General features: G+C 38.8%; 3 protein-coding genes across 8 annotated transcripts; all 3 read left to right on the top strand.

The window, feature by feature from the left end:
• Positions 1-37,801: 37,801 nt before the first annotated feature.
• Positions 37,802-42,523, top strand: LOC6037424 (phosphopantothenate--cysteine ligase). Its single transcript, XM_001847286.2, has 3 exons — positions 37,802-38,294; positions 38,728-38,956; positions 39,016-42,523. Exons 1-3 carry the CDS (start codon positions 38,163-38,165, stop codon positions 39,615-39,617), a joined length of 963 nt encoding a protein of 320 aa, XP_001847338.1. The 5' UTR covers positions 37,802-38,162; the 3' UTR covers positions 39,618-42,523.
• A 321-nt stretch (positions 42,524-42,844) lies between these two features.
• On the top strand, positions 42,845-44,661 carry LOC6037423. Its single transcript, XM_001847285.2, has 3 exons — positions 42,845-42,965; positions 43,036-44,252; positions 44,315-44,661. Exons 1-3 carry the CDS (start codon positions 42,939-42,941, stop codon positions 44,598-44,600), a joined length of 1,530 nt encoding a protein of 509 aa, XP_001847337.2. The 5' UTR covers positions 42,845-42,938; the 3' UTR covers positions 44,601-44,661.
• Positions 44,662-46,093: 1,432 nt separating this feature from the next.
• Positions 46,094-133,456, top strand: LOC6037420 (tyrosine-protein kinase Fer). 6 transcript variants are annotated; one of them, XM_038248123.1, is made up of 13 exons: positions 46,094-46,320; positions 67,814-68,775; positions 74,251-74,441; positions 112,107-112,200; positions 112,263-112,458; positions 116,876-117,361; positions 117,424-117,607; positions 118,106-118,321; positions 131,098-131,295; positions 131,362-131,538; positions 131,599-131,902; positions 131,962-132,090; positions 132,153-133,456. In XM_038248123.1, the coding sequence occupies exons 2-13, from the start codon at positions 68,580-68,582 to the stop codon at positions 132,653-132,655; spliced, it is 2,874 nt and encodes a 957-aa protein (XP_038104051.1). In that variant the 5' UTR covers positions 46,094-46,320; positions 67,814-68,579; the 3' UTR covers positions 132,656-133,456. The 6 variants fall into 6 exon arrangements, with proteins under 6 accessions (XP_038104051.1, XP_038104037.1, XP_038104059.1 ...); XM_038248109.1 differs by having other exon boundaries at positions 118,106-119,971; XM_038248113.1 differs by lacking the exon at positions 46,094-46,320 and adding an exon at positions 46,330-46,653 and having other exon boundaries at positions 118,106-119,971.
• The last annotated feature ends 354 nt before the right edge of the window (positions 133,457-133,810 follow it).

The following is a 133,810-nucleotide window of genomic DNA, read 5'->3' as shown; positions in this document are numbered from 1 at the left end:
ATAAAGCCTTATCGATTTGTGTGACATTTCTTCAAATCACATTGCAAACAGTCTATTTAAAATTCAACATAAATAAATTTAAATCAAAATTTCACAAGGTACTCAAGCCAATTACTCCAGAATGCATATCTGTCCAGTGTTGTCAGTCAATGCAATCCTAAGAATGCTTGTTTAACGCATTCTTCACCAGATTAATTGAATTCCTTACATACAATCTTTACCAGATAAGCATTTTATCGAGAGCAAAGAAAAAAATCATTCTAATCTCCCAAGAAAGCATTTTCCCACTCGTCCTGAATACCTCGAGTGCTGTTGACGTGTTGTTTGGTGCCATAACCTCACTATTGCATTTGCTCTTTGAGGGGTGTGCAATTCGAATTTTCCGAACAAAAAAGCAGTTGAACCGTCAACGGCACATAAATAATGCCATTCTATATCCTTCTCTCCTCCCTCCGTTTTGCTGTCGTTCAAATCGAGATTTCCCCGCCAGGCCTTTGACAATGGACGTCGTCGTCGTTGTCATCGCCGTTTTTCCCCTCGCCGGAAGCAGGAAGGAAATTTTCATGCTGATTTGCTTTTCTGTGACTCCGTTCTTGTGCAGGGTTGGTGTTGGGGCTGACCTGTCTTCTGGAATCCTCTTTGAATGCCGGGCGTCAGTTTCCATGGCTTCTGCTGCAAGGCGACAGACGTGGCCAAAAGAAAAAGAATTGCAAACATACAATGGAGACATTCCGTATAGGATATTTTAAAACCTGTCGAAGAATTTATCAGATTCATAAAGAGGGATTCGAATGAAAAGTAACTATTGGTAATCAAAAAATGTGGTATCGTAATCTGGGGTGAATCGGGACTACAGTCTGAATAGGGACAGAAGTTTTTAGAGCAATTAAAGCTTTTAAATTTGGAAATGGATGTACACATTTTGTTGGTCTGAGTCTGTTCTAACCGAAACCAACCAGAAAAATCAAAATACGGCTGTCCCAATTCGCCCCATGAGTCCCGATTGACCCCAGTTTACAGTACTTAATCATAGACAATAACTTCCATAATCATAGACAATAACTTCAGTGTGTCCAATTTTACTTGTACATTTCTCTGTTCTATTATTAACCATCCCGATTTCTTCGAGGTTTTCCTTCCTGAACATTTTGCATTACCTTTCCAGCATGAATGGTTGCACTTGCATGCTTTCTAACTGCACCTCTCCCAAACATGTCACTTTCAACCCCCCCCCCCCATTGGCAGTGACAACAAAACAACACTGGCGTGCCCCTGACAGCCGATTGAATTATGATTCGTTACCAGATTTTCGACGGGTTGTCACTCCTTGCGTCGAAGCGATGTTGCAGGATAAATTTATTTTATATCCACGTTACGAGTGACATTTCGATTCCCCCACGTGTCACAAACAATCCAACTGGCAACTCTTCCAACGGTGAAGATCAAACAGCCTCCAAAGGTCCTTGAAGCTTAAATAAATATAATTATTTTAATTTTGACGGTGTGCATTGGTTGGAACAAACGGACGCCTCATGTTGAAAAGTTGACAGGAATCTGGTAGAAAAAAACAAATTTATTCAATAAATGTACGCGAGCTGTCATTTTCGATGATGACCGCTCGACAGCGTCAGCTGGACGATATCAAATCATTATGAAATTTGATCAGTTGCATACATTTGGGAGGGAGCGGCTGCCATAACAACGTCAATAAACGTCACAGATAAGCGAGTGTACACAGTCTACAGAGTTTTTTTTTTAAGAGATCGAAATATTGGTCGCATAAATTTTTCAACTTCATTTTTCGATGTAAAATCAAATTTGCAATCAAAAAGTACTCTAGTGAAATTTTAATAAAGTGCACCGTTTTCAATTTAAATCAATTTTTAGGTGACTTTTTGAAAATAGTCGCAGTTTTCATTTTTTTTAAATTAGTGCACATGTTTGCCCACTTTTGAAAAAAATATGTTTGAAAAGCTGAGAAAGTACTCTATATTTTGCATTTTTGAACTTTGTTGATACGAACCTTAGTTGCTGAGATATTGCCATGCAAAGGTTTGAAAACAGGAAAATTGATGTTTTCTAAGTCCCACCCAAACAACACACCATTTTTCAATGTCGATATCTCAGCAACTAATGGTCCGATTTTCAATGTTATAATATGAAACTGTCGTGAAATTTTCAATGTTAAAATATGAAACATTCGTGAAATTTTTCGATCTTTTCGAAAAAAATATTTTCAAAATTTTTAAACCAAGACTAACATTTTAAATGGGCGTAATATTGAATGTTTGGACCTTTTGAAATGTTAGTCTTGGTTTAAAAATTTTGAAAATACTTTTTTTCGAAAAGATCGGAAAATTTCACGAATTTTTCATATTTTAACATTGAAAATCGGACCATTAGTTGCTGAGATATCGACATTAGAAAATGGTGTATTGTTTGGGTGGGACTTAGAAAACATCAATTTTCCTGTTTTAAACCTTTGCATGGCAATATCTCAGCAACTTAGGGTCGTATCAACAAAGTTCAAAAATGCAAAATATAGAGAATTTTCTCAGCTTTTCAAAAATATTTTTTTCAGAAGTGGGCAGACATGTGCACTAATTTTAAAAAAATGAAAAACTGCGACTATTTTCAAAAAAGTCACCTAAAAATGGATTTAACTTGAAAACGGTGCACTTTATCAAAATTTCACTAGAGTACTTTTTGATTGCAAATTTGATTTTACATCGAAAAATGAAGCTGAAAAATTTTTGCGACCGATATTTCGATTTTTTGAAAAAATCAGTATTAATTCAAAAGTTCATAACTCGCTCAAAGATTTTAAGCACAACCTGGAAATTTCTGAAAAGTTGGCATTTGATGTCCTCTAAAACATATAAAAAAATAAAAAAAATTAAAAATAGTTTTTGCAATTCAAGTTTTAGTGACAAAAAGTTAAATAAAAAATCACCAATTTTTTTTTACCGTGTAAATTTTTTTCAGTGTAGTCCATACCCACACCTACAACTTTGCCGAAGACACCAAATCAATCAAAAAATTCCTTCAAAAGATGCAGATTTTTGAATTTTCATACATCATTTTTGTATGGACAGCTGCCAAATTTGTAAGGAAAATTATATGGACAAAATAATGATGCAAAATGGCTTCTTTGGGCATACCGAAGGCACCAAAAAAGTTTCAGCCGGTTTAAAAAATACAAAAAATAAAATTAAAGAAAAAAGACCGATTCCGTTGAGAACTGCTCATCTGCAAAAAAATCTGAACGATTTTGGAAGAGGGTGTAGATCTACTGGTCTCTGGCAGTTCAACCCAATCCATCACAGTTTGATGCGTTAGCATATGGTTGCGCGAATCAATTAAGCGCGCGGAAAATGAGATATATTTTTGTCACTCGGATGCTTTCCATGCAAATATGCTTATTTTAATTTGGTCAGATGGTTTTGGTATATCGATGCGAACCCGAATCCTTGATGCAATTTATGAGCGCTTGGCACGTGGGGCGTGGCATTATTGGATTAATTCGGATTCGGATGATATGAGGATGGAATAGATTTTCATAATTAAAACCGACTTTCAATTAGTGCCCAAAAACGTATTGGATTTCCTGCAAAATTGTGTTCGGTTGCGGTGGCATCCAATCGGTGGCGGTGGTCATGAATATTCCTGCATAGAATCAACGTCGATGCTGTTCTGGGTAATTCTCCGAAGATTCGAATCTGTTTTTCCCTTTAAGCAAACATCCCGCTGTTGACGAGAATTCCTCGAAGAAAAAAAGAAACCTACAGTTTCGCCTCATATCCAATCGGAGCAAATTAAGTTAGAAGGACAATTTTGCATTTCTAGGTTTGCAATTTAAGCATAAGGTGCTATTGTTGATGAAGGCTTAGAAAATTGAAAATTGACCGAGCCACGTAGCCCAGCGGTAACGCTTCCGCCTCGTAAGCGGTAGATCGGGGTTCAAATCCCGGCTCGGACCAACACAACTGGTGATCTTTTCCCTTCTGGAATCGATTGCTCAGTAAAGGGAAGTTAGTGTATCGTCACAAACTGGACCTTATCACGACACCTCAGTGAGGCGACCTATGGAATGTTAACATTAACCTTAACATGTTAACATTAAGTTGAGAATGAAACTGCCACTGAATCCGCTTTGTAAATGCCGGCCCCGATACTCTTCAAGGGTGTTCCCCTCAGGAACTGGGAAAGATTTACTTACTTTTTTTAGAAAATTGTTCAAAAACAAAAATACCTCGATTTCGAACATTGTTAAGCCTGGATAGTAATAATTGCAATTTATCAATTCTCACCATTTTACAATCCCAAGTAACATTTTTCCAGGAGTTCTATAAGAGCTCTTCAAGATAGCTACAGCATAGCAGTTTGGACCGCGGTAGGATAAAATTCTCTTCAAAACTTCTTCAGGAGTTTGGAAGAGTACTTGAAGAGAGTTTTATCCTACCGCGGTCCAAACTGCTATGCTGTAGCTATCTTGAAGAGCTCTTGTAGAACTCCTGAAAAAAAAATGTTACTTGGGAATGCCACAGTATGTGTTTCTTTCTAAGCTAAACTAAACTTAGACTTAATGTTTATTAAAAGCTAGTCAGTCAAGTTAGTGTTTGGCTTGAAAAAAAATCGGAAGCTTTTCAAAAAAAAAATCATAATAATGTTAGCTGATCGAAATACTTTTAAAAAATGTACCAAATAAATCTGTTAAATTGTCCAAAATATTGCCCCTTAACACCCCTTAAATTTAACCAACTTCCCTAACAAGGGGAATATAGAGTCACAATTGGTTCGAACCCCAAATTTAAGGCAAAAGGGAGTGATCCAACCTTCAGCAAAATAAATTGCCATGCAGAAAATTTCCCAGATGATGGATGAAGACAACAAATAATTCCCGGGTCTTTTGGTGGAATGTATAAATTTTGCCCCCTGCCGACGAGCTTTTTTCTATAAATTTTTATTTTGCTGGTGGAAGGGGTGAGAACTGCCCTCCCAATCCCCTTTGAGGAGTGCGATTATTTATTGCACACAAATTCCACCTTCCTACTCTTCACGAGAGGCGCCTTTATGTAGGCTTTCGGTGATCCATCAGCGTGAGAAAGGATTAGAACTGCTGAGTGGGAATTTTAAAGGAACGTTTTGCGTCATTAAAAATATCTTATTTTTATTGAAAAAAATGAGATTAAAACATTTTGAACGATTGAAAACAAAACTTGTGAAAATATTTTTTTTAAATAAGAAAAGGTCATAAAACACTTTAGATGAATTGAACTTTTTTTCGATTCGTTAAGTATTGATAAGGATGAATTGACATAGGCTAACATCAACGGCAAGAGTAGAGCTTTTTGGAAATTTGGAAATTGATTGTCCAGAAACTTGTGATTGATAGAGCGTTTTGGAGTTTGAAAAGAAAAATGTAGACATTTTCTAAGGTTTGAATTTATTATCCAATTCGATGTTTTTAAATAAATTATGCGTTGTTACTTTTCCTGTCTAGTAATTAATATTTATTTCTTAAAAACACGTCTTTTTCATTAATGTTCTCGAAGTTTATTTAAAACCATTTTACATACGAAGTTTTTTGAAAGTATGATAAATTTTGTTTTCGTAATTAACATGTTTGAAAACCTCATTTATTTGAAATTGTTGTTTTCAGTTTATTTCCTCTAATTAAAAATAAAATCTCGTACTTAAGCAAATAATAACTCTTCAACAAACCAATCCATTTCTGCAAAACAGTCTGCCCATAATAATGCAATCGAAAAACTTTACGACAACGGACCCATGTTTAGCCCACTTTAACGTGACAATCCCCATAAAATTTGTCGTGTCCGGTCCGGGCCCCCCCCTTAAATGGCCCAAAGTTATAATTTAACCCTGGTCACTCCGAGTGTCTCCATCGCTCCTTGCTGCTCTCTAGTGCCCAGCTGACCTGCTACAACACTTGGGAAAGTTTTCCATTTTTCTGTGCTTTTTTGTGAAACTCAACTCTACATTCTAGATTTTTTTTCTCTGTTCGATCTTGTTTGCTACAGGAAAAAAAACACACACACACACAAGTGGATCTGCAGAAGGGTGAAAAAAAGAAGCTCAAAGATATCATCCCCGAAAGAAGAGAACACCCCATAACATGTAGTTTTAGTATACATGGCTATTTTTCTTTCCTGTGCACCCTCTTTACCCTTCAGAAACTTTCCTCGCTTTTCCCACCCAGCGCCAGCCAAGAGCTGGCATCGCACTTTCCTCCAAACTATTTATAAATGGAAAGAGTTAAAAAGCTTTATCTTGTTATCCGGGGCGGGAAAATTGATGTTACTTGTGCAAACAAAGTTTAATTTTTATTTTATAGATTATTGCTCCTCGTCGCAGTCGCAGTCGTTCTGGTTGCCCGGTTTCAGGACCAACTTACCCCACATTTCTGCTCCACCCCTCCCTCACAGGAAACATTGGCCAGATGAATGTGAAGGGGGCAATCCCTTCGATTATTGCTTGCTTACCACTATCATCATTTCCTCCATCGTCAAAGTTGCCATTTTTATGGCTTTCGTGAAATGCTTTTTCTTCGGAAGCTGCAACCGCAGAAAGGATTACACTTTTCAGCAGCTTTTAGTCTCCATCATGCGAATTTGCCCTCTCTTTCTATAGTTTTTTTTTGTCTTGAATACAGAAGTTTGTTTGGTCTGACAGAGCACGGAAAATTTACAGAAAAAATAATATGACATCCTTTACTTTAAAAAAAAAAACAGTGCAAGAAATAAAAACAAACAAATCTGGTTCAGCAAAGTATAACAAGAATAAATTACACGATTAAAATAAGAAAAAAATACAAAAGAACAACACAACAATCATAACAAATCAGCAAAAGCATAAAAAGATTAAAACAGCAACAATAAAAGCAGTAACAAAAAAGAATGTGATCAAAATAAGTGGAATTAGCAGAAGACAATTCATCAAACACTTAAGAACAAGCACCCATTTTGACAATTAAACTAAAAAAAAATCACAAAAAAGCATTTTCCGTTCTCAAACCCCCTTCCTTTCCCGCAGAAGCCCTCACTGGAAAATGGATGGATCGAGAGATAAAATATTTTCCCACTGTACACCACAAACAGCTCTCGCACCCTGTGAAGGATTCGTCCATTTGGCCCCAGCTGCTACCCCAGCTTTGAACGGTTCAAACAGTTCAGAGGAAGCAATTTGCAATTATGTGATCAATTTTTTTCATCTTCTTCTTCAATCGAAAATAAATGCTATGAAAACTTACTTTTGCGGAAGAAATCTTGTTAAAAAGGCGATTTTTTTTTTTTCGTTTCAATATTCAGACAACTTAGACACGATGCAATTTCAGCATTTTGTTTTGCCAGGGAGCATTTATCAAGATGGAAATAGGAAAACTGCTGACAGAACACAATGCAGATGTGTTTTTTTTTTTTTTTTTTTTGCGGGGAAAAACTTACTTTCAATAGGGTAGCTAAAGCTCGTTAGAGTATGATTTAGCTTTCCTTTGGTCCTTCCAAAAATCATCACTTTACCCTGCTATTTTCAAGGGATAGAAAAAATACGAGATAAAAATAGAGGAAGCCAAGAATAGACTCCGGAATAATGTTGGATACATTCGTTCTGAAGCTCTGAAGCTGCATGCAAATTGAATTAGCTCGCCAAACAGTCAGCAGTGTTGCCTTGCATATCTCCAGATATTCTGCGACAAAATAATGGAAGATTGCATCTCACTCCAGCCAGCACAGATGGTTTTGTGTTCGTAGGACACCTTGCAGCAAAAGGTGAATTCACCTTAAAGGAAATTGGCTTTTTACTCTACTCTACTCTACTCTACTCTACTCTACTCTACTCTACTCTACTCTACTCTACTCTACTCTACTCTACTCTACTCTACTCTACTCTACTCTACTCTACTCTACTCTACTCTACTCTACTCTACTCTACTCTACTCTACTCTACTCTACTCTACTCTACTCTACTCTACTCTACTCTACTCTACTCTACTCTACTCCACTCTGCTCTTCTCCGTGATATTTTTTTTTATTTGCGCGAATATTGCAAAATTGTAATTGAACTAAAAACTAACTTAATCCACCTATGTGGTTGTTGCCTTCCTCACTTTTTACCAACATTTGGTGATATGATGGGTTTGGACACAAATTCTATCTATCTTTTATATATATACAAAATTTCGACGGTTTTGTTCGAACGCGAATCAATTCAACACGGAACGTCCGATCGAGGTGCTCTTTCTTGCGTTGAGTTCGTATGGTAAGTTCGTGAGTGCCAAAAAGTTACAACCGATTCCGGAAAATTTGCAGATTGTATGGGAAAGGTTAAAATTAAGTTTTGATCACAGGAGGCTGAATAAGCAAAAAAGTCAAAAACGTCAACAAACGAAAAAAGGCAGAACGAACTTTGTCAGGTAAGGCTTGTTTCTCAATAAAAAAAATACACAAATGTCACTTAAGCGGTCATCAGCGGTTTAGACTCATTAGAAAGGTCTTTTTATTACCTAACCAACGATCGGTCGGAAGATGGATCCGGACATAGTTTACATACATTTAAGTGAGATCCGGCTTCAAAAAAGTACATAAATATCACTTAAGTGGTAATAACTTGAGACAGGGCTGCCAGATCTCCAATGTTTTGGACTTATTGGAAAGGTCTTTTGATGACCTATCCAACGATGGGTCGGATAATGGATCCGGACATAGTTTACATACATTTAAGTGAGATCCGGCATCAAAAAAGTACATAAATATCACTTAAGTGGTCGTAAATTGAGACAGGGTTGCCAGATCTTCAATGTATTGAACTCATTGGAAAGATCTTTCGATTACCTATCCAACGATGGGCTGGATAATGGATCCGGACATAGTTTACATACATTTAAGTGAGATCCGGTTTCAAAAAAGTACATAAACATCACTTAAGTGGTCATAACTTGAGACAGGGTTGCCAGATCTTCAATGTTTTGGACTCATTGGAAAGGTCTTTCGATAACCTATCCAACAATGGGTTGGATGATGGATCCGGACATAGTTTACATGCATTTAAGTGAGATCCGGCATCAAAAAAGTACATAAATATCACTTAAGTGGTCGTAAATTGAGACAGGGTTGCCAGATCTTCAATGTATTGAACTCATTGGAAAGATCTTTCGATTACCTATCCAACGATGGGCTGGATAATGGATCCGGACATAGTTTACATACATTTAAGTGAGATCCGGCTTCAAAAAAGTACATAAATATCACTTAAGTGGTCATAACTTGAGACAGGGTTGCCAGATCTTCAATGTTTTGGACTCATTGGAAAGATCTTTCGATTACCTTACCAACGATGGGCTGGATGATAGATCCGGACATAGTTTATATACATTTAAGTGAGATCCGGCTTCAAAAAAGTACATAAATACCGCTTAAGTGGTCATAACTCGAGACAGGGTTGCCAGATCTCCAATGTTTTGGACTCATTGGAAAGGTCTTTTGACTACCTATCCAACGATGGGTTGGATGATGGATCCGGACATAGTTTACATGCATTTAGGTGAGATCCGGCATCAAAAAAGTACATAAATATCACTTAAGTGATCATAACTTGAGACAGGGTTGCCAGAACTTCAATGTTTTGGACTCGTTGGAAAGGTCTTTTGATAACCTAACCAACGATGGGTCGGGTGATGGGTCTGGATGTAGTTTACATGCATTTATGTGAGATCCGATTCGCAACTCTGACACTTTTTATACGTAACTTTTGAACTACTTATCGGATCTTCAAACAATTCAATAGTGCAGTATGGGGCACCAAACCGGATCGAATGCAACTTATTTGACTCAAATCGCATCAGCCAGTGCCGAGAAAACTTGGCAAGAATTTTGAGCACCAAGAAGAATACGCACACACACACAGACATTTGTTCAGTTTTCGATTCTGAGTCGATAGGTATACATGAATATAGGTCTACGAACTGTTTTTCTAAAGTTCATTTTTCGAGCAGGATTATAGCCTTACCTCAGTGAGAAAGGCAAAATTGAGTCAAGATCTCAAAAAGTTTAAATCTTTCCTCCAGCAACTTCATATTTTTTGTGTGTTCGCTTCACAGTGTACGATTTGTGCAGTATAGATTCTATTTGTCTCCATCGTTTTTTTTTTGCTCCCCTTTCATTGCCTCATCTTCGTTATCTGTTTATTCTCACATGCAAATGCATGAGCGGTTCCGTCCGCGGACAACACGAGAACTTCCAACTAACGTCATGATTCGAATTCCCGGACGCTTCGAAACCCGGACACTTCATCCTGTTTTATCAATTATTTGGATATAAGTTCGCATTATGAATGTCAAAACTGTTTTATTTGATGAATTCCAACATCAACTTTCATTTAAAGTTTGTTTGAACGCTGTAGTTAATGCCAAAACAGTCAAATAAAATGAAATAATAAGTTTACCAAAAATGCGAAACATTTCGCTTGAAATATTTCATAGGCGTTCGAAGCACCGGGAAGGCAAAGTAGAAATTTATGGTTTCGATTTCCTTAAATTCTAGCAAATTTTTACATAAACTATCGATTGTTTTGATGTTAACAGCTTATTTGAGACCTAAAGAATGCCATTCACTAACATTTCAGTCCAAATTTGTGCAATTCATAAGTAAAATCGAGTGTCCGGAATTCGAAGCAAAAGTGTCCGGAATTCGAATCAGCTTTTATCAGTGTCCGGGATTCGAAGCACAACAAGTCATTTTAATTTTAAAATTCTGATGAAAAATTGTTAGAAAAGACATATTTTGCATGCATTTTCTTGAAACTGACTGTTTATACTACATCCTGATGATGTTTCGACATTTCCAACTTATAACATGATTTTTTGCCAGCTGTAACAAAAATGATATGCTATTGTCCGTTTCTCTCGAAGGTACACGCCGCGCGGCATATCAGAATGTGCCGCAGACACTGTTGCCAGCGATTTTCTGCACTTTTGGTGAAATAAAAAACATTTCCGGCAACAATGCCATGCAATTCGAAGAAGAAGATCAACAAAAACAAAACGCACAGTATGGGATTTGACAGCGCGCATTTGCCGAAAGTGCGGCGCGTCGTTTCGAGGCTGGTATGCCGCGTGTCTTTTTCGGGAATACGCGCAATACTAAGTGTCCGGATTTCGAATCATGACGTTAGTCATCTCGCCTTCTGGAGGGCTTCAAACCTTAGTGCGCGCAATTCGGAACTGTCTGTCTGTGGATATGCTGCATGCATTAGCTTGAGAAGTCACGTCCCACCAGAAGCGTAAAAGCATCGCGTTCGTCTTGTTTTTGTTCTTCTTGATATGCATGTTATGCATAACGCTTTTCAGCGCCCGGATGCAAATTGCCCCGACTGGGGTGTGAAAAACTTGGGGAAATTGTTCTAAGGTCGGCCCGGCATTACCACCGCATTCTGCTAAATGACGCTCTCAATTTGGCACTCGCAGTGGAGATGCCCTAAGCTTAAAGGAAATACATCATAATACTTCTTTCTGACTCGATTTCGTCATGACAATGTAATATTATTCTAACTCAGCTTGCCTAGGAATTGCTTAATTCCACCTAAAAGTAAGGGTAAGGAAATTAATTTGGAAGACGGGAAGATGCACCTTTTTCAGAGGAAACGGGAAATTCTCCACACTAGTGCCAAACAACTTTCGCTAGAAAATGGACCTAACGTCATGATTCGAATTCCCGGACGCTTCGAAACCCGGACATCTTATCTTGTTTTATCAATTATTTGGATATATGTTCGCATTATGAATATCAAAACTGTGTTATTTGATGAATTCTAACATCAACTTTCATTTAAAGTTTGTTTGAACGCTGTAGTTAATGTCAAAACAATTAAATAAAATAAAATTATAAGATTACCAAAAATGCGAAACATTTCACGTGAAATATTTCATAGGCGTCCAAAGCACCGGGAAGGCAAAGCAGAAATTTATGGTTTTGATTTCCTTAAATTCTAGCAAATTTTTATTTAAAGTATCGATTGTTTTAATGTTAACAGCTTATTTAAGACCTAAAGAATGCCATTCACTAACATTTCAGTCCAAATTTGTGCGATTCATTAGCAAAAACGAGTGTCCGGATTTCGAATCAGCTTTTTATCAGTGTCCGGGATTCGAAGCACAACAAGTCATCTTAATTTTCAAATTCTGAGGAAAAATTGTTACTACATTCTGATGATATTTCTTCATTTCCAACTTATTACATGATTTTTTGTCACCTAGGGGAAATAAACCCATGTTAAGCCTAATAAGCGGTCTTGTTTGAATGATGCTGGATAATCTGGAGTGTTCCTTGAAATTGAGTTAAACCAAGTACACCAACGAGTAGAGCAACTTTTTGTGAACATTTCTGTTTATTTTCACTTTTATTAAAAGTTATGCTATTCCTTTTACAAGCATTTAACAAAATATATTTCGAAAACGCATTCTAATCATTCGTATGCATTGGGCCACGCCCATTTTTCTATTTTCAGCATAGTTCTTAGGGCTTTTGCTAATTTGATTTGGTTAACCGCGGTGGATTTTCTTGAAATAATTCAAACTGTCAAAATTCAACCAAAACATCTACCACATTGATCACACAAAAAACTGTTGTAGAAAAGTATCCACCGGTAGATCCTTTGGTGGATTTTTGACAGTCCGAATTATTTCAAGAAAATCCACCGCGGTTAACCAAATCAAATTAACTGCTTCGTGCTGCCAAAATTGATGAAATTTTGAGCGAACGCTCACGAAAAGTAGCATTTATAGAGAAAGTTTCCTGGCAACACCACAAGCGCTGCTGGTGCACAGAAAAAATAATGTTAATTTGGAAGCTTTAATTTTGGAAGGTTGAATATTACCTCTTTTATGATGTAATATTACCTCAATTTAGACTGAAAAAGTGAAATTACACCAGAAAAGTGGTAAAATTACACATTTCCAGAGGTAAAATTGGGTCCTAAAATGAAGCTTACATTGCTGATATTATTGTTTCCAGCGATAAAGCTTATTTTTCTGAGTACAATGAACCTTTGTACGACCACAAAGAGTTAAAAATGGATTTTTAAATCAATTTTGAAAAATTAACCTCGCGGTCCTTCTTGACAGAAAAGTTCCTACTTGACAGCTCGTTCCAAGGGGACCATAGTTGATCCATCGAAAAAATGTTGTCTAGTCAAAAAAAATTTTTGCATTAAAATGAAAAAAAGTGATCAGAAATTGTTTTTAATCGTGTTATTTACCGTTGTACATAAAAATTGACATAGGGCTTTAGTACCCAATTACACCTTTTTTCTGACATAATAGATGTACCCCTTCCCAGATGTAATATTACCATGATTTTTTTTTTTCTGTGTGGTGTTGGTGGCCACCCTTTGTTCTTTATTCGCCTTCGCTTCTCGCTCGGTTTTCTTCAGCCTTCGATTAGAATGGATGGTCAAAATTGAAACGTCAAAAGACTTAGCGCGTTTGTTTTTTTGATGGCGCTTGCTAATTATTTACATGTTTCGGGATTATTTTTCAAGTGAGTGACTAAGTAACGGTCAAAAGAACATGTAGCCGGTAGTTGGAAGCAATTTTATATCTCAAGCGCTTTGAAACCGTTAGCGCAAGTTATGGCGACTTTCGTTAAGCAGTTAACCTCTGATCTTGCGTGTGGATGTGTGTGCCATCAAAATGATGAGAAATGGTCTCGCAAAATAGAAATTATGATCAAAAGTGCATTAAATTTGATCTTTTTGGCCAGTAAGTGGCATACATTTGCGTGCTTACTCGAGGCGGTGCTGTTGCTGGTAAGTTCATAGCCTAAATAGTATTTTTGGAGCTTTAATCGAGCGTCAAACTCTCCATATGACGAAGATAGGTGTTTGATTAGAAAGGGTATATTTCCCCTATAACGAAAATGATATGCTACTAAGTGTCCGGATTTCGAATCATGACGTTATTTTCATAGGTTTTGAGCAACTTTTTGCCGACTTGTCTCACATCCCTGCCTATCATCTTCCTCCACCATCCTCGGAGTGGTTGCGGCGAAAATAGTGTTTTACTTCCGCCACTTTTCGCCACACTGTACTGTGCTGAGCTGAATGTTGATGTCTCTAAGTCGCGCTGGCAGGAACTCCACTTTCTCACACTCACTGACGCACGTCGTCGCTGGTGTATGTGTGCTCTGCAAGCGGCATCATATGTGATAACGATGATAATGGTGATTGTGCGAAGACAGACGCGTAATTGAATGCAAATGCACTTCCTGGAAACTCTTGACCCCAGTGTGGACTATGCTAGGTCAGGCTGGTCAAATAGGGTCCTCGGAAGAGATTTTTTTTGTTTTTGACAGTTGACAGATGCGTCAATGTTTCCCCATTTTATCATAAATTCTTTGAAAAGTAATTTTAAAAATTAAAAAAAAAACACATTTTAAAATTTGCTGCACCTTGCCTAAATGTCATTGCACCTAAAGATCGCTCCACTGAAGTGGCCGCTCTCGGGAGATTGTCTCGGTTGGACGGATAATGGTTTCGCCATTCTAAACCATGTCCTGGGACTGCACTTGAATTCTAATCTTGTCTCGTTTTGCAGGTTTGAGGATAAAAGTGACCCACGGAAAGTATGATTAGCTTTCAACGACCGAGCAGGTATGACAGGGTAACGTTGGCACAGATAGAGTCTCCTTATAGTGAGATTACTACTTGAAATCGGGATGACTTTACTAGTTTGCTTCCTGTCTCAAATTTATCCCAAAAATATTTTCCACAAAATACTTAAAAATTAGCCTTGTTCAAAATTATGATCAAGTGTTTCGTGACTGGCACTCATCAAATAACTCTAATTTGATTATAAATTTTCTTTCATTTTTTTAGGTCTGAATTTCTTTTTGCGAAAGACTTCGTAAGAAGCGACTATTAAAAAAATCGCACCCTTTTTTAACCCCCTGCTATAATCGAGCCGCACCTTCTCAATTTTTTAAACAGAATTCAGCATATTTGCACAGATTAAGGACTCCTGTATAAAATGCAAGACATCGTCATCATATTGCCAGCGATCCCGTCACGTTCTAGACCGTATCATTTTTTTTTTCTTGCCCCACTTGCGCCAACCGGTGTTGTTTACCTTCGAAGGGACCAAACTGTTGCAAAGCAAATTTATAAACGGCTGAGGTAGATATGGGTGCACCAAAGTTGGACCTTTTCTTGGCGGCCGTTGGAAGTGCACGTGGTGACCCTCCTCCCTCAATGAGAAGGTTCAGACCGCCCGGTTTTAATTATTTCAATTAACTTTATATTTTTGCCCGGGCATGCCTGGAATAAACATTTCAAATTTGTTGATGAAACTCGATTATTTGCTCTGGTTTTTAATTAACTCGTGAAGGGTCGTGGGGATTCTTTTCTTTACTAGGAATGGTTGGACGTTTCAAGAACTATGAGTTACAATGATTGTTCATTAGAGATAATTTTGAATATTTCTTTCAGTTCACATTTTTCTAAGTCATTGCCTTGCAGTCCTCAATTTTGTTTTTGAATTTTCATAACTGTATTCTGTGATCGTTAGCATTAATTCATTCTTTCTCCACTTAATAAAAACGCAAATTCCGCCTGGAAACTCCACTGACACATCATCACTTCCAGCTTCAAACGGTTCCGGCAGCATATGAATTTGGGCAAAAAATGGGCAACTCTTACAACAGTGACATTCACCCCCCTTCCCCGAGGGAAAGTGAAACTGGTTTCGTTATTTGTATGCAAATTTTGCGCACCTGAGCGACTGTTTGCGCAACGTTCCTAGAACCCAGAGGCCTGTTCTAACTAACCCCCGGGGGTGAAGCGTGTGTCACTCCGGCGAAGATTTTTGCTGAAATAATCAAGAAAATTCGCACTCGTTGGCACCTTTTGTACCGTACTATACACATTTCATTAGCGACCGTATTCTTCCTCGGAGTACTCTGATTCTCTAAGTTATGGTAAAATTCATGGGAAATTTTCCGACGAGCGCCGGTTCTCCGGCAGAGATTCGATTCGGGGAAGGTAGCCGCGAACACGGTGGACCATCCGGAAAAGTGGACCCGGCCAGCAAAAAAAAACCTAATTTAAATGAGAATTTGACCGTTCTGGGGTAGAGGTGACGAAGCAAAAATTAAAATTGCGGGGGACGGACAACGAGGAGTTTCCAGTGATTTTTCATCATCCTTCGGAAAATCGAGGGGAAATTTCAATTAGAGTGGAAAATATTTACCTACTCACTGAGTAGCAGAGCAGGTCATCACCGGAAAAAAGGTGCGATTTTGTCGTGTCATCGAAACAAAGGGCTCGGTTGACGATGTTTGATTAGCAAGAGGAGAGTAATTGGAAATGATCAGGATTAGGATCAAACGACAGTTACTTTCAAATTACCTTTTAAGTACGGACTTCAAAATTAAGGAAATTCAAGGGTGATGAATAGTGAGTTAGCAAAATAATGTGTTATGAAATGATATAGAAATCTGTAAATTCTGTCAAATGATATCAATTCTGGCAAAATGTGGCCGATCCAGGCTGTCCAAAGTGCCTAATTTTGAAGAAATTGGGAAAAAGATTAATGTACCATTATACTGCCCAGAAATTCAAATATTTGTCCAACATGCATTTTTGAAAATTGTGAATAAATGCATTTTTACCTTCCTCACCTTACTGAGGGAAGGCTATAAAATCACTCGAAAAATGAACTTTTTAGTAAGACCTTCTAGACCTACCTTCATTCCCCAAGTAACCAATTAGCATTAAATAAAGTCACTGTTTGGCATCAAAAGCGCTTTTACAGCTGGAAACAAATGCTAAAAAGTTTTGACATCTGCACCAAAAGCGCTTTTACAGCAGATTTGCAGCTGGGTTTGGACTTTATATTTCTGTTTTACAGCTGGGCCCCACAACACAATAACACAATAAATTCGCTGATGTTGCCATTTTGAACTGCCTTCCTCTGGTGTTACCGGGGTTCTATCGGTTCTACTAGGCTATTTGGATTTAGCCCGGTTCTGGTTGAATCCAGAATGAAAATACGCAATTTCTACCTAGATTACTGCAGCATTTTCCACAGTCGGAATTCACGGTCGCAGCGGTTTTTGAAACGTCGTTGCTTGCAATTCCTTTAATTTAGAAAAATGTTGTTGTTAGAATATGTTATTTTTAATGTTTGTTTTATTTTCATACTTACATAAACGATGGACATTGATTCCAGCTGCAAGCCTTTCTTCTTTTCCTGCGTGTTAAGTGGTGAAATCAAAAGCACGAACACAATCCGGCAGCAGAAATTTGAAATATCTAAAAGAATTTGTAGACGGAAGACGAAGTGTGAGCGAGAACTTTACGATAATTGTCTCTATTTCATTTTTCTGTCAAAGTCATGACCGCGTTGCCAGTTTGATGAAAAATTACGACAGTGTTGCTAGTAGTTGCTGGTAATCAGCATTATTGCAGCATCACACAGAGCAATTCTTTAAGAGCTGATTTGCTCTGGCATATGCTGTTTTATGGCTGATTTGCAATGAAATGCTTATTTCATGCCGGTTTATGATTTCTAGTAATGCTGGGCGGTTACTTGGGTTGTACATATCAACTCAGAATCACCAGCTGAGCAAATGTCTGTGTGTCTGGCTGTACGTAGACATGTGTACCGAATCAATGTCACTGGAATATCTCGCCACTGGCTGAGCCGATTTTGACCGTATTGGCCTCATTCGATTCGTCTTGGGGTCCCATAAGTCCCTTTTGAAATTTATAAGATTTAGTAAAGCACATCAAAAGTTATGCTTAAAAAACTGCTGCAAATAAATTGCGCAGTTTGCAAAAAAGGGTGGTTTTTGCATGAAAACCTGTCATATTATATATTTTTAGAAAGGTTCTGAAATGACTTTTCTTGTGGATTAAGAATTTACAAGATCTGACATACCAATTTAAAATTACAAGCAGTTTTAAAAATGGTCTGAATTTACATAACCTCAAATGGTCGGGTCTGATTGCAATGAAAAAGCAGTGAAGAGGGATGCCATTTTCCTTAAAGGCGATGTCTGTATAATCTTGACAAAAAGTCTGTAGGTGGATTTTGTTTTACTCATCACTTATTTTTATTAGGACCTCTTAGGTGCTGCGATCACGTTAGGGGAGATCCATAAACCATGTGGACACTTTAGGTGGTTGGAATCACTCTATAAATGAGAGGAAGGCACCAACCACCTAAAGGTGGATTAAGTAACGTTTTTTTTCTATTCTTTTACACTTAAGAGGCGACTTAGCTAGGTATCGCTATATTCTATTTATTTATTTTTAGAACGATTCTATTCTTTTTCTTAATCTATAAAAAAGTAGTAATTTGGCTGGAATAACTCAAAAATAATTAAAAAAGAATACCTGAGACAACTATTTATAGAAAGAATACTGATTTGAGAAAAAAACCATTTTGCCAAAATAATCAAAAATACCAAAATGGTCGACAAAACCAAGTAAACAAAATGGCAAAAGAAATATTCCAAAAAATATTGCGCGATTCCCACTAACTTGGACTTCGCACTAAATTATTGCTATCGATCGCACTATTGCGACTTGTCAAACTGCCTTGGGAAAATTTAAATTTCCTAAAAAATGATCAAAGTGCTCGCTTGTTTTTCAGCTGTCAATCGCAATTTTAAAGTGCGAATGTCCAGTTTGGTGGAAACTGCGACTGGCAGTGTAAACAAACAACTACTGGTTGCCTAGTTTTTCAAATTCTTGTTGTCAAAAGTGCGAGAGAAAACTGCGGGCAAAATCCAAGTTACAGTGCAAGGGTCAATAATGAGGTTGTAAAATTATCTTCTAGCAATCTGTGATTATTCATTAGGGTGCCCAGAAAAAATTACCCCCAGCTCCACAAGCGGAAAACGGTTTTTGTGTTATTTTAAGCATCGGTGCAAATTTTGAGCGGAATTGGTTTAGATAAACCCACCGATACCCGAGCCTAAAGTTGGTGAAAAAATGTTTTTCATACAAAAATTAATTTTTAAAATCGCTAATAAGTTTTACAGCATTGGTATGTTGTACAAAGTTGTAGAACATTTAATTTCCAATGAGAATCTAACTTTCGGAAATATTTGGATGGAAGTAGCGCACCATGCAGACCAAACCGTAAGGAAATTGGTTTTCCATACATTTTTTCGATTTTTTCCATACTAACTTCACTTTCGAGTATCAATGGGCAAATGTTGACCGATTTTGCTCTTATTTGGCCCAGAGTTCGAAACTTTTCAGTTTTGTCATGGTATTATAGATTTGGGCTCCTCTCGTGTTTAAATCATTTTAATTGAATACAAGTGAGATTCCTGCCAATAAATAAAATTGAGTACAAATTTAACAAATGTATTGAACATAGTTTTTGTGACCGTTCCCAAAATATCCCGGAATTCTCGAGATTAATTTCCTGTTTGCCTGGAATCTACTAATTGTGTAAGCCTACGAACTCTGTTATGTCTTCATCTTTCAAAATAATGTAAACAATAATAAATATATTGACCGGGTAGTAGGTAATAACCCGAAACAGACAATTGCTTACTTGAAGCGTGTACTTGGTTTTGACAGCGAATGAAAAGAGGCGCGTGTTTATGTTTACGCTGTGGGCAGTTGAGAGTGAACGTTTGGCGCGGAAGTGGGAGTGTGATTGAATTGGTTTGAAACCGGTTGGCGGAATTCGGAACAGGACACGACGGAAGCGGACATAAGGTTAGTGCGTGATTTGGGAGGTTAATGATCGGCAGCGATGGTGCTACGTCCAGAACGTCGTGTCTCAAGGAGTCCCGGTTGCGACTCTACAAACTACCAGACCAAAAAAATCATTTGGGCCTTGCTAGTTTGTAAACGTTTCATCCGTTATATTTAAAATGCCTGGTCGGTAAAATGTTTGGCGAAGATGTTGTGTCAACATTAAATAGCATTTTACTTGCCCTAAATTTCATTACTGAACCATACATTTAATAGCAAAATTCAAACCGTGAAACATATCTTGTAAAACTGTCAGTTCTGTCAAATGCTTTCAATCTGATTTGTTAATCACAAATCGTGCTTATTTGGCTGAACAAACTATGTTAGAGACTTAAAGACTCTATCTCCAAATAAACACTCCAAAAGTGCCAATAACGTTCAGGATTTGCACAAACGGCGTCCAAAACCAAACTGCCAGCAGCACCCGTGTCACGGTGGGCCATGCAGCCCATCAAAAAGCTCGCATTAGATTATTCGCAGAATATGTACACACCATTTTGCATGCAAAGTACCGCCGTCAAACTGTTATTTCACCGTTTATTTCCCAGCTTGCCGGTCGTTCAAATGCCAAACGCTCACACAGCTTTTTACCCAAGGTGTGAGAAGGAGGGAGGGGATGGTAGAGAAAGAAAAGCGCCACTTGGGAAACTTATCTCTCCGTTTTGAGAAGCACTACCGAAGCACTATTAGCAGCAACGGCAACGGCAGCCGTTTATTTTCTTATAAACAAGTTTGGAGTGCCAAATGTCCCCCCTCCTCGCTCTGTGAAGATTTTCAAAGTCGAAAGACCCTCGACGTGTGGTTGTTTTTGTGTGCGCTCGCTCACAGTTGGCTTTTAAAACATTTCATATAATAACGGAATCTATTTGCAAATAAAAACGTCCCCCCCCCACTTTTGAACAAGTTTAGGTTAGTTTGGACACATGATCATTCGGTACGCTTTTATGGGCGGTCCACACACTAGCGTAAAATGAAATCTTTTCCACGGAAGCTCCTCAAGTCGGGTTTCTTAGGATGTTGTTGGGACTTCAGAGATTTTCGGAGACGTTTCTGGGAAGTTTTAATGAAGGAATCGCATACTCTTTTATAAATATTTTATTTAAATACCAAATAAATTCAGTGAAATTTCAAACAGAATTGCAACAAGATTAAGGACTTCAAATATGGATGTACCAAAAAAAGATTTACAGTAAATCGATGTGTTAGGTAGTGAAAAGTGTTAAGTGAATGTTTTGTGAAGTCAAAAATTTGTTTTGAAAAATGTATCAAAAGCTGTCAAAATTACATAGTCAGTATAAAAACTGTAAAGGAAAATCCCAATTATGCTGGTAAAGTACTGTCAAAGTACTATCACTTCTGTCAATCCAGCCTACGCCTCTGTTCATCCCGACCGGGGTGGAGAGGCGGAGTAGGTGGTTTGGGGCACTAAGTAGAGCCCCCCTTTAAATCGCAATTTTCTCAACACGGTAATGACACAGAGCGCAAAAGGAAAATCATTTCGTCGAGTGTATGGCGTTTGCTGCTTTCTTTTGACAGCAATAAAAATATGTTCAAGTGTACAGCAAACAGCCGCTTCCTTACCGCTAATGTGTGTGAAAGTTGTCAAGTTGCTGCTGCCCGTGTGGCAGTTTTGGAGGGGGTAAAGCTCCCGAAAAAAAGCAAGCTTCCAGAAGTGACTCTTCCCTGCTCCCCCAAAGCCTGGCAATAATAGTCTACGTGGACGGGTTTGCTTTGGCTGTGTATATTTTAAGGGGACGGGCACATGTGCTATTTCGGCGCAAAACTTGTTTGTTATAAGCTTATGGTGGATAGTTGAAAATTCTAGCCACTTTTTATAGTTCTGTTCGCAGATGTTTGCAGCTAGAAACAACTTTTCCCAGTGCAGATAGTCGACGACCCGCTTGTTTGGGGGGCAGAGATTTGCTGAAAAGTTTTGCCAGGCCACTCAGAAGCGAAAAGAAAACTTAATGAAAAGTTGAATCCGCTAGGCATGTTTGCCAATTGTGGCCAGGCTGCGATACAGAGCACTAAAAGTTGTCGTGGAGTGGATTTTCTCCGAAAGGAAAAAAATGCTCTATAAAGACTAAGGTTTAAAAAAAATCCTAAAAGCCTCATAATTTCTGATCACTCACAATGAAATTTTAAAATTCAATCAATGATTTCCCACCAAAAATACCTCGATTTCTACAAGCTTTCGATCCCTCCCAGGCAGAGTAATCCTACAACATACTAAAACAATAAAACACCCATAAAAGCCAATCCCGCCGATTTCCCTTTCTGAAGTTTCCATAATTAATGCCCCAAAAGAGCGCCAGCTGGCTGCAACTATAAGAAACTCACAGCAAAAAAAAAACCCCGATAGCCTCTCTAAAATGGGAAATTCATCCTGAAATTTGCCACACTTCTTTTTCCTCTTACTTTGCACTCCAATTGCAAAGATTGTGGCCGTGGCCTCGGCACTTAATCCTGGCCCCCTCCATCCCAAATGGCACTGTTTTCCATTTAGAAAGACTCGAATTAAAAAATTAAAATTTCAACAGCAGACGCTTAGCCTTGGCTGTCAGAGAGTGGACGTCCGGGCGCGCGCGAAAAAAAAGTGAGTGAAAGATTTCGCTCTGGCTGGCACGTGGCGGAGAGATTTTTTGTTGTTTTGTTCACTCGCTTTCCCGGCGAATGCAAATTTGAAGCGGATAATTCAAATTTTTTGACCTCATTGAGTTTAGTTTGGTGCTGCGGAGTGAAATTCCGTGCAAGTGGTTTTTAAATTATGCATTTGGATTTTCATGTTGATGAAACACAACATATTATGATCATTTTAAAGGCAAAATTGAGTTCTTTAATGAACACCTTAAACTTGCGGGAAACCAATTTCAATCAAAAAAGATTTTTTTCTTCAAATATGTGATAGGGTGTGATTGGAGCTCAACATTTTTCTAAACAAGATCAATAATCGGTTGCAAAATTTTCCAAAAAGTTATTTGTTGTTATAGCTTAGGCACGTTTTTTTCAGTTTTTATGGCACGTCACGTCAGACCTCCATGAAGACAAAAACACTAATTTTGCTCCAAATTCCCCTCTCAGCACAGACTAATGATTGAATAATTCAAACGACGACCCAACGCTCGTTCATCCCCCGTTCTCGCACAGAAATATGCAAAAGATTCCCAAAGTTTGCTCATTAAAAGTGAATGCAATTTTCTGCATCCGATGCGCGCCCCTGATTGAGCACTTTTCCACTTTGGAAGTAAAAAGTTTGCTCAAGGATTTAATCACGATTGTTGAAATTCCTTCGGAAAAAAAAATCCAGTCTCCAAAAAATATCCGAGCAACGTAGCAGTCAAATTGTGCTGCTTTCTGCCTGGTGCAAAGAACAACCCTGCTAAATCCTGTTTATGATTCTTACTTCTAATGTAAATTAAAACTTATTCTAGATTGCCCAAATAAAACAAGTAGAAAACATAATCCCTTCATTAGCGTGTGGCATCCAACCCCGGTGCTGGTGCACCCTGAACTGCCAAGATAGCAGCAACCCCGCCCTCAGAAAACATAACCTCAAGCTCTGGTGTGCCTTCGTTAGAGATCTTTATGAACGTCGTCTCGTGGCCTACTACACTAAGTTGTAGAGCCAGAGCTCAGAGGTCCCATCTTTCTCTCTAACCACAATTATCATAAGCTGCTCTTTACTGTATAGACTAGGACTTGGCCTACTACTTTGTTTTCAAATGAGATAAACAACATGGGTGGGATTTAGGGGGTAGTTTCATGTATTTTGATGACGTTAGCGCCATTATGGCAAACCAACAGTTCAGAACCTGTCAAAAAAGGAAACTTTTATAGCAACGTGTCCAATCCTGAATCCATAAGCAAGATGGGGCCCACGTATGTGCACAACTGACAGTTCCCATGCTATGACCCCTAAAACTCAGAGGTCCCATCTTTCTCTCTAACCACAATTATCATAAGCTGCTCTTTACTGTATAGACTAGGACTTGGCCTACTACTTTGTTTTCAAATGAGATAAACAACATGGGTGGGATTTAGGGGGTAGTTTCATGTATTTTGATGACGTTAGCGCCATTATGGCAAACCGACAGTTCAGAACCTGTCAAAAATAGAAACTTTTATAGCAACGTGTCCAATCCTGAATCCATAAGCAAGATGGGGCCCACGTATGTGCACAACTGACAGTTCCCATGCTACGACCCCTAAAACTTGGAAAACACACAACCCCTGATGGCCTTAAGCGGATTCTAAGCAAAGTGATTTTTTTTTCTGGCTGCACATCTTGCAAAGCTCCGAAAGTGTATTCTTCTGCTGAAAGAGCACAGAACGTGCACGTGGCCGCACTCTCTAGTATAGTCGAAAAATCTTTGCATAATGCAAAATAAACAGACGAGTTTATGAAGGCTCGCCCACAAACGTCGTCGTCGCCGTTGTCGTTTCTATTTTCCACCACCGCGTGATTGTTGCGCGCTGTGCGGAACGTCACCCAAGAAGAAAGAAAAGCAAACGTCGCGACACTTGAAGGTTAAGAGTGGCACTTGGGCTAGCTTTTTTTTTTGCGCTTTCGGTGACCGTTTTAATATTTAATAACGCGACTGGACTCGCGAGACTCTTCTTGGCACAAAGCATTATGGCCCAAGACCAGAGGACGCCACCTGAGTGCCATCTGTTAGGCCAGGTGAAGAGGTCATTAGGATCTGAGAAGAGGCGATGTGACAATGATGTGACCTTGGCGGACTCTGGTGGCGCTATTAAGGCTGATTTGATTTGGCCATGGCAAAAAAACTTGGAAATTGAATTGTATTTTTATATGGTTGAAAATTTTCATGTTTTTTTGACACAATGTAAATTTCATTTCATTACTCCAATGAAAAAAATATATAGGTTACCAACTATGTTGATGAACTGTTTAAAAAAAATCAAGCTCCATTTTAGCTGAGATAATTTTTTATGACATTTTTATTTGGCTAGTAGTTTTCAGGCAAAAATTTGAAGGTTATTTTTAGGGTTAGTGGATTTTCACGGTTTCACGGACTTTTGTGAAATCCCATGAAATTTATCAATTCCTTGAAATAACACAAAAATAAATATTTCATCCTTAAAGGCTGATTAAATAAATTTATTAGTATTAAATTAAAAGGCTTGATATGATACATTTGAAGAATTGTTAACAAAACATACATTGACAAAAATTGTTACCACATTTACTGAGAAGCGAATGCTGCTGAATACTTATTTGATGTTAACAAAAATTTTTTGACATCGGATTCATCAACTTATCACAAGCATGATAAATATTATCAATCATTTGACTGCAGTTTTAAAGAACATTACTGACTTTTTAGTCCTGTACATTTTTTACGATATTTGATTATTTGAGTAAATAGTTCCCGAGGAAATAAAAAAACACTTTTTTGTTATTTATTTTGATTTTGATTTTTAATGTGGGTAATTCTCTACCAACTCACACGAAATCGGGAAAAGTTGCCCCGACCCGTGTGTGTCCTAAGGGGTAACTTTTGTCCCTGATCACGAATCCGATGTCCGTTTTTTGATATCTCGTGACGGAGAGGCGGTACGACCCCTTCCATTTTTGAACATGCGAAATAAAGAGGTGTTTTTTCAATAATTTGCAGCCTGAAATGGTAATGAGATAGAAATTCTGTGTCAAAGGGTTTTTTATGTAAAATTAGACGCCCGAAAAAACACTAAACAAAGTTTCAAAAATTCTCCCATTTTCCGTTACTTGACTGTAAATTTTTTTGGAACATGTCATTTTAAGGGAAATTTAATGTACTTTTCAAATCTACATTGACCCATAAGGGTCATTTTTTCATTTAGAACAAAATTTTCATTTTAAAATTTCGTGTTTTTTCTAACATTGCAGGGTTATTTTTTAGAGTGTAAGAATGTTCTACAAATTTGTAGATCAGACAGTTACAAAAAAATGATATACAGTCGACTCTCTGGCTGTCGATCTTCTCGATATCAATAATGCTCCATGTACCGATGAATTCTTCAGTCCCTTCAAACTGCATACTTTGATTGTCTTTATTCCTCGATATTTTCTCTTGCTTGAAGGATCTCTTCCTCGACGGTCCCTTGGATTCTATTTGCTTTAAATATCTATTCCGGTTGTCAATAATTTTACTTTCTCATGGCTTGCATAGACAATTTTTTTTTTAGAAATGAAGCTTTGAGGGGTGTTTGACATTTATTTGTTTTTGTTTGCTGGCCGTTGCCATGATTCTCTCCTATAGCTGGTCAGCAAGAAAAAACAATTTTCAATCGAGTCTTCATTTTGCATCGTTCTGTAAACTGATGCTTCTCTTCCTCGACGGTCCCTTGGATATTGACAACCAGAGAGTTGACTGTACAAACATAAGGGGTTTGCTTATAAACATCACGAGTTATCGCGATTTAACGAAAAAACAGTTTTGAAAAAGTTACTTTTTGCGCATCTCTTTGTATCGTCGTCCGTCTTGTCGCGGGTGACGATGAAAGGCCATGATCAACGACAACCAACTTTTTCAAAACTTTCTTTCGTAAAATCGCGATAACTTGTGATGTTACCCCTTATGTATATATATTAGGGTGTTTCAGCCAAACAAAAAAGTTCTCAGAATCAGGCAAACCGAGGTTCCCCTAGTAGAGGATACCCATAAGGACTCTCATGCCAAATATCAGCCCATTTGGTTGAGAATTGGCCTGTCCCCAGCGGTTCAAAGTTTACATGTAAATTACTATGGGATTTTTATGCTTTTCGTTCAATCGTTCCTACAGGTCTGGGGACAACATGGATTCACTCGGAATAAAGACAGGTGTGTAGGGGATGGTCCAAGGAACAAATTCCAGAAGGAATTAGGGTTGTCCATTCTGTCCCCAAGGTGCGCATTGGATCGACGTCCGGTGTCTCCAAAATCAACGATTCATCCTTCAAAAGCATCGCATTTCCTTAGTATGCTATGACGGCTAGGTGGAAACCACGACGCCCCATATGAGACGGTGAACACGTGGCAGAGCATCTATTCGAGTTTTGGCTCAGAAACATTCTTTAAAGTACTAAAATTATAATTATTGATGTTCCTGGAAGAATTTCAACTATTCTAAATAAAGTAAAACGATGATTTTGTGTTAATAATGCAATCGATGCCTCTCCACGTGTTCACCGTCTCATATGGGGCGTCGTGGTTTCCACCTAGCCGTCATAGCATACTAAGGAAATGCGATGCTTTTGAAGGATGAATCGTTGATTTTGGAGACACCGGACGTCGATCCAATGCGCACCTTGGGGACAGAATGGACAAGCCTAATTCCTTCTGGAATGTGTTCATTGGACCATCCCCTACACACCTGTCTTTATTCCGAGTGAATCCATGTTTTCCCCAGACCTGTAGGAACGATTGAATGAAAACCATAAAAATCCCATAGTAATTTACATGTAAACTTTAAACCGCTGGGGACAGGCCAATTCTCAACCAAATGGGCTGATATTTGGCATGAGAGTCCCTATGGGTATCCTCTACTAGGGGAACCTCGGTTTGCCTGATTCTGAGAACTTTTGGTTTTGGATGAAACACCCTAATATATATGTATATAGTCGAGTAACGGAAAATGGGAGCATTCTGAGTACGCCATCAAATTGGGCGTCTAATTTTACATAAAAGTCCCTTTGACTCCAAATTTCTATCTCATCACCGTTTCAGGCTGCAAATTATTGAAAACACCTCTTTATTTCGCATGTTAAAAAATGGAAGGGGTCGTACCGCCCCTCCGTCACAAGATATCAAAAAACGGACCTCGGATTTGTGATCAGTGACAAAAGTTACCCCGTAGGACAAAGTTTCACGCAAATCGAAGAGGGGTCGGGGCAACTGCTGTGTGAGTTGGCGGAGAATTACCCATGTAGTTTTAGAAAATTGAGATAAAAACCTTCAAAAATTTACATGGCAAAACGTCGCAGAAAATTCACGTAATTTTAATCATTTTAACTGGACAAGATGGCAAATGTTGCTGTAAATAAATGCTAAAAGATAAAATAAAAGCGATTCAGCGAAAACTAATATATATATTTATTAGAGTGTAACAAAAATGACTTTTTGGCGGGCATTCAGGGGTTTGTTCCGGTGGGCATACTGAGCCCAAATCCCAAATATGAGCTTGATTGGACGTAACAGGAGCTGGCGCTCCGCCCTTCAATTTTAAACGGGATTTAACCCGTAAAAATAGATTTTTTCAAAAATGTAATTTTTTGAGGCACTTTGGCCACTAAAGCGTTTACCAAAAACATAACTGGCGTGTAGGCCAGATCCTTGCGCATCTTTTGGTATATATAACATTGAAGTTTGGAACACCCTGGAACTCGGTACAGACATTCAAAGTTTGGCATTTTTTCGAAAAATCGGTCCCAGTTAAATCAAATGGCGTCTCAGGCGTCGCGAGACGCGACGCATATCTTTTTTGCCGGGGCCGGTTTTTCGAAAAAATGCCAAACTTTGAAGGTCTGTACCGAGCTCCAGGGTGCTCCAAACATCAATGTTATATATACCAAAAGATGCACAAGGATCTGGCCTACACGCAAATGATGTTTTTGGTAAACGCTTTAGTGGCAAAGTGCCTCAAAAATTACATTTTTGATAAAATCTATTTTTACGGGTTAAATCCCATTTAAAATTGAAGGGCGGAGCGCCAGCTCCTGTTACGTCCAATCAAGCTCATATTTGGGATTTGGGCTCAGTATGCCCACCGGAACAAACCCCTGAATGCCCGCCAAAAAGTCATTTTTGTTACATCCTAATATTTATCAAATTCATAAACCACGTAGAAACTTTTTAGGAAATGAAAATATTTTTTAGTTTATTGAAAAATAATATAAATAAAGCATAACAAGTAGTTTCTGTAATTTCAATAAAATATTTTCAGGGTAACTTTAACGTTTTTCACGTTTTACGAAATTTCCGATAAATTTGATAGTTTAAAATTAAGGTCCCCGTGAAATTTGCAATTTCACTAAGCCTAGTTATCTTGTATTTTTTTCCATCCCCTGCTTAATTCGTTCTCCCATGTATCAGTAAACTTTTATCCCGTTTGAATTAGTCAGTCAGTTATCTTGTTCAGGGGTTCATTTCAGGCCACTTTTATCCTTGGAAAAACTAAGCATTTTTTTGTTTTCTGTAATTTTTAGTAAAGAAATGCATTTGTTTCTATCAGCATCTAATGTTGGCATATCAGGGCTTTTAAATTCAGTTAAGGTCGTAGATGGTGTTCTCAGCAATATGTTATTATCCCCTAATTTTAGGGGAATTTTTGAAAAGAGGGGAAAAAAACCTTGAATTAAAATTTACAATGGCCTTATACAGGTCAAACCACCAAAACCGTATCTAAAAAAAAAAATTTTTAGGTCGAACTGCACCACTTAGTCATAAAATTCGGTAAAATTTCACTTAACAATCATTATTTAGAAAACGTCCATAAAATCATAAAAAAATAATATTTATTTTTTAATTTGATTATTATTATTATTACTCTTTGTTAAATATTAGGGCTTGTGCGTAACGCACGTGGACATTTTAGGGGGAGGGGGTCGGGAGATGAACCTCGCTCCATACAAACATTTGAAAAAATACCTGTGAGTTGAGCAATTTGTCATAGTTTTTTCAACAAATTGGAATGAAACGTCGCAATTTTATACAGTCCGTCATTAGTTTCAAAACTCTTGCTCTAGAAAAAAAAACATCAAATTCAGCAATTATTTCTAAATCATTGCAACATAATGGAGACGGACCATTGTTCTCCAACTACTATTTGCATTCCGCTAAACCGCCATTCATTAATTCCAATTAACCCACAATTTTTCCCCCAAACCATTTCTATCTCACGTCCACAAAATTCCACCAGGATCAGCAACGTCCATGGCCAATTAGCTTTGTGCAAAACGTGAGGGTGACAGTGTGCGTATGTGAATCTGTGTGCATTTCGTGCATTTTCCACCAATTTGATATCGCCAATTATCATCAAACTCAATTAAAAGTTGTTATAGCGTGCAAGCTCTCTCTCTCGCGCGCGCGCCAGACATTTAAAAGCAATTAAATCGTATATCCTTATCTCCTTTTGCTGCTGCTAGCTGGTGCAGAAAAGGATTCCCTCATCTATCCACCCGCCACCATCACCCCCACCCAATCGGGGCTGGTCACCCAATCCTCGAGGTTTTCTGCGTGATAAAATGAAATACGTGTCCGTTCGTCGTCGTCGTCGTCACGTGTGTGGAGGTTGCAGCGATGCAGGCGCTGCATTCCTATTATAGCGTGTGATAATCCAGCCAAGCAGCGCCCCTACCGTCCGAAAGCTCGAACAATAAAATGTGGAATTAAATCTCCAGCGGAAACGATATCGGACGTGATAACCTGCCCCACTTCCCTAGCTCTTCTAAACTGGGTGGGTTGTGAGAAGGTTACACAAACTTTCACACGGACAGCAGCTAGTTGCACCCAAAATCGTGGAAATCGTCTTAAACTTTGACTATGGCGAGATTTGGAACGGAACCCATTGATTTGGAACCGTTCACGTTACCTCATCGACATGGCCATACCATGACTTGGAATGGAAGCTAAGCGACATTGAATGTCAGTAGTCAGCGTTTTGGGTGTACCACCAGGTTCATAGGTGGAAAGGATGTTCAACTTTTTAGCACTAAGCTGCTGGAAGAGCAAACGAAGGAGAGGCAAACAAAACTGACGTGTAATCCGTTCACCGTCGACCATCGGTCCGGCCTCATTCCTTGGCCGGACCAGCCAGCAAAAAAAAAGCACGTGATGACTTAAACTGTGTTTCTAGTCGATTATCCGCTCCCGCTGAAGCCTTGTGTAATTCCGCCATCGTTGCCCGTGGCGAAGCTGGTTAGAGTAATGGAAACTGCTAATAAGCGGAAACATGGTCTGTCTGTCTTTCCGTCTGTCCAGAGGGGGAAAAGGATTATTGGATTAGGATTAACCGGAAAGGATGGTGGGGAAAGAAAGCAAAGATAATTATTTCAAACCTTAGACAACTCTAGTTAGTTACAAGTAGTTACATAAATGCAGGCGGCTACGCGCCAATTAGGGACATCTGTTGGCGAAAAAATGTTGAAAAATTGTCAGCAATCATCCGCTTCAATTAACACAACCGAAATCAACTTAAAAAGTTCGATTCACTCATAACAGCAGAGAACCCGGCTAATCCTCTTTCAAAACACTTTGTCTAAAGTTTCCACCCCCTGCAACGGCAAACTAAACTCGAAACAGCTATCAAAGCACATGTGCATTTGCGCTTGCACTCTGTGGTCGGATAGTAAAGTGAAGTGCAGCACAGCCCAAACCCGGAGCAACTAAATTGTTCACCAAGATGCAGAACTTTTGCTAAGAAACTAGCATCCGACGAGAACTTTAGACAAATGGAGTTTAGCGTGGCAATTAGGGGAAATCTACCCATTTTAATCCTAATAAGCGGTCGTGTATGAATGATGCTGGATAATCTAGAGTCTCCCTTGAATTTTACTAAAACCAAGTATACCAACGAATAGAGCAAGTTTTTGTGAACATTTCTGTTTATTTTCACTTTCACTAAAAGTTATTCTATTTCTTCACCAAGCATTTAACAAAAAAAATTCCCAAGGGTATTCTAATCGAGGCGAATGCATTGGGCCACGCCCATTTTTCTAATATCGGCTTAGTTCTTTTTTCTTCCAACACTCTGCCGAGTGTTGCCATTTGCGCTGACAGTTCAAACGAACACTCACGAAAAGTGGCATTTATAGGGAAAGTTTCCTGGCATCGCTGGCTGTGCTGCTGGTGGTGTTGACGGCCAGCCTTTGTTCTTTTTTGCCTTCGTCTCTCGCTCGGTTTTTTTCAGCCTTCGAGTGGAATGCAAAGTGAAAATTGAAACGTCAAACGACTTGGCGCGTTTGTTTTTTTGATGGCGCTTGCTAATTTATTACATTTTTCGGGATAATTCTTCAAGTGAGTGCCTTACTAATGATCAAAAGAACATGTTGCCGGTAGTTGGAAGCAATTTCATATCTTAAGCGCCGTGAAAAAGTAAGCGAAAGTGAAAAGTTAATTTTGGCGACATTCATTAAGCGTTTGAGGGATTCTCGTGTGTGTCACTGTGTGTGCCAACAAAATGATGAGAAGTGGTCTCGCAAAATACAAATTATGATCAAAAGTGCATTAAATGTGATCTTTTGGCCAGTAAGTGGCATACATTTGCGTGCTTACTCGAGGCGGTGCTGTTGCTGGTAAGTTTATAGCCCAAATAGTATTTTTGGAGCTTTAATCTAGCATCAAACTCTCCATATGACGAAGATAGGTGTTTGATTGGAAAGGGTAGATTTCCCCTATATGAGTTTGCGTTCTTTGAATGAAAATTATTGTGGTACAGCATGGCAGCAGGGGCATTGCAGATGATCGGTGCGGAAAGTTGGATTATAAAGTTGTTTGATGCATTTTAGTGCAACCTTGAAGAACATTATTTGTATATTAGTTAAATTTCGTCAGTAACTCAAGGTATCGTGATTTGTTTTTATTTCAGTATTAAGAAATTGAGAATAATGTACCACGAAAATGCACAAAAAAATAGATTTTATTGCCACGCATTTTCAACTACAGTACTGGGCTGAGATCGTAGCCCGGTCACCAAATGCTGCTCGCTAACCGGGCTGAACTAGGGGACCGCCGATGCATAATATTTTCCTGGTGAAATATAAAAGTAAAAGTTACTCAAATTTATTCACAATGCTTACGTTTAATATTTCTTTAATTGTGACTTGAAATTAAATAAAAGCTAGAAAAAAATATTTTTATTAATTGAACATGCTTTTGGCATCCATTAACCCCTCGGTCATTTCGGTTTGTTTTGTTTTTTTGACATTTGTCTGCTTTTTAACTGTGCTACGGCACAGTTATCGAATGCCCAGTTAAAAAGCAGCCCAGTTAAACAACGCCCAGTTACCGAACAACTACTGTATATTCATGACTCATGGAATTCAACTAATCATGAGGTTTGATGGCCTCAGATTCACCTTCTTTAGGAATTTACAAAAAAAAGACATGAGCCGAGCATAACTGAACTTTATATATTGTATACACAAAAAAATATTACTATAATGACAAAAGTAACTTACTCTTGAAATAAAAGGTGGTCAAAATTTGCTTCATTAAAAGTTTTTTTTCTTGTTTTGAATATGAAAACTCGAAATAAAAGTTAAAACTTTTAAATCAGTCAGCAATGAGATTTTCAAAACTGTAGCAGTAAAAGTTTTGAAAATCTCATTGCTGACTGATTTAAAAGTTTTAACTTTTATTTCGACTGTATAATTTATTTCATTTCGTCCTTCTCTACGCCTAAGTCCAAAATGTAAACAAACGTTTAGATGCAGGTGATTTCGGTGGTTAGTGAGTGATGGTCCACTAAGACAATCAACACGCGGAAACCTTCGAAGGAGGATGGTGCGGGTGCGGAACAAGTTTGGGGGTTTAGGGGAAAGTTGGTTTTCAGAAGGATAAGGTCAGCTTACTGCAGGACCTGCAGCTGTTTCACGACCAAAATGGGTAAGAAGGAAGCTTGAGTGTTTGGTGGCGTTTGTGTTTGATTTTGTATGTTTTTGTAGGACGCCGTTTATGCGGATGTGGATTTGCACCGGTTGTATTCGGTGGTGGTGGCCCGGGGTGGGTAGACGAGATTGATGTTGAAGCAGATTTGCATCCACTTTTTGAACAAGTACGATAAAGTTAATTTTAACGGTGAGGAGAAGGATCTGGCGGAAGAGGAAAACGAAGAGAAGCGGCATAATCGGAGGTGGTCAGCGCGGATGTGCCGGAAGTGATGACGGGTCAGTGTGGGATGTCCTGAGGGTCCGCAGTCCATTTCTCGTTACGGGACATGTTTGATGAGTAAACATCCGGAAGAACAGTTTGCACCAGTTCTGGGATTAGTGCGCTGACCACGAGGACGCGCTGTCTTGTTTTTGCATGCTCATTTTCATTTCATTTGTGTCGCTGTTTGTGTGCTTGGGTGAGTGGTTATTATAATTAAATAATGGCATCATTAGTGCGCTGACCACGAGGACGCGCTGTCTTGTTTTTGCATGCTCATTTTCATTTCATTTGTGTCGCTGTTTGTGTGCTTGGGTGAGTGGTTATTATAATTAAATAATGGCATCATTAGTGCGCTGACCACGAGGACGCGCTGTCTTGTTTTTGCATGCTCATTTTCATTTCTTTTGTGTCGCTGTTTGTGTGCTTGGGTGAGTGGTTATTATAATTAAATAATGGCATCATTAGTGCGCTGACCACGAGGACGCGCTGTCTTGTTTTTGCATGCTCATTTTCATTTCTTTTGTGTCGCTGTTTGTGTGCTTGGGTGAGTGGTTATTATAATTAAGATTAGTGCGCTGCCCACGGAGACGCGCTGTCTTGTTTTTGCATGCTCATTTTCATTTCTATTGTTTCGCTGTTTGTGTGCTTGGGTGCTTGGTTATCATATATAGGTGAAGGGATTTTATTAAATGATCATTATTATATTTATTTGATTATATAACCACACTATATTTTACACTTAACACATCATACAAAACACATATGAAACTGTAAACAGGAGCGTTTGGTACGGTATGTCCACGCATCCTTCCTCCCCTGTAGATTCTGTGAAATGTGATCCGTTCTCAGAATCCTCTCTGCGGTAAACACAACGTAGTAGGGCTGGCCGCTTTAATTTTTGCAATACATTTTCGGGTGTTCTCGAATGTACTGCAATTATTAATAATGACAAGAAAAGTGCTTGGGGCGTAATCTAATCACAAGACTTTCCAGCATGCTTTCATCGGACTGGCTGCGTTTGTGTTAGATTAGATTAGATTAGATTAGGAAGAACAGTTTGCACCAGTTCTGGAAAGACCGTCTGTACGAAAGCCGCAGTTCCTGGAGCTGTCGTAATCGGATTACTTCCAGAGGTTGGAGCGAGATCCGACGAACCTGATCAAGAACATCTACCTGGAATACCGAAGAAGTCACCGGTGGGTATTGAGGGAACTATCCGTTCAGGCGCTTCACTTCCCAGCCGGAAAACGTCGACTTCCCTTCCCGAATCAACAACTAATGGCCAACTCCTCCAAGCCTTTCCAGATGATGGCCGGCGACGAGACTACCCTGTTCTCTACATCGCTGTCGAGCTCCAACATGAAGGGCGCGATGTTGCTGCCCTACGAAACGTCCATCCGTAACCTGCTCAGCCTGGGGTCTTCGGACGCGGAAGTTGGCCAACCATAAGCAGATGCGTTGAATACAACAAAAAAACGAAAACATACTATTTTAATATTAAAATATTGAAATAAAATCCATCACATTTTTTGAAAATCATCTCTGTAATATTATATTTTATTTATTCTTGCCAAATTTTTCTTATGGGTAATTCTCTACCAACTCACACGAAATCGGGAAAAGTTGCCCCGACCCCTCTTCGATTTGCGTGAAACTTTGTCCTAAGGGGTAACTTTTGTCCCTGATCACGAATCCGAGGTCCGTTTTGATATCGTGACGGAGGGCGGTACGACCTTCCATTTTTGCACATGCGAAAAGAGGTGTTTTCAATAATTTGCAGCCTGAAACGGTGATGAGATAGAAATTTGGTGTCAAAGCGACTTTTATGTAAAATTAGACGCCTGATTTGATGGCGTATTGAATTATTTTCATCGAAAAAACACTAAAAAGTTTAAAAATTCTCCCATTTTCCGTTACTCGACTGTAAAATTTTGGAACATGTCATGGGAATGGGTCCCATTTTTCATTTAGAACAAAATTTTCATTTTAAAATTTCGTGTTTTTCTAACTTTGCAGGGTTATTTTTAGAGTGTAACAATGTTCTACAAAGTTGTAGAACAGACAATTAAAAATTTTGATATATAGACATAAGGGTTTGCTTATAAACATCACAAGTTATCGCGATTTTACGAAAAAAGTTTTGAAAAAGTTACTTTTGCGTTTCTCTTTGTTTCGTCGTCCGTGTCTGTCGCGGGTGACCATGAACGGCCATGATCGATGACGACCAACTTTTTCAAAACTTTTTTTCGTAAAATCGTGATAACTTGTGATGTTTATAAGCAAACCCCTTATGTCTATATATCAAAAATTTTGTAATTGTCTGCTCTACAACTTTGTAGAACACTGTTACACTCTAAAAAATAACCCTGCAAAGTTAGAAAAAACACGAAATTTTAAAATGAAAAATTTTGTTCTAAATGAAAAAATGACCCTTCTGGGACAATGTAGATTCGAAAAGTACATTAAATTTCCCATAAAATGACATGTTCCAAAATTTTTTACAGTCGAGTAACGGAAAATGGGAGAATTTTTAAAACTTTTTTAGTGTTTTTTTCGATGAAAAATACGTTTTTTCGGAATTCTGAGTACACCATCAAATCGGGCGTCTAATTTTACATAAAAGTCGCTTTGACACCAAATTTCTATCTCATCACCGTTTCAGGCTGCAAATTATTGAAAAACACCTCTTTTTCGCATGTGCAAATGGAAGGGTCGTACCGCCCTCCGTCACGAGATATCAAAAACGGACCTCGGATTCGTGATCAGGGACAAAAGTTACCCCTTAGGACAAAGTTTCACGCAAATCGAAGAGGGGTCGGGGCAACTGCTGTGTGAGTTGGCGGAGAATTACCCTTATATGAAAAGTAAAAACTTTTACCGATACAACATTTTGTTCCAGAAATGCATGGTAGTATCAATAACTTTCCAATTTTTAAATTAAAAAGTTTGAACTTTCTACGAATATTCACCAACGCGAACTTTTAATCCAACGAACGGTCTTTTTAAATTCACAGTATTTTTTCTTTGTGTGTACGGAACCACCCTAATTCACTATACAATCTTTATTGTTCATATATTTGTATTTATTAATTTATTTTTTTGTAAAAATTCAAAAGGGGAATGGTTCTGGGGAACTTAACCCTAAGCTTCCACGCACTAGCGTGCCTAGATTTTCGAGGAAGATGAGGCAACAACATGAGTGTGTGTGTGTTTTTTTTTTAATTTCGTCGTTTATGGACACTCTCTGACCAATTTTAGAACAAATTTTTGAGGAAGGTGGGGCAACTGTCCCATGTGCACGCTAGTTCTTCCACGTGACTCATCTCGAAGCACACACTTTTTTACCATTTTGTTGCACGATGTTATCCAGAAGCTGGAAATAAAAACATTTTAAGACTGGAAGTCAGAGTGCTATACCCATTCGGGTACACCATGATATTAATATTAAAGATTTTTCCAACATCCAGCTTAATTCAAAGCGTGTTTACAATTTCATAAAACGGTCAAACGCGTGTTCAGTGATTATGAATGCCGTAGAAAGTATCTGTTCATTCAAATTGATCGTTGAAATTGTTGAATCGTTGATTTTGAAAGAGATTCACGTCTGTTTATCTGTGAGAAAAGCTTATATCGTGCTTTCCATTTCGTTATGGCACATAACTTTTTCAAACAAGAGTGTGTCCCTTATGTAAACTGTCATTTGAGTGAAAGGGATACACTTTTGTTTACAAAAGTTATGTGCCCTTTTGAAATGTTAGGCTCCAGATTTTAAAAGGTCGTACAGTCCAGACTCGATTATCCGAAGTTTCGATTATCGAAAGCTCGATTATCAAAAAAAACTGTTTTGTAATTTATATTTTCTTACTACTTACATAAAACTCAAATTCTGCGACCCCGTTTTTATTTTGGATTTCAGAATTCTTAATCATTTTAGACTAGTTTAGGAGTCATAATTAACTCGACAATCAAAACAACAACAACGAAAAACAATGTGTACTCCAATCACACAAATTTTCTTCCCCTAATTCAGCCAGTCTATCTCAAACGAAATCCCTCGTTCGATCCCGCCCAGCCCAGTCTACCCGCACAAAACACATCCTCAAATCCATTGACCGAGCCCCCGATTTTGACGTTTCTCTTTAGCTGTTTATCGCACTTTCTTTGCCTCTCTATGCTCTGTCAGCTGCTGGACCGTGAACATTACGACAGCAGGAGAAATTTTTTCCCTCGAGAGTTTTCCCAGCAGTCTGGTCGTCTATCGTGAAAAATTGTGCATTTTCTGGTGAAAATTTGCGTACAAATGGCCATGCAAGGGGCCCACCGAAGCTAATCGAAACGAGCTTCATCACAAAATCAAGGATTTATTACGCTGTGTTTTAGTTGTTTCCAGTTGTTGAGTTTTTTGTTTTTCTATTGCAATTGTTAACCATTTTCGTTCCTGCAAGTGCAAACGGTGTCTGTTTTCACATTCCATCACTGAGCAAACAAGGGGAAATAGTTTTACAGAAAAGCGATTGTTAAAAAATGAGTTCATCACATTGGGAAGACTTTTACGCGACCCACCTGCCGCCAAACTGCTTCGAGGACAACCGATCGCTGCTGAAGGAGTTTTGCGACAGGCACTTTAAACTCAAGAGCAACATCGTCCTCATTACGGTAATTGACCTGGATAGAGCAGGATCGATAGAAAAGGGGTCAAGGATAAAAGGGGGTGGGTTAGGAGGGATGGTTCCATACGGAAGGCTAATGGGGTTGAATGGTTGAGTGATTTGTCTGAATGGTTCGGTAAGACGAAGGAAATTCGACCTGCCGAACAGATTGGACGAATCTAGCTCAACACAACTGTAATTGTTATGATGCAGTAATCAAACAATTATCAGTTGTGGCAATATTGACAGAATTGACAGTTTTGACAGCTTTTCACACTGTTCTTCACACTTACCTAATTTCACATCACACTATAAACTCAACACTTACCTGCATCACAATTTCACATTCACTTCACATTAAAATTCTGATCGAACTCTCAGGGGTACCTCGATGTTGACGTCCGTAATAGTGAAGCTCATACATTTTTCGTACTTCACAGTCTGGTGGCACAACGGTTCCCTTAGAACATAACACGGTGCGCTTTGTGGACAACTTTAGCGCCGGCAATCGTGGTTCTGCGTCGGCCGAGTACTTTCTCGAGCATGGGTACGCCGTGATCTTCATGTACCGTACCAAGTCGTTGGAACCGTTTACGCGGCACTTTAGCGGCCAGCAGTTGCTCGACATGCTGGAGCTGCACGAGGAGGGCATGAGCACGACGATTACCGGTGAGTTCTGGGTTAGTTTTGGGTCGAATGAAGTATGACGTGAAGTTGTTGTTTTGCAGTCAAGCCAGATTCGGTGGACGTGTTGGCACCGATACTGGACAAGTACAAAAACGCCCAGGAGACGAACCGGATGTTGTACATTACGTTTACCAGTGTGGTGGACTACATGTGGTTGCTGCGGGCAGCTTGTGAGTGCTTGGCTGCCTTTGAGAGGAATGCTGTGCTGTACCTTGCGGCGGCCGTGTCAGACTTTTACGTGCCCCAAGATGAGATGCCAACGCACAAGATCCAGTCCGGTCACGGTGCGCCAACCATCTCGCTGCAGTTGGTACCGAAAATGCTGGCTCCGTTGGTCAGCCTCTGGGTTCCACTGGCATACGTGGTCTCATTCAAGCTGGAAACCGACGAGGCCATCCTGATTGCCAAGTCTCGCGAAAGTCTCAACAAGTACAAGCACAAACTGGTGATCGCAAACGTACTGCAGACCCGCAAAAACCGCGTGGTTTTCGTGACACCGACCAAGGCGTACGACGTGCTACTTTCGAAGGAGCAAGCCCACAAGGGCCAGGAAATTGAGGAACAAATCGTTGCGGACATTGTAGACCGGCACCAGGAATTTGTCCGCGATGGGGAACTGCATCAGCAGCAACATCAGCAATGACCCATGCGATCGCCGAGGGCACTCAGCGGACAGCATCAGCATTTTCAGCAACAGCAACACCAGCAACAGGTCCAGCACCAGCCGCAGGGGACTGCCGGGTGACGATGCCGCACTTTTGCAAGGTGCTGAACCCGGGGCGAAAGTACTGAGCTGAGTTCCTGGGCGTACAGAACCGGACTACGGTTCCACGGTAGTTCCTCCGCATTAAGGAGACAGTTTTTTTTCTGGTTTATGGTTCTTCTGTCAGAATTTTGGTAAAAAAAAATTGCGATAGGATGAAACGTTTGTTTATAGTGAAAGGGGGACAAAACAGTAAAGGTTAACGTAATTGTCGTCTGGTAACTATACGATATATAACATACATATATGTATTGATGACTGTGTCTGTGTAGTGTGTAATCAATAGTGAAATGACAACAATTGGCAACCGAAAAAGGATAAAAATTAGTGCACGCTATTGTAACGTTTAGACAGTGAAGTGAACCTTAACTGAGTGTGTAGTGAAAATTAATATTGAAATTGTACTACAAAATAAAACCTTGCTTTATAAGGTGGCAGTTTAGAGGTGACCCTACAACAATAGGTAAACGTTCCTCACATCTTAAAGTTTTGACATTTTTATACTTTAACACAAAATCATAGACAAACCTCCGACTGTCGATGTCATCTGAGAGACATTGACATTGGTCTCTCTTTCATCAGAAGTGCTGATGAGTAGCCAGCTCCAAACCTTCATCTACCGTAAAGTAATGAAAACCACTGTCAATGTCTCTAAAAACTGGCAACCCAAGCGAGGAAATTGCATTTTAACCCCGACATTATAAACCCTCACGAAGGCCTCCAATCGCAACTGAGACTCAAGAACAACACTCCCATGAAACGCATCGGTCCAACAGTAGTGAAGCAGACAAAAAAAAATACGCTAGGCACTTGGCAGCAAGGGATTCGTAGTGTCAAACATTTGGAATAAATACAATCTAGTGATTGCCAATAGCAGCAAATAGTCATTCCGTAAAAGATGAAATGCGTAGCTGAAAAGAGCGGGACCTATTTACAGCTTAAGTTAGACTTTCTTTTGTTCAAGTGCAATACAGAAACCGTACAGTGTTAAGCCCGTTCCACACAGTCTGCCGGAAATGATAATCATTTTTACCTTAAATCCCACTCACGGACTAACGAACGTAATAGAACAAAAGGATGTGTTGTTATAAAATACAAATATATACTTTCTAAACGAATGAAGAAAAACTGAAAATGCTGTGCTTAGTTTAAGTGTTCTTAAGATGAAAAATAAATCGAAAGAAGCTGTGTGCTAAAAAAGTGTTAGCAAAACGAAGAACCTCGTGTAATCTTTGAATAGAACCAACATAAAAATCAAAACAACCTGATGTTTCAGTTTCAGACATATCAAAATCAAACATCGCATGACCAATTCGTAAACCGCAAGTTAAATTTCCACCCAACAAAAACATAAACGTGTCGTTTTATGGCCAGTAATGAATATTTTAATGTGAGCCTGCTCCTGAAAAGTATCGTACTAAAGAAGAGTAAATCTTCAGATAACTTGTAGAATAGTAAGACAGAATATAACATTTAAAAAATAATATGAAGGAAAAAATATCCACCTTGTTAGAGCAGTCCCCTGAAGTAAAAAAAAAAAACAAAAAGTGAACAAATGTGACGACCATTTAGAGGCGCTGCAACTGCAACTGTTACAAGAAGGTCCTATACACCAACATAGCGAAACTGATAGGAGAATAGCGAGCTGTTACTAGAGTTAGCGAATCTAAGCGATTTAAACCCCTTAACAAGTGATGGTTATTATTGAAAAATGTAGAAACATCTTACGTCTACCCTTGAACAAGCGGAAAAGTATAAAATTTTAAATGTTAGCCCTGTTTGTGGCCAAAAAAGGAATGCATTGAATTTGATTAGTAAGGTAGCAAAGGGAAATTTTTCGAAAAAAAAACATGAAAAAGGAAGATTTTTAGCTTTTAACGCGACTACCAAGTTGTTACACATGCGATGGAATTATCTAATTTTTTGCTAGACGTTTTTAAACAAATTTTTGGCATTTGTAAAAAGTACAGTCCATAGATTTGACTTTCACTTTTGGGGCAATGACTGTCAATGATGGTTCTGAATTCAGGGTCCAGAAATAGTAAATTGAAATGAAAAAATAATCTATATGTGTAAAATGCTTCTACAAACAACACCTTGAAAAACATTTTTTGATTGGTGCATTCTGATTCTTGCCTTGGATGTTTTTTTTTTCTAAAGCAAACATAGTCGCCAAACATGGCCGCCAAATGGCCGATCGGGAATGATGCCTTTCAGAGCCTTAGATATTTCGCGCATAAGAGAAGAGCAGCGAACTCAGTTGAAAATTTCTCCGTAAGTATTTTTAATTTCGGTTCTAAACTGGTAATTTTTTGGTAATCGTAACATCTGGGCATTCAAGAAGGGCAACCTATATTCGTCCATGTTAAACAGCTGGTTTGGAAATAAATAGGTCAGTATATTGAAAAGATTCGATGATTTTAATGGATTTGCATACAGTGACAGTGGAATTTACTTAGATGATATTCTCAATAAAATAAAGCGAATGAAAATCCAATAGTTCTCCATTGATAGAGCGGTAAAAAAAACCTTTAAGGTACGGTAAGCGTGCGCTTTAGACAAAAGTTAGGTGAAATAGTAAGCTATAATATGGAACAATATACATACCACACAAACACAACTATTCAACATGTATTTGGAGTTGGAAAAGAAGCAGAAAAATGTGTATTAACTATTAAAGGTCCCTTTCAGTAGGAAAGGCTATAACATTACACTGGGAATGGAAAATCGTCTATGTAAACACAAACAGATAGAAATATTATGAATAAAACTTAGTGAAAGCTAAACTACAGAAAACTTCTGCTTCACAGAAAAAAATCAATTCTCGTAATCGTGATTTAAGTTCACGAATGTAAGAACCACGAAGGAATTTATTCATGAGTATGGTGCATTTGCACTATAAACGTGAATATATTCCTTCGTGGTTCTCGCATTCGTGAATTTAATTCACGATTTCGAGATTTGATTTTTTTCCGTGTTCTTTCCGAAAATTCCCGCGCTCGCAGCAGGCCCCACCACGTTGGCCCCAATCTAGAGCTGTCAAAATTGAACGCCATTTGCAATCTTCCTTCGTTTCCCCCTTTTTCAAATTCCAAAATTGCTGCTCCCGGCCACACCAAATTGACCAAAATTGTGACCGTGCTGCTTGCGGACTCGGCACTCCTGTCCGTGCTGGTAGTTTTGGTCCAGCTGCTGCGCAAAATGAACGATTACCTGCAGAGTATCTTGGTAAGACCGTGCAAAAAAAATGCAATATGGCGAACGGTTTTGACCGATAAGATGGCGGCTGTCTTTTCAGCACAACGAAATCTCCGAGTTGAAGAAAGAATTTCCCATGTTTGACTCGTCGACGGATTGTACGGACACGCCGAACGCGCGGCATCTATTCCGCGGACAGCTGGAACCGGTGCTGCGGCCGAGCGAATCGCTGTCGGACGCGCTGCAGGCTAGCGCGGCGACGACGCAAAACCTGAACGTGATCCAGCTGGAACCGATTTCGATCAAGTCGGCCAAGAAAAATCCGCAGATCGTGAACGTCAAGCAGACGTTTCGCTTTCCGAACAATTTCATCACGGAGAAAAAATCGTACCATTCGTACGGCCAGGGACGGGCTCCGGCGCCTCGGAACATGCACAGCCAGACCAGCAAGACGATTGTGGAGTTGTACGAAGCGGAGAAGCGGGACGACGAGTTGCTGGTGCCGAGGGAGTCGTCGGACAGTGACGTTTCGTTGGATCGAGGACTGCACAGGAACACTTCCTACACGGTGATGGATCCTGTGGGAAAGAAGAACCATCACAAGAACTGCGGCGCGGTGAAGCCAGTCGATATGATTATGATCAAGCCGAAGGTCCGAGCGGCCGCTCCGTCGACGCCGTACTTTAGCGGACGCAAGAAGCGACCCGGTTCAAAGCGAAAGTACACTCGCGATTACTTCCCAATGACGAGCAAGTCAACGCCGAAACGGAAGTTGGGCATGTACGGATCGCTGAAGGTGGATGGCGGTGACGGAGATTCTGGAAACCTGGACGATCCTACGACAACAACTACAACGATGACGACCACGGAGAGCAGTAACCCGTCGACGGATTCGCTGGATGACGAGTGCTCGACCTTTGGAACCACTGTTCAAATCGGTCGCATCATCGACAAGCTCCAGGACAATATCTGGGAGGTCAGTCTGCACGGTATTCGAGAACTGATGGAAACCGCCAGCCAGGTGGACTGGAAGAAGCACGAAAAGTACGTAACGGTCATTAACCGAAAGATGATTGACTTCTTGAAGAGTCCGCGATCTTCGCTGTGCCGGTACGCCTGTCAGGCAAGTGGCGAACTGTTCCGGGAAGCCAAGTCCGTCAAACGACCCGAATTCGACGAAATCGTGGACATTCTGCTGTGCAAAACCGCCGACCCGAACCGCTTCATCCAGAAGGACGCCAACGTTGCGCTGGACAAGCTGGTTACGTACATCCCGATTGGACACTCGGTGCGAGTGCTGGCAGCGCGTGGACCGGTGTAAGTATTCCTTTAAAACCCCTGCCAAAAATCCCCCGTAGACCTTCTGCCCCTCTTCAAAGCCACAAGAATCCCCTCGTACGAACGGCCACCGCTCGGCTGCTAGTCTGCATCTGTGCCCTGTCCGGACTGGACGCCATCCTGGGAACGAACGCGAGCCCCCGAACGCGCAAGGAAATCCTAACCATGCTGGCCAAGTTCCTGACCGACAAGAACCTCGAGACGCGCAAGTTTGGCGAGCGGCTGTACAAAATGCTGCGAAAGCACAAATTCTTCAACGAGTATTTCTACAAGGACATGGACAGCAACTGCAAGAACAACCTGAAGCGGGTACTGAAGGGCATGTGAGGGAGGCGCGCCACGTGGCAAGGCTAATTTATTTGCTATTTATTCGAACTTTGAAGTAACAACCAATTTGAACAAAGAACCATGCGTTTCCATTCGCACTCCGCGCAAAGGAAGAAAGAGCGTGAGAGAGGGAAAAAGCTCTCTCTCTCTCTCTCACGCGCTCTCTCGTCGCGTGGCTTGTTTACATCGGTGTACCGTTGTTTTATGAATGGACCTCTGTTTGCTTTGTGGTGGTGTGAGACTGTTTTATGAGCTGCAGTATGTTGTTTAATGCTTGCAGTCGGTGTCTGGTTGATGGAGAAGTATGAGTGAAATTTTTATAGAGAGCTTTATGTATGCAGTAACACAAACAGGATCATATTCAGTGTTGCCTCAATACTAAAACCAAAACCTCATCACTTTGCATAGATTAATCTTGGCGTTTTGACAGATATCCGGGAATGTAACCAGTGATGCACGTTGAGCGTCGGAAGGATTTCTATCCAGATTTTAAATAGCGCTGTAGTACCAACCTGGGTGCTGACAAGACAGAATGCACAGTAAACATAAACAAAGTAGATGGCTATGTTCAAGCTCAAGCGTGACATAATTGTTGCTACTGAAGTGACTTGTTTTGGAACATTTTAGATATTTTGGAAGTTAAAGTTTTCGTTGAAAATTTAAATGCTTCGTGCCTAAAAAGTGATCCCGTTTGTTTGACAACAATTGGTGTCAAACCAACGGGGTTTGAGTGTAGATCGATTACAATACTTGTCACTTCTTGGTATCATTTTGCGAACAGTTAATAAGGCTTTCTAGGCCCAGTGAAAAAAAATATAATTTAACTCAAAAATGACGAACTCCTCGTCACAGTGTCCTGATGCAAACAATGATCGAGCTGTAGCTGTCATAGCCCTGCGAAGTATGTTGGCTGACATATCGGGCAGTCAGTCAAATAAACCAGCTAGAAGTCGCTTGACAAAAAAAAAATGCTAGAAAGAGATTGGAAACCTGATGCAAACAAACGTCCAGCTGTCATGTAAACATACTTTGAATGTGTTGGTAATTTTCTGACTAGAAAGCCTTATTGGTTGCGCTATGCCAATTCAATGTTTAGGCCGCCCCATTTCCTATATTTTCCAAAGACAAGGTAGACGGATAAGCTCGGTTTTTTTAGGGGTAGAAAAGGGAGGTCAGGTTTTCTGTTCGAAAGCAATTCTAGAGTTATCAAATTTTTATTTTACGTTCTGGGTATTTAAGAAACCGCCTTCAGTAAGGGTTTGATACTTTAAAAAATGAATAACTCAAGAATTACCTTTTCCTGACCGGACTGTATTCTTAACATGAGCAACTGCATACGATCCTGCTCAGACTTGTGTTTTGGTAATCTCTTCGTCATCTTCACACGCTCTCTCCTCTCTCACCTCTCCGAACTTAGTTCTTGGGCAGTGTGTGCATGCAACCGTTGCTGCTGCTACTTTTTTTCGGCAGAGCTTTCTCTCTCTCGTCATTCGTGCAGTAGACTTGGTGCCAAGTGGACGTGCGTCGCGTTCGGTTCCTGATTTTGACTGTGCATTTTCGGAGATATATTCCGATAGCGTGCGTTCCTTTGCAGTGTTTGTGGTTCCTCGGTTTTGCTTACAAAAAGAAAAACAAGTGGTCTTGTGCGGGTGTGTGTGTGTGTGTGCGGGTAGGTGGACAAACAAACCCAAGTGGAAAAAAGAGGAAGAAGAAAATAAAGGTTTGTGTTTATCTCCAATACAACTACTCAGTAGATAGCTGATCCACGTTCAACGACAACAACATCATCAACAGAGTTGATCGGTGCTCTGGAAGAGAGTCTACCCGAAGAAGTCGGCGATCGGCGCTGTCCGGTTTTTGTATTTTCTTTAATTTCCTCCTCCTCCTCCTCCTCCTCCTCCTCCTCCTCCTTCGTCAATGTGTTTGTGCGCGATGTGTGGACCTGGGCTTGTCGTGCGTGTGTGAAAGGTTTAAAGCACCTCAATCTGGTGTGTCTGACTTGGTCGTCTTCTTCATCGTCTTGGGAGATGATCGTCGGCGAGGATCTTTACGGGTGAGATTTTATCGTGCAGCAGGAGAACACACACGCGATGGCCGGCTGGATCCCGTTCCTTTTATTTTATTTTATTTCATTTTATTGATGGACCCGAATGGAAAAGCCAATACCGCGGCCACCATCATCATCGACACCATTCAGAGGCAAGGGAGAGGTAGAGAGACAGCACCAGTTGTTTGGTTCGGTGTAAATTTGTTGTTAATTTTATGGATGATGGGTGCTAAAAATAGGCCTTGAAGGGAAATTGATTACTTTTTTCTCTCGCTGGTGCTGTGTTTTAGTTTTGTAGTTTTCATGTTTGAAATTGGGATCGATTACGGTCTTCAATCAAGGTTGGAATTCAATTTTATTTAGCTAATTTGGTTTTGCAATTCAAATTAAAAATTCAACTTATTGAAAATAAGAGCAAATAGATCTTTAATTCCTCTTACTTGTTTCAAAAATAAATTATTTTGGCTAGTAAACACGACTTTAATTTAAAGTTTTTGTACCTTGTGTGGGGCACACGCATGAGAGCGTGCCAGTCTATGTAGAGAGTGCCTATTGCACTCTCGCAGTGACAACAGGGAACTGCTCGATGACAGCGTGCGGCTGTCAGTCGAGCAGTCGCATCTCAGCAAGCGGACAGGCAAGAAGCACGTCGCGGTCCGTGATCACTCCCACGTGGTGGGTGATTTCCTGGAGGCAGTTTGCGGCTACACATTTTGGCGACCGTGGCAGATATTTTGCTTACTTTATTATAGCAAATCCTGCAGTTTTTACTTTGAAATCATCCAGGAAATCACCCACACTGCTGGTTTGTTCCAGGATTTTTTTGTTTGTTTGGGAAAGTGCCGTACGGATTGCGGTTGGTGTTGTTCGTTGGTGATGAGAAAGTAGTAGTCGTTGAGAAATGAAACAGTGTTTGTAAAGAACACCTTTGGAGAAGATTTGACGCATGGAATAGTTTGTGGTATGTATGTGTGCGAGGTCAGGAGACCGAATTTCGGAAAGGAGGAGTGAAGATTGATGGACCGCTCAAGGTGTGTGTGTGAGTTTGAGACCGCACCACCAGAGCGAGTTTTTGAGAACAGCTCGGAAGAGGAAGAGTGAAGTCTGATGGACCACTCAAGGTGTGTGTGAGTTTGAGACCGCACCGCCAGAGCGAGGTTTTGAGGACCGCTCGTACGAGAAAGGGTGAAGTCTGATGGACCACTCAAGGTGTGTGTGTGAGTTTGAGACCGCACCACCAGAGCGAGTTTTTGAGAACAGCTCGGAAGAGGAAGTGTGAAGTCTGATGGACCACTCAAGGTGTGTGTGTGAGTTTGAGACCGCACCACCAGAGCGAGTTTTTGAGAACAGCTCAAAAGAGAAAGAGTGAAGTCTGATGGACCACTCAAGGTGTGTGTGTGAGTTTGAGACCGCACCACCAGAGCGAGTTTTTGGAACCGCTCGTACGAGAAAGGGTGAAGTCTGTTGGACGACTCAAGGTGTGTGTGTGAGCTTGAGACCGCGCCACCAAAGCGTGTTTTGAGACCGCTCGAATGAGAAAGAGTGTAGTTTGAGGGACTACTCAAAGGTGTGGGAGAGTTTGAGACCGCACCACCACAGTGTGTTTCCGAGGACCGCTAGGCAAAGTCATAATTTCTAAAAAAAATCGATCGTTTTGAGTAAAGGGAAAAAGAAGAGATAGCGCTTACTACTCAAAAATAAACAAGAATAGTGCGGTAGATCAGACCACTCTGTAGAATTAAAAGAAGGGTGTATTTTAGAAGCCCACTCTTAAAGGGAGAAGGAAGAGTGCATTCGTACGGACCGATCGGAAAAGGGAATAAAAAGAGTCGCTGATCATTGGATGAGGATTGTGAGTATGTTCAAACATGAGCTTCGAACAACTGAGTGGCTTAAATCGCTCAGAGTACGCCAGGAACATAACAAATGACTTAGTTGTTTTCTTAGACTTTCATTGTTTCATTAAGCTGTACATTTTGGTTATGTAGAGTCTGGGTTTCGCAGAAAATGAAGCATGCCAACCCAGTCACGTTCTAGCAAAATTCTAGCAGAGTTCTCACAGAGCTGGATATTCTTACATCATTCTAGCAAAACCAGCTCTGCTAAAATATTTCGGGACTGGGAAATACCTTAATATGGGTTTAAATAGTTTAAGGTTTGAGAAAGATCAATCGAAGGTTATCGTGACTAGTTTAGGTTTATCGTTTACAATAACTAAAGTAGCTGGGTGTTAGAGACAGGGGAGGTTGAAAGAATTAGACAGAGAGAAGGATAGATAAGGACAGAGTTAGCGAATGAATGAGTTTAGGAGATAGGTATAGAATGATAGATAGGGATATATAAAGGGGTTAGAGAGAAGGTTAGAAAAGGAGAGAGCTAGCTCATGAAAGAGTTTGGTAGATAGATAAAGAGGGAAAGATAAATATAGATATTTAGAAGGATAGAGGGATAGATAGATTAAAATTGAGAGGTGAACCGCTCGTCAAAGGGAAAGGAAAGAAGCCGGGCTATTTGAAGAAAAAAGAGAAGTGTGGAATTGGGTGAACCACACGGTAAAGATAAAAAGAGAAGTCTGATGGTTCATTGGGAAAGAAAAAGACAAAAGTGTGGTCAGGCATCCCACTCAAAAGAAGAGAGGGAACAGATTAGTTATGCGAAACAAGATAGTATGTTTAAGAGAAAGTTTAAATCATTTAATCACTCAGGAAACGGAACAGATAAATTATAAAATTTTTGCGCGATTTTAGAAGAATCTTAAACGACGTGATACAAACAGCCATAAAGAGAATTGGAAAAGGTTAGAATGATGACCTTTTATGAAAAGTGAAAAGGGGAAAATGATAAAAGAATTATAGTTTTTGCGAAATTTAAAGTCTTCGGAAAACTTAGTGAAGGAAATTTATTTTAACAAGCGTTGATCAAAAATGTATTTAGGCAGACGAGTGATAAGAGAAAAAGCGCTGCGTGATGGTAGAAATATTGTCAGCCTGTATGGATCAATTAGACCGCGCACTGGACACTAAAAGCCCCTAAGTGTTAAATTGGTATTCGCCATACCGAAACACAACAAAGGAACCTTTTTATCCGAAACATTTGTATAGATACTTGTCGATGTTAGTTTTAAATGTAATATGTGCAATTCAACATTACATCAAATTATTTTATTTTAGAGAGGAAGGGAGATGTGTGGGGCACACGCATGAGAGCGTGCCAGTCTATGTAGAGAGTGCCTATTGCACTCTCGCAGTGACAACAGGGAACTGCTCGATGACAGCGTGCGGCTGTCAGTCGAGCAGTCGCATCTCAGCAAGCGGACAGGCAAGAAGCACGTCGCGGTCCGTGATCACTCCCACGTGGTGGGTGATTTCCTGGAGGCAGTTTGCGGCTACACATACCTCAGCTCTGTCGAGGTCGAGGCCTAAGAGGTACATAATTAAAAAATTCAAAATTCAAAATGTAAGCCTAACTAATAAAACAAAAGGTATCACGAAACCTCGTACGCCCAGTTTTAATTTTATATTCAGTTTTCTGCAATAAGAAAATATTGTTTATGCAACAAGTTGCAAAAAGAGGATTTTTTCAATATGAGTCGTACATTTACCCAACTAGGTTCCCCGAGTTGGATGAATACTATGAATGCTGAAAAAAATCTAGTTTTGCAACGAGTTCCATACAACATTTTTTGCAATTCCGAAAAACACACACTGAGTGAAGTAAAAGTCAAATGTTCATGTATTTTGTCAATTAATCGTAAAAATCAACTTTTCAGAACAAAACATTTCAGTGCTGAAAAGTAGAACTTTTCAGCATTTATTTTGAAATGTGTTGCTATTCGATTTTGTTATTTTTGGTATAGAAAAGTAGGCTATTTCGTCGTCCAAAAATGAAGGGAAAAGTGAGTAGTTTTACGACGGAATTGCAAAAAGATTTTTATTGGCATACCGTAATCTGGGGCGAATCGGGACTACAGTCTGAATAGGGACTGCAGTTTTTAGAGCACTTAAAGCTTTGAAATTTGGAAATGGATGTACACATTTTGTTGGTCTGAATCTGTTCTAACCGAAACTAACCAAAACAATCAAAATATTGTGCACCAACTTGGTTAAAACGGCTGTCCCAATTCGCCCCATGTGTCCCGATTGACCCCAGTTTACAGTACTTTGATTGTATTTATGCATTGTACTATTTTTTCATTATATAAAGATTTTACATTTGTGTGTATTCATCTCTTGAGAAGGTTTTTATGAGATACTTTTATTTAATTTTTTTTTTTGAAAATATTTTGCATTCAACATAGCAAAATTTTTCAATATTAAAAACAGTGATTTTTCAGTTTTTATTTCGGAATATTTATTTTGTTTTTAAATCTGAACATTATCAAAAAAGCATGATTCGTGATCAGGGGTGACATTGGGTCTGGGCGGTGAGATTGGGCAATACAAAATTGCTGTGATTTCATTCTTCGTCCACTATACACAATATTTTGAGAGACAAGTTAAACAAAAGAGATATTTTAATCTTGTACAACACAACCTTCTCAATAATCCTCATTATAACCGAAAATTTTGCTGTACAGACCAAATCGATCTGAATTTGTTTGCAGATCTTTACTGCCCATGTTCGCGTAAAACAGCATGCTGGGAAAACGCAAGGCAAATTTGTCCCACGCATAAGGCCACGTGTTGAGTTTTCACGAAAAAAAACGGGTTTTCCTCCTGATTTACAGAACAAAGTACTGGATGTTTAGGCTTTTCTGAAAGAGCACACGATTTTGAACCAAAATAACTCGAAAGTTATGAAAATGCATATGGGACATTAATGCGATCAGGGGCAGTGTATGAGGACATAATTATACATTATTTGTTTTTGTGGGCATATGAAATAAACAGACAATGTTTTAAGCAAACAAAATAATCCATTACAACTTTGTAACTTCTTGTCCACAAACGTAGAAAATTTTAAAAAGACTTTCGACAATCGAAAATGTATTCCAAATCCAAATCTGGAGTTTTTTTTTTTTTAAAGGTCCAACAAACCAAATTTTTAGTTGTTGCTTTTTCGGTGTTTTTGAAACCGCCTTGAGTCAGGGGTATTAAAAACACCTAAAAAGCAAAAACTGAAAATTTGGTTTATTGTACCAATTAAAAAAAAATCCAGAAATATATCATTCCAAGTATATTTGAGAGAAAAATAATGTTCCTCTAACGAAGTTAACAGTCAAAAAATCCAAATTTATATTTCCTTTTGACTCGCAAGCTTATAATTATATCAATGTTTCCAGATTTTGCTAGGCATATTTGAAAAGGATGACATGGATGGATGGTAAATTACCAAAAATTAGAAGTAGATAGTAAATCATTACAAAATCAAGGCATTTTTCCATTTCAGCCGTTTTAATTTTTCAAAAGATTTTATCATTTATTTTCATCGTATTTTGACAGTTTTGCACAGTTAGATCAAGGCATGTTAAAAAGCATTTTATAAAACTCTTTATTATTTTTTAAAATTTCCTAGATTTTGATGGGACCATCCATAAACCACGTGGACACTTTAGTGGGGGGGGGGGTATGGCGATTGTCCATGCTCCATACAAAAAAGATTTTCCACAATGGGGGGGGGGGTGTTCGAGATTACCAAAAAAGTGTCCACGTGGTTTATGAATGGTCCCGATCAGAGCACATGCAAATTGCATGCAATGTGTAATGCAATCTGAACACTCCGTGACACTGCCATCTATGATCGTGCATTGTAGTTAACCTTTTTTTTCTAAATTGTCTAAAACATTAAGCGCAAACAGTAATCGCTGCCCCAACTTGTCAAACACGATTCCAACCCCGTGTTTGACAAACTTTCCAACTGGCAAAAGGAGACCTCTCGTTCGCCAAGAAGAAAGTATACGTCCCAGACGTTAGACGCGTTCAAAGTCCCGCTGAGATGTTCTCGCAGCGCAGCATCCGTGTGAAGAGGAGTGGGATTTTAATTTTAGAAATAAACAACACTGCCAGGCTGGCTGGCTGGCCGGTTAAACTCGGGCTGAGGGACTTGGGTTGTTGGGGGAGGAGAAAAAAAAGTGTCAGTGTCAGGCCAAACACATGAACTTATTCGTGGCTATGATTCAACTTTTATTCACCGCAAATATTTTCGGTGGGGTTTCGTCATCGGGGTAGCACACTGCTGCTACTGCAGGTCAGGCTGGGAACAATCGAACGGAGCCTAACCTTCGTACAGTCATGAGCTTGAGCAGTTCAAGAGCTGAGAGAAGTGCTAACGTGGCTACACGCAAAAAAAAGCGTTCCCGTAGCCATGAACAAAAAATCACGAATTTAGCAAACAAGCGTGTTCATGGAAACGTGAACAAATTCATGAAATCATGGTACAAAAATCATGAAATCATGATGTGCACTTCATGAAGTTATGAACTAGTTCACGTAGTTGTGATCCATGTTTAAAGCCGAAAAGTTGCGTTATTTTTTAAAGTCGACCGTAACGCTTGGAAACAAAACATGTTTTGACGTGCTGGCCAGCTGATTGGCGGAATTTGCTTGTGTATTGATTTTCAGAGTGATATTTCAAGAAGTTTTCATTGCTAATAAGTGTTAATGTTTGTTGAGTGGATTTTCGATCGTTCGACTTCTGGAGGCGGGTAGCCCAGGTAAGTTTCGCCAGAGGGAAATGGCCACAAGGGTTCCTGCATAAAGCCCGGGACTTTTTGAGGGAGGGGAAAGTATAGCGAAAAATCACGTTCCAAGGTGAAAAGCAACGAGGGGAGGAGAAGGGGAGTTGGGGTTGGAGGAGCATTTCAAACATTTGAAGCATTTCGATAAATTCAAGTACATGTAATGTATTTCAAGTAATTCAGAGTATTCGAGTTTTTTTTTATCAAAAATTTAAGTAATTCAAGTATATTAAGTAATTATAGTATTCAAGGAAGACCGATGCAAAAAAAAAATCAAATATTTCAAATATTTCAAATATTTCAAATATTTCAAATATTTCAAATATTTCAAATATTTCAAATATTTCAAATATTTCAAATATTTCAAATATTTCAAATATTTCAAATATTTCAAATATTTCAAATATTTCAAATATTTCAATTATTTCAAATATTTCAAATATTTCAAATATTTCAAATATTTCAAATATTTCAAATATTTCAAATATTTCAAATATTTCAAATATTTCAAATATTTCAAATATTTCAAATATTTCAAATATTTCAAATATTTCAAATATTTCAAATATTTCAAACATTTTAAATATTTCAAATATTTCAAATATTTCAAATATTTCAAATATTTCAAATATTTTAAATATTTCAAATATTTCAAATATTTCAAATATTTCAAATATTTCAAATATTTCAAATATTTCAAATATTTCAAATATTTCAAATATTTCAAATATTTCAAATATTTCAAATATTTCAAATATTTCAAATATTTCAAATATTTCAAATATTTCAAATATTTCAAATATTTCAAATATTTCAAATATTTCAAATATTTCAAATATTTCAAATATTTTGTTTTTTGTATTTTTGTATTTTTGTATTTTTGTATTTTTGTATTTTTGTATTTTTGTATTTTTGTATTTTGTATTTTGTATTTTTGTATTTTGTATTTTTGTATTTTTGTATTTTTGTATTTTGTATTTTGTATTTTTGTATTTTTGTATTTTTGTATTTTTGTATTTTTGTATTTTTGTATTTTGCATTTTTGTATTTTGTATTTTTGTATTTTGTATTTTGTATTTTTGTACTTGTATTGTATTTTGTATTTTTGTATTTTTGTATTTTTGTATTTTTGTATTTTGTATTTTGTATTTTTTTGTATTTTTTGTATTTTTGTATTTTGTACTTTTTGTATTTTGTACTTGTAATTTTTTTATTTTTATTTTTGTATTTTGCACTTTTGTATTTTTGTATTTTTGTATTTTTGTATTTTTGTACTTGTATTTTTTTTTGTATTTTGTATTTTTGTATTTTTGTATTTTTGTACTTTGTATTTTTGTATTTTTGTATTTTTGCATTTTTGCATTTTTGTATTTTGTATTTTTGTATTTTGTATTTTTTATTTTTGTATTTTTGTATTTTGTATTTTGTATTTTTGTATTTTTATTTTTGTATTTTTGTATTTTGCATTTTTGCACTTTGTATTTTTGTATTTTTGTATTTTGTATTTTGTATTTTTGTATTTTTGTATTTTTGTATTTTTGTATTTTTGTATTTTTGTATTTTGTATTTTGTATTTTGTATTTTGTATTTTGTATTTTTGCATTTTTTATTTTTGTATTTTTGTATTTTGTATTTTTGTATTTTTATTTTTGTATTTTTGTATTTTTGTATTTTTGTATTTTTGTATTTTTGTACTTTTTGTATTTTTGTATTTGTATTTTGTATTTTTGCATTTTTGTATTTTTGTATTTTGTATTTTTGTATTTTGTATTTTTGTATTTTTGCATTTTGTATTTTTGTATTTTTGTATTTTTGTATTTTGTATTTTGTATTTTGTATTTTTGTATTTTGTATTTTTGTATTTTGTATTTTGTATTTTGTATTTTTGTATTTTGTATTTTTGTATTTTGTATTTTTGTATTTTTGTATTTTTGTATTTTTGTATTTTGTATTTTTGTATTTTTGTATTTTTGTATTTTTGTATTTTTGTATTTTTGTATTTTTGTATTTTTGTATTTTGTATTTTGTATTTTGTATTTTGTATTTTGTATTTTTGTATTTTTGTATTTTGTATTTTTGTATTTTTGTATTTTGTATTTTTGTATTTTGTATTTTGTATTTTTGTATTTTTGTATTTTGTATTTTGTATTTTGTATTTTTGTATTTTTGTATTTTGTATTTTGTATTTTGTATTTTGTATTTTGTATTTTGTATTTTTGTATTTTGTATTTTGTATTTTGTATTTTGTATTTTGTATTTTTGTATTTTTGTATTTTGTATTTTGTATTTTTGTATTTTGTATTTTTGTATTTGTATTTTGTATTTTGTATTTTTGTATTTTGTATTTTGTATTTTGTATTTTTGTATTTTGTATTTTTGTATTTTGTATTTTGTATTTTTGTATTTTTGTATTTTGTATTTTGTATTTTGTATTTTGTATTTTTGTATTTTTGTATTTTTGTATTTTTGTATTTTTGTATTTTTGTATTTTTGTATTTTTGTATTTTTGTATTTTTGTATTTTTGTATTTTTGTATTTTTGTATTTTTGCATTTTTGCATTTTTGTATTTTTGTATTTTTGTATTTTTGTATTTTTGTATTTTTGTATTTTTGTACTTTGTATTTTTGTATTTTTGTATTTTGTATTTTGTATTTTGTATTTTTGTATTTTTGTATTTTGTATTTTGTATTTTGTATTTTGTATTTTGTATTTTTGTATTTTGTATTTTGTATTTTGTATTTTGTATTTTTGTATTTTGTATTTTTGTATTTTTGTATTTTGTATTTTTGTATTTTGTATTTTGTATTTTGTATTTTGTATTTTGTATTTTTGTATTTTGTATTTTTGTATTTTTGTATTTTTATTTTTGTATTTTTGTATTTTTGTATTTTTGTATTTTGTATTTTGTACTTTGTATTTTTATTTTTGTATTTTGTATTTTTGTTTTTGTATTTTTGTATTTTGTATTTTTGTATTTTGTATTTTTGTATTTTGTATTTTTATTTTTGTATTTTTGTATTTTTGTATTTTTGTATTTTTGTATTTTTGTTTTTGTATTTTTGTATTTTTGTATTTTTGTATTTTTGTATTTTTGTATATTTTGTATTTTGTATTTTTGCATTTTGTATTTTTGTATTTTTGTATTTTTGTATTTTGTATTTTTGTATTTTTGTATTTTGTATTTTTATTTTTGCATTTTTGTATTTTTGTATTTTGTATTTTTGTATTTTTGTATTTTGTATTTTGCATTTTGTATTTTGTATTTTTGTATTTTTGTATTTTGTATTTTTGTATTTTGTATTTTTGTATTTTTGTATTTTTGCATTTTGTATTTTGTATTTTGTATTTTGTATTTTTGTATTTTGTATTTTTGTATTTTTATTTTTGTATTTTTGTATTTTGTATTTTTGTATTTTGTATTTTTGTTTTTGTACTTTTGTATTTTGTATTTTTGTATTTTGTATTTTGTATTTTACTTTTTGTATTTTATTTTGTATTTTTGTATTTTGTATTTTGTATTTTTGTATTTTTGTATTTTGTATTTTTGTATTTTTGTATTTTTGTATTTTGTATTTTGTATTTTGTATTTGTATTTTTGTATTTTTGTATTTTTGTATTTTGTATTTTTGTATTTTTGTATTTTTGTATTTTTGTATTTTTGTACTTTGTATTTTGTATTTTTGCATTTTTGTATTTTTGTATTTTTGTATTTTTGTATTTTTGTATTTTTGTATTTTGTATTTTGTATTTTGTATTTTTGTATTTTTGTATTTTTGTATTTTGTATTTTTGTATTTTGTATTTTGTATTTTTGTATTTTGTATTTTGTATTTTGCATTTTTGTATTTTTTTGTATTTTGTATTTTGTATTTTTGTATTTTGTATTTTTTTGTATTTTGTATTTTTGTATTTTTGTATTTTTGTATTTTTGTATTTTGTATTTTGTACTTTTGTATTTTTGTATTTTTGTATTTTTGTATTTTGTATTTTTGTATTTTTGTATTTTTTGTTTTTGTATTTTTGTATTTTTGTATTTTGTATTTGTATTTTTGCATTTTGTATTTTGTATTTTTGTATTTTTTGCATTTTTGTATTTTTGTATTTTATTTTTGTATTTTGTATTTTGTATTTTTGTATTTTGTATTTTGTATTTTTGTATTTTGTATTTTTGCATTGTATTTTTGTATTTTTGCATTTTTGTATTTTGTATTTTTGTATTTTGCATTTTTGTATTTTTGTATTTTGTATTTTGTATTTTGCATTTTTGTATTTTGTATTTTTGTATTTTGTATTTTTGTATTTTTGTACTTTTTTGTATTTTTGTATTTTGTATTTTTGTATTTTGTATTTTTGTATTGTACTTTTATTTTTGTATTTTTGTATTTTTGTATTTTTGTATTTTGTATTTTGTATTTTTGTATTTTTGTATTTTGTATTTTGTATTTTGTATTTTGTATTTTGTATTTTTGTATTTTTGTATTTTTGTATTTTGTATTTTGTATTTTTGTATTTTTGTATTTTTGTATTTTTGTATTTTGTATTTTTGTATTTTGTATTTTGTATTTTTGTATTTTGTATTTTGTATTTTGTATTTTGTATTTTTATTTTTGTATTTTTGTATTTTTGTTTTGTATTTTTGTTTGTACTTGTATTTTGTATTTTTGTATTTTTGTATTGTATTTTTGTATTTTTGTATTTTTTTTTTGTATTTTGTATTTTTGTATTTTTGTATTTTTGTATTTTTGTATTTTTGTATTTTTGTATTTTTGTATTTTTGTATTTTTGTATTTTTGTATTTTTGTATTTTTGTATTTTTGTATTTTTGTATTTTTGTATTTTTGACATGACCTGGCAAATTCCGAAGTGTCTCCAAATGGCCACCGGTAACCGGCGACCCGTTCCGGAGTGGCCAGGTTGGGCCAGCGGACATTGGCATCGCTTTGAATAGCAATACTTTTTAATTTGATGAATTTTGATACGTCACATAACCTGGTTCCTTGCAAATTCGGAAGTGTCCCCAAATGGCCACCGGTAACCGGTGACCCGTTCCGGAGTGGCCAGGTTTGGCCAGAGGACATTGGTATCACTTTAAACGGTCACAGTTTTTAATTTGATGAATTTTGATACGTCACATGACCTGGTTCCTTGCAAATTCTGAAGTGTCCCCAAATGGCCACCGGTAACCGGTGACCCATTCCGGAGTGGCCAGGTTTGGCCAGAGGACATTGGTATCACTTTAAACGGTCACAGTTTTTAATTTAATGAATTTTGATACGTCACATGATTTGGTTCCTTGCAAATTCTGAAGTGTCCCCAAATGGCCACCGGTAACCGGCGACCCGTTCCGGAGTGGCCAGATTGGGCCAGCGGACATTGGCATCGCTTTGAATAGCAATACTTTTTAATTTGATGAATTTTGATGCGTCACATGACCTGGTTCCTTGCAAATTCCGAAGTCTCCAAATGGCCACCGGTAACCGGTGACCCGTTCCGGAGTGGCCAGGTTTGGCCAGAGGACATTGGTATCACTTTAAACGGTCACAGTTTTTAATTTGATGAATTTTGATACGTCACATGACCTGGTTCCTTGCAAATTCTGAAGTGTCCCCAAATGGCCACCGGTAACCGGCGACCCGTTCCGGAGTGGCCAGATTGGGCCAGCGGACATTGGCATCGCTTTGAATAGCAATACTTTTTAATTTGATGAATTTTGATACGTCACATGACCTGGTTCCTTGCAAATTCCGAAGTGTCCCCAAATGGCCACCGGTAACCGGCGACCCGTTCCGGAGTGGCCAGATTGGGCCAGCGGACATTGGCATCGCTTTGAATAGCAATACTTTTTAATTTGATGAATTTTGATACGTCACATGACCTGGTTCCTTGCAAATTCCGAAGTGTCCCCAAATGGCCACCGGTAACCGGTGACCCGTTCCGGAGTGGCCAGAGGACATTGGTATTACTTTAAACGGTCACAGTTTTTAATTTGATGAATTTTGATACGTCACATGACCTGGTTCCTTGCAAATTCTGAAGTGTCCCCAAATGGCCACCGGTAACCGGCGACCCGTTCCGGAGTGGCCAGGTTTGGCCAGAGGACATTGGTATCACTTTAAACGGTCACAGTTTTTAATTTAATGAATTTTGATACGTCACATGACCTGGTTCCTTGCAAATTCTGAAGTGTCCCCAAATGGCCACCGGTAACCGGCGACCCGTTCCGGAGTGGCCAGATTGGGCCAGCGGACATTGGCATCGCTTTGAATAGCAATACTTTTTAATTTGATGAATTTTGATACGTCACATGACCCGGTTCCTTGCAAATTCCCCAAATGGCCACCGGTAACCGGTGACCCGTTCCGGAGTGGCCAGGTTTGGCCAGAGGACATTGGTATCACTTTAAACGGTCACAGTTTTTAATTTGATGAATTTTGATACGTCACATGACCTGGTTCCTTGCAAATTCTGAAGTGTCCCCAAATGGCCACCGGTAACCGGCGACCCGTTCCGGAGTGGCCAGATTGGGCCAACGGACATTGGCATCGCTTTGAATAGCAATACTTTTTAATTTGATGAATTTTGATACGTCCCATGACCTGGTTCCTTGCAAATTCCGAAGTGTCCCCAAATGGCCACCGGTAACCGGTGACCCGTTCCGGAGTGGCCAGAGGACATTGGTATTACTTTAAACGGTCACAGTTTTTAATTTGATGAATTTTGATACGTCACATGACCTGGTTCCTTGCAAATTCTGAAGTGTCCCCAAATGGCCACCGGTAACCGGCGACCCGTTCCGGAGTGGCCAGATTGGGCCAGAGGACATTGGTACCACTTTAAACGGTCACAGTTTTTAATTTGATGAATTTTGATACGTCACATGACCCGGTTCCTTGCAAATTCCGAAGTGTCTCCAAATGGCCACCGGTAACCGGTGACCCGTTCCGGAGTGGCCAGGATGGTCCAGGGTCCGTTGGCTGCCCTCAAATTGTGCAGGTTCCCGGTATTTGTATTTGCGGCCAAAAATTCCAAAATTGGTAAAATTATCTAATTTTGCCGTCCGAATAACTGACTGCAGAAAACTAAATCCGTACCCGAGCCAAAATTAAATAGTTCGTCACGTAATCAGTGAATGATACCCTACAACTGTCACTTTCCCGTTATATAATTTCTGAACGTTCTTCGTCTCTGTTTCAAAGCTGTGGCTCCGCCCACAAATTCATGTTTTGTGTTTGCAATAGCGTGAACAAATGTATGATTTGTTTCCTAATACCATGAACTAAGTTTATGATTACGGGAATAGGAAAACGTAACCAGTTCAGGCGTTACGGCTTTTCGTGAACAAACGTTCATGAAAATCGATTGCAAACATGCATTTGTTCACGGTGCAAAATCTTATCATAAAATTTGCTTTGTTTCCATTTTCATGGTACGTTGTTCACGTTTACGGGAACGGACTTTTTTGCGTGTAACCGTGTTGAGTACCCTAATAATTACTCGGACTGCTCGGTACACGCACCGTGTAGAACACGGTGAAGAGCGCGCAAGTTGGAAATATGGTGAAGAACACCAGGAGAGAAGAGTGTTCCATAAGTGGTTCATAATTGCGCACCACCTGAAGAAGTGGAGAACCTGGAGTGCGCAAGAACCAGTTCTGTGCCAGGGTCCGAGATCACCGCACCGCGCCGTCGTCGACGAGGTAGGGTCAGCTGAGAAAGGGGGGAAACCAAGAAAACCACGAAGCAGTTCAACTTGGCAAAGATCTTGACTGTATGGGTACATCGGTGAGTCTCTGTGTACGAAGCGGGAGTTGAAGGAGTCGAAGAAAACCGCGACCAGAACTTGATTTACCTGATTTGCTGCGCACAGGCCCCCACTTGGGGCTGAACAACCCAAACTAAGCCAAGTCAGCAGCTCACCAATACCAGGAAGCTCGCGGTGGTGGTTCCACAGGCGCGCTGGGAACGAGTTGTTGCCAAACAAGACACTCCCGTGTGGACAAACAAGATCCATCACGAAGAAGTCTCTACCCCTTGGAGGAAGAAGGGGGAGGGGGTGGGACACAACTCCGGTGGTGGTCGTTGTCGCCAGGTCGGACTCTCTTTTCGGTCAAAACAAAGCTGTGTTTTGGTTGTTATTATTGAAGCGCCCGCGGGGCTACCATCGCGGGACAGTCAACGACGATGCCGCCAACGACTGGGGCGGTGTGTGGGAACCGATAATTATTATTAATGGATAAGTTTGGTAACTCGAAAATTGGGTCACGTCGGTTTGGCGAAATTGCAAACGACTTGGGAGTGGCACCGTTCGTGAAGAAAGTGCAACAAAGTCGCTTTTGGACGGAACTCTTGTTGGTGACATAAATGTAGTTTTCAACTAAGTTTATCAATAAATGACAGAATTGAAAGCATTGAAAGATGTGATAGGATTGACAGAAAAGACAGCACTCGTAATAGTAGTTTATACAACAAGTTGCAAAATGAAGACTTTTTCAGCACCAGTCGTACATTTTTCCAACCAGATTTACCGAGTTGGATAAATACGACATCTGTCAAGAAGGACCGCGAGGTTAATTTTTGCCTTCCTCACGTTACTGAGGAAAGGCTTTAAAATCACTCGAAAAATGAATTTCTCAATTAGACCTCCTAGACCCACCGTCATGTATACCTATCGACTCAGAATCAAATTCTGTCTGTGTGTGTGGTGGGATGTTGATCAAAAAATTGTCACTCGATTATCTCGACATTGGCTGAACCGATTTGGACCGTTTTGGTCTCATTCGATCCGTCTTGGGGTCCCATAAGTCGCTATTAAAAATTATGCAGTTTAGTTAAGTACTTCAAAAGTTATGCTAAAAAAAGATTTTAACAAAAGTCCGGAAGATTGTAAAAAGGGTGGTTTTTTGTAAGAAACCTCGTCATGCTATACATTTTCAGAAAGGTATTAAAAAACCTTTCCAACGTATCCAAGACATTGAAGATCTGACAACTCTATCAACAGTTATAAGCACTTCAGAGTTATTTATGCACTTTTTGGAGGCCGGATCTCAGATATTTTGATGAAAACGTTGTCCGGATCTCTCATGCGACCTATCATTGGATAGGTATTCAAAAGATCTTTCCAACGCGCCAAAACATTGAAGATCTAACAACACTATCAAAAGTTAAAAGCATTTAAGTGTTATTTACGCACTCTTTGGATTTTAGATAGCACCTTTTAAATGTGAGGAATGGGCCAACCACCAAAGGGTGGATTAAGTAACGTTTTTAAAATTGATTTAAAAATCCATTTTAAACTCTTTGTAGTCGTACAAAGGGTCACTGTACTCAGAAAAATAAGCTTTATCGCTGTAAACAATAAGATCAGCAATCTAAGTTTCATTTTAGGACCAAATTGTTTTGTTACAAGGTTATTTTGTAACCTTTTTCCTCCAGTAATTTAAAGCTTTGTATACCTCGTTTCTGTTGTCTGTGTTTTGGACAAGCTTGTAAAAATAGTAGTTTAAGCAAGGAAGAACGGACATGACACGAGGTTTCAAAAAGTGAAGCAAGTTTTCTTTTACTTCTTCTTGGCGAAAACCTGCGCAAACGAGATCGCTTATGTCAAAATCTTCGCGCCACTTGGTTCAAAACGTAAACAAAGCCAGCGGATGATGTAAACTCAAGAGCATTTTTTCAAATGGTCGTATGAATTTATATTAATATTACCATTTCTTTAAATTTTTCGGAAAATTTAGTAACCATGATAAATTACATACAGTGAATCAAATATTTGTCCGTACCCCCCCGTACGGAAAATGTTTGTAATATAAAAGTTCATAAAATACGACCAAAGTACCATGTTTTATACATCAATCGACGCGGCAGAATGTCCTCTTTAAGACACTGTCATTGGATTTGCAAAAAACTTTTTCTAAAAATACAAAAATAGTTTAATGAAAATAGTCAAAAAGAGGTCAAATAATTGTCCGTACTCTAATAAAAGTACAAAATCTGATCGATTTAAGTGAATTCATTTATGAAATGTTGTTTCTGTGTCAAATACTAGTACCTCTAGCCAGTTTGTGACAACTTTGAACTTGATAACTTTGTTAAGTTAGTTTATATTAAAATTGGTTTAAATTTAGTTTTTTTATGTAAAACTTATCAAAACATAAGTTTATAAACAACTATTTTTATAAAACTGCTATTTTATGTTGTAAGAGTCTCTATTGAACAAGTTTTAACAATATTTGTTCGAAATATACATTGTTTTCATCTTTTTATTGACATTTTTCGACCAAAATACTGTTTCGGAACAATACCGTTAAACAATCCGGATTGTCCCGAACCCCCTCGGAGGGTTTGTGGTGGTCAGATAGAGGACAAAACCCACCTCATGCAATTTGAAGCATCCAATTTCGTCCACTTCAGCCCGATTACGAGTCCCTAGACTGAAATTTGAAATTTTTACTTTCCGTGCTGAGAATTTCTATACCGGCCTGGGTTAGAATGTTTTGCTTGAGGAATTTGAAAATTTCAAATTTCAGACTAGGGACTCGTAATCGGGCTGTAGTGGACGAAATTGGATGCTTCAAATTGCAAGAGGTGGGTTTTTTTTGTCCTTTATCTGACCACCACAAAATTTCCCTCCGAGGGGTTAAACCGGTTCCGGGACAATCAGGATTGTTTAACGGTATTGTTCCGAAACAGTATTTTTGGTCGAAAAATGTCAATAAAAAAGATGAAAACAATGTATATTTCAAACAAATATTGTTAAAACTTGTTCAATAGAGACTCTTACAACATAAAATAGCAATTTTATAAAAATAGTTGTTTATAAACTAATATTTTGATAAGTTTTACATAAAAAAAAACTAAATTTAATCCAATTTTTAATATAAACTAACTTAACAAAGTTATCAGAAGTTCAAAGTTGTCACAAACTGGCTAGAGGTACTAGTATTTGACACAGAAACAACATTTCATAAATGAATTCACTTAAATCGATCAGATTTTGTACTTTTATTAGGGGTACGGACAATTATTTGACCTCTTTTTTTGACTATTTTCAGTAAAATATTTTTGTATTTTTTTAGAAAAAGTTTTTTGCAAATCCAATGACAGTGTCTTAAAGAGGATATTCTGCCGCGTCTATTGATGTATAAAACATGGTACTTTGGTCGTATTTTATGAACTTTTATATCACAAACATTTTCCGTATGGGGGGTACGGACAAATATTTGACTCACTGTAGAATCATAAAGACATACTTAATGCCAAAAACTGTTTCTAGCACCATACTAATGCTCAATGGTTTAATCAATTATTACTTAAGACATTTTGAGAAATCATGCGTATTCGCGCGATGCTACTTCGACAACTCGAATGTAGATGGCGCACGTGATGGTTTGCTTCAGAAATTTGAAGTAAATTTGTTCCTGGCAGCCATGCCAGATATACAGATAAATCTGTATTTTACAGATTTTTCAATCCCAAAAATCTGTATATACAGATTTTTTGAAATGGTTTTATTTGAAAGTTTCAACAATTTAGTAATTAATTTATGCTTTAATATGTTTAAAAAGCTTAAATCTGTAGTTAATTTTTTTAAAAATGTCTGCTATGGCTTCGAATTTTACAAAATACAGATAAAATACAGATTTATTTTCAAAAAAAAATACAGATCTCCCACAAAATAATCTGGCAACGTTGGTTCCTGGTGTCATGTCCGTTCGTCCGTGGCTCCGTGGTTTAAGGGTTGCTGAATGCATCCATGGATTAGAAAAGGTTTATCTGGCATCTATATTTCTACTTGACTATCCTGTTAAGGAGTTTTTTTTTCATAAAAAAAACATGACGAAATGTAAGAAAATATCGACTCCCTCAAAAGTTTGTATTTGTCGATCTTCCCAGTTAGAAAAAAATGACACCATGATGAAGCAAAATCCCCCAACTTGGGTCCAACCAGGCCGGCACACTTGAGACGTGTCCGTCATAATAAATCCAAAAGTGGAAAACTTTTTCGCGTCGGTTCCATTTCGCCGCTCGGTACGTGACCCAAAACGTGCACTTTTTTCGTTTGCAAAGTTTAATGTGCGCGATTTACATTTGTTTCCCCCCAACAAAAATAAAGATGGCTAAATCTTGAATTCAAATTTCTGCCTCAATTTTGTCTCCTCAAGCGGTAGCATACCTGGTTTGGACCTGAAATTGTACCACCTTTTTCCCAGAAGGATCATATGTCAGGCTCTCCCCCGACCCGTCTTCGCCGTCTTCGAAGAAGGTGGAACACAATCGGTATACCGACGCGAACGTCAGTCCAAGACTCGTTTTTACTCGAGTCGCCTTGGATGCCCAGCCGCCGCCTCATCCTCTCTAGGATGTTAACCCCAACTTGTTGCTTCAGGAACTCCCGGTTCGTCAGGGCAGGGGGAACAAGAGTTGGGGGAGCAGCAAACCTTTTGTGCGTCTTCTAAGAAGAATAAAAAAGGCCCAGCCATCAAAACCACTACGACCGACTTGGTCGGCGTTGTAGCGCCGAACGACGCTGCTGACGATGATGAATAGCAACATCAACAACGCTGGAGCTGTTATGGGCTCCCGAATCCCTTGTTGACTTCCCTCAAAGACCTCACGCGGACTCTCTCACACGTGCAGACTGGTTTTGCTCTCCTGGTTGTTTGCACACAATCTTCTGTGTCTCGGTGGATATGCGCCACAAGACGGTGTTGTTGCTAACTTGGTTGAGTTTGTTTTTCTATTTTGTTTTGCTCCTTGTCCTGCGGGCTCCAGTGCACAAGTACTGCGCATTAAAGGTTTCTCGGAAGTCGTTTCCCAATCACAGACGTCAGAATCGAGGTGGTCTTGATAATGTTCTTGTTGAATTGATCGTTGGGGCAGAGTGTAAAGGTAAGTACAACATACTGTCAACTCTGTCAATTATGTCAAATAGTTATAGGATAATGTTGCGTTCTCATCCATCTGAACCGCTGAACAAAACGCTTCCAGTGGATTTCACTTGTCGAATTAAAGCTACTTTTGTGCAGCACCAGCATCCAGCTTCACATGTTTTATTATTCCACCCTGTTCTGCGGAGCTGTTCGTTTCTTATTTATGCTTACACTTGCTGGGCTGCACTCTCACAAACAAATCCCCGGTATGGGAAGTACCCCGACGAGAGATGCAGAGAAAAAGAGAAGATGTACAAAAAGTTATTTTTAAGTCAATTAGGTTTTTATTGTTGCTGGTCTTGTTCAGCAGTTGAGGTTTTTCTCCACTTACACCTCCGAAGGGTAAGGCGTACTTCATCCATCCGTGGAAGTTAATTAAACTTGCGCGTTTCTTGACGTCGGAACCGGAAAGAGCAACTCTCAGCCAGACGTGTCGGTATGGTGTGGTGTGCGTGCCCAAAGGGATGCAGTAATTGAATTTCGTTAAAAGATTATTCACTTTGATGCGGCCGATAGCACATCCAGCTCTCCAAAGGGGTTTCGCCTCACCGGGCTTAAGATTCGTATCTGCTAGAATCTAATAAAACTTTTTCCTCCACCTTCACAGAAAACCTAAAAAGAGCTAATCAACGTCAATCCCCATCTACCTGTTTTTGCATGTGCCGACTCTCTTTCTTCAAAATCAAACTCCGCAACCCGTATTGGTGTCACTCGGCGCACGTGTTTGTGTGGGTACGGGCACAAACTCTGCAAAATCGAGGCTAATTCTACTCCCTCTGCTCACACTAGCTTCTCCTAACGTGAAGGTAGACTAGCGCTGAGTATCTGGTAGAGGCCTCACAACAATAGACAGATTTGACAGATATTGACAGAAAAGACAGATATTGACAGCACCACTTCTAGTTTTCACTCAACGTACTTACCTCGCTTCACCGAACAAAACAGGGTTTCATTCACTCACTTACCTTGTTGAAAATTTCAACACGAATAAATGTCGCCAAAGGGTACCTCGATTCTGACGTCTAGGGAACCTCCAATGCTGATGTTTTCTCTTAACTTCTAAGTGATTATCGTGAAGCTTGTCTATCAGTGCAGTTATGCTCAGCAAGTTTTGTAATCTTAAATGAATGCGTCCCATAAAAATGATGATGCTCCAAGCATAAAGCGCATTGAATAACCAAATTTCATCCATCCAAGATAAACCAATAAAATTTACTCAAAAGCCCTAAAAACACCAAAACCACCAAGTTTATTAAGCGGAAATCGTGTCACACACTCACAAAACCAAACCAATTAGCCCAAAAAAAAATCACCGCATCAAAGGCGAAACAACGCCGGAGACCGCCAAAAATCGGTCAAAACTCCCCAACCGATCACCACCTAGCTATAGCTAGATTAATGTTATTGTTGTTACCACTGCACTCGTTGCCGTCACCGCCGCCAGAGGGCAACTTTAAGTCCACATGTGTATATTGTGTAATCCACCAGCCAGCAGTGGCAGCAGCCTCGCTGACAAAGTTTTATGCTAATTCCAAATTATTTTCCTCTCTTTTCGTTCACAGCATTTCGATCGGTCTTCCGCGAAGCTAAACCAACATTTTGGCAACACCAATAACACAAAGAAAGGCGTGGGTGTCAGAGTGAGACAGAGCAAACATAACTCCCCGGTGAGCGCGCGCGCTCTCTCGCGGCGCCGAAGCCAAGCTTGCTGTTTGAAGAAATGTGACAAGCAGATAAAACAAGACGAAGAAGAAGCAAAAAAAGGTGCAATTTGTCGTTTGATAAATGTGACAGGAATAAGCGATGACCAAAAGTGGTCCTGTCCAGGACGGCGAGCGCGAAACAAGTGACAGAAAATGCCGTTTTTCGACGTGCCAGCGGCGGTATTGAAGCTGTAACGACAGCTACCAACCAACTAGGAGAAGGAAGAAGACGAAGAAAAGTGAAAGACTGTCGCCGTCGCGACTCGCGCTTTCACTCACAGAAGTTGAGGCTGAGTCAGGTTGGGCTGTGCTGTCAAAACGCTGGCAGCTTCCGAGTGAAGGGCGCAAGTGACGATCGGGATCGCGTGTCGGGTTTGTTTTGTCTCTTTTCGGGCAACGCGCAATACTCTACAGGTGCGCCTCCCCGCGGGTGACGTAACACGTGCGCAAAGTGATAGTGGGGAAGAAGACGAAGAAGAAAGCAAAGAAGAGACTGGGTTGTGTGCATTCCAAAGTTTATTTAAAAGTGCCGTTTCTTGAATGAATAATCGCGCCTGAGTTCCAAAACCAACCCGAATGGTGGTATTGTCGATTGCGTTGCTAAAGTGTTGAAAATAGCAGAAAAATGGGTTTCTCGTCGGCGCTGCAAGGCCGGGCGGCGCACGAGGCGCTGCTGAACCGGCAGGAAGCCGAGCTGAAGCTGCTGGAGACGATGAAGCGCTGCCTGATCCAGAAGAGCAAGTGCGACAAAGAGTACGCGGCCTCGCTGGCGGCCGTCACGCAGCAGGGCCTCAAGGTGGACCGGAGCGATGATCTGCAGGGTGAGTTTCGGACTTTGAGCATTGAGCTTATATTTCAATCTCTCTATCATGCCGATGGTCATAACGCTTGCTGAGCGCGTATCCTATTGTTCTGTTACCTTGTTGGTAATTCCTAGGAGAGTTTCCATTGTCGTTTTGATTTAGGTGGTTATCCTAAATTCTTGATTCTTAGTACCCTCTTTTAATGACTTTCATGGTTTTAATTTATAGGCAACCTGAATAGAAATGCATTGCTTCTACATGACGAAGTCCAGCCCGTAATTTGATAAAACAAGGGTCTACAAGCGAAGCTGGGCAAAGCCATCTCAGTTTTCTTTTTTTCCGGGTCATTTTTTTGTATGCAATCAATCTAATATCCGTAGGCCGGCTACAAAAGTATGTGAAAGTCAGGCTTGGATATTGCTGATACAGTACTGTGCTTCATTTTGAAATGGTTTCATTTTTCGGAAAGGTTCACTAAAAAAATCTATTTTAACGCTTTGTGCTGGTTTCAAAATAGAGTTCGCAATAAAAATTTACAGCAAAACATAAAGGTGGATTTTTCCATACTAAATTCCATATAAAATTTATATGAAATGCGCAAAGTGCGGAAGCAACCGATTGCTCCCACATTTTAGAAGGATTATTTTGAGTCCTAGAAGGTACCTCAAAAACAATAACAAACAAATACAACGACGAGCCAATCTATTATGAATGTTGCTGAAAAATCTTTTACTTTTAAAGAATAAGATTTTCAAGAAGTTTTTATTTTCAAAATTGATTTTTAAAACCATTTTAACTTTTTGTTTAAGTACAAAGTATCATTGTGCTCAGAAAAATAAGTTCTATCATTGCGTGTATTAAAATCAGCAATCTGAGCTCAATTTTAGGACCCACTTAATGCACTTTTTGAAACCAAATCCGAACTTTGTTGCGAACCACACTGGTGGATTGAATTAGTTTTTAAGCAAGGCTGCGGAGTCGGGTCATATTTCAAACGACTCCGACTCCGACTCCGACTCCGGCTTTCTCAGATTAGCTGACTCCGACTCCGACTCCGGCTCCGGCTTTGAACAAATGGTTGGCTCCGACTCCGACTCCGACTCCAGCCTACCAACTCTAGCCGACTCCGACTCCGACTCCAGCTTTCAACAAATGGTTGGCTCCGACTCCGACTCCGACTCCACATGTTTTTAAATGTTTCAAAAGTTAGTTATCTATTATTAGTTAATTATTTTTAAAACATTGATAAATAGCATTATTTAAATACTCTCTAAGCGTCATGTTTTTCTCAAGAAAAATAAGTTAAGTAAAAGTAAAGTAAAGTAAATAAACGGAAAAAAGTTTCTAGATTACAAGTTTTATACGTTATGGAAACAGAAATCAAAAAATATCTTCAGTTTTAGAGGCATTTTGAGAAGAACAGTTTTGTAAGTAAATTTGGATTTACTTGCTTAACCTCAAATTTGAAAATATTTTTTTCAAAGCTAATAAATTTAAATATTAAATTGTTATTTTTGAATGAATAACTAAAAGAAACCTGGCCTTAATGATCTTGAGAACATTAAAATTCAATTTGCTAACTTTAAGGCTGACATTTGTAAGAAGCACAGTGACATGCACCTTGTTTTTTAAATGACAATTTTAAACGAAACTTTTTTTTGTTTTTTTTTTTAAGATGTACGTGGACATCACGCCATGGCTGAAGGAGATTATTATTGCAAATCAATAAAAAGTAAATCTTTCCCAGTTCCTGAGGGGAACACCCTTGAAGTGTATTGGGGCCGGCATTTACAAAGCGGATTCAGTGGCAGTTTCATTCTCAACTTAATGTTAACATGTTAGGGTTAATGATAACATTCCATAGGTCGCCTCCCTAAGTTGTCGTGATAAGGTCCAGTTTGTGACGATACACTACCTTCCCTTTACTAAGCAATCGATTCCAGAAGGGAAAAGATCACCAGTTGTGTTGGTCCGAGCCAGGATTCGAACCCCGATCTACCGCTTACGAGGCGGAAGCGTTACCACTGGGCTACGTGGCTCGGTCATTGCAAATCAATGTATCTAAACAATTTCTTCGTGGAAAGGATGCTTAAGATGTCCTTTTCAAATATCTGTGGCATGGAAAATATTTTAACCTGGAAATTTTTAATTGATTTTGATTTTTTAAATTTTATATACTTTAAAAAAGGAGGTGCACGATACTTCGTGAATCTTCACCTAAAACGAAGCTTCTTGGATGATCTTGCGCCTCTTCTTCAAAATATATGAAAAAACTTATAATATAATAAAAACAAATATCCACAAGTAAAATATTTTCTAGGTCACAAATATTTCATTTTTATAAGGTTCATTGATTTACAATAATTATCACCTTCCGTCATATTGGCGTAAGACATACAGTATGAGAAAATTCGTACCAGTTGATAATATTTTGATTCTGGGTTTTTTATTTATAATATTTGAAAAATAAAATAAAATCCTATATTTTGTTCTATAATTTTTATTATTAGTTCATTTTTGTACTGAATTCTTGCGATTTGTTCAACGATAATTTGCAACGCTATCAAAATAGTTTACCTAAAATCAACATCAACATCAACAATCAATGATTATTTCAAATTTGTTGCAACTTCTTTTAACATTTTTTGTTAGTTTAAATTATTTAAAATGCAACACTTTGATTTTCTTGTACTCAGTTTGTTATTATCGTTGATTATTTGTTACAAAAGTTAAACTGTCAGTGACTTTTTTCCGATCTGCAAAAACAGTGATTACTATTTATAATCTTTTTATGTACCTCGTAATTTTTTTCCTAAAAAATGATATAACTTAAAACCTCTTAGACATTCGCTATAGGGGTAAAAGATGACTTTGTGTGTACTTTTTTCAGAAATAACTGAATGAAATTTGGTCAAATTTGAATTGAAAGGAAACATAAATATAGTCTGACTACATAACCAATATATTTTTTAATTATTTTTTGAATGATGATACTACATACTTGGGTAAGAGGTTATCATTTAGTGATTATAGTGTAATAACACAATTAGAGCTTTTCAATCACAATAAAAAGCTTCAAATACATAATGGCATCTGATAAATCAATTAAAAATATAAGTTGTTTTGTAAATTAAGCTGTTACATAGGAAATACTGAACAATAAATAACATATTTTTTGTTGAATTTAAGATAACTCCGGCTCCGACTCCGACTCCGGGTTATCAGAAATCTTTGGCTCCGACTCCAACTCCGACTCCAGCTCATCAAATTTAGCCGACTCCGGCTCCGACTCCGACTCCAGCTGTTCGAGTTTTGACGACTCCGACTCCAGGTCCCCAAAAAGACCCGACTCCACCGACTCCGGCTCCGACTCCGACTCCGACTCCACAGCCCTGTTTTTAAGTATGACTTTTACAGCTAAATTCTATCATAGCTGAAGCAACCAGATGTAAGGCTGGCTAGACGCAATAAAAATGGCAAATTCAACCATTCACTGAGTATCGCAAAACACACAATGCCATAGACGGGGTGGTCCCCCTTCACCTGTCAGTTTTGATTTTCGCACAAACCTGTCATCCTTATGTCACACGCACCAAGTTTCAACCGATTAACTGCGACCATTTTAGTCTCAAAGTTTGTATAGTTAGACGACTTTTCGACTGCTGCTAGGGTGACTCAGCTTATGATTGTCAACTTTGCCTCTAATCTCGCGCTATTTTTATTGCGTTTCGTTACGGGCAACCAGTTTTGCTCTTTTATCAGATTTCCAAGTGTTTATATTACAAAACAAACCCGATCACCACCACCAGAACAACCTGTTATCCAATAAATTCCCCGAAAACAAAAAATCGCCACCACACATAATAAAACACGCACACATCGCGCGATAGAAGAAAGAAAAAATGAGCGGAAATTTAATAAACGTTGGAACCTGTTTGATTGAAAGAAAACATGCACGCAATCACACACACCTACACACACAATCGGGAGATAATCAGGCAAACAAACGAAAACAAAGAAAGCTAATTTCCCTACTTTGGTGCAAACTTTGTCTGCGTTGCTTTGCGAGCATTTCGACGTGATCGTGCTATCTTGCCGTATTGTCGCTTTTTGACGTTTCGACCTTGAATAAACAACAATTAGAGCAAGCAATGTAAACAATGATAAACACCATTTTGTGCATTTTCCCGAAGTTTGTTTACAGCTGTCGGGCATGTACGTGTGTCAAACGCGTTCTGACTTAAATCCCATTGGCCAGTTGTCGCCCTTATAGCAATTTGCAGGGTGTGAGTGATAGCAATGTACGGATTTTTTTTCCGGATTGAAATTGAATTTTGCACAAACTGGTGTTCTTGACTCAATTTGGCCCAAAAGCGACGTTGCGTCACGATAGTACGATCACGGCGATCCGTGGATGTGCGAAAATTTGCAGAACGAAACAAGACAAATGGTTTTATTGCTCTCTACCAAAGTGTTTGTTTTGAATTGCTGAAATTCCTCGGTTGTCTTGATTTTTTTATTATTGTTTCTCTCCGTGTTTTTATCAACTGTCAAAAGGGCGTCAAATTCTGACCAATTTTTGCACGATTGCACATGTGTGTGATTGGGTGCTGAACATTTATTCACATTCTTTCATCCCCCAATTGACCTTTGTTGGCGACGTCTGCCAACCGTGGCGCGACGAATAATTTAATGATGATTTAGCACAGACTATTAGACCGACATTTTTATTTGTAAAATTTGCTAGTAATTTAGAGAAGTATTTTTAGTCGTGTTTCTGTCATTTTATTTAAAAACTGCAAATTTTTGTGATTGTGATTTGTGAATTTGAAGTTTGAAATCTGTGCCGGGACTTTTTTTGCTTGTTCCCATGACAGCTGATTTTTTTCGTCGCACGACGCATCGTGAACTTTGCTCGTCACAAAATAACTCAGCGATGAAACTTGACTGAGCTAACGCAGATTGAACTTGACTGCCACCGTGAATGATTTTGGCAGTGCATCAAAGCAGAAACCAGAATGAACTACCGTCGCGGGTGGTTGCACTTTGAACAACTGGCAATTAATGGGATGACTCGATTACATTGTGTATACTTGTTAAAGGTGTCGCGTTTAAACAAAGAAAAAATCCTAAAATCATATTAATAATCATTTCAAATATTTTTAGACCATTTCTAAAAAATATTCAGAATAATGATTGGGATAGAAACATAAATTGACCAAAATAAATGCAAGCATATCAAAACACTATTGCCATTGCTTTGCAACGTTTAGCAAGCCAAATGTTAATCTAATATTTGCATCTAGACTGCTATCTAAATAAATGTTCTCTTTCCAACTGATAACACCTTCCATGATAACGATATGTTTTCCATGTTTATCTTACCATTTGGCCTGTGCTGATTTTACGGTGCACTATTTTTCTTTCATTTACCAAACTGCAAACCACAAACCAAACTCCACTAACAGCCATATTTTTCTTTCCCATCGCCAGGAAGTCACATCACCCGGGCCTGGCGAGCCTTCATGGAGGAGCTCGAGCACACGGCCAAACAGGTCAAAGCCAACGCCGAGCAGCTCGAGTCCGTCTGCTTGGACAAGCTGGCCCACCTGTACCAGGACAAGCGGCGCGTCCGGAAGCAGTACCAGGAGGAGCACACCAAAATCGCGACCAAGTTTAGCCATGTGAGTGGGAAATTGTTGTGACATTTGTGTCCATATTTTGACAAAATCTGAAACATGACAGAAACAGCTGCTTTTTTGTTGTGTACGCATGGGATTTCCCCTTTGCACTGATAAGAAATTATTATTTATCTGAAGCTTATCGCGAGATACACAGTAAAAAAAAACCGTGTAAAATTGCATGTAAAAGCATGCACATCACCTTTGTGAGCAAAAGCATGTAATATTGCATGAAAAAACGTGTACACAAGAAGCAAAAAGGCTGTGAAGTTGTCTGGATCAATACCGATGTACCTGTATGTTCCCCATACACCGTATTACAGTAAATGCAGTATACGACGTACGAGAAACCTATTGCTACATTGCCGTTGAGCCAATTATTTGATTAGACGGTGAGATATCCGAGATGGTTGGGGCGTGGACTTGGTAATCTGGAGATGACTCTCACCAAATTGATTATATTTTTGGAGTGTGCGTCATTTTTTTTTCTTGCCTACATGCTATTTGTGTACACGTTTTCTCATGCAATATTACATGCTTTTTCTCACAAAGGTGATGTGCATGCTTTTGCATGCGATTTTACCATCGGATTTTTTGCTGTGTAGTCAAAAAGGCGCCCACAGTTCAAGTAGCACGTGAACGCGTGAATCACCATCTATCTAAATTATAAATAGAGTTTTGTGACTAATCACGTTGCGTCAATTCGTGTTCTTTTGGAAATTCTGGTCTTTTGAAAGATCCGTTCCAAGATGCAATCATTTTGAAACTTTTGTCTGTATTAAAATTTATAAAAATCATAAATTTTTTTTAAACTTAATTTTAATATTTCAATGCTTATAAATTATGTCAAATTTGTCAGAACAATGTACACGGCAAACTTTTTGGTGAACTTAAATTACTATCATAGTGAAGGATTTTCTAACAAAATAAACAACTTTTCATTGCATAACTGATCGGAAGACACATTATAGAATTACCGGAGTACAAATTTGCAGCAATTCCATTTGAAAAGAGCATAAACCGAAAAAAGTTCTCGATCGGGCTCAAAATTTTCTGGGGTTCCTTGGCCAAAATAATTAGACCCGTATTTTTGTTTGGCCATTAGGTGACCTACATCGTGCTAGGGTGGTTCGAAAAATGGCAATTTTCGTCATTTTCGCAAAACCACTTTTTCAAAAAATCATATCTCCGCTTCATTTCATCCGATTTCAGCTGTCTTAGACGCAAAAGAAAGGTGATTAGTGTGGCTATTTGAGAAAAATAGTGAGAAGTTTCAAAAATCTAGCTAAACATTTGAAAAAGTCGTATGAAAACTTAAAATGGCGTTTTGACCGTGTCTGGACCAAAAAGCCTATGTCTGGAAATATGTTTATCGGATTCCTCGGAAAATTTCACATATCATATCAAAAAATTGGCGATGTCGAACCGTATGTTTCCAAGATATGATTTTTTGAAATTAAAAACTGAGTTTTTCGACGCGCCACGCGCAAAAACAGGAAAATGACGAAATCGGCAAAAAATCAACTTTTTTCACTAAAACTGCAATTAAGTTAATTAAATTTCAGCGATGACCTATACATGTTAGGGTACCAAAATTTTTGTAATTAAAATACGCTTTTGATACCCTAACATGTATAGGTCATCGCTGAAATTTTTAAGTTATTGCAGTTTTAGTGAAAAAAGTTGATTTTTTGCCGATTTCGTCATTTTCCTGTTTTTGCGCGTGGCGCGTCGAAAAACTCAGTTTTTATTTTCAAAGAATCATATCTCGGAAACGTACGGTTCGACATCGCCAATATTTTGATATGTATTGTGAAATTTTCCGAGGAATCCGATAAACATATTTCCAGACATAGGCTCTTTGGTCCAGACACGGTCAAAACGCCATTTTAAGTTTTCATACGACTTTTTCAAATGTTTAGCTAGATTTTTGAAACTTCTCACTATTTTTCTCAAATAGCCACACTAATCACCTTTCTTTTGCGTCTAAGACAGCTGAAATCGGATGAAATGACGCGGAGATATGATTTTTTGAAAAAAAAAGTGGTTTTTGCGAAAAATGACGAAAATTGCCATTTTTCGAACCACCCTAGCACGATGTAGGTCACCCTAATGGCCAAACAAAAAAATACGGGTCTAATTATTTTGGCCAAGGAACCCCCAGAAAAATTTTGAGCCCGATCGGAGAACTTTTTTTTCGGTTTATGCTCTTTTCAAATGGAATTGCTGTTTGAGTAATTCAAAGAGCTTCACTTGGAAAATTTTGCCCAGAAACCACTAAATTAACATATCCTAACTCCTTTTGTCCGATTTAACTTTGGCATTTATATACTTTTTGATTAAATAAGAATGTAGAAAAGAGTTCACAGTACATATTTTCATGATAAAATTTTATTAATTTTTGGCAGAAGTAAGCGCAATTTTGTAAAATTAACAGCATTTTCTCCAAAACTTTAGATTTAAGTTTGGGTACTTTCCCCTTCCAATTATTCGAACATTTAGATCTATGATTTTAAAGCGAATCTTCTTGTTTTTAGCATTTTTTAACATAATGTCTAATAAAGTCTAATAAAAAAAATCAAAAATCACACCATATTTTTTTTCAAATAGTCTTTTCAACATTTTTTTTTAAAGAGCGAAAGACCCGTTCAAAAGAGCGGCTCATTTTAAAGAGCGAGTGAAAATGAGCGGCTCCTTAAAAAGAGCGGTTTTGCCCACCTCTAGTCTACTCCTTCTAGGGGCAAATCTACCAAAACAACAACTCAAAATACGTTCAATGGGAAATATACATTCAAGTTTTTTTTTCGTTGCACCCTAATGGACAGCTTTCAAAATTTTATGAACATGGAGCAATTCCCCACCAAAACCAAAAACGGATTTTATTTGTATTTTTTAATTTAATTTAGCTCAAACTTTGTAGGGGCCCTCTGACCAAAGAAGCCATTTTGTGTCATTAGTTCACCCATACAGGGCTCCATACAATTTTGGCAGCTGTCAAATGGTACAAAATGGTTCGTAATTATTCGAAAATCTGTATCTTTTGGGGAACAAATCGATCGATGATTGATTTGGTGCCTGCAGAAAAGTTGTAGGTATTGATAAAACGATTGAAAAATTGTATCAAGAAAAAATCCCGATTTTCAAAAAAACTTAAAAAAATAAAATTCCCAAAATTTGTATTTTAAATTTTGATTTTTTTAAGTTGTTTTAGGGGACAAAAACCCGCAACTTTTGAGCTATGGAGCAGTACAGACGTAAATTTTGCCTTAGAGGTTTTTTTCTGACCTAAATTTTCAAAACAGAATCAAATTTGCATTTGAATTTTTAGGTGATTTTTAATAAAGTGGACTGTTTTCAAGATTTGGCCACTGAAAGTTTAGAAACATTGAAAAATGGACTCTGGTTGCTGAATGAGATACAGCGGATAAAAAAAAAACTGACAGGAAAATTGAAGTCTCACCCAAGTCTTAACCAAACAGCCCCCCATTTTCTAATGCCAATATCTTAGCAAGTAATTGTCCGATTTTCAATGTATAAAAATTGTTGGAATCAAGACTAAAATTTCAAAAGGGCGTAATATTGAAAATTTTACTCTTTGAAAATGTAAGTCTAGATTCCAATAGTCAATGTTTATTTGTCAAATTTCAAAGAACTGAACTCTGAACTTTAAAAAAAATCATAGCCAGGTGGCAAAAAAATGGCCCGTACTTTTGAATGCCTCGAAATTTGTGGGAGTTTGTCCCTAAAACAAATAAAAATATAAATAGTTAAATACTAAAACATAACGGTAATACCGTTATAGATTATAGAATATAGAATAGATTATTTGTTAAAAAAGGAAATAAAAAGTCAGGACATTTCTCCGTGTGCTTTTTTTAGTTCTTATCATTACCTACAACTTTGCAGAAGTCACGAAATTAATCAGAAAATTCCTCTTTGATCGTGGAGGAAGTGCTCACACAATTTTTGTATATTAAAAAAAAATACAAAAAACACATTCTTGGAAGACCTGCTCAATTCTTGAAATCATTTAGTGAACGAAGGTTGCCAACTGTTGTACTTAGTGTATGTTTGAAGTTTGTGTTATTTGATTTGTTTTTTTTTTATCAAAGAAACTTTGTCATTTGTATTTGACGTTCTACGACGTTATATACAAATCTGGAATTTTATTATTTTTTTTTTTCAAAGGTCCAATAAACCAAATTTTGAATTTTTTACTTTTTGGGTGTATTTCAACACCCCTGACTCAAGGCGGTTTCAAAAACACCCAAATAGCAAAAACTGAAAATTTGGTTTATTGGACCTTTTCAAAATAAAAACTTCAGAAATGTTGTTGGGCCAAAGCAGGCCACTATTTTTTCCCAAACTAAACGAAACACGATCCAATCTGCCAGATCGCCGGTAAACTATTTCAATTAATTTTCACACACCATTTATCACGAAGCGAGCGAAAAAAAAACTAACTTTTCCTGCACACACACACACACGTTGCTGCAGTCGCCGAAACGAGAGACACTTCTCACTTTTCAAACGCAAACATTGAATCTGAATAAAAAAAAAGGCCAGAGACTGAATCGGTCTACGGCAAAACATAACTTATGCTATCCATGTCGCACCGAGTGCCAAGTGTCCGTTGACATAGCAATTCACTTTTGTCGTGTGTATTTTATATGTTTTTGATGTGTTTCCTCCGCTGAAATGCAATTCCGATTTGAAAAACCACCATTTATTTTGTTGAAATCAATGTGGGTATTTTCTTTTTTTTATGTTGGATTCTCAACAAAACAATTGAAATTTGGCATCACTGACCGCCCAACAACATCAAATTCGCGTGTTTCTACCTCTCCTAAAACGAGGGAACTTGGCGTGGTGTGCAGAAAAATAGGTCGACGCCAGTAGACACGAGTATTTATTTGCTTTTTGTCCGAGCACCAACCAGCAGCTGTCGTTACTGCCGTCACCACTTGGTCAGAATTTGGCAAAACAATTATACTAGAGTGTGTGCGAACCGCGCAGGGACAGATGGTTTTCGGACCTTAGGTCAACAATGGGATGCTCTACCGTTGGGAAACTTGCGAGGTTTTCATCCCTAACGTACGTTCCCTTTTGAGAGCAAGTGTCAGCTGAGTACTAATAATGAACACGGACGACACGAACACACGTGCGATCGTTTGATACTGACCATACATAAATTACAAGCGCGAGTAGACGTTGCGTTTTAACGGTAAATATTGGCCAAGTGAGTGTGTGTGTGACGATTACGACGACGTCGGTGACAATAACACTCAGACGGAACGGCTGCTCTTTTGCCGGACCTATAAAAGTTCTGCATGACGTTGGGCAGGCAACTGGCCGTGTCACACAACGCACATTCACCGACATCGAAAGAGCACTTGCAATGGGGCTAACTGGGGTGAAACGGACACTAATCTGCTTTAAAAGTGAGTTTTCATGCTACATTCTTAGGATTATTTGACAGATTTGACAGAGCCTTCACAAACAATTTCCCTAAAGTGACAGCTTAAACTAAGTCTACTTACCAAACATTGTTTCTCGCAGCAACTGTTTTACACAAACTTACCTGCTTATATGTAGCCTTTTTCATGACCATGACTGCCAGCTACCTCAATGTTGACGTCCGTAACTGAAAAGCACTGCAAAAAAAAAAGTTCTTCCTTCGATAAGATACCTCGATATTGACGTCCGTAGTAGTGATGAGAACCCCACATTTCCCAATTTAGGGTGGGACAAGCTCGGTGAAGCACTCGATGAGTACTTGGAAAAACCAGAACATGCAATAAACTGATGTTGCGGTGACAGCAGCGTTCGTACCCCTACTGGTTTGCGTAACTTTTTCAAAACAGAGACTGACTTTTGAGTTTTCCGAAATCCTGTCGTAGTTTGAACCTGCTGCACTTTACCAGAAAATTCGAAACTTATTCTTACCAGCTGAGTGTAAATTGTTTCTTTTACATTTTACCTTCCCACGTTTTCCACCAACTCTTTTTCTGCTAGACCCACCTCGCGGTGGGCGGTGGCGTTGGTACAGATTTTATCGAAATTAGTTTTTGATTTCATTTCCTCGCGCCCTATGTCTCACAGAGATACGTGATCGCACGGAAAGTCAAAATTTCAGAGTTTGAAATCTACTATTTTGCCCTTGATCTTGAAGTCCGTAGTAGAAGTGCAAACCGAAATTTCTTAAATTCATAAAATTATAATTTTGCCGTGCTCTCACCGAAAACGCTTTTCTAGGCCTCTGGGCTCGCGTCTGGAAATGAAATTTTCCCTAATTGTTTCAAGCCTCTCCCGGTTTCCCCGCTAGCAGTAGTCTATTTATACTGCCCTCGGAACACTTTACGGACACGGAACAGCTCCGGCGCAAGGTGGCTTGTGTTCAAGTACACAAACACATATGCCAGTCGAGTGTTTTTTTCTACATTGTTTTCATCTAAAACGAAGCAAATTGAGAACATCGAGAAAAAAAGAGTTTGGAAAAACGGCTTACCTCCATACCTAGATAATTTAGATTGCTTTCATCGAATTAGAGGCCGCTTGGAGGCGATACCAGATGAGCTCCGGTAAGAGCCACTTGGGAAGCACTTCTCGAGTGCGTGACGATGGCAGGGGGATTTAGGAACACGATTGTCTACATGAAAGAAACTGAAGCTGATGGGACTTTCTACTCATCGTGGAAACTTGGCAGTGACTTATTAAAATTTGCTGGACATTTTTTGACAGCTTATAATATGTACTTATCAAGATTTAGAATACTCGAATAACACTTTTAATTAAGACATTTTACTTTTCTGTTCAAAAGATAATTCATCACAAAGATTGTCTAAACTAGATGCTTGATTTTGAAATTATAAAGTTACCACAAAGAAGAAAACTGCTTTTTCTAGATACTAAATTCTTCGAATTGTTTGACAGAGCCTTCAAAAAATTTCCCTACAGTGACAGCTTAAACTAAGTGTACTTACCAAACATTTTATTACCCACTGGCTACTGGTTATCACAAACTTACCTGCTTTTAAACCTGTTCCTTCTCATGACATCTTGGTACCTCAATGTTGACGTCCGTAGTTGAGATGCATTACATTACATGCAGTTTTTTTATTGGGATACCTTAAGGTCGACGTCCGTAATAGAGACGAGAATCCCACATCAATATATTAACTAAACAGTACACTTTTGACAGCTTACAATATGTATTTACCTTAACTTTGAAGTCGGTATTAGAGAAGTTAATCAAAAGAAAATATCTCGGTCAATATCAGAAGTCCGCTATCGAAACTATACAAAACAATGTTAAACGACTCTATCAGTGAAAGGTTAAACGCCACTCTTCTGATATGGCATAGTCTTAACCTTGATGAGTGAAATGGCTCAAAACTCAGCACCAAACAGCAATGAAGATATCGATCAAACAAATTACCACCTGTTTCTTCGTGTCAATTTGCATTATTTTCTTTTCCGCCAAAACATTGCCACCACGGGCAAGTTAAACTGAAATTACTGCCAACATCACAACTGTTTACTCACCACCCCCCAACATTTCGTGACACACTCACACTCATTATAACAACCTTCAACTATAATCTGTTGTGTATCTTTTTGTGTATTTGTGCAAAAAGAAGAAGAGAGACGAGAAAAAATCAAATATTTACCTTGCACTGCCGGAGGTCGTCTGCCGACGCCGACGGCCGGGGCCAAATGCCGAAGGGAATTTCGACCGTTTATTCCGTTTCCGGTCCCACATAGACGGGCAACAGTTTTTGTTTGTTTGTTGTTGTTTCCACGCGAAAACGTTGCGACTTCCGAAAGTGCAGGCCACAGATATGCGGATGTCGTTTTCTAGTTTTCACGCTTGAATTTATGTAAAAATCAAACCGAAATCAAAACTTTGAAATTTTAGGGTAATAGATGGCACTGCTCATTGTTATCCGAGCATTCGTTGGTGAAGGTTGTCTGAATCAACATGACTCGTCGCGTCCCGGCGCAAAACGCCGGCAATATTGCCCTACCTGCGGCTCAAGCAGGCAAAAAAGTGGGAATTTCCAAAAGGAAGGTTGAGGCCTCAACTGATGGCCAAAAACCGGGAATTTCCAAAAGGAAGGTGCTTTTGGAAGTGACATCGAACAGCAAAAAGACGAAAAAGAGCGACGGTACTGTACCGATGGATGAGGAGGAGGAGAACTCTTCATCGCACGAGGAGCAGCTTTTGAAGAACAACAAGTTTGCTGGACTGCCTGACGAGGACCAGGTAGCGGAAGCAAAGGAGAATGAAGTGAAACAGCGAAAGGAGAAACTGCCTCCTTTTTATGTGAGGCAATCAGCAGCAACGATCGACTTTCGAGCGGGGCTGGTTGAACTCATCAAGTCTGGGAAAGTCCAAGGCAACATTCGTCTGTGTCAGGACGGATTTAAGGTGCTGGTGCAATCCAGGCAGCACTATCAACTGGTCAAGGATTACTTGACCGAAAACGAGGCGGAGTACTTTACCCATGATGTCGTCATGGATAAGCCGTACAAAATCGTCGTCAGAGGTCTGTACGACATGCCAGTGGAGGAATTAGCTGCCGAGCTAAAAGTTTTGAAACTGGATGTGTTGGCCGTGCACAAAATGAGCCGACGCAACAAAGACATCAAGTACCGTGACCAGCTCTACCTGCTGCATTTGGCTAAGGGATCGACGACGCTTCCTGAGCTGAAGGCAATTCGAGCGGTTTTCAACATTATCGTGTCGTGGGAGCGATACCGACCAGTGCATCGTGACGTCACACAATGCTTCAACTGCCTGGGCTTCGGGCACGGAGGTAAGAACTGCCACCTGAAGCGTCGTTGCGCCAAATGTGGTACCGATGCGCACATCACATCCCAGTGCATCCAAGATTCGCTGGTGAAGTGCCTCAACTGCAACGGTGAGCACTCGTCAACCGACCGAAAGTGCCCCAAGAGAGCTGAGTTCGTGAAAATTCGGCAGCAAGCATCGACGAAGAATCAGCCTCAGCGTCGTAGAACTCCTCCAGCCCTGGTGGAGCAAAATTTCCACCTCTTCAACCGCGACGCCAGGTCCCGAACTTGGCACCGTTGCCGTTGGATCCCAGGAAGAGAGCTGAGATGAATCATCCACGGCCGGGTTCCAGCCAGGAGCCGAGACCGCCACCACCGGGCTTCAGCCAGGAGCCAAGACCAACCAAGAACCAGCAGTTGAGGAAAATGGTAATGATCTTTACACCTCAACCGAACTCCTCAATATTTTCAAACAGATGTCCGCTGCACTGCGTGGATGCAAAACCAAGACCCAGCAGATTGAAGTGCTGACCTCGTTCGTCATCCAGTATGGATCGTAGGTCCCTCAAGCTGCTGAATTGGAACGCTTGCTCCATTAGGAGGAAGAACTTAGAGCTGGTGGATTTTCTTCGCGAGAAGGAGATCGACGTAGCTGCCATCACGGAAACTCATCTGAAGCCCGGTGAAAAAGTTTATCTGCAAAACTACAAGATCGCGACGCAGCTCGACAGGACCACCTCTGGAGGAGGAGGTGTGCTTGTCGCTGTTCATCGTGATCTCAAGCCACGCCGGCTGCCACACTTCAAGCTGGACATCATCGAGGCCGTTGGGGTGGAAATTCCCACTTCTGTTGGCCCAGTACTCTTCATTGCTGCATACTGCCCACGTCAGGTGAATTCCAGAGATGGTTCAGCAGCAAAACTGAAGAGCGATATCCAGAAGCTGACACGGCGGAGCGCAAAGTACATCATCGCTGGTGACCTCAACGCGAAGCATGAAGTTTGGGGCAACAGCAGGAGGAATCGGAACGGAGTGATTCTGCACAACGATCTGCAAAACGGATACTACAACGTTGTGAGTCCGGATCGTCCAACGAGGGTGGCTCGGTCTGGGAATCACTCAATCATCGACTTCTTCATTACCAATATGGCTGAGAACGTGGCTCATCCTGAGGTGTTTGAAGAGTTGAGTTCTGATCACTATCCGGTGGTTGTGGAGGTTGGAGCTTCCGTTACTCCGCAGCGGCAACCAACCCGGAAAGATTACCACAACGTTGACTGGCAGCAGTTTCAGCAAGTGGTAGACAGCAACATCGACTATGATCAACACCCGGAAACTTCTGCTGATATTGATCGTTCGCTGGAGGTGATCCAGCAGGCTATCAACCAAGCAGAGGCTGCCAACGTTCGGGAGGTTCCTGTTAATTTTAAGGTAACTGATATTGACGTAGATACTAAACACTTGATTAGACTTAGGAATGTTTATAGGAGACAATATCAACGGACTGGGGACTATGACAAAAGATTTCAGTTAACAATTTGAACAAAATCATACAAGACCGACTTGACAATATCAGAAATCAAGAATTTTCAAAACATGTAAGCCAGCTGGGAATTATTCAAAACCATTTTGGAAACTTTCAAAAGTTCTTAAAAACAAACCAAAGCCTATTCCTCCTCTTATTGTTGAGGATTCTCGTTTGATTACATCCGAGGAAAAGGCAAATGCACTTGGGCTTCATTTTGTTAGTTCACATAATCTTGGCGCTTCCATGACCAGCCGTAAAGAAACATCAGTTGCCAATAGTATTTCAACAATCAATGACTCTACCTTTGAATTTCCTGCAGATTCCCATGTTTCTGGTGAGGAAGTCAAAGTTGCAGTAAAACAAATGAAAAATATGAAAGCTCCAGGCTTTGATAACATTTTTAATCTAGTGTTGAAAAAACAGAGTGATCAGTTCTTTCAACATCTAGCCAATATTTTCAATAAATGTTTGCAACTTGGTTACTTCCCTACCAATTGGAAGCTGGGCAAAGTCATACCAATTTTGAAGCCTCAAAAAGATCCAACATCGCCAACAAGTTATCGTCCCATTAGTCTTTTGAGTAGTCTGTCCAAACTCTTTGAGAAGGTCATCTATTCAAGGCTTTTGGATTTTACCAACGATAATAATATAATTTTGAATGAGCAGTTTGGCTTCCGAAAGGGGCATAATACTGCTCATCAGCTTACGAGAGTAACTAAAATCATCAAGCAGAACAAGCTTGAGTCTAAATCAACTGCTATGGCTTTGTTGGATGTTGAGAAGGCTTTTGACAATGTTTGGCATGATGGTTTGATACATAAACTGTATTTATACGGTTTTCCAATGTATCTTATCAAAATTATCCAGCACTATCTTTCAGAGAGATCGTTCAAGGTTTTGCCTTCCTCACCTCACTGAGGCAAGGCTATAAAATCACTCGAAAAATGAACTTCTTAAATGCACCTCTTAGATATACCTTCACGTATACCTATCGACTCGGAATCAAATTCTGAACAAATGTCTGTGGGGATGTGTGTAGACATGATTTTTTTCCACACGATTATCTCAGAACTGGCTGAACCGATTTTGGCCGGATCCGCCTCATTCTGTTCGTTTTGGGGTCCCCTAAGACCCTATTAAATTTTATTCTGTTTAGTGAAGTACTTTTAAAGTTATGCCATGAAAAAGTTTTTGTAGCTACAAAAAGGGTGATTTTGCATAACCTCAAATGGCCGGATCTTTTTGTTTACGCGAAAGGGACGCGCAGATGCAAAAAAAATGATGCCAAATTGCTTAATATGAGAATCTGCGTACTCTGGAAAAAGTCTGTATTCATTATGTTGCTGAACAATTTTGTCTCGACAAGAAATTACACGAGCTTTTTAGTGAAATATACAACGCATAAAACAAATTGACCAAATTGCTAAATTATTGAAAGTCAACATGTAAACAAACAACTTTCCTCACCAGGAGTTGGTGCTCCGAGTAAATTAAATTGCCACGCATTGTTCGCGCACCCTGCAGCACTCTCGTGCACCCATTTGGGGGAAAAGTCGTAAAAACTTGGCAACACTTCTAGAAACGTCATTTTGATCTGTGTTTACAAACAAGCTTGGGATTTTTTCAAGTGAATTTTGGAAATTAACTTATAAACGACATCGGCAACGAACACTCGGCGAGGTCCTTGCGAAAGTGGCTTGTTGGAAGTGGCCGGCTTCAGCGAATTTCAAAAGTAAGTCCAAGTATGATTCCGTAACGTATAACCACAACCGCAACAACCATGGCCTTTTAGAGCCGAGTGTCCACAGTGACCTACGCTGATACGAGCACTTCGGAAAGATGATGAACCAGATCACGGAACTGGTTGGGGAGATTGACACGGTGATCGTGAAACATCCGGAGCTGGTGTCGCGGTTGTGCATTTTAGCGAAGGAAATTTTGTGCTCCACCGATGAAGAGAGACGTTCACCTGCTTGTCAAACAACGCGTTGGCGGCTAGACTTTCAACAGGCGCTGGAATCCCGGATTAAAGGAGCTTCACTTGCAAAAGCCGAGAAAGGCCATCGAATGCCTACTGGCCGTGCTAATTTCACACAATCCGAGATTGTGTCTTCGGTAACCAGCAAATCCAAATAAGTAACTCACGAACATGCCCCAGATTGTCTTCCAGCGCCGGAAGTTCCTACGAAAGCAGCCTCTCCACTCCAAAGACGGCCATCTGTGAAATGCTATCACTCTCATCAAGCTCCTCTCTGGCGAACTGGCCAAACAAGTGTAAGCCTCCGACAAGCCCGGTTTCTGGTACAAAGCGTACGAAGGCGTCTCGTGCAATCCTTCGCAATCGCAGAAAACGTAATCCTCAGCACTTTCAGCTACGTTCAGCCTTGGAGATTACATGTGGCCCTTAAATACGCCCAAGAAACCCTAGCCTCCCCGAAAACCACCAAGCGTTGGCCAAAACGTACTGCGGCAAGGCGCTCGTCATGATAGACCGCGTCCCGGAGCTTATGTCTATCCCGATCCAAGAACATGGCAAACCTCAAGTGCGAGGACATTGTAACGCGGGGATCGCGAAATTTGCGGAAAAGCGGAACAGGCCGTCATGCCCTACAACTTTGTCAACCAAATGTAAGTGTGTGATTGATTGATTGATTTTTTATCTGACAGAAAAATCGGGTTCCAGCTTCCTTTCATAGGCAAATTCAGGAAGAGATACCGAAGCAGGAATCTTTCAAGGTGCTTTAACTGGGCTACTGTAAACCTCGGGAAGAATCTCCCGATTCCAACGAGCTCTTTTCACAAATAACGATCCAGTTCGATTTGCGCGCCCAATTAAACGTTCCAACTCCCAACCCATCAAAAAGTTGAAACTTCAACTCGCTTGTTCTCGGGCATGACTCAACCAATAGGGACAATTCTTTTTTTGAGTGAATTTTAAGGATGTCTAGATGACCCTAAAACTTTGCAGAACTTGATTTGATCAAATCTAAAAATTTTTGTGAGTGACCAATGACCATTCATGAACCACATTGACAATTTTTTTGAAACCTCGAAGAAAAATTGTCAGATCGTGCTCAAAATTGGTGTGGGAGTTCCTTGGCAGAAATAATAAAACCCAAACTTTTTTGTTTGGCCAAGGGTGACCTACGCCTTGTTAGGGTGGTCCAAAAAATTGCGAGTTTCGTCGATTTTCGCAAAAAAACATTTAAAAGTTATGACTCCTCGCCAATTTAACCGATTTCAGTTGTCTTGGACGTCTTGAAAGGTAATTGATGGGACTTTAAGAAAAAAAAAGTTTTGAGTTTAAAAAATTTGGCCGAATATTTGAAAATGTCGTATCAAAACTTAAAATGCGGTTTTGGAGGTCTCGGGTCCGTAGAGCCTATGTCTGAACATATTTTTATCGGATTCCTTGGGAAATTTTACGTTTTCAAGAGTGTTGAAATCGACGCGGGGTTACGACTTTTTTTTTTGAAAATGTGGAAAATACTGATCTATTTATTTTTGCCTAGCCCCAGAAACATTTTGAGCCCAATCGGACATTTTTTCTCGAATCATACTGTTTTCGTGGGAATATATATATAAATGAGAGGAAGGCACCAACCACCTAAAGGTGGATTCATCAACGTTTTCTGAATGGTATTGCTTCTGGATTATTCAACATTGATGCTGGGGTTCCCCAAGGAAGTATTCTTGGCCCACTTCTGTACAATATTTTTACATCTGATGTGCCTACTCTACCTGGTAATGGTGTGTTGTCACTTTTTGCTGATGACACTGCCGTTATTTATAAAGGTAAAATAACCAGATATTTAGTTGGCCGTCTTCAGAAGGGTCTTGACGTTCTTTCCGAATACTTTGGTGACTGGAAAATTCGCATAAATGCAGCCAAAACTCAAACCATCATTTTTCCACTTTCCAAATCTGCCAGATTTGCCCCAAAGGATGATGTTTTGATAAAAATGAATGATGTTTCGATACCCTGGTCAAAGGAAGTTGTCTATTTAGGTCTCATACTTGACTCGAAACTATTGTTTCGGCAGCATGTAGATAAAATATTGAACAAGTGCAGCATTCTCATCAGGTGTTTGTATCCTTTAATTAACAGAAAATCAAAGCTATCTTTGGAAAATAAGCTAGCAGTTTACAAACAAATAATTTACCCCGTTATTGAGTATGCAGTACCTGTTTGGAAGTGTTGCGCTAGAACTCATAAATTGAAGCTCCAGCGTGTCCAAAACAAGGTACTCAAAATGGTTTTGAATGTTCCTGGCTGGACAAGATCAAGTGAGGTTCATGAATTAGCAGAAGTAAAAATGTTGGATCAGAAGATTCAAGAAAAATGTTTGAAATTCAGGGAAAAATGTGCTATATCTGAATACCCCTTGATACAAGGATTGGTTTAGTTTATGGTAAGATTAAGTTAGTTTTAAGTTAGGTTATGTTTTCTTTAATTTTTTTTTCCTCATTGTACCTAGTGTTACAAAAATGATAAATCATATACTTTTAAAGTTAAGATAATGAACAGTGTTTAAATCACGAAAAGCAAACTAAAGCTGAAGAGCCACAGCTGACCACTTATTATGTAAACCAAATGTAATTATTATAAGAAAGATTCAATAAAGTATATTTAATTCAAAAAAAAAAAAAAAGATGGCACTGCTTGCGTTTGGAACGCCAAAATATCTGCAAACAATAAGTTCCAGTCACACTAACGCCTTAAGTTATGCAAGGTCTTCTTTTCCCTGACTTTAGAAATGTATAACAGATGGCAGTGAATGACTAGTGTGCGATAAAACTGGCTTCTGCACCAGATTTAACATTTGCCTGTTTATTTGTACGTTTTCCCAGTCACGCCAAGGTTTGGGAAGCCGTTCTTGAATTTAGTTTGCGAGAAATGTGACGAAGCAGGGACATTTTTCAATCAAACTATGCCTTTGACGCCAAAAACAGTTCAACTTTGGTGACGATGGCCATCGATCAAGGCCTTTTATTTTATTTAAACTTCAACGAAGTTTTCCATCAATAAACGACCGCCAATCATCATCAACGCCAGCCATAAATTTCATCAAGCTGCTACAAACACATTTTACAAACAGTGACGCAGGCAGGAAAATAAAACCGAACCATATTGACACGGAAAATCAATACACACAATTGGTGAATTTATTATCGCTGGCGGTCAGCTTGATTGCCCGCATATCAGCGCGAGCAAATCGATCTTCAATTGAACTATTTTAAAAGTTACAAGACATTTCAACCAAATGCCACACAACATTGCTCGGTTGGCAGCAAGATGAAAATATATGCGCGAATTTATTAGCGCCAATTAGGTTACCGGCAAGTATGGCACCACCTCGAGCAGATCTGTAAAGTCTGTGAAATAATAATTTCCTCGAAACAAGAAACATCTCGCTCGCGTAAGGAAAGCTAGAATATTCTACTTGTGCTGCTGCACTCAGATTTTTTATGATTATGGCAAACGGGGCCACCGTCAAGGTGGGTTGTTAAAATTTCACTCAAAAGTGTGCCTTTTGGTACTTTTCCGCAAAACTGACTTTTATTTTATTGTCCCGATGCGACACGGTTATGGAACCGTTGTATCTCCCGGCGGTGATTTAGGTGAAAGGTACGGGCAGCCATAAATTTCGCGACAGGTGGTTTAATGCTTAAAATTGTGCTGTATTGATTTCTTGTGTTACTGTGTACCTGGCGTGTTTTATAATTTGTTTTTATGTTTGACAGAATTGACAGTGTATGACAAATGACATTAACAAAAATCTTCCTTATTTTGACAGCTTATACTAGGTTGCACTTACCAAAATTTTCCCTCCAAATCAGCAATTCTATGTTAGTACTTACCAGAACTCGGTTTGATGATGACGCTCAGCTCTTTAGAACAGCAACTTGAAGTCCGTTTTTGAAACGTCGTTAATAGAAGTCGATTTGTAGTTAAACATTTGATTATTTTTTTACCAATCACTGATTACACAACTCGACATTTTTGGAGTTTATGTAAGTAAACGCTTCAGTTTCGTCAAGGTATGATAGATTTGGGCTCCCTGAACACGTTCCAATTGACAGAATTGAATTTTAGCGAATTCCTTGCCAATGAATAAAATTGTGAATTAGGTTAAATTAGGTAATTAGGTAAATGAATATAAATTGTAAATCATGTTCGACAACCATGCGCACTCCCTTATTTTTGCTGCTCGAAATTCACAATTTTAATTCTTGAAAGAAGATTTACAAAAATTCAATTCTGTCCATTGGACCGTGTTCAGATAGTCCAAATCTATCTTACCTTGACGAAACTTCAAAAATGTCGAGTTGTGTTACAGTGGACTCTCTCGTTGTCGATATTGAAGGGACCGTCGAGAGCGGGAGTTATCAAATTATAGAACGAAAAATCAAAGCAATCTATTTGAAGGGACTGAAAATTTTATTGACAGCTGGAGCAATATTGACAACGAGAGATCGACAGCCAGAGAGTCCACTGTATTTAAAATGAATTATTTGTGTATTTTTTAATCTGGCTGAAACTTTTTTGATGCCTTCGGTATGCCCAAAGAAGCCATTTTGCATCACTATAATTTTCCATACCAATTTGGTAGTTGCCCATAAACAAATGATAAATGAAAATTCAATAATATGTATCTTTTGAAGGAATTTTTTGATCAATTTTATGTATTCGGGAAAGTTTATAGGTATGGATAAGGACTACTTTGAAAAAACGTTACTTAATCCACCCTTAAGTGGTTGGCGCCTTCCTCACATTTAAAGGGTGCTATCCAAAATGCAAAAAGTGCGTAAATAACACTTAAGTGCTTATAACTTTTGAAAGATTTGTCAGATCTTCAATGTCTTCGACGCGTTGGAAAGGACTTTTCAATACCTTGCTGAAAATGTAGCATGACGGGTTTTCTTACAAAAAGCACCCTTTTTTCAATCTTCCGGACTTTTGTTAAAATCTTTTTTTTTGCATAAATTTTGAAGTACCTAACTAAACTGCATAATTTTTAATAGCGACTTATGGGACCTCAAGACGGATCAAATGACGCCAAAACTGACAAAATCGGTTTTGCCATTGTCGAGATAATCGAGTGACAATTTTTTGATCAACATCCCACCACACACACAGACATTTGCTCAGAATGTGATTCTGAGTCGATAGGTATACATGAAGGTGGGTCTAGGAGGTCTAATTGAGAAGTTCATTTTTCGAGTGATTTTATAGCCTTTCCTCAGTAACGTGAGGAAGGCAAAAATGATAAACGGTAAAATTTGTTTTGGTAATTTTTAATTTCACTTTTTGTCACCAATCACAAAAAAAAATATTTTTTTATTTGTTCTAGGGGACATCAAATGTCAAATTTTCAGAAAATTTCAAAATTTTGACTTGATGTGATTACCAACATGACCTAAGTAGTGGTGGCTCAGGGCCAAAAGAGGGTGGTTGGGCGCGAACAAGCAAAATCACTCACGGTGTCCTCAGGGGAAGAGAATCCTCCAAAAACTCCGAAAAAAGTCTGACAAAGCTGAAAAACAGGGCTCGCACCCTGTTGGGGCCCTGATGGAGTAATTGAACAATCCTTAAGAATTGTACAATTACCAAACCATTCCCTTTGTGACCACATTGATCGCACAAAAATCTGTGGTAGAAAAGTATCCACCGGTAGATGCTTTGGTGGATTTTTGACAGTTCGAATTATTTCAAGAAAATCCACCGCGGTTAACCAAATCAAATTAACAAAAGCCCTCCAGTCTCCGCCATTACAGCATACTGTCCACTGCCCTGATGCTCCCTCCCCAATCCCCGACTTTGCTTCTAACTATTGATGAAAAGGAAAATCATAGATGAGAAAAGGTCAATGCGGATGGAGAGCAAATCGAGCTCAGTATCCCCTCACAAAGACTGGTAGTAAGTGTTGAAAAGATAGTGAAAAATAAGAAGGCAAGAAGAAAAATGAAAAGATAGTATGTCAATGCAGATGGATCGATGATCCCCTCACAATGACAAAAAAGAGACAGATGATAGGGAAAGCAAAAGAAGAACAGAAAATCAGAAATAAGAAATTGTCAATGCAGATGAATAGCAAATTAAACTCAGTATCCCCTCACTAGTTAAATATTTCAAATACTTCAAATATTTTGAATACTTTGAATACTTTTAATACTTTGAATACTTTGAATACTTTAAATACTTCAAATACTTAAAATACTTAAAATACTTTAAATACTTTAAATACTTAAAATACTTTAAATACTTTAAATACTTTAAATACTTTAAATACTTTAAATACTTTAAATACTTTAAATACTTTAAATACTTTAAATACTTTAAATACTTTAAATACTTTAAATACATTAAATACTTTAAATACTTTCAATACTTTAAATACTTTAAATACTTTAAATACTTTAAATACTTTAAATACTTTAAATACTTTAAATACTTTAAATACTTTAAAAACTTTAAATACTTTAAATACTTTAAATACTTTAAATACTTTAAATACTTTAAATACTTTAAATACTTTAAATACTTTAAATACTTTAAATACTTTAAATACTTTAAATACTTTAAATACTTTAAATACTTTAAATACTTTAAATACTTTAAATACTATAAATACTTTAAATACTTTAAATACTTTGAATACTTTAAATACTTTAAATACTTTAAATACTTTAAATACTTTAAATACTTAAATACTTTAAATACTTTAAATACTTTACATACTTTACATACTTTACATACTTTACATACTTTAAATACTTTAAATACTTTAAATACTTTGAATACTTTTAATACCTTAAAAGTATTTCAAACTTACAAAACTTAAAATACTCAAACTACTAAACACTATACAGCAATTCCCCACGAAAACAGCATGATTCGAAAAAAAAGTTCTCCGATCGAGCTCAATTTTTTCTGGGGGATCCTTGGCCGAAATAATAAGACCCGTATTTTTTTGTTTGGCCATTAGGGTGACCTACGCCGTGTTAGGGTGGTTCGAAAAATGGCAATTTTCGTCGATTTTCGCAAAAACCACTTTTTTCAAAAAATCATATCTCCGCGCCATTTCATCCGATTTTAGCAGTCCTAGACGCAAAAGAAAGGTGATTAGTTTGACTATTTGAGAAAAATAGTAAGAAGTTTCAAAAATCTAGCTTAACATTTGAAAAGGTCATATAAAAACTTAAAATGCTGTTTTGAAGGTCTCGGGACCAAAGAGCCTATGTCTGAAAATATTTTTATCGGATTCCTCGGAAAATTGCACATAACATATCAAAAAATGGTGAAGTTATGTCATCGATACTCTGAGATACGATTTTTTGATAATAAAAACTGGATTTTTCGACGCGCCACGCGCAAAAATGGGAAAATGACGAAAACGGGACTTTTTTCACTGAAACTGCGATAACTTTAAAATTTCAGCGATGGCCTTTACATGTTAGGGAACCAAAATTTTCGTAATTAAAAGACGCAACTTTTGGTCCCATAACATCTATAGGTCATCGCTGAAATTTTAAAGTTATCGCAGTTTCAGTGAAAAAAGTCGATTTTTTCCCGTTTTTGTCATTATCCCATTTTGCGCGTGGCGCGTCGAAAAATCCAGTTTTTATTTTCAAAAATCGTATCTCAGAGTAACAAAACATAACTTCACCATTTATTGATATGTTATGTGAAATTTTCCGAGGAATCCGATAAAAATATGTTCAGACATAGGCTCTTTGGTCCCGAGACCTTCAAAACAGCATTTTAAGTTTTCATACGACCTTTCAAATGTTAAGCTAGATTTTCGAAACTTCTTACTATTTTTCCCAAATAGCCAAACTAATCACCTTTCTTTTGCGTCTAGGACTGCTAAAATCGGATGAAATGGCGCGAAGATATGACTTTTTTAAAAAGTGGTTTTTGCGAAAATCGACGAAAATTGCAATTTTTCGAACCACCCTAACGCGGCGTAGGTCACCCTAATGGCCAAACAAAAAAATACGGGTCTAATTATTTCGGCCAAGGATCCCCCAGAAAAAAATTGAGCTCGATCGGAGAAACTTTTTTCTAAACATGCTGTTTTCGTGGGGCATTGCTGTATAAATACATTATATTCTTTGAATACTGTAAATGCTTTAAATACTTTTAATACTTTGAATGCTTTAAATACTTTTAATACTTTAAATGCTTTAAATACTCTAAAGATTTTGAATGCTTCAAATATGACAGGTACTTAAAATAGAAAAAATATTCAGCACAGCACTTCATTAATCTGAAATTATTGTTACTACCGCCTTATCACCCATACTTTTTTCTAATATGTAAACAAATTGGAAATTCAAAATTCATAAAAACGGATGGTCATCCATGAATGGAGATTTGAATCGGTTTTATTTTTCATTGAAATTATGAATATATTTTCTCTGAATAAAAAATGTTCTATCTTATCCGGCGTCGAAAAAGAATATAAAAACACGGTCATAATATATTTCATGATATGAATTTTGCAAAAAATACTTTTTTGCAATTCCACTGTGAAACTGTCAACTTTTCCTGTCTTTCTGGAGAAACAAAAAGGCCAAAAGTAACAGAATGGAAAATTGATAGGTACCTTTCAATAACATTGCTGAAAAGTTCTACTTTTCAGCACTGAAATGGGTGCTGAAAAGTTGAACTTTTCGATATTTTTAACGAAAAGTAACATTTTTTTATATTTTTTGTTTTGAACGGTAAATTTAATAAACACATGAATGTTTGACATAAAATTCCATTCAAGAAGCGTTTTTTGGAATTGCAAAAAATGTTGCTGAAAAAATCTTCTTTTTGCAACATGTTGCATAAACTACTATAGTGAAATTTCGATAAAGTACACCGTTTTCAAGTTATAGCCCATGTTTGTCCACTTTTGAAAAAAAGCATTTTTGAAAAGCTGAGAAAATTCTCTATATTTTGCTTTTTATAACTTTGTTGCTGAGATATTGCCATGCAAAGGTTTAGAAACAGGATAATTGATGTTTTTTAGGTCACACCCAAATAACCCAGCATCTTTCTAAATTCGATAGCTCATCAACTAATGGTCCGATTTTCAATGTTAAAATATTAAACATTATTTTGGAATTTTCCGAACTTTTTGAAAACAATATTTTCATTATTTTTTAAATCAAGACTAACATTTCAAAAGGGCGTAATATTTGATGTTTTTATTGATGCAAAATGGCTTCTTTGGGCATACCGAAGGCACCAAAAATATTTCAGCCGGATTGAAAAATACAAAAAAAAAATCGAATGACCAAAATCTCAGAGAACTACTCTACTTGAAAAATATATTTTAATAGTCCGTTTTGAAACATTCAAATCTACAATGTTTAGTATTGTGCGTTAATATCGTCACATGGATTTGAAGTCCGCTTTAGAGGTGGAATCCTCCAATTTTCCAAAAATATTGAAATCAACTCAACCTAAGGCACACTCCAAGCCTGAGGCCACATTCCAGGGCACCACACCACACCCATCCAAACAATTACCATCAATTAACGCGTTGAATTGATATTAATTGAATTTGCGTTTCCCCGCTCGGTTTGGATCTAATTCTTTCCGTTGGCGTGTCCAGCGGAGATCCCCAACGTTGTTTGTTTCATTTAAGCAGTGCGTGTCGAGCATTCCCCTCTTTTCGGGCAGGTTTGAAAATTACTCCGTTGACTGGGGTCGTTTTTATTCTGGAAGGTGTCGATAAATTTATCAAATAAATACAAATCGATGGTGATACTAAGACAGCATGTCTTCCGATGTGACATAACTCGTCTGACTAAGCCAAGCTTACGGCTTGTCAAGCTCCGTCGTAGAAAACCGCCGGACCATCCATTTTCCCTCGCACAGCGAGTTTTCATCCGATTAGCTGGCATCGTTTTCCCAGCGGTCTCTCCACACAACGGAATGAATCACTTGTCGGATCGAATAAGTTCAGTTAGTTAAACCGAGCGCAAACTGAAGGTTGGGAAAACGGCAAGATCCATGATTAAGTTTTCCCTTCTTGAAGCTCGCAAGACCGCACCACTGGAAACGGGAACAGATAAGCAGTGCGCCAGACACGATTTTCTGGAAAATTCTTGAAAAATACTACCGCTCTGGAGAGGTGCATCTGGTCTTTGTCTACCGGCTTGAATGAGAGCAAAATTGCATGCATGCTTTCCGGGAGAAGGAAATTCTTCGCCCGAGAACCATTCCGTCGGAATTGGGAAACATCACCCTGGTTAGGAAGAAGACTAGGTTTGGTTTGTTTTGCCTTCAGGGGTTCCCGAGTTAACTGGGTTAAGGTAAGTCTGAAATGTTGTGGTATTATGTTTCTCTATTACGGACGTCGAAATCGTGATACCTCTCTAGAAGTTCAAGATTGGTCTTGTCAAGGTAAGTTCAAAGGTGATAAAAGCGTCTCATGAGGTAAGCAGATTCCTGCCAATCTGTCAAATTCTGTTACACTTACTTGGGTAGCAAATTTGTTGTGCCAACTGTACAATTTGCTTAGCAATACAAAAGCTGTATTGTTGGCACCCCTGCTAATCTAGCTCAAAGTAGATAACATACAACCTGGAACATTTTACGATTCCCGAATTGCACTGCTCGTAGCTCCACCAGGACAAATACACACGGAGAAGCCACTTGAAATGATTTACCCAACTTCATCCGACCTATTAGAACAATCGCTGCAGCTCGCTCACCAAATGATAAAACAAATAATGCGCTCCATTATTAACTAACTTTATCTTAATTGAAACCCCGCTTCGATCTCCGTTCTTTCCGTGCAGCGAACCGTACCGAACCCCCCTTTTCCGGGGTTGGGGGAGTTTTCCACCAAGCACAGACCCACCGGAGGATAAACTAGAAAAAGATTTTCTTCCCGACGCGTTCGTAAAATAGTTGTATTACCACCGTCTGGCGCGGAACACCAACCAACACCACCGTGGGTGATGATGGAAGAAAGTTTTATGACTTTTCCGTCTCGACAATAGGTTTGATGCTGCTGGTTGCGGCGAGGGGCTGCTCGACGGAAATTTGGCTTTAAACTTGAGGAGATAGTTTTGCAATTTTTCAGTCTGAAAACGATTTTTGATTACTTCTCGAAAGCGGACTTCAACTCATAGCTCATAGTGTCAAGAACATTTGGAAATTTTTAGAGGCTTTCTCCATTACGGACTTAGAATGTGAAGTACTTCTTAAGAAAAGTGTGTTTTATTTCCAAATTTAGATAAGGTAAGTACCGATGCATTATAACGGCTGTGTTTTCCAGGTAAGTACAAAGTGGTTAGTGTGTATAACTGTCTGTCAATTCTGTCAAAATCTGTCAATGTCAGCCAAGCTGAGCTATATGATTGTCGGGAGATTATACATTCAAGCACTCGGTGGACCCCTCGATTCTGTCTGGCCAAAACGAGTGACGAACCGTGGTGTCCTTCCTGTAGAAGCCATCGACCAGCTGGATCAGCAGCATCCGTTGTTCTGGCACCGTGTCGTACCGGGGAAGGAATGTTTGCAATTTGCACCCGGAATCCCTCCTAGTGTCCTAGACATGAAAGCAGCTTTCGCTCTAGTGCCAATGGCTTTTGTTCTTGTTTCCAAGCAAGAATTGGAGAAGAAAAACACAAAAAAAAATCGATTAATTTGCTTGTACCTAACCTATATGTTTGCAGCCCCGTCCATGTAAAGCAATTGATCTTCCGGTTTTTCAACGACTTTTCCCCGGAGCAGTGAAAGAAGTTTGTCGGCTTTTATGGTGGCGTCTACTGGCTCTCGGGGCGACTCTTTCGCCTATCTGAGACATGTGTGTAAACTCGGTGTGTCGACTAAACTGCCATTTATATGGATATGCGCTACGGTCGAGAGTCACTGTACACTGCGAACAGCTTCGCCAAGTACTTCCAGAGGGCTTTGCGAGCAGAAATAATGGCGCAAACTTTGAAACCAATGAGGGGCGGCGGGCGTCACCAAACTCTGGCCAAATGAACAAGTTTGAAGTACCGACCGCGCTGCAATCACTGCCAATTCCGGTCGGAACTGGTCAGTGGGTCATTCAACTGGTTGGGGTTGCCACATTGAGGCTTAATGGGCCGGATTAGCTTAGTAGCTTTAACTTTGTTGCAAAAGTCGACAAGTTCACAAATAGAGGGAAGCTTCTCTATTACGGACGTAGGAATCGAGGTACCTCTCAACACTACCTCATCAGATGATGCAATTATGGTAAGTACTATCAAGTTGTGTTTTTAGGCGGGTGTGCATTTCAGGTAAGTACAAAGTGATAGGTGTAATTCAGTGAGTAGATAATTTGTCAATTCTGTCAATATCTGTCAAGTTAAGCTTTTTTCATGACTATGTTAAATTCAGACAGACCCATATAAATTCATTCAAAATGTATGCTCTCGAAGTGCTCATCGATAGCAGCTCATATAAAGCTCTCCAACCCAACAACACACTCTTCTGCATACATAATATTATGTCTGGTTCAGCTTCGAACGGCCACCGGATGATTGCATGCATAATGAAAGAACCATTCCGGAGCTAATCCTTCGCCTAGCGCTAGGTCAAACGCAATGGACGCTCCCAAGAGACCACCTCCCAAGCACTGTCTGTCCACTGCAGTGAACCCATAATTGAAGTCGATTGGGTGAGCTAAAGCTACAACACTGCACTTGGCTTTTGCGGTCCCGGCTTGAAACAGGAACAATAGGATCAGACAACAATAGCAACCCCGTCTCAAGGATGCCAATTGAGGAGTTCCTTTTGCCCCGGGAACAAACTGTGGCGCTGATACTGACAAATCCATGATTTTACGACCAACTCGACCATAAATAGGACACACAAACATCCGGATTGAGTGGTGGGACGACGAAGTCGGGGGACTCCACCAGGACTTGAGTCCGGACTCGTGTCGTCGGACCAGCATAATTTAGTGCCGATGGACGACTTTTAGTGCCTGGATGTGGAAGCTCGACGCACGTCCACATAAATCAGCAGATTATGACGTTTGAACTCCACTCCACTGCTGCATCCCCAACTCTTTTCCCGAGAGGCATAAAATATTAGCATAAACCCCTTTTGCTGAATGCATGTTGTTCATGTCCACGAGTCCCGAACACAGGCTTGATGGCGCAGAAACATGGCACACAGAAACCATGTCCGGGGTGAGATATTGCTTATGCATCAACACATCAGAGCGTTTAGGAAATTGGCCCTCTGGAGTAATATGTGTCCCCTCGAAATCGGCTTCACAAAGATGATCTCCACCAGGTTCATCAACCTGTTCCATTTGCCCACATTCCTTGCCAACACTTGCCCCGGGAACCAGTCCCCGGAGTACCGTTCGGCCAGGACCCGGCTTTATTTAGATTAGTGCAGTCGCGTACATAACCTAACCCCAATCGAGCACTTTCCCCGCCGCCGCCACCATCTGTTTAGTATCACTTTCCAAATGCTTATTGGAAAATGTGGTCGGTGTCGTTACGGCCCCAAGCTGGTGGTGTCGGCCAAGGAACCAGTTTTCCATCGACGAAGACGACCCACATGCAACACGCGATGCAGTGGGAAAAGTCAGTTTGGTGGAAAATTTTAAATTTATCGTGAGGCGGTTCGATGGAATCTGGCTAGGCCGGGAAAGCCGTTGGCGATGCATTGGGAGATCATTGAATTTGAGAAACCAATTCAATAATCTCATTGTGACAGATTGTGACAGAATTGACAGAATTTACAGATTGACAGAATTGTACTTACCCTTTGAAATCAGAACAAAACACTTTTTACCTACCTGCGTTCGATTTTTTGTCATTTTCTAAGTAGTACATTGATGTTGACGTCCATGATGGGGAAGTGCACCAATTTTAGATAATCATGATCTCACAATCATAACATAACTGTGCGCCTTGGTTGTCGTACAATGTTGTTACTGATATAGAGATTTAATTGTGGGTTTCCCTAACACGGACTTCAATATTGAGGTACTGCCTAGGATGTTCATTAACATCTCTTTTCCAAGGTAAGTACTTCAAATTCATTAATGAAGGTAAGTGTTCATCTGTCAAATCTGTTAATCTGTCAATTCTGTCAATCTGTCAACCTGCCAAACCCACTCGGAAACAATCGCCAGAGGGCGCGTCATTGCGTCCATCTGACGTAATCACCCCCTTCGCCGCGTTACAACGAGAAAGTTACCCACATCTGATTTGCTTACTATCGGCACGTCACGTCAGCTGTTTCCGTATTTTATGACTAGGGTGGTCCAAATCCGGACTTTTTTGGGGCTACCCCCTGAAATCGAAGATTGTCCCATCACTAGGCTAAATTCCAAATTTGAGCTCATTCTGACCACGGGAACCCCTCCTCCAATCGCTTAAAGTTTGTATGGAAAAATCGTCAAAATGTATGGAGAAAAGCAACTGTTTTACTTTTTGACCTGTGGAAAGCGCCATAATTATCCGATTCTTACCATTTCTCAAATGTAGAACCTTCATTAAATTTAGAACAAGTTTTCCGAAGACACCATATTTTTAGGATTTTTTCCCGCGAAGTTATTAGCGCCCAAAACTGACCATTTTGCGCGGCCAGCTGTAAGGGCTACCTAACAACGATGTCTTTCCAATTCGTACACGCACGTCTCTCTCTCAAGTTCAAACTCTCTCACGAGTTTGCTTGCCTGTCTGGCTGCCTGCCTGCCTGCTTAACAAGCGCGCGCTGTTTCTCTGCTTGGACTTTTGTCGTCGTCGTCGTTTTCGTTTGCTATCCGCTGCGCTGCGTTCTTGGCATGTTTATTATCATTTTCAACTAAATAAGCAGGTTTGTTTTGAGATATATTTAGCATACAAATTCTTAGATTATGTCAAAATTTAAAAAAAAGTGCACTGAAAAAAAATAATTAAAATAAAAGACAGCTTAGGCTCATTTAAAAAAAATATAGCAAATGTCAGGAGAACAGGTTTTATTTGTTTTTCCAAGCATTACAAGCAGTTGTTATGCTAAAAAACATGATAATGGTTCAATTATTTAAATAAAAATCTTCAGGTAATGCAAATTTTGCTTCTTTAGGTAGTTTTTTTTTACAAAAATATACTTTATTAACAATCAATGCAAATCAAGGCATACATTTATTGCTGCAAATTTTCATTCATACTCTCTAAAATTATTTTTTTGTACTTTCTGGAAATTTCTTTCTGTGTTCCTCGACCACCTGCAACAAATATTGTAACTGTTTCTCATTTTTTGTCAGTTTACCTGTAAATTTTTCGATTAAGGAAACAACTTTTTTTGCACAATCGTTAACGACCTTCAGATCTTTCAGTTGCTGCCTTCCTTTAAGTTACTCTTCGTTGTTTTCCCACTCATTTGGATTCAGTTTAAAAAAAACTGAAGGAATTCCCGTTATCTAAAAAAACTCATTGTATTTCTTGTAACAAAAGCAGATAAATTAATTATTTTTTTTTTAATTTTGACATAATCTAAGAATTTATATGTTAATATATCTCATAACAAACCTACTATTTTAGTTGAAAATGATAATAAACATGCCAAGAACGCAGCGCAGCGGATAGCAAACGAAAACGACGACGACGACAAAAGTCCAAGCAGAGAAACAGCGCGCGCTTGTTGGTAAGCAGGCAGGCAGGCAGCCAGACAGGCAAGCAAACTCGTGAGAGAGTTTGAACTTGAGAGAGAGAGCACGTGCGTGTACGAATTGGAAATAGACATCGTTGTTAGGTAGCCCCTTACAGCTGGCCGCGCAAAAATGGTCAGTTTTGGGCGCTAATAACTTCGCGGGAAAAAATCCTAAAAATATGGTGTCTTCGGAAAACTTGTTCTAAATTTAATGAAGGTTCTACATTTGAGAAATGGTAAGAATCGGATAATTATGGCGCTTTCCACAGGTCAAAAGTAAAACAGTTGCTTTTCTCCATACATTTTGACGATTTTTCCCATACAAACTTTAAGCGATTGGAGGGAGGGGTTCCCGTGGTCAGAATGAGCTCAAATTTGGAATTTAGCCTAGTGATGGGACAATCTTTGATTTCAGGGGGTAGCCCCAAAAAAGTCCGGATTTGGACCACCCTATTTATGACCCACCCAAAAACGTCAAATTTCGAGTGTGAGAGAGTCCAACACCATGTTTGCGTCATCAATCATCTCGAAAGTGCAACGTTTGGGGTTGTTTTATTGGCCGGATCGGAACCGCTGAGCTAGATCCTTTGGCGAATCCAACGCCTTCATGGTAACACATCTCATTGCGATTAAAAAAGCAGCGGAATTCGAAATATTAGAGGAAAAAATGCTGTCCTTCGACAGCGTTTGCCCTCCCGGGCAGCGCGGACTTGACGCAACTTCCGCGAATAAATTCCGCCCGACGTCGGAAGATCATCGCCAACAGTGACGACGGCGCCATTCATCACATGTCGTGCAGTGTTGCCAGATGAAGTCATCGGGGTGGGATAGAATTTGAACCTGTTCTAAAATGTCTCGACTCTTGTGAAGAATGTCATACAATGTGCAAGTTCCGTCTGGCAACACTGCCACCACTAAACACAACTTAGTCGCTTCACTTGCGGTGCACCGAAAGAGCGACCCTTTTGATGATGGTGGTAAGCCAAGTGTACCGAAAAAAGAGCGAGACTCAGCTCATGGCTCAATGTCATGGTGAGTAAACGGCAAGACTTGTTCCGCAGCTTACCTGCTGCTGCACTTGCTGCAGCTGTTGTTGTTGTTGTGGCGAGCAATGTGCGAAGAATCCGTTATGTTTTGCTGCGCGGTTGGTTGGCTCTTGAATGAATGATAAGACGACTTTAAGACAGGTTTCTTGAATCTGGCTCGAATCAAACGCTCGGAAATTGGACCGATCCTAGCGCTCCTAGCCCCTCGTATTACCGGATAGAGCACATTAGAGAAATCGAAATTCATCGTCCGGGAAGGAACTGCAGCAGTGACTAAGGGGGCATCCGTAATGGTATAGAGCTTTAGCGGAACGAGTCACGAGGGGAGTGTTAGTCACAGCAGCGCAAAGAGCAACGGTGCAAGACGACCTCGCTGGTTGAAAGTTCACGCACGGAAAAAAACGGCAGATTGGGTTTTGGTCGGCGTTTCCCGAATGCCCACTTCAACGGAGAGGTACACACAAAGACAAATTACTCTAAATTTAAAATGATCGTTCGTTGGATTAAAAGTTCGCGTTGGTTTAAATGTTGGAAAGTTTTTGATACTACCATGCATTTATGGAACAAAATCGTTGTATTGGTACTTTTACTTTTAATTGGAAAAGAAACCTTTTATGGCAAGAATACACAACATTTAGCCCTACAGGGATAATTTCAGAAAAATGTGCTTGATTTTTTACATTTATTTTAAAAAAATTAAACAGTATGTTTGAAAAACACTTTTTTTGTGTTTAACGCTTCTCCACAAGCTTCTGCTTCATACGGTACGCCACCGGTCACTTCCGAATACCACAGGCTGGACGGTTCCGGATGGAGGCTTCGACGCGCGATAGCAGTGTAACACGATGGTCACGTTTCCGGCCTCAATCAGGACAGTCTTGTAGGAGTTAGCTATTGATTCGGGAAGTTCCCGATCCTGGAAGCGCATCCGGAACATGGAGTTGATGAAACCCTCGGAACGGAGTTCAGTTTTGAGTACGTAATCCTACTTCGAGAATGACATAGATTTTTTTTTGCTCACTATCCAGATTCATTCGGCTGAAGCTGCGCCGTCGCTACGTGAGTGTTTGTGGGCGGGAAGTTGCTAAAAGAGATGGAAAGTAAGTGAAGTTGGCTAGCCACTGCACACATTCTCAATACTCACCGGTGCTGTAAACCGCCGGCACAGAGTGCTACATCTGCGCTGACCACCTCCGATTATGTAGCTTTTCGTCGTCCTCCTCTTCGTCGGAGGCCCCTGGTGAAAATAAACTTTCGCGTACTTGTCCAAAAACCGGAAGTTAATATTCTTCAACGCAATCTCGTTGTTCCCGCAACGCTTCGACAGCGCCATCTCCTCTCGTCCTCACGCGAATTCACCTTCAACCACCAATCCCGGGCCACCACCACCCAATATAAGGCTAGTCTGCAGATCGCAAGGAAAGGGGTCAAGAAACAGCTTTACGAACAGCAGAACAAAGGAGAGGGAGCGATTTCTTGGGGCTTTTCTTCACCCTCTCTGACTTGCTTGCGCTACCGCTGCTTCCCATTTGAAATTTTTCTTGACCGGTTTCTTCCGAAGTGCATACCTTACAACAACCGGTGCGAATCCACATTCCTACCTCTCATCCTACAAAAACAAACAAAATCAATCACAAACCCCACAAAACACCAAAGCTTCCTTCTTACGCATTCCGGCCGTGGAACAGCTGCAGTTCCTGCAGGAAGCTGCACAGCAAAAAATCCGATGGTAAAATCGCATGCAAAAGCATGCACATCACCTTCGTCAAAAAAGACACTTAATATTACACGCTGCATGTACAATTTTTGTAAACACAAAAAAAAAACTTGCAACAGACGGGACTCAAACCAAGCACCTACAGTAAGGACTGGCGCCTTAGCCCGCTCGGCCATCAGACCGATAAAAAATGGAAAGGATAAACGTATATGTGAGCTTGACATTTCGATAAAGTAGGTTTCCCATACTGATGGGCTACATATTTCATGGTGTAATATTACACAGAATTTCATTGAATAATGCAAAATTTATTTTACACCCAGGCCTTTTACACGCAGCTGGATTACTACTTTATTTGCTGTGTGGCCTTGTCCTTTTCGAGCACTCGACCTCGTCCCGCTCCTGCACCACCCTCCTTCGAAGGCGTTCCGCTGCTGCTGTTTGGCTCGCGAAGGTTTCCGCGTCCGAGTCCTGGCTGCTGCCGCGGTCGGCTTTGCTTTGCGTCCTAGACTCACCAGCACCACCGGAACCACCAAAGTATTTGTTTACATTTGCGACTTAGGCGTACACGGTTACACGAGAACGTCAAAATGAAAGAAATTTTACAGTCGAATTAAAAGTAAAAACTTTTAAATCAATGAGCAATGAGATTTTCAAAAACTGTAGCAGTAAAAGTTTTCGTTTTCCAAACAAGAAAAAAACTTTTAATGAAGCAAATTTTAACAACTTTTTAATTCAAAAGTCAGTTACTTTTGCCATTATCGTAATATTTTTTTGTGTGATAAGTGAACTCATTTTATAAGTTAAGGTGAAATGTTAAGGTAAGTAAGTGAATGGTGTTAGTTGGTTAAGTCTATCAAAATCTGTCAAATGAAGGTGGTATTGTGCGTTTCTCTCAAAGGTACACGCCGCGCGGCATCTGATAATGTGCCGCAGACTATGATTTTCTGCACTTTTGGTGCAGTAGAAAACATAAATTGCAACAATGCCAGGTGATTGGAAGAAGAAGATCAACATAAACAAAACGCGCAGTATGGGATTTGCCAGCGCGCATTTGTCGATAGTGCGGCGCGTCGTTTCGAGGCTGGTTTGCCGCGTGTCTTTTTCGGGAATACGCGCAACATTGCATTATTGAAAAACTTCGTTTTCAAACTAGTTTAGACTCCATCTTTTTGACAAGTTTTCAAATTAAATTTCTCCAAATTGCATAGCCAGAGTTTTCCGTGTCGAAACCGGTGGCGACAAACCGTGTGTACCACATAAACAACCCCGGAAAACCCCCGAAAAAGCACAGCCAAAAGATAAATCACCCCGACCAAAAAGGGGGCAAAACCTTTGTGCATTTGGCGGCGGTGGTCCGGAAATCCGCAACTTTTTCGGCTTTGTGTCGCATGCAGAAAAGCCGCCCCAAAGTTCAGTGCACTTACAGCTGGCAGCACTGCCGGAATTCTAATGCTCGCCCCGTTTGTGCAAATGTTTGGTCATGATAAAGAGGTTTTAAGGCTTGGAAAGCTAAATATATGATAGTAATTAGCGCCTCGACGGTGGTATTTGGGGCAAAGGTATCGCGAAAGCTCAACAAATCATACACATTTAAATTGCAGTGGCAATTTCCTACCCACGACGCCACCCATATTGACCCCTTTTTCCAGGCTCTCCGATATGAAGTGATGCATATAATCCAGGCCGAACGCGTGTTTAGAATTTCAAATGAGGTGCAGGAAAATCGTTTTGCCCCCAAACTCCTGACATGCTAGCAACAATAACAACCTGGGTGGTGGTGTGCAACTGCAGCTCGAATGTGAAATTAGTGCAGCCTGTCAGACCCCCCGGTTCCATGCTGGCTGGCTGTTACTGTGCTGATTCAACGTGTTTTTCCAACTGGCTGCTGGTTGAGGCAGGTCAGGTGCTGTCGGCCAAGTTTTCACGGTTCAGCTGCTCACTGCTTCCCCGGATGGCGTCGAAAGGGAAAGCTTACTTTGGGCTCCGCCGACGCATTCGATGGACATCAAATTATGAATAAACTTTCAAAAATAATAAGCTACTTAAGTAAAGAAGTGTAAACTGCAAAAAAACCTTTATAAAAAAGGGTCATTTGAATTCTTTTTTTAAAATTAAAATCAGTTCTTATGTTAAGAACTAATTAATAATATTTACTTCAAAAAGTGAATTTCTTTGACAGATTGACAGAAAAACACTTACCTGTTTACATCTCGATTGATACTTATAGTGTACTTACCCCGATTCATCAATCAGCCTAGTCTTTTTAAGAGGTACCTTGATTCTTACGTCCGTAATAGAGAAGCTCATATTTTATTAAAGTCTATAAAAACACTGACGCTCGGCCCGCTAAAAACACCAACTTTCTTTGCGAAAACCCAACGTATGGCAGCGATTTGTACGGCTTTGGAGCTCCACGTGACGTACCATAATATAGCTCCATTGTCGTCATCATCGCTTCTTTCCTGGGACTTCTTTTTTTTTGTGTGTATGAGCCCAGCCAAGCTCCGAGATTAGCGTCTTGTGATAAATGGCTAAACTGTGCACCCCTCCAAGTGCAAGTCCCATTGGTAGGGGTGCTCGAAATTTTTCTTCTTAAAAAAATGTTGAAGTAATTATTATAGAGCGTGCTATAATTTTATGATGTCTAATCCGATTTTAATAAAAAAAAACTTTGGTTTTTTCCCCGACGGAGCATCCCTAGCATCCCTTAAAAACTGCAAGACGACGACAGCTTTATCCTGCAACTTTGTAATAAATGCTTACTAACTGCGTGGCTTATTTCGAGAAAGGGTAAACAAGCCCGCTGCCGTTGTTCAGCCAATCGTGACAATTAAGATAACAGCATGAAAAACTAGAGTTTGAACTTTGTGCCAGCGCCCAGGGTATACTTTTTGGGATTTAGGCAGCCGGTGGGAAAAAAGCGAACCTTTGCCAAACGGTGCAGCGTTGCGATTTTTTTTATAGCGAGTGCTATAAAATCCAAGCGCAATCGGAAAACAGTTCTCGTATCGAGCAGCTGCTTGTGGTAAAATGGAAAAATTCCTTTGCAAAAATCAATCCTCCAGTTCAACGCTTTTCCAGGAGGCTAGACAATCAACATTGGGTGGGAAATCAATCGACTTTGCTGCACCGCAGCAGACGCCATGCTCTGTCCCAAAAGTATGATTATGCTGTTGCCAGAGCCCCGTAAACACCGTTCAATATTCATGAGACCCAATCAGCTGTATATCTTCTGTTGTCTTGATACGTTCACCCCTCGAAACGAGTTTAAACCTAAGATGCTATCGCTCTCAATTATGGTAATAAATAATGGCATTATTATGGCTGTTTTGCTCTACTACACCATTTACGGACCTAATCGACTGTCACTTTGTACCGGTTGAGCTACCAATTTCCATGGTTGATATTATGCTATCACTAGATCATCACCTCTGAAGGTCCATGGATTGACGCAGGGACAATCTAATTGTTTACTGACCACCTTCGCGAAACAGACGGTTCCCAGCAGCTGACAGCAACACGTCTTGACGAAGATGCTGTGCGCGAGCACACGCTGATGAGTACCAATTAAGCTGGACTGCTCTCACATCGGTATCTCGCGTCTTAATTGCTGGTTCATGTTCTGAGACTCCCTGGAAAGATCTTCATGAGACGCGCACGCCGTTGTTTTGATAGACCTTGGGTATTATTATAACGTTGTGTGTGGGATTGACGGCGGGTTCTAGCTGTAGTGTAGATGTGCAGCTGCAAATTATGCAGCCCAAGAGATTTGCCGGGATTGGGTTTCTCACGCCGCTGCCTTACGCCGCGAAGGTAAACATTGAAGGGATTAATCATCCGCCAGCGGGTGAGGTACGCAGATGAGGTAATCGATACCTTACTGCACCCACTGACCTTCGAAATCATAAGGTTATGAATTCGATCGGGGTTCAGCGTTTGACAGATTGACTTTGACAATGTTGACAGATTGACAGCACTTGGATTCACATGAAAACACTTACCGACTTTATAGTTCACCAATTACTTACCCAAATGTATACCAAAATTAGGGAAATCTTTTACACCTAAAACCTATTCAAACCACTTACCTTCCATCAAATTTTGAATAATCTCAACAGAGGTACCTCAACTTTGACGTCCGTAATAGGGGAGAAGATAGCCACTGAGCTCGCAAAATTAAGTCGGTCAAACGTCATCGTTGCCGATGCAGCTTCCTGCCCCCCTCTGGTGCACAGAATCTGGACCGCCTGGCAAATTTGTTGCACAACCTAATTATCGCCATCATCCAATGATTGGCGCACCATGTTTGCCACTGCAGCAGCGTGCACTTTCGTGCGCTGTCAAAAATCGCATCAATCGCGTCTCGCGTCTAGCGGAAGCTTTCAAAAGGGCGCATCGACTTGAAAAAATGTTTTTTTTTTTGTTTGGTTTTGGAAAAAAAGTCAAAAATAGTTTTCTGATTTTAACATTTTTTCAATTTTCGTAATTTTAACTCAACCGCCAAGAGATGCTGTTTGACGAGCCAAAATCGCCGGCTTATGAAGTAATTTCCGAATTATTCAATTATTATTCATTACCGCTTGTGTGTGTGTGTGTTTTTGAGTTGTTTAACGCCAAAGGGGGCGGCGTGGGTGCCTCATCGTGTACGTGCATAATGTTTTCATAATTTGGCATTTTTCCCACTTCCTTCCTGCGCGTCGAGTATGAGTTAATGCGAGTGGATAGATTTACCTCAGCGGGATGATATTTCAACAAGAGTTTTTCGCAATGTTTAACATAATTGTGCTCGAGTGGCTTTTCGCTGTCAGAATTGAAAATTGGATCCTTCGATAAAACCGACCTTGTTGTGTTATCCATTTTTGCATACATTCGGGCGCATTGTTTTCGACATTTTCCCGAAAATCAAGATATCCCGCACTGGTGCATTTCGCGGCTCACTGCACAAATTGCGCCATTACACGAGGATAAACCATTCGAGATTCGAAACAGCTGTGCCGCTGCTGCTCTCAGTGTCTGGCCCCCGGGGTCGAATCACAATAATTAAATTTTAAACTCATTTACATGACGCGAGGACTGCACCGACCGGAAGCTGCCGTCATGGGAAAAAGCGCTCCGCGCGGATATTCTGAGCGCTTTTTTTTTTGTAAGCTTCTCTCGTTTGGCTCATTTCGCTGGACAAGCACCGGATGCTGCCGGGGTGCATCAAAGGATTAATTTGCATGTTTGGGAAAACCGGAGGAAACTCGGTCGTACATCATTTTCAGTATGATTTGGTATGCAAATCTTGGATTTAATTTGAAGGAAATTGGATTTTCTGGTAATTTTATTTGAAGCGTCACTTAATATTGATTTTGACAGCATTCAGAGCTTTGCGTTATTTAAAGAAAAATAATTTTAAATATTTTTTATAACAAAGCTTCAGATAAAATAAGCAAATTGACAGCACTGACAGAATTTTGACAAAATTGACAGCATTATGAAATTACAATCACCTACTTACCAATACAATGTGCATACTTGAACTTTACTTACCCCAACTTCAAAAAAGAAGATACATTACATTGGGTACCTCAATGTTGAAGTCCGTAATAGAGAAGTAATTGACTCAACGTTCTTCCCTGCAAAGTTAAAATCGCATGATCACCAAACGAGCAAACATTTTGCAAGCTTGTTCGGGACAATTTAAGCCTCTAACAATGAGTGACGACATGGTAGACATCATCTTCTGCCTCCATCGCTGGCTACTATCTCTACCGAGAACAACGAAACCACTTGCAAAGTTCACATTAATTGACCTATTTGAAACCATTCCACGAGCTTCTCATCAGAGTGTGCACTGACGAAATAGGGGCGCCCACCCACCCTCACCGGTCGTTGTTTTCGTTGTACATTAGATCGAAAATACACCTGGCAACTTTCAAACAAAGCCTTTTAATAACTCCCATGTTTGCATCGAACATCGCCCATCTCGGGGCGGCGTGCTGAAGATAATCAAATTGAAAAAAAAACTCCGGTGCTCCGATTTTTGCATAGTTTGGTTTTGTACAAACTACTGCGTGGCGGCGGCGACGAGACCTTTTCACACATGAAGAAATTCATGTTAACCGCTAATTGGATGCTGTTTTGATGCAACGCTGAACGCCCACGCGCGTGGGAGTTACTAACCTTTTGAAAGGCTTTTACCGATGAATGTTGATTGTCTACCATTTATCGGCTGGCTGAGCTCTTGATATTCGCAACGATGAAAGCATGTTAATTAGATGTGTTCACTATTACGGACTTCAAAGTTGAGGTACCTCCGAGGGACTGAAACTTCTAACGAGAGGTGTCAAGGTAAGTACATTTTCTTTTACGTATTTGGTGCAGTTGCCTAATGAAATGTCAACATTGAACGAGTTCCCCATTACGGACTTCAAAGTTGATGTACCTCCGTGAAAGCAAACCTTCTTTTGAGTGCTGATCGTAATGGTAAGTACAAATTTAAAGTGTTTTGAAGCAGTTCTCAATCGGTAAGTAAATCTCTGTCAATCCTGTCAAATCTGTCAACCCAATCATAAGCGCACAACTAATCTACTCAACAAGTTGCCACACAAACTTTAGCAAACAGCTTGAGCAAGAAAAGTTGTGTGCAGTCTCTACCGAGACGCACGTGCTCCACGTGGGGCATCAAATAACTTTGCCTCCACAAACGATATTGTCTTGCCGCAGAGATTGATGGCTGCAGATCGCCCGGGCCGGTTCACAAGCATAATTGGATTAACATCGTGACGTAACCGACGAAAGTCCCATCATGCGTGTGCGACCGACACGTGCAAAATTTGCCAATCGAGCTCGATTCTGGGTAGTAATTATGCAAAAATAAGCGAGAGAATTTTATTTGCAACTTTTTTTTCTAACTGATTTCATCTTTACTAACGAGCTTCTTTTTTGTTTTCTTTTGCAGATAACAGAAGACGTTGCGAGGAAGAAAACCGAGTATCAGAAGCATCTGGAGTACTACAAAATGCTGCGAGGGCGATTTGAGGAGATTATCAAATGTATGTTTACATTAAAATTTGAAATAATTTCAAACTTCTAACAATACTGTTCCTCAAATTAGCTGGCCGCTCGGGCCGCAAGCTGGACGACGTCATCGACAAGTACCAGAAGGCGTGCCGGAAGCTACACCTGGCGCACAACGAGTACGTGCTGCTGCTGAGCGAGGCGGCCGAAATCGAGAAGGACATCCGGACGATCCTGATGCCGGGCCTGCTCGAGCACCAGCAGTCCCAGCAGGAGGGCTTCATCCTGACGTGGTGAGTGGTTTCAAATTTTATCTACTATGCTCGGCCCCAAATAGCCGTCCGATGTAGTGTGATGTAATGGGAAATTGGATTCCTCCTACTCCTCGTTTTCCACATTGGATTTCCTGTCACATCGCTGCTATCAGGTTGATTTCTCGGTTGGCTTGAAATTAGGCTAGATTACTCAGCAAATAGCTGCCATGGTGATGTATGCCTGCTCACGTGTGGGCATATTTAAACCCTCATTCGTCTGCTAGGAATCAACTTTGCATCCATTCATTTACTAATCAAATCATTAAAAAAATAAATTTTGACATTTATTGCGCATTTTGCACTTTACTAGAGTCCTGCGCAATTATTTTCATCACAGTACCTTTTTATCACAGTGATTTTTCATCACAGCTGTATGGTTTCCAAGGGTTGCCAAGGAAAGCTGTTTATGTTTTGATTTGTATTTTTGCATTGAGTGGCAATGTTATTTATGAAAGATCAACTTTTATGAGTTGTGTTTTAAAACACTATCTAAAGAGGAAAGGAACGGATTTTTGGGAAGTAGGTACAAGAGCGTTTTGTGAGTGTGTAGATGTTTCTAAAAAGACTTTATTTTTCATTGTTTTCAGCAGCGAATCGTAAGTGCATCGAACCTTGGTGAATCAGAGTTTTACAAATACAACACATTTGCCGATGCAATCATTTTCTCGAGTTTTCAAATAAAATCAGTTTTTAGGCTTTACAATATATTTATTTACAAAATCCGTTACGCGGACAGGTTTGCAACATTTTGGTGCATCCGCTTTGTCGGATCAAACTTTCCTCCTCTTATGTAACCGCAGTGACGGAACAAATTCTCCATCGAACGATCGCAAAACGTTTGGAGAACCTCTGCAATCACGATCTTGATGTCTTGCTTGGAATTTTCTCTGTACAGGAACCTCAGACGATCCTTGACCAGACCGAACACTATCTCAATCGGATTGTACATGGGACAATAGGCGGGTAAAAAGATCGGGATGATTCCCAGTGATCGAAGGTAGTAAATGATCATGGGATCGCAATGTATCCGAGCGCCATCCATTATCCAAATGGAATTTGCGCCCGGATAACGCTCCACATTGTTGTCGCGAATGAACTTCTGGACACACTCGAAAAATTTCGTCCTGTTGAAGGTGCCCTCGGTGTCATAAACTTCAGTCATACCGTTTTGCCCTAAGAAGCATAAAAGAGAAACCCTAGGCTTCCTCAGGAACTCTCCGGTACAAACTAGTCGCTCTCCTTGCATGCAATATCCCTTGTTGCGTAGGAGCGTCCGATTGTCGAAGCTAACTTCGTCAAGAAAAAGTAGACAGTGGAAGTCCCAGAGCAGGCTTGCCAACTCCTGCCAGTAACGAACGATGTCCGCTGACCGGATCTGAATGGCTCTCCTCTCGATTGTCTTCCAAGTAAGTCCAGCGTGGTGCAAAATTCTGCAAACCGTTGATGCTGAGATGGTTAACCCGAATGTTTGCTCAAACATTTGCTTCGTTTCTCCCAAGAACAATGTCGGTTTTTTCTCATATTGCTTCAGAATCCAGTCTATCTTCTCAACTCCGAACTTTTTAACGTCCCGTTCATATTTCTTCCTTGAGAAGAATCCGTTGGCGGCGTATTTGGAGACCCAGCTTGTTATTGTAGAAATGTGCTTGCGGTAGATTTTGGCCAGTTTAGTTTTGGTTAACCCGAGGAAGTAATATCCGTAGAGAGCGTGGTAGACCGTATTTTCTGTAGCTCGCTTTTTGAGCTGTTCGATTATAATATCACCCATTAAGACGTCTATATTCGAAGCTTATGAACCGAAAACTGACTTAGCTGCAAACATAAAAACACAATTGAAAATTAGATACACTTTTAATGAAATACCTAAGACGAGCAATACCAAAACAACAGACAGGCGCGCGGACAAAAGATCTCGTTCAATGCAATCGCCGTCGAGAAAAAGCAGCAGGACACTTTATACCGGACGATCCCGAGCAAAGCTCCGTTACAAATCACCCTAGTTTTGATCTTAGATTTCTTCAAATTTAGGTAATTAGTTCTAGAGCGTGCAATCGAAAACAACTAATCCAGAGATTGAAATAAGTGACAGACTCTAAACAACGAGTGTCAACAACATTTGAAATAACCATGCTGGCTGAGATTCAAATTTTTTTAAATCCAAGTAATCTACCTGTCAAGCCATTTGCACTTTCAAAACTTTGATTGAACACAACTCGTGCTGATTAGATCGTTGCAAGGTAAGAACTTTTTTCAAAAGAATCTTACATTTTAAAAAATCGTTGGTTCCAAACAGAGTCCACCATGGAGAGCGGTGCACCCAACAAGAGACCACGCTTGGACGACTCTCAAATCAATACCGACGACGAAGCGGAAACCGTTTACGACAAAGTATACAATCCGGACTGTGCGCTTGATACGGATGAGTCGGAAAGCGACGATGTTGAGGGGCAAGTACGTAATCTGCTGGGTACTGTGTATGGTGATCAACCTGTTCGAGCATCGACAAGCACCAAGGCTTCAGTAAACGTCGACGCCTCTGCCGGGGTCTCCACCGTGTACTCCAAAGAGAAAATCCCCGATGGAAAGTACGGATTATGGGTTCTAATATCTATACGCGACTTCAAGGGACATTCCTCGGGGAAGGAGATCGGAAAGTGGGGTGTGGCAGGTGAAGATGTCCAGACGTTTCTTCACAACAGCTGGGAACTGTGTAAGCAGTACCTTAAGCAGGAAGTCGTTTTTCAACGGAGCAGCAAGGTGGTGAAGCACGGCCAGCATGGCTCGGAAGTGATCCACAAGAATCTGATTTCGGCAAATTTGTGCTTTTCAACGACAAGTCGAACCGTAGACTTTATGCACCAGAAAAGCTAACGGAAAACATTCTGCAACACTGGCGCAAAAAGGAAATTCACGTGCTTTTGCATCAGTATTCCTTGTCAGTAAGCAGCAAAGCTGTTTTTAAAACCGTCAAGGAAGCTTTGCTGGATCCGGCAGAAAAGGATAAATCTGGAGCAGCAGCTATAAGAGCCGAAGAAGACGTTGTTAAGAAGCTTCGAGAGGTACACGGTGACAAATGGAGGGCCCATGACATCGCATGGAAAATGTGGGCCACCTACATAACCGCTGGTGAACCGCACCAACATTCCCAAATGCTGCTAGAACCACCACCGGCGAACATCGTGCAACTATTTGCAGCCAAGGAGTCAGCAGTTGTACGGAACATTCAACGAAACTTCTCAATGGCGCATAACGTACAAGCAGGATATTCGAATGAAATCGCTACTCTTCGTCAAGCCGCAAACATCTTAAAAGAAGGAATCCAGACGATAACCTCGCAGTTCCAGATTCTGGATCGAAGCATTGAGGCTTTGGAGGCACGTTCAAGCTGCACTGGCTCGTTCATCGATGCTGCTGAGGATGCGGTGCGCGTAGAAGAAACTGATTTTTCTAACACTCTTGCTGAACACGTTGGAACGCAGAACGATAACGAACACATGTAATTGCCTTGTCCTGAAATATAATTACTCTTCGATAGTTTAAAAACTGTTTTAATTACGAATATTTAGAACCTATCCACTAAATTACTAGCTAGAAGTGACTTTAAAACCCTAATAAACTAGTTGCTGGTTTCCGCCTTGAGAAAAAACAAGTTCAAAAATTGCGTCTTTTGATTGAGCTACACCAGCAAACGGAAGTAAGAAGGAAGGATTGGGCTTCAAACAAAACGAACTTGTGACACCGAGGGTACTTATTCTTCTGGCGCCAAGACACACGACTGTTTCACTTAAAGGTAATTATATAACCTTCCCATAAAGCAGACCACATATGAAGGCTCTCAGAACACAGAACTGGGTAACGGATCTTGATCGGACAACAATTTCCATAATATTTTATCTGTGTTTCTCAACTTTTTCGGGGACTTTTTGTTTATTGGAATAAGCTGTGATGATAATTTTTTTTCTGGCAACTGTGATGAAAATAATCCCGCAGCACTCTAGCAAGGTGCAAAGTGCGCAAAGTTGACAGTTCTCAGTCATGCAAAGCAGTGTGATGAAAAAATCTAGGCCTAGCACGATTGACACAAAACTCTATAAATTGCTGCAAGGCGCAATAACGGAACATATTTCTATTTTCATCACATCGAAGTGAACGATTCACTTATAATTCAACACTGACACTTCATGATGAATTTCCTTGAAGGTGAAGGTAGCTTATTTCTTACGTCCGTAATAGTGGAGTCAGAGAAGGGTTATCCATTTCACTTGCCTTCCGTTTCGAAGGCGAACCCAAAACCCAAGTTAAAAGTTTAAATTTAGACGAATCACTTCCGGACCTGCACCGAATCCTGTCCAGTCATCCTCCAAGTCATTACTTTAATTCTCTCCCTTCTCCTCAGGCGCAACCTCCTCCAGGAAATCTCCAAACTGGGCGACACCACGTCGGACCGGTTCAGCGAGATCCAGCAGCGGATAGAGTCCACCATTGCGAGCATCAGCCCCGCCGAAGAGTACCGGGAATTCACCGAAAAGCACAAAACCAACCCCACGGCACCGGTCGCGTTCCAATTCGACGAAGCGCTCGTCGAGGACAGTCTCGGGAAGCTGCAGGCCAACACCCTGACGGTGGACAACCTGACCGTGGACTGGCTGAAGGCTCGCCAGACGGAGCTCGAGGGATCGATCAGAGATCTGCAGGAGGTGCAGAGCAAGCTGTGCCAGGACGGCGGAGGAGGAGGAGCGGCGCTTAACAACAGCCAGACCAGCCTCAACGGGACCAACGGAACAACTGCCAACGGGAACGGCACGACGTCGCCGTCCGCCAAACCGTCCACACCGATACTCAACGGGTCCAACGGAACTAGCGTTAAGGATAGTGGTAATAAGTAAGCTTGACCTCACTGTTCACACAGAGACCTCTATGAGTAACCACCATCTTGTATTGTAGAAGCTCCAAGGAACTGATCGCGCTACGCTGCCAGGAGCGACAGATGCAGAAGCAGGTCGAAATGATCCGGGCCGCGCTCAACGACGTGGGCTGCGAGGAGCTGCCGTCCGGCTGCGACGACATTTCGACGATGGCGCCGGCGATACTGCTGGAGAACAAAAAGTCCATCAGCCAGGACCTGTCGGTAAGTGTGACTTTGTGCTCTTGTTGACAGACCTGGGGAAGCAATCGATCGATCGGGTGAGATCAATGCGACGGTTGACAGAATTTGACAGATTTGACAGACTGTACTTACCTTTGCGAAGCGTATCTATTTTGTACTTACCACAATATGCAGCTACCCGACAAAATTGTACTGTATCGAGCTGAGATACCTCGATTCTGACGTCCGCGTTAGGGAAGTTTCCATTTAATTTGTCACTTTGATTAAAATCGATCGATCGTTTGCTTCCCGAATCATAAAGGTTTTGGGAATAAAGTTCACCCCATTAATCCGGGTTTATGTCTGTTTGTTCAATTGCTGCACCGGGTTTCATCCAACGGTAACACCTGTGGTGATGGTTCATGTATGTTTCTTCCTTTTTTATTCTCTCTTCTCCTCTTTTTCGATCAAAAATCGAAACTCACACGTGGTGGTTGTGGCTTAACCTAAACAAAACCAACAATCCGAAACCCCAAACAGGAAGATTCCTCGCACAACACTTCGAGTACGCCATTTTTTGCCAGCGGCAAAGGTGCCGCCACTAGCGTAATGACCCTCATCCGGGACCAGTTCCGACGGAAGTCGGCAGCGCCCGGTACGAATACGACGCCTGCTTCGACGCCACGACCGGGCCATCGATTGACCTCGACAGCAGAGGCACTGAAGAACGGAACCAACGGAGAAGGTTCATCCACGGTAAATGAGTGTGACCCGTGTGAGAATGTGTATCAGGAGCCGGTGGAACTCTTCGGGCGGGAGCAGGACGACCACCAGGAAAACCGCGCCTCCACTAACACCTATGTCGACATGGAAGCTAACCTGCTGCAGGCCGAGTTTGAGTGTGTTGCTACTACCATTGTTGCGAGTGCTACTACCAATACTGCTACCACCACTACCAGTACTAATAACTTGGGGGGACTTGGGTTTGACCAGGAGGATCACCGGAAGTTGCTGCTGGAGCATGACGACGATGGAATCGCGAGCTACCGGCGGTTAAAAGGTAGTGAAGAGAGTGAGGTTATGTTGCTGAACTCGCTAAACTCACCGGAAGATCAGTCCACGTCGGATGAGCTGTACGCGAACGACATGAACGACTCAAAGAATAATCTACTCCAGGAGGACGGAACAACGTACGAGGAACCGCTGCGGGTTACGCACAAATCCTCGATCGATGCCCACCTGGACAGTATCGACGAGCTAAACTCCAAGCTCGATCACAAGCTGTTCATGAAGGTCGAGCAGAATGAGTACACCAACGTGACCGTTGGAAGTTCAACTGTGGAAGAACCGAAACCGCTGGAAAGGGGTTCGGAGAAGGCCAGCTTCCGAGACAAAATCAAGCGGAAGATCAAGATCAAGAGTGCGGACTCGGAGAGGCTGGACGAAACCGACGAACCAGGCAACAGCTTCGCCGATCGTTTGCGCAGCAAGGTTTCAAACCTCAAAAAGGGCGACGAGTTCAAGCTGATGAAGAACGAGAGTGGCGTCGCGGAAACGCCGAAAGACACGCCGGACGAAAAGCGAAAGAAAAAGAAGAAGAAACGTGGCAAGAACCGCAATCAGACGTTTTCGGAAGATGAACTGCTCGGCGATGAGCTGAACGACACGGCAGCGGAAGCCGGAACGGCTTCATTCTCCAGCTCGGTAATGTCCACCTTCCGAGAGATCATGCACTCCACCAACAAGGTTAAGGACTCCTCCATAAACATGGCGCTCCGCCACCAGCAGCACAACCCCGAAAAAGTCGACTTGATCGGCGGCAGCAATCGCCTAACCACCATCAAGTTCATCTTTTCCGACGCGAACCGCCAGGATTCGTCCAGCTCGCCGCCGGAAACACCGGAACACCTTCTTCGAAGCGAATCCCACTATTCGGCACCGGCGACGAACGCCGACGCCACCACGGAAGCTTCCGACTTCGTCGATTGCAGCACGAAAGGCGCTGCGTCGACCGCGGAGTCGACCAAACTTTCGTCGCTGCTCAAACATAACCTTAAAAATCGCTTCAAGAAGCTACTGACCAACAGTGGGCCGACGCCGACGGTTCCGGTACCGCCGGAAGATCCCACACTTTGCCGGGCTTGCAGTCGACGGTTTCAGCGATTGCATCCGAGCAAAACGGTGCTGGACTTTACGCGGGAATTTCCCAACGGCGGACGCTTCTGCCGAGACCATGGCGGCGACGCGTCCACCGAGGATGAGCTGGACGGTGAAGATGAGGACGAGGGAAGCTGGTTAAATCTCGAGTATGAGGACATTGATGTTATTACTATTAAGAACCATAACCTAACTAGCGCTAGTGGTGTTGACGATAACGGTCGTACTGACGAAAATAGTGCCGATGGTGTGAGTATTGTGTTTTTTGTTGTGCTTGAAACCTTCTAACCTCTTTGTGCATGAATGGTAGTCTTCTGTAGTCTGTGCTTCTCCTAAATCTACCACCTTTCTTTATTGACTTGCATCTCACGTACGCGCCATCTCCTCGCCAGTCGCTCATGTCAAAGAGAGGCTGTTTGGGCAAGAACAAGCCAGAGTCCGGCGAGGTTTCGATTAAATTTTTAATCTCTTCCCCCCAAGAAGAGCAGGAAGAAAGAGTGTGACCATGAAAAAGTGATTACATCGGCAAAGACGGTGTCGTCGTTGGCGGCGGAGAAAAAAGTTTCCTAACAGTGAAGAAGCGATAGTGGGTGATGGCCGGGTGTCCTCTGGGAAAACTTTGCAATTAAACTGGACTGGGGCTTGAACATAAATCACTGCAGACGGTCAGCTTGAAGAAGATATAGGGGAGAGTGGGGAGACTTGATCCCCTTTTTTTGTATCGCACATAACTCTGTCAATTTCTCACAAAACTATAAACTTTTTGCATGAATTGAAAGCTTCAACATTCATCTATGTTTGGCTAATAAGGGTATTTCATCAGATGAACTCTTCGAATCATGCCAAGCGTTTTAAAAAAAATATTTTAAACCGGCATTTTAAAAATGTTAGGGGTAACTTGATCCCCCTATCAACATTTTGAAGAAATCTTAAGCAAAATGTTTCTTATTCATCCAAACTTTTATACATCCAAGTTACAGCAATTTCACATAAAACCTGTACGTTTGTGTTCAAAATATAACAAGTTTAGTATTTAAAATATTTAAAAAAATAAAATATTATTTTTTAGACCAAAATTATTCATGTTTACGAAAGCTGAAAATTTTTGTTTACAATTTTTTTGAAAAAAGGTTCAAACTGCAGTAAGTTATGCACAACTATACTAAAGGAAACTATGTACAAAAACCCAGCCCAATCATTCAATCTTGAGGCTGATTCCAGTGACTGTAAAAATGCAGGGATCAAGTCTCCCTAAACGCACTTTTTTAAACAATTGATTGTAAAAATAGTATGACAATAAATTTAACATCAAATGTGTAAGGGTTTTGGAGTTGATAAGTTTATCAAACAATTCATTTATAAAAAATATTTTTTTGAATAATTTTTTAGTGTTTTCTATGCATATCAAAAAAAGAAAAGAAAATCCCTTGGAAGTTTTTTGCAGCTCGTTTTAGAAAAATGTGTGTAACTCAATCTAAACATTTTTCATTTTTTTTCTTTGTTTTCTACAATGAGTTTTAGTTAATTTCGCACAACTTTCTAAAACAAATCTAATTGTTTTACCCACATGCTGACGAGATACAGGCTTGGGATCAAGTGTCCCCGGGGATCAAGTCTCCCCTACGTTTGATTTTTATTATACAAGCCTTACCCGACAAATTTCGTTCTGCCTTTTTTCGTTTGTTGACGTTTTCAACTTTTTTGGTTACTCAGCCTCCTGTGATCAAATTTTGACCATGGTGTCGATTTCTGGAAAAGTCAGGGAAAACCTGGAATTGTCAGGGAATTTTATTTGACCTGGAAAAGTCAGGGAAAGTCAGGGAATTTTAAGCTGGGTCAGGGAATTTCGATGATCTTAAAAATATTACTACAAAATTTCATTTCTTTTTGAAAATTCGCCCTTGATGATGTATTTGAATGTCTTCCAGGCCAAACTTTGCAACATTGATAATATTTAATTTTTTATATTGGTCAGTCCGGAAGGAACGCAGAACTCCATATAAAAAATGCTTAAGAAATGGGTCACGATGAAAAGCGCGTAGCTTGTTTGCAATATGTTTAGGTTTAAAAATCAAATAATTTGGATTTGATTTGGATTTCCGTTCAACTGAAAATTACAAATCACTAGCGCACACAGGGTGGGACAATATAAGGCAGTTGCCCCACCATCCTCTGAGATTTGTTCTAAAATTGGTCGTTTGCTTAACATATAGGGACCATAGAGAAAATCATACATTTTTACAGAAAAATTGAATGATTTAAAAAATCAAAAGTTAAAAAATTCGAACACCTGAAAATTAAAAAAAAATCTAAAATTCTAAAGCATAAAGATTCAAAATTTTTAAAATTTTGAAATTTTGATATTTTGGAATGGTTGATTTCTTTATTTTTTTAAATTCTTATTCTAAAATTCAAAAAAATTGTAAGGCTAGAAAATTTTCCAAAATTTCACTTTAATATTCGTTATCTAAATTTTTAGTTTTTCTCAAAACTAAACTGAACTATGATTTAAAAATGATTAATTTTGTGTAATCTAAAATGTAAGCAAAATAGTGATGGTGAAATGGAATTAAAAATTAATGAATCAAATTCAAGAATTAAAGAAATAAAACAAAAATTTATGGAAAAACAAGGTTGTTACGGACTACACTCAACTCATTCTTAAACATACTGACTCTGAATATAAAATTTCTTTAAAGTTTTGAGTAATGTTTTTTATCCTTATTTATTGTTCTTTTATACTGGATACATTCAATTTTAATCTTGTGAATCTAAATCATATTTCAAACTTTTCCTGAGGATACAGACATTTGGATGTAACAAAAATTATTATTGGGCATGTTCCAGTGAGTGTACTGTGCTTCTATCCCAAATATGAGCTTGATTGGACGTAACAGAAGCTTCTCCGCCTTTGAATTTTAGTTGGGATTCAACCAGTAGAAATATTTATTTTAAATTTGAACATTCTTGAAGAAAAATAAAAGAATCAAATCATTTAAAAATTACAGCTCCAACATTCAAAATTAGATTATTTAGCATTTATGAAATAAAATCAGGAAAAAAAGTATTTAAAAACCCAAAACAAAATAAATTCATATTAAAAGAGAAATTAAAAGATCCAAAATTTTTAAATCAAAAATAAAAAAAATCGGAAAATAAAAATCAAATCGATATTCAAAAAAAATAATAAATTAAAAACAATCAAGAGAACAAATAACAATATTATTTTTAAATTCCTAAATTTTTAAATTCTTAAATTCTAAAATTCTAAAATTCTAAAATTCTAAAATTCTAAAATTCTGAAATTCTAAAATTCTAAAATTCTTAAATTCTTAAATTCTTAAACTCTTAAACTCTTAAATTCTTAAATTCTTAAATTCTTAAATTCTTAAATTCTTAAATTCTTAAATTCTTAAATTCTTAAATTCTTAAATTCTTAAATTCTTAAATTCTTAAATTCTTAAATTCTTAAATTCTTAAATTCTTAAATTCTTAAATTCTTAAATTCTTAAATTCTTAAATTCTTAAATTCTTAAATTCTTAAATTCTTGAATGCTGCCATTTTTGTTACCATCTTAGATTGCAGAAAACCTGATAAAATTTGAAGTGTTTTTGGAGTTTTTTTTTCGGTTAGAGAAATTTTGAGAAGAAGATGTAGGAAAATTTGCTTCGATTTTTCTAAGTGACGCTTTGGTAAGATCATCGAGTATGAACTGTAGCTTAAATTTAAACCCTCAAGAACGAGCATTTATTACAATTTTTAAATTTTATTATTTTTTTATTAGGATTTCATTGAGTTTTTAGATCTAAATTTCTAAATGTTGAAATTTTTGATTTTTTGTTTTGCCAAAATGTTTGTTTTGTCTTTTTCCTCTAGTTCACCTAACCCTAGCCAAAATACATTTTCAGCGTTTCAAGATTCTGCGTTCTGAGATTACAAAATTTAATTTATTATGAAACTCTTTGTATGTTTGTCGCAAAATTATTTTTCTTAAAATGACGTGGATTTTGCGCGGATTGGGTTTTGGGATGGCGCGGATTTTTTTCGATTTCTCCGTAACATTTCTTTGAATTTAAGAGTTCTAGAATTTATAAAATATGGTCTCTTCAGAAAAGTTGTTTCCAGCATCCGAGATTTTATAAGGATTGTACAACTACATTTCACATATTTTTCCCAAACAACATTCAAGGGGTTACAAGGAGGAGTTCCCGTGGTCAGATCGAGCTTAAATTTAGAATCTATTCCAAAACACCCAAATATCTAAGTTTGATAAATAATGACTTTTGAAAAGCTCGAGCAGGTTGTATTTTGTTTTTATTTTTATAAAATGTATTGATCGTGTGATCCTCTGTAGGCTCTGGTCTAGGTAGAAACCATTTTGTTTTAAATTTTATAGCAAAAATGCTATTTTTTTTGTAAAATTATGTAAGAAGATGTTTTCTTCAAACATCCAGAAAACCAATTACTTTAAATACAATCATTGTTGAAAAAGACCTAGCTCTTTTTTAAAACCGTAAACATGTACTTGAAAAATTTACATTTAATTGTATATTTTTCTTAGTTTTTCAGTTTTGTTTCAATCTTTCTTAAGGTTCTACAAAATTACATATTTTTTCAAGTTTTTGTCTCCAAAACCTTTAGTTTTTTTTTTATAAAAACACAATAAAAAATGGCATCGGCCTAATTCGTTTAAAAATTCCGCAAAAGGCAACAATTTTAAAATTAAACATGACTTCTTACTTTAATTCAAATTTTCAATTGTTTTTTTTTTTACTTTTAACTTTAAATTTTCTTTAGGAAATGAAGTGAAACTAACTGATCGCAATTTGAAATTTGCAACAATTGTTATTATTAATTATTTCTAGAGTTTTTAAAGGTCCTGTAAGCTATTGTGTTTCATATGTTTATAGGACCCATTCAAAAAAAATCTCTAGATTTTTTGGTAAAGGGCAACATTTAAAATGGCATCACCACATTAAAAAAATATGACAATTTTATGGTTGCTCATTTTGGATGTTCGATTAGAAAAAAATTATTGACAAAATAAAAAAAAGTTTTTAAGTTTTTGCAGAATCCATCGCTAAAAAAATAAAATAAACAAGTCATTGATTTTTTTCAATATCTTAAATTTTTAATATTCAAAAAGGAAAATGCATGAAACCATAAAAACGCTCTTAACAATATGTTAGTAAAAAATAGAAAATAAAAAAATGGTGGTCTGGAGAGGTCAGGGAAAAGTCAGGGAATTTTATTTTGGGATTTGGATCGACACCATGTTGACGTAACTTTTCCCATACAATCTGCAGATTTTCCGGAATCGGTTCCAGAGTGGCCACAGTAATAACTTTTTGGCGTAAGAAGCTTCCTTGGATTTATACAAACCCAACGCAACAAAGAGCACCTCGATCTGACGTTCCATGTTGAATTGATTCGCGTTCAAACAAAACCGTCGAAATTTTTATATATACCTATATAAATTTGTTTATTTAGTAAGATTTTTAACAAAACAAAGGTGACTTTGATAGGTTTGCGATTTTTTCCGCAAATTGAAGAGTGCAATTAAAATACGTACGGAATTGTTTAGAATCATACTGACCGTGGTAGAGAAGTGTTCAAAGTACCAATAAAGAACTTTTCATAAAATTTTTAAGTTAAAATTTAAAAAGTTAGTTAACTATAGTTAAGAAAATGTTGATGAAAGTTATTATTTCAAACTTCTCAAAGTGTCATGTTTTTCTCAATGAACCTGATTTTGAATCGGAAAACGGAATTCATTTTCGGATTCTTTGGATGATTTTCCTTAGGAGAAGGATAAATAAGTTTGTAAATAATAAAAAAATATGTGTTTTGAAACACAATTGAAAAAAAAAACTCCAAATTTATAGGCAGTTTTAGTTTAACAAACTTCATGTAAAATGTGAAAATTTTTGATTCGGGCTTCGAATTCACTATTAAATACAATATAAATCAATAAATTTATAAACAAAACCAGTTTTAATAAATTTGACGCCAAATTCCATCTTTTTAGCAATTTTACCTAAAGTTAATATGTGTTTTGTTAAAAAGCTTATACAAACATTGATTTTTTCTTAAATACTATATCAGCTACTTTAGTGATGGTACATTTAATGTACAAATAAAGTTTGATCATCCTTAATATGATTTTAACACGAAAAATTGTGACTATCAAAGTCACCCCAAAACGCAACTATTTTTCTAAACACTATTAAAAAAAACTTTTTTTCCAAAATAGTGCATGGAATTTGTGTGGCCTACCCCAGTATATGTTTTATAAATAATAATCTTAAGAAAAACCTTACCAGTTGGGAAAAATTCCAAAAACAAATTGAAAGCCTATCAAAGTCAACCGGTTTACGGTACCATAGACGACAAAAGCTTCTGAAGTTTGTAACTGCCGTTAATTTTGGTTTGATCCGGAAGCCAAATTTCAACAGCATCCTAAAGAATTTCGACTGCGTACATATTTTCAAAAAAAAAAAAGCAAAAAAAGGTTTGTTAAAAAGTATTTAAAATCTCTTAGTAATAAATAAATTACAGCTCTAAAATTTCCAAGGCAAAAAAATATACCCATAATAAATAAAAAAAAGTTTTACAAACTTAAAATATTGATTTCTAGCGATTGGTGGTGATAAACTCATGTGTTATGTTCAACCTGTTCCACCCCTACGACCAATGTCAAAGTCAAGTACGGGAAGAAATTAGTAGATGAAAAAAAAAATGAAAAAGAAAATATCACAACGCACGCCATCACAATCCGACTTAAATTACGAAATCGAACTCGACCGACATTCTTCCACAGACGACCCTGGTTCAAAGACGCCGTTTCGTTCATCGTCATCTTATAAATTTACAGCACTTTTTTTCATCTTCCTTTTCGCGAGAACATGCAAAAAGTGTCGTCAAAAATGTTACACCGCGGTGTGAAAATTCGAGGAGAAAAATTTAAAATTTCCTCTCGAACGGAGCCACTTGGTGGTTTTGACGAGTTTTTCTGCTCACTCTCACTCAACTTTTCGCGAGAAAGAGCACCGACAAAGTTCACACCTACTCACTCAAAGTCGGCTCAGCCTTAAAATATTGCCGCTCGGGTTTTCCTTTCATTTGCGTGCGTCGGTCGGTCGCGAAAACCGCTTTTCTTTTGCTCCTCCGACGTCAACCTTGATTTTGAGCCCACCTACTAAAATTACAAGAAGAAGAAGTGGAGCGGAGTTTTTCGCGTTAATTATAACCTTTTTCGATCTAGAGCTTGGTGAATTTTTTTCCGGATTTTTTTGAAAATTTACCCGTACAAAGGTGCATTTGCGTGAGTGTTTCGACAAAAAAAAGTATAAATAATTTCGCGTCGCGAGTGATGTAATTTTAAAAGAAAGTGTTTTAGTGGTATTACTTAAGCGCGCGCGGAATTTGGTGTGCAAAACTTTAGTACCCCAAATATGAGTACCACAGAGATGAGTACGACGGCGTCGACGTCCTCGTACGATACCGACTGCCACTACAGCAACTACCAGCCGAAGGCACCGGTCCGGAAGAAACGAATCATGTCGATGCTGATGGTAATGCATCTTAATTTTTATTTTTTGGCTCCAGTAATTTAACGTGGAAATATGTGATAAACTAAAAAAAATGTCAATCTGTGATTAATTATACATCTTTCGTATTTTTTTCTGTCTGCGTGTAGAAAATAAGTCAGGCTACTAAATCGCTGGTAAGCTTAGTGCGCATATTTTACCTTTTTTTATTTAAAAAACAAAAACACACATTTTCATCTAAAAGCTTTTGAATTATACTTTAATCATACAAATTGATCATTTTGATTTATTAGCAATTCAGCAATTCAGTCTCAAAATAAAAAATATATAAATATTGAAATAACAAGCCAAAGCACAGACAAAAATTCAATATTACGCCCTTTTGAAATGATAGTCTTGGCTTAAAAATTATGAAAATATTGTTTTCAAAAAAAATGGAAAATTGAACGAATGTTTCATATTTTAACATTGTAAATCGGACCATTAGTTGCTGAGATATAGACATTAGAAAATGGTGGGTTGTTTGGGTGAGACTTAGAAAACAATTTTCATGTTTTTAAACCTTTTTATGGTAATATCTCAGCAACTAAGGGTCGTATCAACAACATTCGAACAAGCAAAATATTGAGAATTTTCACAGCTTTTTAAAAATATTTTTTCAATAGTGGGTAAACATGGGCACTAATTTTAAAAAATTAATAACTGAGACTATTTTCAAAAAAATAGTTTCCTAAAAAAGGCTATAACTTTTTTTTGATTGCAAATTCGATTTTACATCGAAAAATGAAGTAGAAAAATTGTTGCGACCAATATTTCGATTTTTTGAAAAAATCTGTATTGATTCAAAAAATAATAGCTCGGTCTAAGATTTTTTGCCCATTCTGTAAATTTCAGAAAAGTTTGCATTATATGTCCTCTAAAACATATCAGAAAATAAAAATAGTTTTTTTTTCATATCAAGTTTTAGAGACCAAAAGTTTAATTAAAAATCACAAAAAAAATTTCCGTGCATCATTTTTTCCAGTGTAGTCCATATCCATACCTACAACTTTGCCGAAGACACCAAATCGATCAAAAAATTCCTTCCAAAGATACAGATTTTTTAATTTTCACATATCGTGTTTGTATGGATAGCTGCCAAATGTGCATGGAAAATTATATGGACAAACTAATGATGCTAAATGACTTCTGTGGGGACGCTGCTTTCTTGCAGACGTCCTCGCAGCCACAACGATGAACTCGACCCGTTGACGGCTGTCCGATGAAAGAGGCAGGCACTGCTCGCTGCTTTGACAGCTCGCGGATGCGAGCGTAACATTGTGAAGGGGCACATAATCAACTAGCACAGTACGCACCCACACAACTTCTTTGGGCATACTGAAGGCACCAAAAATTTTTAGCCTGATTAAAAAATACAAAAATTATAATTAAAGAAAAAAGACCGATTCCGTAAAGAAATGCTCAGTTTTCAAAATATTTAAAATTTTACAAAAACAAAAATTTTTGCGAAAAAAAACTTTTGCGATTATAAACATCGAACATTTTCAAAAATTCAATTTTTTTTAATCAACCCAAACAAAAGAGGCAAAAACTTTAAATAAAATTTGTACCAGTCTAAACAGTTTTAGAAAAAAATCAAAAAAAAATATTTTTCAACCAATTTTTGATCTTTAAAACAAATTTGGAAGTTTGACTTGCCTTTTTTTAATGTATTTTTTCTGGAGTCAACTTTAATTAATATTTTATATAAACATAATTATGCAGTAATTTTTGTAATGTCCCAGACTATGTCCCTACGTATTTTGAAAAAATTAAATAAAACGTAAAAAACGAGCAAAATTTTTTTTTTTTCATTTGCAACAACAACAAAAATAGCTTGAAATACATGATTAATAGGGCTAGGCGAATTTTCGCGATACCTCGGAAGCCGCGTTACCTGTGAAATTCTCCTTGGCCGAGAAATTTGGTAAATACCGCAAAATTCGACATAATCATTTGACAAATAGCTCCTTAGTGTATTTAAACACTGGTTTTATTATTCAAAAGATTCAGGCATTTTGGAACTCATTTGATTATAACAATGTTTTACGAAAGGTTCCAGCGAAAATAGTTTTATTTAATTTTCAAATGTTGAAAAATACTGCTGCAAATGCAAATGCATTTTGCCTAAACTTTTTGGAAAAAAAATATTTCCGTTTTTTTGAAAACCATTTCGACGCCATCGTGCTATCTTGTCGCACCCGCCATTTTGACGTTCCGAGTAAAACGCGTTTTAATGTTTGACCTTGAGCAAACAAAAAAACGAGAGCACGCAATGTAAACAATAACAAACACGTTTTGTTTGCCTGACCATTCTGTGCATTGTCCCGAAGTTTGGTTGAAGTTGGTTGCTGGAGTCCCGAGTTATAATTACAAATGCTTACGGTAGTCTAACTTGTACGTGCGTCAAACGCATCCTGACCTGAAATCCCTTTGGCCTTTTGTCGCACTTACATCAATTTTCAGGGAGTGACAAGGTAGCACGACAAGATTGAAACTACTTTTATATGAAAAGTGACAAAAAATTTCGGAGCTTTTTTGGTTTTCATTGAATATCTTGGGATTGAAATCGAATTTCGGGGACCTGTGAAGGTCAAAAGATGTGGCAATGTGAGATGCACAAAATGGCGTTCTTAACTCAATTTGACCCAAAATGCACGTACGACAAGTTAGCACGAGTTTTTTTTTTGTTGTCTTGTTTTTAATTGTTGAGCTTGAATATGACCCCAAACATGCTCTTAAGTGATTGGCGGGGTTTAAACACTGAAAAATGTATTTGGTGTGTTGAAAGGCAATCAACAACATTTGACTAAAATGGGGCCACAGAACTCGACTTTAATGCTTAAAATTAAAAAAAAAAAACAATTTCAATTTGAACACATTGTTTTGGTCTGTTTCGTCGACGTGAATTGCCTTAATTCCCATATATGACAACATAATTTGATTTTTGTTTAAGTTTTTATGCATGTAAATATTTTGTAATATTTTTCTCGGTTCAATCACTATAAACAACAATGTGAGCTAAAAAAATTGAATTCATTTTAAATAGGTAACATAAAATTAAAAATAAGTTGTCTGAAATTTAGAACGACAATGACTTTAAAATAAGTAACTGACAAAAATGTTATAAACAAAATTCAACCAATTCGTCAAATTATTCTTAGCAAATCCACCAACTCTCTAAAAATCTAGATCGTTAACCTCTTCCCAATCAGCCGTGTTATTCATTTCTTTCGTTAGACAAATGTCAATAGCTGCGTAAAAATAAACATTCCCGATTTCTATGGCTTTTTTCCCTTGCCTTGCGTGGGTCTTTCCTCTTCCGAACTTCTGACGACGATGCACTCCCGCCTTAATACCCTTATAGATACTTCTCTCGCTGTGTAGTTAGAGCTCATTAATGGGTCGCCTAAATATAGTCTCGTTTTGCACGCGGAATGACGCCAGTTGTGAAGTCGCACAAACACCGAAAGAATGCCTTTTCCTCTTATTTTCGTAGTTTTGTTTTTAGTACTGTTGCTCATCAGCTGCTTCTTTCGTATATACGTTCATTAATCCTTCTAGCAAAATCGATTCAGAGTTGTGCGACGCCACGTGCTTTGATAAGTTCCGTTGGCAGTACGCAACCAATGATAGCTTGGGTACGCATCCACCTCCCACTGATGCCACTAGCATCCGCCAGTGGTGGCTGCGTACTTCAGATGCCAGCACGAATCCTTCAAACTCCAACAAACCTAAAAGCTAATCGAGAACCTTCCGGTTCCCAATTTTTCCCCCCTTGCCAGATGACCCTCTCGACGAACCGGCCACTGTACGAGGAAGAGTGGTTCCACGGAGTGCTACCGAGGGAGGAAGTGGTCCGGTTGCTGCGCAACGAGGGCGACTTCCTGGTGCGCGAAACGACCCGCAACGACGAAAGCCAAACCGTGCTGAGTGTCTGCTGGAACGGACACAAGCACTTTATCGTGCAGACGACGGCGGAGGTGGGTTACCATCAGTACGCAACCAGCAACAGCGATGGTGGAATAAATGAGTGGTTTTGTTTTCAGGGTCACTTCCGCTTCGAGGGTCCAGCCTTCCCGAGCATTCAAGAACTAATCATCCACCAGTACCAGTCGGAGCTGCCGGTGACGGGACGTTCCGGAGCGGTCCTGCGCAAGCCAGTATTGAGGGAGCGGTGGGAGCTGAGCAACGACGACGTGGATCTCATCAGTAAAATTGGACGGGTAAGTTGTGTCCCAAAAGTTGAAGAATCTTCCGTAACGCCATTGATCGTCATCCCTCAGGGCAACTTTGGTGATGTGTACCGGGCGAAGCTCAAGTCTTCCAAAAATACTCTGGTGGCGGTCAAAACGTGCCGGATGACACTGCCGGAGGAGCAGAAACGCAAGTTCCTGCAGGAGGGCCGCATCCTGAAGCAGTACGATCATCCGAACATCGTGAAGCTGATCGGAATTTGCGTCCAGAAGCAGCCCATCATGATCGTGATGGAGCTGGTGTCGGGTGGCTCGCTACTCATGTTCCTGCGGAAGAGCGCTGGCACTCTGAGCCAGAAACAGCTGATGGCCATGTGCCGTGACGCGGCCGCAGGTTCGTTCTTTATTATGAGTCGCCATTTTGACAGGTTTGACAGCTGTTTGTTTCCGTAGGTATGCGCTATCTGGAGTCGAAAAATTGCATCCACCGGGATCTGGCCGCCCGAAACTGTCTCATCGGAGTGGATAACATCGTCAAGATCTCCGATTTTGGAATGTCACGTGAGGAGGAGGAATATATCGGTAAGTACGCAACCAGTTCCAGCTTTAAAACATATACTTAGCGATCCTTCATCCTCCAACAGTTTCCGGCGGTATGAAGCAGATTCCGATCAAGTGGACCGCCCCGGAGGCGCTCAACTTCGGTAAGTACACCTCCCTGTGCGATGTGTGGTCCTACGGGATCCTGGTGTGGGAGATCTTCAGCCGTGGCGACACGCCCTACTCCGGCATGAGCAACTCGAGGGCTCGCGAGAACATTGACGAGGGCTACCGGATGCCGGCGCCGGACAACACGCCGCCGGAAATGTACCGCCTGATGCTCAAGTGCTGGTCGTACGAGGCCGAGAATCGGCCCCACTTTGACGAGATCTACACCGTGGTGGACGCGCTCATGCTGTGCCAAAAGACGAAGGACTTCCGGCGGAAGTCGCTCGAAACAAAAACAGTGTCTTTCGTGCCGCGGCGGAGGACGACCGTGGAGCTTCGGGGTTGGCCGCCGACACCGACGACGGGGGACCAAAGGAACGACTACTGCGTCCACCGGTTCCACGTACTTGTGCTCCTCGGTGGCATTGCTTGCCGGTAAAGCTTGAACCTCCCGAGGTTCGGCCACCGAAGATCTGCTTTAGACGAGGGTTTGTCCGGTGGAAGCTAACAGTTTTGCTATTTTTGGTTGCGTTTCGCAATTAAAACCTGTCAGACGCAACCAGAAGTGATCACAAAGAACGCAACCAATAATAGCGGAGACCCTCTGTACGCATACTCAAACCATGTGAGAATTAGCTTTTCCGTCATTTTAACTTATTTTAAGCAGACCTGTTTTTAGCGAAATCAAGCAAATCTAGCTTAAGTTGCCAAACACACTCAAAATACAACGAAAACTTTTAAGAGCGCAGCAAATGTATAGATCAAGAAGCGGAACAAAATTAAACAAGTCGAGATTTGAACAATGTGAGTAGCTAGAGTAGTGGAAAGTGTAGTATGTAGTTAAGAAATAACGAAAAGTGAGATCGAATGAGTTTTGCTATAGTTAGGATGGAATGTGAAAAGTTGGAACGCGTTATGTGATTTGAAAAGATTTTATCCATTAAGTTATGTTAGTCGTTTTAGCTTGTTGCACAGTTTATTGAAAATGCTTCTTTATTTCTTTTAAAAGTTTAGGAAACTAAAATACACATTTTATCACACGCTTAAGGAAGCCGACAGTAATGCAGGTTATCGTCATTCAGCAGTGTATGTAAATTATGATAAAAAAACGCACACATTTTTTGTATGCAGCTATTTATAGAAGGTGAATATTTAGTAATGAATTATACATAATTCGATAAGGTTTCGAAGCCGTGACTCGAGGTAAATAATATTCACGTAATAAACAATACAAAAACAACTACAATATTGCAAATCTTTACACGTCCACAATAATCGCAGCATCTTTGGGTCGAAAGCTTAAACCAGCGTTTCATTGTCAATATCAAACAAATTGTCTCGAACAGTACTGAATCAATAAAATTAAACTAATAAAAATTAAATAAACTTAGTCTTGCTGAAAATCAAAGTACAGCCTCAACGCAGCCCATACACGGTCATACAACATTGTAACATTATTTACAGGTACTTCAAAAAATAAATAAATAATAAACCTTTTATAAAATATAACTAGTTTCCATGCATATTTAATATCACAGTCCCATCCGCATTTTTTTTTTTTTTCTAGTAATCGAATGATTTTTAATGGTTGTTT

The sequence above is a fragment of the Culex quinquefasciatus genome, chromosome 1 (genome assembly GCF_015732765.1).
Source record: "Culex quinquefasciatus strain JHB chromosome 1, VPISU_Cqui_1.0_pri_paternal, whole genome shotgun sequence".
In the NCBI taxonomy this organism is placed as follows: domain Eukaryota; kingdom Metazoa; phylum Arthropoda; class Insecta; order Diptera; family Culicidae; genus Culex; species Culex quinquefasciatus.
This window is presented reverse-complemented; position numbering and strand designations above follow the sequence as displayed.

Coding starts and splice junctions, on each gene's coding strand:
- LOC6037420 (XM_038248109.1), top strand. CDS start 68,580: ATGGGTTTCTCGTCGGCGCTGCAAGGCCGGGCGGCGCACGAGGCGCTG. Junction 68,776..74,250: donor CCGGAGCGATGATCTGCAGG/GTGAGTTTCGGA, acceptor TCCCATCGCCAG/GAAGTCACATCACCCGGGCC. Junction 112,459..116,875: donor GAGGGCTTCATCCTGACGTG/GTGAGTGGTTTC, acceptor CCTTCTCCTCAG/GCGCAACCTCCTCCAGGAAA.
- LOC6037424 (XM_001847286.2), top strand. CDS start 38,163: ATGAGTTCATCACATTGGGAAGACTTTTACGCGACCCACCTGCCGCCA. Junction 38,295..38,727: donor GCAACATCGTCCTCATTACG/GTAATTGACCTG, acceptor CGTACTTCACAG/TCTGGTGGCACAACGGTTCC. Junction 38,957..39,015: donor CATGAGCACGACGATTACCG/GTGAGTTCTGGG, acceptor GTTGTTTTGCAG/TCAAGCCAGATTCGGTGGAC.
- LOC6037423 (XM_001847285.2), top strand. CDS start 42,939: ATGAACGATTACCTGCAGAGTATCTTG. Junction 42,966..43,035: donor ATTACCTGCAGAGTATCTTG/GTAAGACCGTGC, acceptor CTGTCTTTTCAG/CACAACGAAATCTCCGAGTT. Junction 44,253..44,314: donor CTGGCAGCGCGTGGACCGGT/GTAAGTATTCCT, acceptor CCCTCTTCAAAG/CCACAAGAATCCCCTCGTAC.